The 144,179-nt window shown below is 39.3% G+C and overlaps 2 protein-coding genes across 7 annotated transcripts; both read left to right on the top strand.

Moving 5' to 3' along the window:
- Window positions 1-15,503: 15,503 nt before the first annotated feature.
- LOC100664181 (guanylate-binding protein 1-like) lies at window positions 15,504-40,777 on the top strand. Its single transcript, XM_023549403.2, has 11 exons — window positions 15,504-17,572; window positions 30,219-30,427; window positions 30,943-31,070; window positions 31,960-32,069; window positions 32,295-32,491; window positions 33,128-33,370; window positions 34,248-34,528; window positions 35,153-35,365; window positions 36,389-36,491; window positions 36,757-36,950; window positions 38,391-40,777. The coding sequence occupies exons 2-11, from the start codon at window positions 30,238-30,240 to the stop codon at window positions 38,502-38,504; spliced, it is 1,773 nt and encodes a 590-aa protein (XP_023405171.2). The 5' UTR covers window positions 15,504-17,572; window positions 30,219-30,237; the 3' UTR covers window positions 38,505-40,777.
- A 34,402-nt stretch (window positions 40,778-75,179) lies between these two features.
- Window positions 75,180-137,327, top strand: KYAT3 (kynurenine aminotransferase 3). 6 transcript variants are annotated; one of them, XM_064282193.1, is made up of 14 exons: window positions 75,184-75,441; window positions 80,175-80,294; window positions 95,366-95,424; window positions 96,955-97,099; window positions 101,212-101,361; window positions 106,062-106,148; window positions 108,738-108,863; window positions 108,967-109,087; window positions 113,900-113,976; window positions 116,388-116,477; window positions 121,127-121,313; window positions 127,828-127,901; window positions 128,165-128,251; window positions 136,807-137,327. In XM_064282193.1, exons 2-14 carry the CDS (start codon window positions 80,196-80,198, stop codon window positions 136,867-136,869), a joined length of 1,365 nt encoding a protein of 454 aa, XP_064138263.1. In that variant the 5' UTR covers window positions 75,184-75,441; window positions 80,175-80,195; the 3' UTR covers window positions 136,870-137,327. The 6 variants fall into 6 exon arrangements, 4 of the variants coding, with proteins under 4 accessions (XP_064138264.1, XP_064138263.1, XP_064138262.1 ...); XM_064282192.1 differs by having other exon boundaries at window positions 75,185-75,441; window positions 80,194-80,294; XR_010321436.1 differs by lacking the exons at window positions 128,165-128,251; window positions 136,807-137,327 and adding an exon at window positions 125,395-125,611 and having other exon boundaries at window positions 75,180-75,441; window positions 80,194-80,294.
- Window positions 137,328-144,179: the final 6,852 nt, after the last annotated feature.

Raw genomic sequence — 144,179 nt, 5'->3', positions numbered from 1 at the left:
CCTAAGATTACAGTCTTGGAAACCCTATAGGGAGCTCTACTCTGTCCTGTAGGGTCACTGTGAGTCAGAATCAACTTGACAGAAACAGGTTTAGTTTAGTAGTTCTTATGATGTTCCTTCTACTCACTGCAGAGGATAAGAGAAGGTTCAAGACCCCCTTTCTAGGGTTTACCCAGATAAAGTCATGAACCCTACTCACTGTAGAGGATAAGAGAAGATAATTCAAGACCCTCTTTCTAGAGTTTACATTGATAAAGTCATGTGCCTCACACTGTCAAATATATCTAGTGTTGTGTACTAGGCCTTTCTCCAGATGGAAAGAAAAAACGCATGGTCCAGACCATACCAAATCCTATCCCTACCATGCACATACATGGCCCCAATCCCACTCACTAGGGGTTCCTTGCCAAAAAGAAAAGCATAAATGACAAGACAGGCAAACTTACCCACTTTTTATATGAAAATGTCTTTTCCAATCTAAATTCAAAACAGTCTCTCTAGAGAGTTAAGTAAGATCACTTGGTAAATGCAAATGCAATTACTTAGGTTGGAGTATTCATTCAAACAAAAGTTACTTGATTAGTAAAAACCAGTTGCCATCGTGTCAGTTCTGACTCATGGTGACCCCATGTGTGTCAGAGTAGAAGTGAACTCCATAGTATTTTCCAAGGCTCACTTTTTGGAAGTAGAATGCCTGGTCTTTCTTCCAAGGCACCTCTAACCAAAACCAAACCCAGAGCCGTCTAGTAGATTCTGACTCATAGCGACCCTATAGGATAGAGTAGAACTGCCCCATAGAGTTTCCAAGGAGCGCCTGGTGGATTTGACCTGCCAACCCTTTGGTTAGCACCCGTAGCACTTAACCACTAGGCCACCAGGGTTTCCAAGGCACCTCTAGGTAGACTCAAACCTCCAACCTTTTGGTTAGCAGCTGAGAGCATTAACCATATGCACTACGCAGGCCTTTTTGATGAGCACATACCAGGTATTTTACCAGGCACTGGGAAACACAGTTGTGGTTCCTCTCTTAAGAAAGTAACAGGTTTTTGATGAACGGGGATATCAAACAAATGAGTACAAAAAAAATTGAATGCCAAGAGAATTGAAGGGGGAGGATTCCTATGGTTCAGGAAGGAGTCAGTCTAATTTCCATACCCAAGATGTTCCAGACGGTTCCTTACTGTGTCTTGACCATGTTTTCCCTTATCAATTAGAAGGAAAAAAATCTCAGTTGAGAGGGAAAGGGAAGGAAAGAGAGAGTCTGTCATCCTTGACCCAAAGCACAATTTTAATATTGTATCATGTACTCAGCATCCCTACCACTGTGAATCGATTTAGTGAAAAAAAAAAAATGAAGAAAAATAGTGAGCTCTATATAGTGGCAAATATTTTAATTTTTCTTCACTGTATTTTATCACTACCCTGTCAATGGTGGATTGTGTGTTGCTATAATGCTGAACAGGTTTCAGTGGAGCTTCTGGACTAAGACAGACAATAATAAAGGCCTGGAGATCTATTTCCAAACTTCACTCAAAGAAAACCAGATGTATCACAACAGTCCAATCCACAACCAATCATGGGGATGGTACAGGACGGGGCAACATTTGTTCTGTGGTGAATGGGGTTGCCAAAAAACAACAACCACCTTATATTTAATAGTTAAAGGCTGAATGTTTTATTCTGACATCAGGAACAAGATAAAGATGGCCACTTTCACCACTTCAGTACTCTTCATTGTGCTGGAGGTGTAAGTCAGTACAATCAGCCAAGAAAAAGAAACAAAAAACACCCAGATTAGAAAGGAAGAAATAAAACTGTCTTTATTCACAGGCAACATTGCCATCAACAATAAAATACTATGGAACCTGGAGGCAGAGCCAACATGGCACTACAGACAGAAGCACCACAGTGTCCCCCTATAGAAAAGACCCAAAAAACTAAGTAAAACAGATACAAATGTCAATCCTGGAACCCTAAGTGTCAAATAAAGGGATAAAGAACTCAACCAAGCACTGAATGGAATAAGAAACTGACAGAGAACAGGGAACAAGGAGATCTATGGAGTGGAAGTCCCCTACCAGCTAATGCAGCACAGACTTGTCATCTTGGACCTCAGGCACCAGGAATGGTGGACAGAGTGCATGAGAAGGCAATTTCACAGAACTTTCAACAGGAGACAGAGCATCCAGTAAAGAGGGATACAAGCTTCCCAATCCCACTCCCCTCTTCCCTCTACATGGCCTCCACTGCTCTGCAACAGGCATTGTTGCTGTGCCAGAGAGACACCAGCTCCTTGCCACCTGGATTTGCCATGTCCTTGGCAGCTGGCTCCTTCAGTGTCACTTTTTGTTGTTGTTGTTGTTGTTTTACTTTCTGTTTCTTTGTCCTCTCTCTCTCACTTCCTTCCTTTCCTTTCTCCTGCTTAGCTAGCATGGTGTGCAATCTTCGTTCCTTGATGGGCTGTGCCACAGTGCACAGCTAGAAAGCCACACACACACAGCTTCCCTAGGTCCCCACCACACCACTGGCAGGCTCCCTCGGGGCCATTTTTTATTTTATTCTTTTATTTATTTATGTTTCTCATCCTTCCTTCCTGTAATTTCTCCCACACACCTAGCTGTGTGTGCCATCTCTGCTCCTTCTTGGCGCGCTGTGTCATACCACTCAGCAAGAGAGCCAGCAGCATGTGGCCTCCCCAGTCCACACCACCCCAATGGCAGGCTCCTCCAGTGCCATTTTTTTTTTCCTTTTTTCAGTTTCTTATCTCTCTCTCCCTTCCTTCTCCTTTCTCCAGCCTACCTAGCCATGTGTGCCATCTCCACTCCTTCTTGACAGGCTGTGCCACACCATTCAGCAAGAGAGCCACTGGCACACAGATTCCCTGGGTCCATGCCACCCCAGGAAGCTCTGTCAGTGCCACTTTTTATTTTATTTATTTTTTTCACTTAGGTTTCTTACCTCTCTTTCCCTTCCTTCCTTTCCTTTCTCCCACCCACCTAGCCCCATGCACCACCCCCCCCCTTCTTGATGGACTATGCTGTACTACTTGGCTAGAAAGCCTCCGGCACACATGGCCTCCCCACTTCCGTGCCACAGGTCAGCTTCCTCAGCTGTCTCAGCATCACATTTTTTATTTTCTTTATCTTTCCCCTTGTCCTTTTTCATTTTCTCTCCCATCTAGGCTCTGTTCTACCTCTGCCCCTTCCTGATAGGCTGAGCTGCACTGCTTGGCTAAAGAGACATCAGCTCATCACCACCTCAATTCCACCCTGCCCCCAATGGCCAGCTCGCCAGCAACATTTTTTTTATATATTGTTGTTGTTTGTTTTAGTTTGTTTTTATTTGTTTTGTATTTCCTTTCATTTCTTTCCCTTCTCTAGCCCATGTAGCCCCATGTGCCACTCATGCCCCTTCTCACAGGCCAAGCCATATCACTTGGCTAGAAAACCACTGGCACACGGCCTTGCTGGGTCTGCTTTGCCCCACTCACTGAATCCTAAGGTGCCATCATTCTATTCACTTTTTCTTTTCTTTCTTTTTTTGTTTCTGTTTCTCTCTGTTCTTTTTCTCACCCACTTAACTCCACATATCCCATCCTCTCCCTTTCTCCTGCCTATCTGTACTGTGCATGGAGTGCTGCTCCCTGGAGCTGTACAGGCACAAACCACCAGATCTAGGCTGCACTGCACCCTAGCCCTACCCTGTTGGTCCCAGTACATGCCACAAATGATCCATCCCCTATCCCCTCTGCTGGAATTGCCATGCTGCACCATCATTGAGCAACTGGCCCTGCTTACATGAACAAGCTGGTGAGAAGTAGCATGCCTAAAGATGAGCAAGCAACAAAATACACCCAGCTCACCTGCCCAGACATAAACAAACAAAAAAAGCAGGATGAAACAAATATACAATCAATAAAAGAAGAAAATAATTCCTGACCATCTCAGAAAGAGCAGACAATAACAAAACATAAAAAATCAGGACAGAATGACTCCAGAAAGCGTCTAAAGTAAAATATCAGATGACCTTCTGGTAGCAAAAAAGGCACTGGAACTACACTGCAGGGAATTCAAAACTCTAATATTCAGGTCCCTCAAAGAGATGAAGGAAAACACAGACAAAAATAAGGAAAAAACAGACAAAGTCATGGAAAAGGGAGGCAAAACAATGGAAAAATTCAGGAAAATAATACAGGAACAAAGTGCCGAAATAAACAAAAAACTGGAAATCATACAAAAAGAGCAATTAGAAATCCAAAAGATAAACAACAAGATTTCAGAAATGGACAGTGCAATAGAAGGTTTTAGGCCCAAATTTGAAACACTGGAGGACATGAACAGCAAAATTGAAGACAAATTCTTGGAAACCGTTTCGTCTGAGGAAAATTAACGAGGAAAAAAATGAAGAAACCCCAAGAACAATGCGGGATCCAAGCAAATGCAAAAATTTGCATGTAATCGGAGTTCCAAAACAGGGAGAGAAAATGGAAAACACAGAGAGGATCATTGAAGATTTGCTGACAGAAAACTTCCCTAATATTATGAAAGATGAAAAGCTGATGATCCAAGAAGCTCAATGAACCCTATCTAGGATAGACCCTAAAAGTACCCTAAGAGCAGCTCGACAGAACAAAAAGTCACATACAGCTGGAAAACAATAAGATTAAACTTTGATTATTCAGCAGAAACAACGCAGGCAAGAAGGCAATGGGATGACATATATCAAACCTTGAAGGAACAAAATTGCCAACCAAGATTAATATATCCTGCAAAACTCTTGCTCAAATGTGGGGGCAAAATCAGGACATTTCCAGATAAACAGAAATTAAGGGGATATGTAAAAACTAAAGCAAAATTACAAGAATTATTATAAGGAGTCCTTCAGTTAGAGAACCACCAACATCAGGAAACAACCTGAACCTAGGATGCCACACACACAGCATCAGCCATATACCAACCTCGGTAATGAACTCTCAAAGATAAAACAATACTAAAATATTTACATAAAGGAAACCAGAGAGGTCAATCTGTAAATGACAACAACATCAGAGCAATAAAGGAGTGAATAAATGGTGTAAGTATAGAGCTTTCAGATAGAGAGGAAATCAAGGCTATATCAAGTAATAAAAGACTGGTTTAAACTTAGGAAGACAGGGATATATTTCAAGGTAATCACAAAGAAAGTTAAAAAACCTACTCATCAAAATAAAGAAGAAAAACATAGTCTTAGTAAACACAAAATCTACAAAAACAAATGGGAAAAAAACCCCACAAACGAAATGAATTCAGCACAGGACAGTAAAAGCAACAAAGAAAATGTCAGCATCACAAAAAGAAGCACAAATTGGCAGCAACAAACTCACAGCTGTCAATAATTATGTTGAATTTAAATGTTACATGCATCCATAAAGAGACACAGAGTGACAGAATGGATAAAAAAAACAGGATCCATCAATATGCTGTCTACAAGACACAAAGACATAAATATATTAAAAATCAAACAACGGGGAAAAATATATCAAACAGCAATCAAAAAAGAGCAAGAGTGGCAATCATAATCTCAGATAAAATAGACTTTAAACCATAGAAGAAAAGGAAGAACAAAATATAATAATTAAAAAGACAACCATGAGGACATAACCATAATAAATATCTATGCACCCAACGACAGAGCTCCAAAATATATAAAACAAACTCCAACCACACTGAAAAAAGTAATTGACCGTTCCACAGTAGTAGGAGACTTCAACATACCGCTCTCATTAAAGGACAGAACATCTAGAAACTGAAAACAATACTGAAGACCTAAAGGCCACGATCAACGAACTTGACCTCACAGACATATATAGAACACTCCACCCAACAGCAGCAAAATACACATTCTTTTCCAACACACATGGAACATTCTTCAGAATAGGCCATATCTTGGGCCACAAAGCGACCCTGAACAAAATCCAAAACACTGAAATAAGATAAAGTATCTTCTCTGATCAGAACAGCATCAAAGTAGAAATTAACAGGAAGAGCAAGAAAATAAAAATCAAATACATGGAAACTGAATAACACCTTGCTTAAAAAAAAAAAAAAAAACACTGGATAATAGAAGAAATAAAAAAATTCCTAGGATCAAACTAGAATGAAAACACAATATACCAAAACCTTTGGAACACAGCAAAGGCAGTGCACACAGGTCAATGTATAGCAATAGAAGCACACATCACAAAAGAAGAAAGGGACAAAATCAAAACGTTAGCTACACAACTCAAACAAATAAAAGAGAACAGAAAAAGAATCACACAGAAGAAAGGAAATAATAAAGAGTAGAGCAGAAATAAAGAATAAAAAAAATAGAATCAACAAAACCAAAAGTTTATTCTTTGAAAGGATCAACAAAATCAACAAACCACTGGCAAAACTGACAAAAGAAAAACCGGAAAGATGCGAATAATCCAAATAAGAAATGAAATAGGGGATATTACAACAGACCCAACTGAAATAAAAAAGATCATAACAAAGTACTATGAAAAACCATACTCCAACAAATTTGAAAACCTAGAGGAAAGCTCCTTGGAAACTCTATGGGGCAGTTCTACCCTGCCCTTTAGGATCGCTATGAGTCGGAATTGACTTGACAGCACTGGGTTAGAGGAAATGGACAAATTTCTAGAAACGCACTACCTACCTAAACTAACACAAACTGAAGTCAAAAATCTGAACAGACCCATGACAAGAGAAGAGATTGAAAAGGTGATAAAAACAATTCCCAAAAAAATCCCTGGCCCACATGGCTTCACTGGAGAATTCTACTAAATATTCAGAGAAAAGCTTACACTAGTACTACTCAAACTATTTCAGAACTTGGAAAGGGAAAGTATAGTCCCAAATTCATTCTATCAAGCCAGCATAACCTGGACACCAAAACCAGGCAAAAAATACCACAAAAAAAAAAAAAGAAAATTATAGATTGCTATCGATGGCACTAGTTTTATCTCTCATGATTATAGATGCAAAAATTCACAACAAAATTGTAGCCAATAGGATTCAACTTTATATCAAAAAATAATATACCACAACCAAGTGGAATTCATATCTAGCATGTAAGAATGATTCAGCGTTAGAAAAATCAATCAACGTAGTTCACCACATTAAAAAAAAATCATATGAGCACCTCATTTGACACTGAAAAAGTATTCAACAAATTCCAACACCCATATCTGATAAAAAAAACTCCCAATAAAATAGGTATAGAAGGGAAATTCCTCAAATAATAAAGGGCATCTACAAAAAACCAACAGCCAACATCATTCTTAATGGAGAGAGGCTGACAACATTCTCCTTGAGAATAAGAACAAGACTAGGATGTCCTTTATCAACATTCCTATTTAACATTGTGTCAGAAGCCCTAAGTAGAACAATAAAGGCAAGCAAAATAAATAAAGGACATCTAAATTGGTAAAAAAAAAAATTGGTAAGGAGGAAGTAAAACCGTCCTTATGTGCAGATGTTCTGAGACTACACATACAGAACTCAAAAGACTCCATGAGAAAACTACTGGAACTAACAGAAAGATTCAGCAGTGTAGCAAGATACAAGAATATAACATAAACATACAAAAATCAGTTGGATTCCTATACACCAATAAAGAGAGCTATGAAAATGAAATCAGGAAAGCAATACCATTTACAATAAAAAAAAAAAAGCCCCTAAAAAATAAATAAATAAATAAATAACAGGAATAAATCTAACCAGGGATGTAAAAGACCTATACAAAGAAAACTACAAAACGCTACCACAAGAAACTAAAAAAGACTTACATATATGGAAAAACACACCATGCTCATGCATAGGTAGAATCAACATTGTGAAAATGTCAATTCTACCCAAAGCAATCTACGAATACAAAGCAATCCCTATTTAAATACCAACAGTATTCATTAAAAAGATAGAAAAACTAATCCTTAACTTTATACAGAAAATGAAGAGGCCCTGGCTAAGTAAAGCACTATTGAAACAGAATAAAGGAGGACTAGCACTACCTGATCTCAGAAACTACTACGCAGCTACGGCACTCAAAACAGCCTGGTATCAGTACAACAGGAGACACACTGACCAATGTAACAGAATCAAGAACCCAGATGTAAAGCTGTGCACCTAATGTGAACTGATCTTCCACAAAAGCCCAAAGTCCATCAAATTCGGAAAAGACTATCTTTTTAAAAAAATAGTTCTGGCAAAACTGGATGTCTATCTGCAAAAAAAATTAGGACTCATACCTCACACCATACACAAAAAAAGAATTTAAAAAATGGATCAAAGACTTAAACATAAAATTAAAAAACTATAAAGGTCACAGAAGAAAAAACAGTGTCAAGGTTTGAGGCCCTAATACACATATCCTAAAACACAGGATACAAACCATAACTAACAATACACAAACATTAGAAGGTAAGCTATACAACTGGAATCTTCTAAAAATTAAACACTTATGCTCATCAAAAGACTTCACCAGAAGAGTAAAAAGAGAACATACTGACTATGAAAAAAATTTTGGCTATGGCAAACCTCTAAAATATATAGGAAAATCCAATACCTATACAACAAAAAGACAAGCAATCCAATTAAAAAAATGAGCAAAGGGAAGAAAGGGCCCAAATCAAAGAATTATTCCTACAGCTTCAACAAACAGAAAGAGAGCAACAAAACAAACCCACAGGCACCAGAAGAAAACAAATAATAAAAATTAGAGCTCAACTAAATGAAATAGGAAACAGAAAAACAATTGAAAGAATTAACAAGACCAAAAGCTGGTTCTTTGAAAAAATCAACAAAATTGATAAACCACTGGCCAAACTGACAAAAGAAAAACAGAGGAGGAAGCAAATAACCCGAATAAGAAATGAGATGGGAGATATTACAACAGACTCAAATGAAATTAAAAGAATCATACCAGATTACTATGAAAAACTATACTCAAACAAATTTGAAAACCTAGAAGAAATGGATGAATTCCTAGAAACACACTACCTACCTAAACTAACACAAAGAGAGGTAGAACAACTAAATAGACCCAATACAAAAGAAGAGATTGAAAAGGTAATCAAAAAACTCCCAACAAAAAAAAAGCCCTGGTCCAGACGGCTTCACTGCAGAATTCTACCAAACTTTCAGAGAAGAGTTAACACCACTACTACTAAAGGTATTTCAGAGCATAGAAAAGGACAGAATACTCCCAAACTCATTCTACGAAGCCACCATCTCCCTGATACCAAAACTAGGTAAAGACACCACAAGAAAAGAAAATTATAGACCTATATCCCTCACAAATAAATGCAAAAATCCTCAGCAAAATTCTAGACAATAGAATTCAACAACATATCAAAAAAATAATTCACCATGACCAAGGGGGACTCATACCAGGTATGCAGGGATGGTTCAACATTAGAAAAACAATTAATGTAATCCACCACATAAATAAAACAAAAGACAAGAATCACATGATTTTATCAATTGACGCAGAAAAAGGCATTTGACAAAGTTCAACACTCATTCATGATAAAAACTCCCAGCAAAATAGGAGTAGAAGGAAAATTTCTCAACATAATAAAGGGCATTTATACAAAGCCAACAGCCAACATCACCCTAAATGGAGAGGGCCTGAAAACATTCCCATTGAGATCGGGAACCAGACAAGGATGCTCTTTATCACCGCTCTTATTCAACATTGTGCTGGAAGTCCTAGCTAGAGCAGTTAGGCTAGATAAAGAAATAAAGGCCATCCAGATTGGCAAGGAAGAAGTCAAAGTATCTCTATTTGCAGAAAACCCTAAGGAATCCTCCAGGAAACTACTGAAACTAATAGAAGAGGTCAGCAGAGTATTGGGATATAAAATAAACACACAAAAATCAGTTGGATTCCTCCACACCAAAAAAAAGAACATCGAAGAGGAAATCACCAAATCAATGCCATTTACAGTAGCCCCCAAGAAGATAAAATACTTAGGAATAAATCTTAACAGAGATGTAAAAGACTTCTACAAAGAAAACTACAGTACACTTCTGCAAGAAACCAAAAGAGACTCACAGAAGGTGGAAGAACATACCTTGCTCGTGGATAGGAAGACTTAACATTATAAAAATGTCTATTCTACCAAAAGCTATCTATACATTTATAGAATTCCGATCAAAATCCCAAGGTCATTCTTTAATGAGATGGAGAAACAAATCACCAACTTCATATGGAAGGGAAAGAGGCCCCGGCTAAGTAAGGCATTACTGAAAAAGAAGAACAAAGTGGGAGGCCTTACTTTACCTGATTTTAGAACCTATTATACCACCACAGTAGTCAAAACAGCCTGGTACTGGTACAACAACAGATACACAGACCAATGGAACAGAATTGAGAACCCAGACATAAATCCATCCACATATGAGCAGTTGATATTTGACAAAGGCCCCAAAATAGTTAAGTGGGGAAAAGACAGTCTTTTTAACAAATGGTGCTGGCATAACTGGATATACATGTGCAAAAAAATGAAACAAGACCCATACATCACTCCATGCACAAAAACTAGCTCAAAATGGGTCAAAGACCTGAATATAAAATCTAAAACGATAAAGACCATGGAAGAAAAAATAGGGATAACATTAGGAGCCTTAATACAAGGCATAAACAGTATAAAGAACATAGAAGAAAAACTAGATAACTGGGAGCTCCTAAAAATCAAACACTTATGCTCATTCAAAGACTTCACCAAAAGAGTAAAAAAACTACCTGCAGACAGGGAAAAAGTTTTTAGCTATGACATTTCTGATCAGCGCCTGATCTCTAAAATCTACATGATACTGCAAAAACTCAATTGCAGAAAAGACAAATAACCCAATTAAAAAATGGGCAAAACATATGGATAGACACTTCACTAAAAAGACATTCAGGTAGCTAACAGATATATGAGGAAATGTTCACAATCATTAGCCGTTAGAGAGATGCAGATCAAAACTACAATGAGATTTCATCTCACTCCAACAAGGCCGGCATTAATCCAAAACACACAAAATAATAAATGTTGGAGAGGCTGTGGAGAAATTGGAACACTTCTACACTGCCGGTGGGAATGTCAAATGGTACAACCCCTTTGGAAATCAATTTGGTGCTTCCTTAAAAAGCTAGAAATAGAACTACCATACGATCCAGCAAACCCACTCCTTGGAATGTATCCTAGAGAAATAAGAGCCTTTACACGAACAGATATATGCACACCCATGTTTATTGCAGCACTGTTTACAATAGCAGAAACATGGAAGCAACCAAGGTGCCCATCAACGGATGAATGGATAAATAAATTATGGTATATTCACACAATGGAATACTACGCATTGATAAAGAACAGTGAGGAATCTGTGAAACATTTCATAACTTGGAGGAACCTGGAAGGCATTATGCAGAGTAAAATTAGTCAGTTGCAAAAGGACAAATATTGTATAAGACCACTATTATAAGAACTTGAGAAATAGTTTAAACTGAGAAGAAAACACTCTTTTGTGGTTAAGAGACGGGGGGAAGGAGGTGGGGGGGGCATTCACTAATTAGATAGTAGATAAGAACTACTTTAAGCGAAGGGAAAGACAGCACACAGTACAGGGGAGGTCAGCACAATTGAACTAAACCAAAAGCCAAGAAGTTTCCTGAATAAACTGAATGCTTCAAAGGACAGCGTAGCAGGGGCAGGGGTCTGGGGACCATGGTTTCAGGGGACATCTAAGTCAACTGGCATAATAAAATCTGTTAAGAAAAATTCTGCATCCCACTTTGAAGAGTGGTGTCTGGGGTCTTAAACGCTAGCAAGCAGTCATCTAAGATGCAGCAATTGGTCTCAACCCACCTGGATCAAAGGAGAATGAAGAATACCAAGGACACAAGGTGATTACAAGCCCAAGAGACAGAAAGGGCCACATGAACCAGAGAAGACATCATCCTGAGACCAGAAGAACTAGATGGTGCCTGGCTACAACCGATGACTGCCCTGACAGGGAACACAATAGAGAACCCCTGAGGGAGCAGGAGAGCAGTGGGATGCAGACCCCAAATTCTCATAAGGCCTGACTTGGTGGTCTGACTGAGACTAGAGGGACCTTGGTGGTCATGGCCCCCAGACCTTCTGTTGGCCCAGGACAGGAACCATTCCTGAAGCCAACTCTTCAGACATGGATTGGACTAGACAGTGGGTTGGAGAGGGATGCTGGTGAGGAGTGAGCTTCTTGGATCAGGTGGACACTTGAGACTATGTTGCCATCTTCTGGCTGGAAGGGAGATGAGAGGGTGGAGCGGGTTAGAAGCTGGCGAAAAGGACTTGAAAAGAGAGGGTGGAGGGAGAGAGCAGTCTGCCTCGTCAGAGGGAGAGTAATTGGGAGTGTGTAGCAAGGTGTATATGGGTTTTTGTGTGAGAGGCTGACTTGATTTGTAAACTTTCACTTAAAGCACAATAAAAATTATTTTTTTAAAAAAGAGCATCTCATAGGGTTGCTGGGGGCATTAAATGAGTAAAGTACAATATTAGGATACCACTTGGGACACAGTAAATGTTCAATATATGTTAATTATTATTACGATAATGTAACCTGTGACTGCATAAGCTTCTCATGGTAAATGTGTTCCACTCTTTTAATTAGCTTGTGACTAATTAAAACTCTTGGGTCTTTTTCATTGGAAAAAAAATTAGGGAGGACAGGGCAGGATCAGGCCTCCCCAGCCCCCAATCTCTGAGGTCATATAGCTCCAGGGAAGCTTTTAAAAAACTCCTTCCGACTAGGTGGAGACCTTTTTTTTAAGACATAAGAAAAAATTGCTGCTTTACTGTAGTTACCAGGAATTGGGTGGATCTCAATCATAAAAGAACTGTAAACAAGTTCTGTTTATTGTAGGGGAACTCCAAGAAGCCAAAAAATAGAAATCACAAGAGACACACCTGTAATGGCCTGGAAAAATGTTTCCACTCCCAGCCAGAGACTGAAGGTTATATCCATATCAATGAATTGGTCAGTTGAGCAGAGACTTTGTGATTTCCAAAGCTATTTGGTAAAATCTTTAAGGGTTAAAATTAGATTGGAAAAAGTATTGGAAATAGTAAAAGTTGAATGAAAATTTAGAATATTTCAACAGACTTTATTTCAACAGTAATTATGTTTTATAGTATGCAGGCTTAAAATAATTCCCAAGACCTTTTAGGGAACTTACTGATATTAAATTGAGTTAATAGATATTCATCATAATTTACATTTATATACTTTTGCTTTTTATGCCACAAGAGAAAGAATATATATACATATATTTGGGCCTGCTACTGTGTTCATTTTTGCCACTTAAAGGAACGCACTATAAGAGACATGCAACAAAGACAACATTTAAGAGGTTTATTAAAAATATGTATATATTTGATAATGGCCAAAAGTTTTATCTGTCTAGCTAAAGTTTAATGGTTTAACTTAGGAAATGTTTAGGAACTTTAATATTAAATAATATATCAAACAAAGAATTGGGTTTCTCACTGTTAAAATAAAAATTTTCCTCAATTTCTGAGTTGAAGGGTAAATTTATTCCTCGTGTAATCTGCCTTGAAGGCAAAGGTTCAGGGTCTCTCATTAGAATAAGACTCCTGAGTCGAAAACCAAGCCACGTGACTTTAAAAAAGGATATAAGAGACCATTTTCCCTCCTCCTAAACTCTCCAACTAATGGGTTTATATATTGTGACTCTCGAATTAGAAGTTCCTGTTCCTAAATTTACCGAAGTTTAAATATCATAACCAGAAAAGTGTCTTTTGATTTTACAAAAAATTGTAAAATCAAAAAGCTATGATTTTACAAAACAGAATAGCCTTAGATTTTTTTATTAGCCCAAGAAAGTGTAATCTGTGTTGTAGCAAATACCTCTTGTTGTATTCAGACAAATAACACAGAAGAAATAAAACAGGGTATACACAGAACTAGACAGCAAGCTGCTTGGTTACATACTGTAACACCCTTACGAACACCAGATTTATTTGATTAGTTACCATCAGGAATAAATACTTGAGCTAGATCACCATTGCAAAGAATGGTAATATTCTTAGTCTGCATCCTGGTAATATTCGGCATAATAAAACTTACCTTCTATTGTCTTACATACTTAAGAAGGCCTTGGGCTAAAACGTTGATGTACGTTGAGTCTGCTTACTTCAGCAATGTGATTGAGGGAAACGTCACTCTTACTTAAGATTCTGGTGAAGAGCTAGATGGTATCCAGCAGAAAACCAGCACTGTCAGTTTAAAGATTCTGTCATGGCCACGATCTAGGAGCTCCACTAAGTCCAGGTATTGATCATCGATGTGTTATCTCCAATCAAAAGGAGAGAATGATTCAGGAGATAATATTGGAGCCATTATTCCCTGTCCTTGAGCATAAAGAATGTGACCCAGCTGCAGCTGGACTCACAAGAACTCACAAGGACACATCAACTGGGCACTGAGTTATAAAGACAATAGCTAGGACAATCTTGGAAAACATATTTGAGGGAAACATTCACATAAACAGAGCATAAAATTCACTCATCTTTTTCTTTTAACATTTAGTGAATAGTCAATTGTAAACCATACTGCATGGACTAACAATTGCTGGATTTGTTCATACTCCCCTTTGTATGTAGGGCAAGGATTACCCATAATCTCTGTACCTCTCCATCAAACTTACTGGCTAAAAGAGAGGGTGCAATTAAAAAAAAAAAACCCTAGGCAGAGTCCAATATACCACTGTGAGGTCTGCCTATCCATTGTGTCTTGACAGTAGATCAGTGGCCACAATGAAAGGCCATCTGTTCAAGTATATATCCAGTATTCACCCCCCACCCCCACCCCCAAGAACATGCCAAACAATTCTGAGCCAGGCTATAGGTCAGAATGGACACTGGTCCTGAATGACTAATGCCCAAAAAGAAAAGGAGGGAATAAGACAGAGGTCCCAGATTGGGGGAAATTCCACTGCCTCATGCAGTTTGCTTGGCTCTCCCTGTAGCTTTGCATTAGAATCCTGGTTCCTTTGCTTGGCACACCCTGTAACTTTATATTAAAATCCTGACAATGCATGAAGTTATATGTAAACCCTATTGCACCTGTGTAGTATAATTAAGAATGTTGCTAATGTAACTTGTATGAACTTCCTACTTGTAAACCCCTTAAAAGTAACCTTTCCCCTTACCCTCACTGAGCAGTCTTGGTGGCAGCAACCGTGTTTCCTTTCCTTATGCAATAAAATGAAGAAGCCTTTACACTCTCCCATCTCAGTCTCTTGTTTTTTGGCTGATACAAGTCACCCTAAGCAGAACCTGGGGTTTCCACCTGGGAACAAGGTTGTCTTGAATAAATGTTTCTTCATTAGATATATGCCTTTAGGGCAATTTCCAGAGACTTTAATTTTTTTTTTTTAAATAATTTTCACCAACCCTGGGTGGAGTCCTTGGGTGCTGTAAACGGTTAGTATATGCAGCAGTTAACCAAAAGATTGGAGGTTTGAGTCTACCCAGAGGCACCTCAGAAGAAAGGCCTGGTGATGTACTTCTAGAAAATCAGCCATTGAAAACCCTGTGGACCACAGTTTTACTTGAATACACATAGAGTCTCCATGAGTCTGAGTTGAGTTGACAGCAACTGGCTTATGCTCATTTGGTTGATGAGTAATTCCACAAAGCTCCTCACGCTGCCATTCCAGAAGTAGAACCAAAATAACTTGCTTTTGAAGATTTGATAAAAACACATGACTACGCTAGGGACCTGTCTGACACCTTGAAAGGGGACCTGAAACTTAAGCTTTATCAGCTTCACAATAAATTAGCATCCAATTCGGTGGGGGGTATGACAACTCAATTGCCAATACTGCATAGTGCTATATATTAAAAATCATATTTATGAGTGTCGGTGAATGGGGTGGATGGGTGAAAGTAGTTGTTTTTAATTTTTCAATTACAAGGAAAGTGCTCTCACAGAGAAGGAATCAACTTTGAGGCCCTGGTAAAGTAAAACTTTTATGGATAATGAAGTGTTAACAGATGTATTCCTGATGATCAATTTTAGAAGATTTTTTAAAAATCCTACATGTAGAAATCAAGTTTGTAGATAAGATGAAACTCATCTCAGATGTGAAATACCCAAGATATCAGGGGGGAAAAAGCCAGTCACATTCAGTCAGCAAACATAAAAAGGCAGCAGGGTGAAGTGGTTCAACAAGAGTTTAGGATGAAGACTGCTTGGATTCAGATTTATTATACCACGGTGATTTTGAACAAATGATTAAATATTTCTGTGCTTTTGTTTTTTACAAAATCATAGGAAGATATTTGTTGTAATATTTAAGCTAATTAATAGGTATAAAGAGATCAGTATCAAGCCAGGAACATGTGTGCAATATGTGGGAGCTACCCTCACCATTGCCTATTCCCTGTGAAGTGCCAGTTCCTGAGGTAGAGGCTGGGTATTCATAGTGTATAAGACATGATCTCCCTTTCATTTACCTCATCTATTAATGAGGAACTGAAACTTCCGCCGAGGCTTCCCCTGCTCCGCCACGGTTCCCCCTCACAGCCCACCAACCTAAGGCTTGTAACTGCGGTTTGGCCGGACCACACTTTGAATTTGGCACCAGAATCCCTCTCAAGCACAAACTAGGATTTTGGAGCATGTGCAGGACCTGAAGAGCTGTGTCCTCAATCTGTCCTTGGACCTGAGCAGCGCCGGAGAGGAAGACATTTTCCAGTACACCACAGTGGCGGAGCCCATTTGCAAAGTAAAAGGGACCTTCCATTGTAACAGGATTCAGCATCCGGACCTCCAAATGTGGACATGGGAAGGCTAAGGGCAGAGAGTTCTGGGTACCAAATCGAAACCCCAGATGCCACTGGAAATAAAAAGCTCCCGAACCTTCTCAGACGTGTGCATGGTCTTTCAGCTTCTAGGTCCCAGGTTGCTCCTTCTTTGAACAAACAATAAATTGCCACTTTCTGTTTCTCTTGCAACTGGTGGTGTAGTGTCTGTCTTATTTTGATTGGCTAACAGGACAGGACAAGAACCTGTGTTGGGTTACAGAACCAGGCCAATTGTGACTAGGTAGGCTATTTCAGGAAATTAAACCTGAAAAATATTATGCTACGTCCTCATTCTAGACTTCCAAATTGGCCTCAATACTTGAGATAAATTTCATTACATTCAAATGATGCAATGGTTCTATTATTTTTTTCCACAGCAAAAGCTCTCTAAGGACTGTTCCAAAACTAAAATTTGAAGATTCTAGTTGAGAAATCCTGTGAAACCCAGGTACCCTCCCACTAACAAAGCTTTCAGCAATTCTTTTTATTGTTGTTGAGGCACCACCTTGCAATCAGTGCTTTCAGTTTCATATACTAATTCTGTCACAGTGGTGGTGGCTCTAATTATCAGGTCTCTGAAGGAATCCAAAGCCCATGGACATTGGAGGAGTGAAATAAAAGTCGAAAAATCAAGGGAGAGACAGAGAAGCAAGAGAACTCGCTCCACCTAAACTACAGAAAAAACAGGTAAAAACTTACCACTTTCTCACCAAGCAGCTTTCTTTCCTACTCTAAAGGATCTTTGCCCTAGGATACAAAAAAAAAAAAAAAAAAAAAAGTTGCCCAGGAGTCGATTCAGACTCATTGCGACCCTATAACATCAGGGCTGGGTGGGAAGGGTGTTTATAAAGATAAATTCGTTTACTTAACAACAACAAACACCAGGATAGGCTGTACTGAGCCTGATGTGAGACAGCAGTTCAGATGAAACCCCGGCCTCCTCGGGTGGTAGGGGTCCTTGAGGGGCGCCTGCTGTGCTCTGTGTTGACTTAGGCAGCAGCAGAGAGGAGACCCAAACTAAGAGTTTGAAATACTTCAGATTGTCTTTCTCGTTCTTGACATTGTCTGTGTTGACTGGGGACACAATTAATGCACCATTGTCTCTGATGGAACTTGCTTATTACTATTCTGATTCCATCAAAGAAATTTACAAAAGCATTAATTTCAAGAGGAAAAGGAACAGGAAATCTGATGCATGGTAAATAGCTCACTGACTCTGTTAAAGATAAAGAGAAAACTGAAACCAACAGTAAAAGATGAGTAAGATTCATGGAAACACCATAATCACATGCTTACACTATGTTCGTAAGTGGATTTCTTCCTTTAGAAATAGTCCAGACTCACTAGGCCCAATTTCTTTGTGCCCGCTCACTCCTTAAACCCTTACAAGTAGAATTCTGTCTACTACTTTATTGAAAGGCTTCCCTTTTAGAGATTCCACCAGCGCATTAGTAAGGGAAACAACTTTGCTTACTCTGACCTCCCCTTGCCCTCCAGGAAGGTAATCTGGCCTTCTGGAAACTCCTACCCTTTATCCCCCTTGGCAAAGCACTAGCTTCATTCATCATCTAATGGTCTGATGCTCTTTCTCTTTTTGGTCAGCTCCTTCTCCTCCTCTTCTTCCTCTTCTAAATGGAAAAACAGAATACCTAGAAGTGTGTGGCTGGAAATATAGATAATTTCTTTGAAAATTTCCTTTCTAGCTCTGCTGATCTGCTTCTCCGGTTCTTTTAATCCTTTTTTCATAGCCATTTGTTTCCTTCCACATTCTCCTCACTCTTGCTCACTCATTACAGACAAGAAATATAATAACATGTATTATTTGCTTTTAGCCTCAATGCAAGTCTACCAACAAAGTTTTATTATTGTCATTTTCTAGAAAATAGGTGTGAAGATGCGTATGTAATATGCCAACATACAACTACTAAGTTTTGCTATAAACAAATACTCCATAGCCAACACCTCATATGATCTTTTATATCATGCTCTTAATCATTCTTGCATTTATGTTATAGCCTTAATATACAAAAGGGATATGAGGAGAATATATCAGGGAGCCAAACTTCGGCCTGAGTTTCCAAAAGGCAGAGCCACACTTACCTATGGGGCCCAACACTTGGAATCTGAGTGTACAGATGCCATGAAGATTGACTTGCCGTAGAAAACAATTAAGGCTTTACAAAGTAACATTTGAGGCTAAAATGTATTACATTAGAAATTACAGAGAAAGTTTAAGAACATTTGTTCCCTTCCCCATTAATGACATTGTCTCAAAGCAGAATAGATTGAAAATCCCAACATCTGCATCATCTAAACTTTTATTTCCTCTTTTTCTAGCCACTTGTTTTCTTTTTTTTTTTATCACCTTAGCATTTCCCTTTGTCTTTCTCAACAACTTTTATAGTCCAATATACATAAAAGTTAGACGACTTTGGAATCTGCAAAACAAAGCAGAAATACTGTAGGGCAAAGGGTGAGAACAGACAGAAACTTGGAATGTTAGATGCTTTGTCAGTTTGTTAAATCTCTACGGTAATCACACTTTCTGAGTCAGGCTTAAACGAGGAATTGCCTCCTATTAAAAAATTTTTTTTTATTTTTTTTTTATGTTATGGTGGTCTGCCTCATACTAGAAAGTATCCCAATATCCTGCTTGCCAGCCATCCTTGTGAGCCATAATTATAAAGGGGAATGGGTCCTAAGAATGTAAAAAAAAAATTTAAATGGCTTTTGTAATGCTTCTGGGAAAGGTGGGAAAACACTTTGGGGGTGGTATTGCCATTTCGTTGGATCTGAGCCCTGAACAAAAGCAAAATTAGGCAGATCCTGGATTTTTATCCTCTGTTAAACTCTGTATCAGAAGCAATTATTTAAAATAACTTTAATGAAGTATGATGCATACAGCAAATTGTATATATTTTAAGTGTATAATTTTTGATGTTGTGACATATATATACACATATAAAACCATCACCACCATCAAATACTAAACCTATCCATCACCCTCAAAGTTTCCTTAAGTAAATTGTAAACTCTCTCTTCCACTCTTCCCTGACTTCCATTCCCAAATGTCATTGTGTTCCCAAAAAATATACATCAATTTGGCTAGTCCATGATTCCCAGTATTGTGTGTTGTCCTCCATTTTGTGATCTGATATGATTGTCCTAGTGTGCAAATCCTAATCTCTGCCTACGGTTAATGAGGCAGGATTAGGTTATGTTAAGGAGGATTAGGTTGTGTTTGTTATGTTAATGAGGCAGAATTAGGGTGGGATACAACACCCTTACTCAGGTCACAGCCCTGATCTTACTTAAGGGAAGTTTTCCAGGAGCGTAGCCTGCATCACCCTTTATCTTACAAGGGATAAAACTGAAGAGAAGCCAGCAGGAAGGGAGGTACCTGACTACCACCAAGAAAAAAAGAGCCGGGAGTGGAGTGCATATTTTAGACCCAGGGTCATTGCGCCTAGAACCTCCGAGACCCAGGGGAAGATTAATGCCAAGACACATGGAGATCTCTAAGGATCACTGGGCCCACAGATGTTGAAATGAGACGAGGACCTTTCACCAGAGCTGAAAGAGAATGAAAGCCTTTCCCTGAAGCTGGAACTCTGAATCCAGACTTACAGCCTCCTAAACTGTCAGAGAATAAAAATTTCTCTTTGTTAAAGTCATTCACTTGGGTATTTCTGATACAGCAGCACTGAATAACTAAGACACCAAGTAAAAGAGTAATCTGATTTCTGTAATATAGATTAGTTTGAATTTTCAAGAATTATATATATAAGTTGGAAACCCTGATGGTGTAGTGGTTAAGTGCTACAGCTGCTAACCAAAGGGTTGGCAGTTCAAATCCGCCAGGAGCTCCTTGGAAACTCTATGGGGCAGTTCTACTCTGTCCTATAGGGTCGCTATGAGTCAGAATCGACTCAACAGCACTGGGTTGGGTATATATATAAGTGGAATTATACAAAATGTAGTAATTTTTTTTTTTTTTTACTTCTTTAGTTTGTGCTTCTTCCACGTTGCCGCATATATCATATGTTAATTACTTTTGTGCTGAGAAATATTTCACTGTGTCTTGGTTTAAGCGTTTGACTGCTAACCAAAAGATCGGCAGTTCAAATCCACCAGTTCCTCTTTGGAAATCCTGTGGTGCAGTTCAGTTAGTATTACTCAACCAAATTTTGGTAGTCATCAAAGTTGTTTTGACTGTTCTAGGTCCTTTGCATTTCCATAAGAATTTTAGTCTCAGCTTGTCAATGGCTAAAAAAAAAAAAAAAAAAATCATGCTAGGATACTGATTGGAATTGCATTGACGTCATAGATAAAATTGAGGAGGATTGACATTACAATATAGAGTCCTCTAGCCCACAAGCACAGTAAATCTCTCCATTTATTTAGTTTTCCTTTCATTTCTATCAGCAATGTTTTATAGTTTTTAGAGTACAGGTCTTGCACAAGTTTGATCAAATTTATCCCTAAATTTGGTCGTTATTATGATGATTATATTTCATATTTTAAGCTGTAGTAAATGGTATTTTTAATTTCAATTTCAGATTGTTGTTTGCAAATTTGGAGAAATACAGTAAATTTTTATGTATGAATCTTGTATTTTGCAAGCTTGCTAAACTCGCTTTTAGTTCTAATAGCTTTTCTGTGGATCCCAATTTCTACATAGATGGTCATATCATCTATGATTAAAAGCAGTCTCACTTCTTTCTTTTCAAATGAATGCCTTTCATTACTTTTTCTTCCCATATGTTACTAGATAGAAACTGTAGCACAGTGTTGAATAGGAGACTTCCTTGTCTTGTTCTTGACACTGGGGTAAAGCATTCAGTGTTTCACCATCAAGTATGATGTCCTATTTCAGGTTAAGGAAGTTTCCTTCTTTTCTTTTCCTGTTTAAAAAAAAAAAAAAAATTTTTTTTTTTTCCTGTTAGGCTCCACTAATTGCAGGCTGATTGCTCTATTTTTATTGATGAAGTCTTGGGATATTAATTGCCCCACAGTCTGACCCAATTGAATCTAGGCAAGGTAGTTTGAGGCCAGTTTTTAAGGTTTGTTCTGACCTCAAGAAGCTCTTCTTAGTTGTCTTTTTCTGTAACTCTCTCTGGTAAACTAGCTGGTTGATGGTTTTAGTTTATGATTGTGGGTTACCAACCTCCTTTTAATTGCTTACTACCAAGATGTCCATTGTTCTTGAGAGTGGCCTTAGGTTTGAATTTTCTCACACTCTGCTTCAAATGAAGTCAGTTCTTTGGGGAGAGCTTTGGAGCTCTCTGTTCTTATGGACTGCCTCTCTCCCCGGGCAAAATCTTTCAGCTACTGCTCCAGACACTGGGCAGCAGTGGTAGCTTCTAGTCTTCCCTGCTTGCCTCTCTCTGGATGGAATTTCTACTCTACAAGTAAGCTGGAGTGAGGGCAAGTATTTTTGATCTACCATGCTTAGGATAAGGTATCCACCCTATGAATAAGGGATGAATGTAGCAAGAGAACCCCTGAAACCTCAGCTATCTTCACCAAGAATTTAGCCTATGAACCTGAGTTGAATGGGTTGGGAAATGCTAGTGGCCTGCCCCTCCCAGTGATGACTATTCTCTGATTGGGAGTTGAGGGGAGAAGGAGCTTGATCTTCTGGCAACACCAGCCTTGAGGGGAGATTTTTTTCAAATTAAACTAGGGGGTGGGGTGTTTCGTCACTTGATATATGCCCTCAGGACAATACCCTGAGACTTTACTTTTTTTATATGTAATTTTCACCACTTATGTTTATTTCTGTGGAAAACAGAACGCTAGAGCTACTCAGGTTTCTATTCCAAAATTAAACAAACATAACCTACTTTTGCAGATTTTATAAAGACAAATGACCATGTGAAACATTGTTAAGCACACATCCAAGATCTTGGAAAGAGACCGTTCCTGAAACTTACTCTTCGTTAGTTTAAAATAAATTAGCTTCCAACTAAGTGGGGGTATGGCTACACAATTGCAAATACTAAATGTTGTTATATATTAAGTATCATGTGTTTATCACGAGTGTATTAAATATCATGTGTATATCATTAAACCCCCATGTGTCTGTCAGTTTGTCATACTGTGGGGGCTTGCATGTTGCTGTGATGCTGGAAGCTATGCCCCCAGTATTCGGATACCAGCAGGGTCACCCATGAAGGACAGGTTTCGGCTGAGCTTCCAGACTAAGACAGACCAGGAAGAAGGACCCAGCAGTCTACTTCTGAAAAGCATTAGCCAGTGAAAACCTTACAAACAGCAGTGGGACACTGTCTGATATAGTGCTGGAAGATGAGCCCCCCAGGTTGGAAGGCACTCAAAAGATCACTGGGGAAAAGCTGCCTCCTCAAAGTAGAGTCAACCTTAATGAAGTGGATGGAGTAAAGCTTTCGGGACCTTCATTTGCTGATGTGCCACGACTCAAAATGAGAAGAAACAACTGCAAACTACCTTAATAATCGGAACCTGAAATGTATGAAGTATGAGTCTAGGAAAACTGGAAAGCATCAAAAATGAAATGGAATGCATAAACATCAATATCCTAGGCATTAGTGAACTGAAATGGACTGGTATTGGCCATTTTGAATTGGACAATCATATAGTCTACTATGCTGGGAGTGACAGCTCAAAGAGGAATGGTGTTGCATCCATCATCAAAAAGAACATTTCAAGATCTATCCTGAAGCACAACGCTGTCAGTGATAGGACAATATCCATACAGCTACCAAGGAAGGCCAGTTAATACGACTATTATTCAAATTTACTCACCAAACACTAGGGCCAAAGATGAAGAAATAGAAGATTTTTATCAGCTCTTGCAGTCTGAAATTGATCCAACGTGCAGTCAAGATGCATTGATAATTACTGGTGATTGGAGTGCAAAAGTTGGAAACAAAGAAGAAGGATCAGTAGTTGGAAAATATGGCCTTGGTGATAGAAACAATGCCGGAGATTGAATGATAGAATTTTGCAAGACCAGCGACTTCTTCATTGCAAATACCTTCTTTCACCAGCATAAGCGGTGAATATACACATGGACCTCACCAGATGGAACACACAGAAATCAAATTGACTACATCTGTGGAAAGAGACAATGGGAAATCTCAATATCATCAGTCAGAACAAGGCCAGGGGCTGACTGTGGAACAGACCATCAATTGCTCATATGCAAGCTCAGGCTGAAACTGAAGAAAATCAGAGCAAGTCCATGAGAGCCAAACTATGACCTTGAGTATATCCCACCTGAATTTAGAGACCATCTCAAAAACAGATTTGACACATTGAACAGTAGTGACTGAAGACCAGACGAGTTGTGGAATGACATCAAGGACATCATCCATGAAGAAAGCAAGAGGTCACTGAAAAGACAGGACAGAAAAAAAGACCAAGATGGATGTCAGAGGAGACTCTGAAACTTGCTCTTGAGCGTCGAGCAGCTAAAGCAAAAGGAAGAATTGATAAAGTAAAAGAACTGAACAGAAGATTTCAAAGGGCCTCTCGAGAAGACAAAGTAGAGTATTATAATGGCATGTGCAAATAGCTGGAGATGGAAAACCAAACGGGAAGAACACTCTGGGCGTTTCTCAAGCTGAAAGAACTGAAGAAAAAATTCAAGCCTCGAGTCGCAATAGTGAAGGATTCCATGGGGAAAATATTAAACGATGCAGGAAGCATCAAAAGAAGATGGAAGGAATACACAGAGTCATTATACCCAAAAGAATTAGTCGATATTCAACCATTTCAAGAGGTGGCATATGATCAGGAATTGATGATACTGAAGGAGGAAGTCCAAGCTGCTCTGAAGGCATTGGCGAGAAACAAGGCTCCAGGAATTGATGGAATATCAATTGAGATATTTCAACAAACAGATGCAGCACTGGAGGCGCTCACTCATCTATGCCAAGAAATATGGAAGACAGCTTCCTGGCCAACTGACTGGAAGAGATCCATATTTATGCCTATTCTCAAGAAAGGTGATCCAACCAAACGTGGAAATTATAGAACAATATCATTAATATCACATGCAAGCAAAACATTGCTGAAGATCAGTCAAAAACGGCTGCAGCAGTACATCAATAGGGAACTGCCAGAAATTCAGGCTGGTTTCAGAAGAGGACGTAGAAGCAGGGATATCATTGCTGATGTCAGATGGATCCTGGCTGAAAGCAGAGAATACCAGAAGGATGTTTACCTGTGTTTTATTGACTACACAAAGGCATTCGACTGTGTGGATCATAATAAGCTATGGATAACATTGTGAAGAATGGGAATTCCAGAACATTTAATTGTGCTCATGAAGAACCTTTACATAGGTCAGGAGGCAGTTGTTCAGACAGAATAAGGGGATACTGATTGGTTTAAAGTCAGGAAACATGTGCATCAGGGTTGTATTCTTTCGCCATACCTATTTAATCTGTATGCTGAACAAATAATCCAAGAAGCTGGACTATATGAAGAAGAACAGGGCATCAGGATTGGAGGAAGACTCATTCACAACCTGCATTATGCAGATGACACAACCTTGCTTGCTGAAAGTGAAGAAGACTTGAAGCACCACAGCCTCCAGTATGGATTGCACCTCCACATAAGTTGTGAAGGATTTCATTTTACTTGGATCAACAATCAACAGCCACGGAAGCAGCAGTCAAGAAATCAAAAGACTCATTGCATTGGGTAAATCTGCTGCAAAGGACTTCTTCAAAGTGTTGAAGAGCAAAGACGTCACCCTGAAGACTAAGGTGCGCCTGACCCAAGCAATGGTATTTTCAGTCGCATCATATGCATGTGAAAGCTGGACAATGAATAAGGAAGAATGGAGAAGAATTGACGCCTCTGAATTGTGGTGTTGGCGAAGAATATTGAATATATCATGGACTGCTAAAAGAATGAACAAATCTGTCTTGGAAGAAGTGCGGCCAGAATGCTCCTTAGAGGCAAGCATGGCGAGAGTGCGTCTTACATGCTTTGGATATGTTGTCAGGAGGGATCAGTCCCTGGAAAAGGACATCGTGCTTGGCAGGGTATAGGGTCAGCGGAAGAAAGGAAGACCCTCAACGAGGTGGATTGACACAGTGGCTGCAACAATAAGCTCAAGCATAAAAACGATTGTAAGGATGGCGCAGGACGGGGCAGTGTTTCGTTCTGTTGTGCATAGGGTCGCTATGAGTTGGAACGGACTCGACGGCACCTAACAACAACATATCATTAAATATCATGATATAAAGCTCACCTGAATCATGAAATACCCAAGCTTTAAGGAGAGAAAAAACAGCAGGAATATTCCTGATACTGCCTATTTAGAAAGAAAAATAATAGATGGACTTTAATATGTACTAGCATTAAATGGTTAGTTTTATAATATATTAATACAGAGATATATGTATGAAATAATGGGACCTTAACAATTGCTACACACTGGAAAAACTGGGAAGAACTACATACTAATCTTCGTAAAATCTGCCCTTTTTTCTTCTTGTATAAGAAAAACACAATGCTGGGTATCGCTGAGAAGTCATATTTAAAATAAAGCATTTTCAAAAACTATAAATAAAGACTGTAGTATGATGGATCACTTTTGTGTGGCCTTTCTAGCCATGGTCTTGTAACTCCCACCCAGGTGATTGGGCGAGACTGTGTGATATGTAATTGTGGACCACCAAGCGGATGGAGCCCTGGTTAAGAGTGGTTAAGAGCTATGGATGCTAACCAAAAGGTCAGCAGTTCAAATCCACCAGTAGCTCCTTGGGAACGCTACGAGCAGTTCTGCTCTGTCCTACAGGGTCACTATGAGTCAGAACTGACTCAATAGCAAGGGGCTTGGATTTTAAGGGAATTGGTCAGTTTTGCCATCCTGCTGGTCTTGAGGTGAGCCATCCCAGAGGTGGGAAAAAGAAGCGCCCACCACCACCAAGGAAGAACAGCCAAGGTCTAGCATGTCCTTTGCACCCAGGATCCCTGTGCTGAGAAGCTCTTGGAAGCAGGAGGCCAAGAGAGAGAGAGCGAGCAGTAACACTGAAGATAGAGAGAAGCAGTGGCAGGAGAGACCCAGCAGGAGAGACCTGGCAGCAGAGACCTGGCAGCAGGAAACAGCACAGAGGGCTTCTCAGCTGACAGAGAAAAAAAGCTGAGTGCTTTTGGGCAGAGACCTAGGAACAGGGAGAGGCATACCTGCTAGCATGGCTAGGAAGAGGTTGTCCTGATGCAAGAACTGTATCCTGGGCAGTCTTGAACCTGAATCGTAACCTGTTACTTCCCTAAAAAACCTCTTAATACCGAGTACTGTCTGTGAGTTCTGTGTGGCCACTGAAATGAATTATTGAACCTACCAGAGAAGTAGAGAGTGCCATGGAAGGGACATTTGATGTCAGAATTGGTAAAGATGGTGGAGAAAAGAGGCATGTCTGACCTCCACCTCATAGGAATCAGCCTTGGGCTGTTGATATTGACTCTCCTTCCCTTTTGTGAAGTTAGAAGAGGTCAGACATCTCCCCCACGTTGTTTTTACAAAGACCATAACAGATCTCTTTAAAAAATAGTATACAAACGTACTCTGATTTAACTAATAAAAACAATCATACTAATGTTATAGAAACAAGTAATGTGATTTAGGATAAAATTTCTACTGAAGAGTTTGAATAAAATTATTTTATCTGCATTAATGTGTGTCTTAGTTACATAGTGCTGCTGTAAGAAATAACCACAAATGGGTGGCTTTTAAAGAACGGAAATTTATTTTCTCACAGTTCTAGAGGCTACAAGTCCAACTGAGGGTTTCGACCCTGTCAATTCCTTGTTCATAGCCATGGGCATTCCTTGGTTCCTTGGCTTGACACCTGTCTTCTCCAGTATGTGTTTAAATCTAATGTGCTCTTTTTATAAGTCAGAGTTAATGTGATTTAGGACACGTCCTACATTGATAAGGCCTCATTAACATAACAAAGCAACCTTTATTTCCAGACGTGATTACAAACACAGGTATAAAAACTAAACCAAACCCACTGCCATCTAGTTGAGTCAATTCCAACTCATGCAAACCTATAGGACAGAGTAGAACTGACCCATAAGGTTTTCAAGGAGCACCTGGTGGATTTGAACTGCTGAACTTTGGGTTAGCAGCTGTAGCTCTTAACCTCTATGCCTCTGGGGTTTCCAACACAGGTATAGGGGTTAGAATTCCAATATTTTGGGGGACAAAACTCAATCCATAACAATGTGTAATTATAAATGTTTGTGTGTAACTAAATTAAAAAAGAAATTGTTTTATGTAAGAATTTTTTTCATTTTTCTACATTTCAAAAAAAATTGTATGTTCATTGGGAAAAAACGAAGATTTTCACTGTTTCTGGATCATTTTATATTTAGTCAGATATAATATTGTTTGAGGAGCCCTGATAGTGCACTGGTTAAGCACTAACCAAAACGTCAGCAGTTTCAGCCCACTAGTGCACCCACAGGAGAAAAGACCTGGTGACCTGTCCTGTAAAGAAACCCTACAGGTCAGTTCTATTCTGTCTTATAGGGTCACTGTGAATCGGAACCTGCTTGACAGCACACAAGAACAACAACAACAATATTTCTTTAGATACAAACACAAGGGTATGCTCTTGTGCACGTCCTGGTAAACGACCAAGGGGAACTCCAGTCCCAGATGACCCACAAAACCGAGGAAACTCTACTAAGTTGATTATTCCAATGAATTCAGTCAAGTTACATTAAGTTACATTACAACTATACTGCATTTACATACAGAGTCAAGCCCTAAGTTTTGTAAACAATAATATTTATAACTTTAACTTTAAAATATGTTTGACATACATGTGGATAGAATCTAGCGTGCATTTAATGTAACGCTAACGTGAATAATAATTTAATATAAAACTAACATAGCAAACATCCAAAAATACTGGAAATATTAATATTTATCTAACATGAAAAGTTTTAATTTATATATCAAGTGAGTTTCATGTTTTATTGTCTGTTGCACGGATCTTAGTGCTTGATATTACTCTACATATGCTAATAAATGAGGTATTAGGCACATTAAGAGTATGCAAAATTCATTATTTATCATGCAACATATGTTTCTGCTTCGCAACAATGAGTGTGTTTCTAAATTTGTCTTCTAAGAAAGCAACAAAGGGCATTTATGAGAGCATTACATTTATATTTTGTCAGAATATTTACACATCGCTGTGTAAGGAAATTGAACGATTCCTCAAGAAAATAAATTAATATTTACGTAATAAAATTATGTAAATGTATTTTATTTTCCATTTCCCTCCAGACTGACTTTCTTTTAAGAAATTGATTGATATTGTTATGGCACACAAAACAAACTTGCCTGTCAAGAAGTGGAGCTATTGTTACATCAATTATGTGTGTATATCTGAATATGGTAGTTGAGCAATTGGACAAAGAAATAAAATGCACATTTTGTAAATTTTGTATATGATAAGGATTATATTTTCCTTTTCATTTGGACCCATTGGGTATAACCTCACATTCAGTTCTCTAATTGACCACATAAGAACAAGTGGCACTATAATCGTGTGGCTCCTGATGTATCTGGTCCTATCCTGTGCAAAGCCAACCAAAACACGTCTTCAGATTGATCATGCCCTTGTATTTAGATCATGTTCTTTGTAATGGCTCTCACCCCAGTCAGTTATCAGCAGTAGTCGGAGGAACACTGAAGACACAGCATCAAAGGATAGAAAGTGAGTGCGTAAGTTTTTAAGTGTTATTTCAAGAAGAAAAATGCTCGTGGAGATCTACAAAGGACCCGCCAAGAAACATTGTATGAACAACGAATGAAATTATTTCCAACTGCCTTGTTAGTACTATTTCTTTTAATTACCTCAGACCTAAGAACAAAAATACATGTTCCAAATTAAGTTTTTTACCTACTAATTTTCAAACACAAATTTTTGTGTTAACGTCAAAAGTTAAATGCAAATTTAATTTTGTAAATTTTACTTCTTGTGTAAGTTTTATTTTTATCCAATTAGTCAAACTTATTTGCCACAGTACAAGAAATACAAAAAGTGATATAATTTTATGTACAGGTAGAATGAAAGGGCAACAACTAAGTGGAACACAAAAACAGAAGCTCGTAGAAGAAAAAAGAAAAAGATTTGTGAATCTCTAAATCACCATCATACCATTGTTTTTATTAGTAGATTACTTCTGTAAAACGTATGTAATTTTCTCAATTCAAAGGGGTCAATCCTTCTTTGGTCTTCCTTATTCATTCTCCAGCTCGATCTAATTAAAAAGAGACTGAAAATTCCAATTCATCACACTTCTTCCCTTGCAGACAAGGTAACACCCTGAACATGGCCTCAGAGATCCACATGCCAGGCCCAATGCGCCTCATTGAGACCATTAATGAGCAACTGATGGTTAATCAGGAAGCTCTGAAGATCCTGTCTGCCATTACTCAGCCTGTAGTGGTGGTGGCTATCGTGGGCCTCTACCGCACAGGCAAATCCTACCTGATGAACAAGCTAGCTGGCAAGAAAGAGGGTAAGTGGCACCAGCAAAGCTCTGCTGATTCCCTCCTGCCTATTCACAGTGTTCAACATCAAATATGGCGATGTAAGCAGAGAAAGTATAGAGATGGGAGGAATATTGAAAACTAACTTTACTTCCATAGTTGGGACACTTGTCTTCATGCTGTTCTGATGGATAAGAGTCAGCTCACTCTCTGTTCTCACTTTGCTTTAGTTACCCCCTTTTTAAAAAAAAAAAAAGTATAAATCTTCTTTTCCTGGATAGAGTATGGTAGTAATAAAGATAATTAATTCAAATAATAAGACATTTACTAATATGTTCATACAGTAATAGCAAGCTTCCACTGATTTTTAGGTAAGCTAAAATGTTTCAATCTGTATTGGATATTTCCCTATTCTTCTGGTTTTAGTTAAGAGCAATACTGGTTGTGGTTTCAGTCATCTCTCCTAGCCTTGGTTACTTTAACTCTTAGCTCAATTTAAAGAATTTGCTGCTATTAAATCTCTATCCCTAATATACCGTTACAGGCTTCTCCCTGGGCTCCACAGTGCAGTCTCACACCAAGGGAATCTGGATGTGGTGTTTGCCTCACCCCAAGATGCCGAACCACACTCTAGTTCTGCTGGACACTGAGGGCCTGGGAGATGTAGAGAAGGTAAGGAAGGAGGATTCAATTTTGGATTAAGACCCTCATTTCTGAATGTCCTCTCCACTGTTTAGTTTTTCATTATTAAAAAGCTTCCACTTAACCATAATATAAATTTTTATTCTCATTTACATGTTATGAGGCCAAGTTTAGCAATCAGAAGCAAAAAAAGTATTCATAAGCCACATTCTAGCACAAGAGCATGATGATCAGGAGATCATTACCTCTAAGCTGTGAGATAAGCCCATCAACCCAGTAGCACAAACATAGTACAAATATAATCAACGACATGAGTCAGCCTACAGGGAACACTACTTAAGTTTTGGGGTTCTGAAGTCTTTAGAATTTCTGTTCAAATCTACACTCTGTTATTAACTCGGTTGCCTTAGCAAATTATTTGACTTCTTTGAGACTCAGCTTTCTGGTCTGCAAACGGACATAATAGGTCTGTACCAGCTTCACAGTAGTGTTCTGAATGTTTAATAAATAGGTAGTGTAAAGTGTCAGGTACAAAATAATTGATTAGTAAAATAAAAGGAAGTAGTATCACTCTTATATAAGCCAATTTTGCTTTTGAAAAGAGAAAGAGAAAAAAATTAAATTGTATTTAAGACTTTGGAATGCCCACTGACCTTGAGTATTTTGCAATTATCTGCCAGTGGTCATAAGAGGGCCTGGTGAGCTGATAAACTATGAATCATTGAAACCAAAACTACTAATGAGTAATTGACAAAAATCCAAAGCCGACAGACTATGATTTATACATGGATTTGTGTTCCCTTTATAGATCATTAGCCTAAAATATCTCTAATTAAATAAGCACACTTTACCACTGCTAACCTGGTAAATTCCATGAGAATGGAACATATTCCTAGCCCAAATGTGTTCTGACCTCCAGGGAGACAATGAGAATGACTCCTGGATCTTTGCCTTGGCCATCCTCCTGAGCAGCACCTTCGTGTACAATAGCATGGGAACCATCAACCAGCAGGCCATGGACCAACTGCAGTATCCTTTTGTGGTCAAGGACAGCCCCAAAGCTAGAGGGGATACCTGTATTAATAAACTTGCTGCCTGATTATGAATCAAGTGCTGGGAAAGAGCCCATGTACCTGCTGCTAAACTGACATGGGTTAAGAACAAAGGCAAGATCAAAGTTTTGGAACGTGTGGAACTAATATAGGATGAGGGGGCCTATTAATTTTACCATTTTTTCCTTAGCTAGCTATTCAGCTATGTGACAGAGCTGTCAAGCCGAATCAGGGCAAAATCCTCACCTGATGTAAACCAGGTCAAGGATTCAGCTGACTTTGTGAGCTTCTTTCCAGACTTTGTGTGGACTCTGAGAGATTTCTCCCTGGACTTGGAAGCAAATGGACAATCCATCACAGCAGACGAGTACTTGGAGAATTCCCTGAAGCTAAAGCCAGGTAATAGGGACTTATGGCTAGAAAAAGAGCAGCACAAAACACTAGAAACTATCATTTTTGAGTGTTTGTTTATATTTAAACTTTTCTATTTCTTTTCAGCTGGCAATTCCTAAGAATCAGTGTTTGTTAAATACCTGAATTAATAGATTCAATTTTAAATTACACCACTCGGCAACTAACAGCAACAGCAACTTCCCTGTTCTAAATAAAGTTTCTTTTTCTTTCACCATTCCCTGTACTGGGATCAGGTTAAGTTCCTCTCCTTCAATGGGTCTGTGAAGCTGTATTTAGCCAAAGAATAAGGAATAGAAGAGACATCTTTTGGAAGGAAACAGTTTACATTCAAGCAAGAACTGTATACTAGCCCAGGGGTTGGCAAACTACAGCCCACAGGCAGAATGTAGGCCAAACCCAGCCTGCCAGCTGTGTTTGTAAATAAAATTTTATTGGAATACAGTTGTGCTCACTTATTTATATATTGTCTATGGGTTGTTTTTGTGTTACAATAACAGAGTTGAGATGTTTTGAAAGAGACCATCTGGCCTGCAAAGTGCAAAAATATTTACTCTTTGGTCCTATTGCAAAAAAAGCTTGCCAGCCCCTTTCTTAGGAAATGCTCTTTTTATTTTTCTTCAGACACCAACCAAAAAGATAAAAATTTTAACCTGCCCCGACTCTGTGTCCGGAAGTTCTTCCCAAAGAAGAAATGTTTTACTTTCTATCTACCGACCGAGTGGACAAAGCTTGCCCAGCTCAAGACATTGCCGGATAAGGAGCTATATCCTAAATTTGTGCAACAAGTTGCAGAATTCTGTTCCTACATCTTCAGCCATTCTGAGGTCAAGACTCTTTCAGGAGGCATCCAGGTTAATGGATCTCGTGAGTGCTCTTCCAATCATTCTACTCATTATTAAGTATAAGATGGGGTGAAATAATGTCCACCTTTTTTCTAGTGTTAGTATCAGCTTAGGGAAAAGTAAAGTGTATTGCTACTCTGGTGTTCAATCCAGCTGGTACCAACATTTCTAATAGATCTTGTTGGTCAAATCTCTTTGGTAGGAAAATATAGGGTAGGCCAAAGCAAAGAAACTCTGTCACTCAATATGGACCTAGTCAGCTGGACCTACGCTGTCCAATACAGTAGCCACTAGAGTTGTGTGACTGTTTATATTTAACTGTAGATTAAATAAAATTAAAAATTCAGGTCACAAGGACACATTTCAAGGACTCAATAGCTACATTTTGCTAATAGGTAACATTTCGGACAGCACAGATATACATTTTCATCATCACAGAAAGTTTTTGTGGAAGAATGAGTTAGGCTGAACAAAATGGAGCAATCCTTTTAATTCAGATAACATCATTTTCTCCCACAAACATTGATCGAATGCTTGCTATAGGCCAGGACTGATGATACAGACCTAAATGAGGAAAGAATAGTTCCTGTCCTAATGGTCCTTGAGGATAAAATGCATGTAACATTAGATAAACACAAGCCTGTTTCATCTAGAACAGGAATGTTCAGCTGACAGTGTGTATGCATTTCACCTGGGGAAGTTGTCAAAGGGCAGCTCTGATTCAGTAGATCTTGGGAAGGGCTGTAGATTCTGCATTTCTAGCCAGCTTCCAGGCAATGCTGATGCTTTTGGTACTGTGGGGCAAACAGTTGTTAACAGACTTGCTCAGAATTACACAGAATGGAGAGGTGTCCTCACGCCACCTGCAGTGAATATCATCATTTGTTCTCTAATTGAAGGTCTGGCGAGCCTGGTACAGACCTTTGTCAATGCCATCAGCAGCGGGGATCTGCCCTGCATGGAGAGCGCAGTCCTGGCCTTGGCCCAGACAGAGAACTCGGCTGCAGTGCAAAAGGCCATTGCCCGCTATGACCAGCAGATGGGCCGGAAGGTGTGGCTGCCCACGGAAACCCTCCAGGAGCTTCTGGACCTGCACAGGGCCAGTGAGAGAGAAGCCGTCGAGGTCTTCATGAAGAACTCCTTCAAGGATGTGGACCAAAAATTCCAGAAGGAATTAGGGGTAACTTTTTTTTCTCTCTTTAGTTTACACACAATAGGATATTAGAAAGCAAAATACTACTAATAAATGAAATGAGTATTTATTTTGAGAGGATCAATTCTCAATAGACTTTGAAACATTAACCACCCAATTATAATTATAATAAGAGAACCTATTTTATTATTATGGACTCAAAGCTTCAGGAATAAGCTAATAATGTTCCCGTTAATTTAATTGAACACATTTTAGTAACAACCAGAACTTCTAATCCAAATAAATGCCTTCTGATATTAGGCCAATTTCATATTATAGCCAAAACCAAAGATAGTTATAATCTTAGTTACTTTGAGCAGGCTTACATTGTACCACATTTTGTCCATGTGCAATCACTGGTCCAATTTGAGAAACTGGAACTCACCGGTAAAAGTGTGGCATAAAGCTAGCACTCTCCGCTCTGAACATCACCTCCAATGGAAAGGGAATTCAGTAGAAAGTCAGAATTGGAGGAAGGAGACTGTCGCATTGGGTATTTGTACGCTTCTAGGGTCATAGACATTTTGGGGAAACCTTTCCAGAAGTTCTGAGGGCTTGTTAACATCTTTTCCCTGTTGTTCTCTTTACCTTTACTCTATTTTTACATTAAAGACCAAGCTAGAAAAAAAGCTGGATGACTTTTGCAAAGAGAATATGCAAGCATCATCGAATCGTTGCTCAGCTTTACTTCAGGATATTTTCAGTCCTCTAGAAGAGGAAGTGAAGCAGGGAGTTTATTCTAAACCTGGGGGGTATCATCTCCTCTTTGAGAAGACACAACAGCTGAAGGAGAAGTACCTGCAGCAACCCAGGAAGGGGATTCAGGTAACCAGGATTTGTCATTTCTGCAGCAGAGGTGCCTCTTTCAAACACCAGTGTGATCAAGGGTAATTACACCCAAAAGGACCTTACTGTCTGCATGGCATGCACTCTTTCCTTCAATAAACATGTACAGTGATCCTGTTATACCAGGTATGCCCTAGGTGCTCATCAAAAGGAGTAGACTCAACACATATTTGAGTTATAAATTTAATTATCAAATTGATCTCCAGGTTGTTGTTGTAAACCCCTGTTATGTTGTCATTAGGTGCCATTGAGTCAGTTTCCACTCATAGCAAACCCATCTAACACAGTAGAACAACAGCTCATAGGGCTTTCATGGCTGTATTCTTTATGGAAACAGATCACCAGGTCTTTCTCCCGCGGTGTTACAGGGTGGGTTTGAACTGCCAGTCTTTGAGTTAGCATGCAAAGGCTTAACTGTTGTCCCACAAGGGCTCCTTCCCTCTATTATGGCTGGTATTGATGATACTTTTATGTTGCAAGAGACACAGTCTAAGGACGGTCACTTAAGCAAAATAGTAATTCATTGGTTTAGGCTTCAAACTGACTTTAAGGAGAGCTGGATCCAAGAATACAATGTCATCATCTCTTTCTCTGTTATTTCTCATCCAACTCTTCACTTCTCTTTCATTCATTCTCTCTCTGTCTCCATTCATCTAATCTTCTTTCTCCATGATGGCTTCATTGTTTAGCAAGCTCTCCCCATATGAGCCCACAGCATCAACAACTCCAAACTTGGAGCCCTTTTGAGCGCTCTAAAAAGGATTGAGGCTCTCTTTTTCCTACTATCTATATCAGCCTCCTCTAAATGACTCTGATTAGGGGGGTGATCTGACTGGCCAGCCTGGAACATGTGCTCACCTGTGACAGGGAGGCTTCTCCTGGGCCAGCCCCACCAGAGCCAAGAGGAGCAGTTCCTAGAGGAAAAGATGTTGGGCTGACAACACAGGAACAAATGCTTACAGCCATTTCCTACTGCCAACTCTGTGTTCTCTGGCTCCTAAGGCTACAGAGATTCTGCAGAAATACTTGATGTCTAAGGAGTCTGTGATGGATGCAATTCTACAGACAGACCGGACTCTCACAGAAAAGGAAAAGGATATTGAAGGTGAGGAGACAGTCAAGAGACCAAATAGCTTTCACAATCTCTTAAAGTTTAAATAACTTGACTGGGTAAATCTGAGGTCATTAAACTAGAGCAAGAACAGCAAAGATGTTTCTTTGCATCTGAAACCGTCTCCAGCATTATGGTTGCCGAGAAAGATAAATCATCCAAGGAATTTCATGTATGAAGTAACAATAACAAATATATGGGAAAGAAAAAGGAGGTAACAGTGCAACTCTACTTGATTTTCTCTTCTTTTTCTCCTCAGTGGAACGGGTAAAAGCTGAATCTGCCCAGGCTTTAGCAGAAATATTGCAGGAATTCCAAGTACAGCATCAGCAGATAATTGAGCAGAAAGAAAAGAGTCATCAGGAGTTGGTGAAAAAATTGACTGAGAAGATGGAGAGGGAAAAGGCCCAGTTGTTGGAAGAGCAAAGGAGGACCCTAGATCTTAAACTTAAGGTAATTAATTGCAGCATCTTGTGGTTCTGTTTTCTTTTCACTCTCCCGGATCAGGAGTCCTGGTGGCACAGTGGTTAAGAGCTATGACTACTAACCAAAAGGTCAGTAGGCTGAATCCATAAGCCTTTCCTTGGAAATCCTGTGGGGAAGTTCTACTCTTGTCCTATAGGGTTGCTGTGAGTTGAAATCAACTTGATGGCAATGGGTTTTTCTCCCTGATTACAACTTATTGTGGCAGTGAGAACACAAATCCCAGAAGGACCTTGTTTATCTGCTTATAATTTTTGATTTCTGGCTGTCTGACTCACCTGGCCCCTGCCTATGTCTGGTTATTAAGTTTTTTATTTTCATTTATGTTAAAATCTGATCCTTTACCTGCATACAAAAGAAAAAAAAAACTGGTTGCTGTCTAGCCAATTCCAACTCATAGTGACCCTATAGGACAGAATAGAACTGCCCTATAGGTTTCCAAAAAGCAGCTGGTGGATTCGAACTGCTGACCTATTGGTTAGCAGCCAAACACTTAACCACTATGCCAGCAGGGCCCCTTTATCAATAAATGGTAGCTATTACCTACTAGCATTGTAGGCATTGTAAAAGTTTTTTATATGTATTTTATACGAAGCAAGAGCTACTATATCCTTATTCCTTTGGAAAAGAAAAACACAGGTTCAGAGAGATTAAATAACTTTCACTGGGTCATATAGTTTACTAAGATATCTGATGTATTTTCATCCCTTAGTAAAGTCTGCAGCGTTTGTTTTTGTTTTTTCCTAATGTCACACCAGGTATGGCTTTAGCTCTAAGAAAACCTTTATGAGCAGAAGAGTTCCTCAACCCTCTAACCCCTTTGACCACACCTGTGTGATCTGCCTCTCCTAACTATTTTCTCTGCCATGCTCCAAGTTTGCGTTGAGCCTGGAATTCTCTGCAGAAATCCAGTATGGCCAATCTGTGATGCTGATTTCATTGCCAGTCTTCTGCTATCCATGCCAAGCTGTGGATGCATAGATAAAATTCCCTGATCCAAGGTTCTGACACCACATCAGATTTTGAGAATGCTTGTGTGTGTATATCATATGTGTGTGGGTGAGTGCATAAAAGAGTCTGTAATTCGTAGATAACATTTGAATCCAAACATATGATTAAGATTGCCCATAAAGACTGTGTACAATTAGTATGAAAGATTAAGACTGGTATTTTAGGTTCAACAATATCTCAGGAGATATGAGCTGAAAATCCTTCTTCATCTAAAGAAGACCCAGGAAAAGTAATCACAGAGGTAGGATGCCCAAGAGAAAGTATAATGAATGTTAGAGGTGGAAAAAATTTCAGGAAGAAATGAAATACTAAAAAATGAACAAATGTGGAAACTAGATAGAAGGTAGAGATCTTACTTAATGCTACACTTATATTAAGTCTCCATTCATCTTTCTTTAGGAACAGGCCGAACTCCTCAAAGAAGGATTCCAAGAAAACATGAGACAATATCAAGATGAGATACACGATCTCCAGGAGAAGATAAACACACAAGAAAAATGTATCATAAGTTAGAAATCTAAAGAATAGACCTCTCCTGTCACTCTTATCAAGGCATAACTTAAGCAGCTTTAGAATTTAGAACAAATATTATTACATTTGATAATAATTAGGTCTTGCATTTTCATAACACCAAAAATTTACAAAGGTATCCTATGATTGAATTTGTGTTCATTTCCTAAAGAGATTTTAAATTGTGTAACAACTATGCATTTCACCTTTATACCAACATAGGAGGTGTCATGAGTTGGTACCATTCAGGGGAAGTTTATTCTTCCAAAGGATCAACAGTTGACAAATGGATACTAATCAAAGTCTTAGGTAAAAGTCTCAAGATACAGTTGGGCATCAATTTGTCCAAGCGTACAATAGATTCCAATGGCAGGAGAAACCATCCTAGCTTCTTAATGAAGACAAGGTACAGTTCTCCATTGGTTGAAGATTGCAGTCAGGGAGCAATAATGTGATTTCTGGGCATTGGCAATACCCAGTCATCACTGATGGCTTCCAAATTAAAGCAAACAACATTATAGAGAGATCTAGAATCTCTATATAATCTCCACGGGAAATGAGAGAAACCATTACTTGGAGTAGGAGTTAGGTCATGTACAAATATACTAAAGAAGGAAACCACCCCTTCTTGCTCCATTCACCCAGATTATGAATTGTGACATTTTAGAACTTCAGACAATTGACACTGGACTAAATAGAGTAACATGATGACAACTACGTATCGTGCATTTATTCCAATGTATGTAAAATTCACTTTAAATGGTGATGGAAAATTTATTAGAAAATTGAGCTCTTTTAATCGTTTAATTGTTTTTAATCCTAAAGCTTATGCTTGTCTTTTCCCAATTCTTACCAGTCATATTTGAAAGCTTGCTGATTTTCCCAAAAGAGATTACAGATTGTTTTTGACATTTTGACCAGTAAAATAATACACTTGCTATTACTTAGTACATATTACCTTTATCTCAATTGTCAAAAGTCCTAGGTAAGTGGATGACATTTCCTAAAGTGATTAATAATTTTTCCTAGATGGAAATGAAATATATTTCATTAATTGTATTCCTGATTTGTTTTCTATTTTTAACCAAAAAAATAAGGTTGTGATCTTTATACCAGTGGTCAGCTATCTTTTCTGAAAAGAGGCAGATAGTAGATATTTAAGAATATACAGGCCATGCAGTCCTTGACTCAACTACTCAACTCTGCCATTATAATGCAAAAGTAGTCATAGACAATACATAAATGAATAGGCACGGCTATATTCTAATAAAACTTTATATTCAAAGCCGGGTGGTGCCCACAGGCCATAGTTTGCAGACTTATGCTTTATACGAACATTGTGTAAAGCTCTATATACCTGCCTTATGTTGCTTACATTTGTAAAGAATATGAGTTGGATTGTATGTAAGATCTTGAAAAAATTATGCAGTGTCTCACAATATTATATAATGAGAGAAATGCAGGGAAGCAGCTGATGCCATTAAATCCACATTCATAACCATGCTTTTTCTGATTGATCTGAGGTCCTTCATTACCTTGAACAATTCTAACCCATCAGATACAGAATGCCTCCTTCCACAGTTGAGCATGGTGCTACTAACCGTATTTCTTCATGTGAACTGAAATTTCATAGGGGACCAGGTGAGACCACAGCTTATTAGATAGAACATTTATGTAGATGTGCCTTATATTTTCTTTTCCAAGCTACATTGCCATAAAGAAGTAAATAAAATACTTTTATAATAGTCAAAGAAACCTCACAGTAGAAAATAATAACTCTGACTTCAAAACCAAATAGTGGTTTTGTTATTAAACGTTTAAAAATAAGAAAGCTGAAACAGCAAAACTAAGTTACTCCCTAGCTTGATAGCATCAGAGTCTAGACCCAATTCCAATTCATCTAACTTCTGGTTTAGTGCTTTTTCTATAATATCTGCAGGCATAAAATAGAGCTCTCTCCCAATGGAGGCATATTACTTTCACCAGTGGTCCTCAATCCCTCTGTGCCTCAAATAAACTTATTCAATATAAAGAGTCTTTGGCCCCTGCTCTTCCCTAAACTTCCTGATATAGTAGGTCTGAGATGGGTCATTGGATGCTACTATGACAACAAAAGGGCAATTCAAGCTTGTAGGGTCTGCTGAAGCTCCCACAGGTTAGGGTCTACATTTGTTGGCCCCTATGGTATTCTGTGTCAAGTATATCTTCTCTTGTTTAAGTGACAGGTTGTTACTTTTCTTCTGTGGGTTTAGTGAAAGGATGTATAAGCTCACTTGGTCTAGGGGAGGGAACACATAAAACACTGAGATCCTGATGAGATACAAATCCCTCAGTGAAACCTGTCATACACATGTCTAGGTTAATAATCAATTAAGCCAGCCAAGATGGCATAATAGTCAGATGCTTCGTGTTGTCCCTCTTATGACAAAGACCTAAAAAAAAAAAAAAAACAAGTGAATAGGATATATATTACAATCTAAGAACCCTAATCATCACAGACAAAGCTGAAGAATCAGACTGAGCAGCAGGTGGAAGGAGAGACAATTCAAAAATAGCAGAAATGGGGAATTACAGATCGTGGAATCACTGGGGAACTGCCAGCTGAATCTGTGCAGCACACACAGGCTGAGGCAAGCAGCAACATCCGAAGCTGAAACCCACCCCGGCTGGTGCAGCCAAGCAGCAGCGAATCTACATACACCACCACAACCAAACAGGAGTGACACCAGACCAGCGAAAGTTAAGCGCAAGCTCCCAACCCATCACATGCACCATAACCCTTCCCCCTACTAGGGCTCTATGGCCAAGGAGCACTCCCTCCCCCCACCTACTTCCCTCCCTACTCCAACACCAGTCCCATGGCAAATTCATGAGCTCCTTTTTTTTCACTCAGCCACTGCCATAGGGAGTCCATGAACTTGCAGCACCCTTCAGCCCAACCCTTCACCCCGTCCCAGTGCCTTGCAGGCTGATCTAACAGTATACCCCTCATTAGGACAACACAGGCAGGGCATCCACCTGAAGCCCATTTTCACTGATAGCAGCCAAGTGGAAGCTACAGATTTGTGACACTTGACACTGCCCCATTCCCTAAGGAGCTTCACCCACCCAAACCAGGAGCCTGGAGGCTGGAGGTACCACCCACTCCATCTAGCCACCCACAACAGGGGCCTGAGAATTAGTGGTACCTTCCAATCCCTCTAGCCAATGACACTGGGTGCCCAAGGACCAGCTGCACTAACCCCCACCTATATGTCCTAGCAGACAGGGGCACACCCTCTATCTGAGCACCAGGGAGCTGCTGACAGTCCTGTGCATTGCCCCACACATCACATCCCACAGCAACTAAAGACTTGTGTCTACTCTGAACACTCTCACACAGCCCAGCCTGCCTAGGACTGTAGGTGAAAGTCTCCACAACATACACTTGGTGACTAACAACCCACCGGCATCCCGAACAACCACATGCCCCACAAGAACAGTGAACAGACCCCTGGGCTCACATACCTAGTAGGTCCTCTGGCCACCTGGAGACAAGAGGTGAGAGCTTCAATAATGCCAACAACCAGAGTAACACATATGCCCAGCCTACTTGGACATATCAAAACAAAACAAAAATGCAGGATGCAGTAAACAATAAATAAATAAATATAATAACTTCTTGATGCCTTGGAGACAATGGTCAATATCATATCACATAAAGAAGCAGAACAAGATTGCTCCAGCAAGCAACCAAAATAAAGAACCAGAAAATCTTCTGGAGGAAGATAAAGAAATGAAAGTGCTTGATAAAGAATTCAAAAGACTAATATACAGAGCTCTCCAAGAGATCAGAAAGGAAATGAGGAAAACATAGACCAAACCAAGGAACACACAGACAAAACAATAGAAGAACTCGATAAAACCATACAAGAACAAAGTGACAGAATAAACAGGCTGCTAAAAAAATGATACAGAAACAGCGACTAGAAACCCAAAAGATTAATAATAAAATTTCAGAAATAGACAACTCAAATGAAGGTCATAGGAGCAGATTTGAGACAATGGAAGCCAGAATTAGAGAGACTGAAGATAAATCCCTTGATGCCAATTTGCTTGATAAAATAAGAAAAAAGAATGAAAAAAAAAAGGAATAAAGCCTAAGAATTATGTGGGATACTATCAAAAACCTACAAGTGATTGGAGTACCAGAACAGGGGAGGATAAGGGAAAACACAGAATTGTTGACGGTTTACTGGCAGAAAACTTCCCTAATATCATAAAAGATGAGAAAGCATCTATTCAGGAAGCTCAATGAACCCCATATAGGATAGACCCTAAAAGAAAGACACCAAGACATATCATAATCAAACTTGCAAAAACCAAAGACAAAGAAAGAATCCTGAGAGTGGCTAAGGATAAACGAAAAGTCACCTACAAAGGAGAACCAAAAAGACTAAGCTCAGATCACTTAGCAGAAACCATGCAGGCAAGAAGGCAATGGGATGACATATATAAAGCCTTGAAGGAAAATAATTGTGAGCTAAGAATTATATATCCAGCAAAATTACCTCTCAAACATGATGGCGAAGTTAGGTCATTTTCCGATAAACAGAAATTCAGAGAATTTGTAAAAACCAGACCAAAATTACAAGAAATATTAAAGGGAGTCCTTTGGTTAGAGAACTAACAACAACATCAGGCAACAAGGACACAGGACAGATCTACCAGATATCAACCCAAATAGGGAATTCACAAAAACAAATCAAAACTAAAAGACTGAAAATAGGGAACTAGAGATGTTGATATGTAAATGATGACAAAGTCGAAACAAAAAAGAGGGAATAAATGGTGTAGTCATAGAACTTCCACACGGAGAGGAATTTAAGGGGATATCAAGAAATGAAAAATTGGTTTAAATTTAGAAAAATAAAGGTAAAATTCAAGGTGACCACAAAGGAAGCTAACAAACCTATCCATCAAAATAAAAAAAAGAGAGAAAAACATAAAGACTCAGCAAACACAAAATCAACAATAATGAAAGACCTATAACTAGACTTATGTCCCAGTGAGTCCCAAAAGGTTAAGTACAAAGTGTAACCCAGGTGGAGGTATGCTACACTCCAAAAGAACTTCCTGAATTTTCTATGTACAAACAAAAGCCTGGGGAATATGAGTAGGAATGGCTATTAAAGGTGTTAGATAATGGTGCAAGAAACAAAGATGGATCAGTCTGAGTTATTGATATGGGCCCACTAAGCACAGATTCTTCATTCAATGTTCCAGCTTGGGAAGTTAGGAAAGTATCTAGTAGTTTATTTGTCTGGGTCCCTGAAGCATGGATTATGCCCTGGTCTTCACTAAATCAAGTTGAAATACCAGACCTGCCTTGGTATACTGTAAAAGAAGGATTTCAAAGGCTTAGGGAAAATGGTATGCTAGAGTGGATTCATCAGGTTAGACTCACACACGGAGTGCCCAAAGGACACAACTTTTACCACAGCCGTGAGGAACAAATTTGTGAAGGGAGCCCCAGCATCCTTGAAGACTGCTGTGATTGGTATTTTATGTGACATTTGACAATGGGAACTGCCCAAACTGAATTAAGACACTGAACTACAATGGTGCTTATTGGACCCCACGGTAGTAGGGGTAAAGAGGCAGCACTCAATCAACAAAGATAAGGTGGGCACGATTACTGTAATGGACAGGAGAATTAAAGCAGTAACCAGAATTGTCTGACTCTTATGGACTTACGGCATTGGCTACTTAGTCATGGGGTCCTAGGAGTGAAGACGGAAAATCTACTAAATATTCACTTGATCTCTACAAATGCATGAATTCTAGGTCAAGTGAACAGCAGTCTAACTCAAATCACCAGAATAGACAGTCATGGCCCCTCAATCGATTCCCAGACTAGAATGAGTTTAAAGATCCACAACTCCTTGGATGAGGGGGAAGCTGGGTCCCCTTGAGGAAGGACCTTACTATACTGCCAAAAATTTATACTGTTAACCTTTCTCCCAGCCTTGTCCAAAGGGATCTACGGCCTTTAACTAGAGTGACTGTTCATTGGGGAAAAGGGAATAATCAGATTTTGGGGGAATTACTGGAGACTGGTTCTGAACTGACACTAATTCCTGGATTCCCAAAACAACCGGGGCCCACCAGTGAGAGTAGGGACACATGGAAGTGAGGTTATTAATGGAGCCTTAGCTCGTGTCCTTCTCACAGTAGGTCCAGTGGGTCCCTGAACCCATCCTGTAGTGATTTCCCCAGTTCAGGAATGCATAATTGGAACAGACATACTCAGCAGCTGGCAGAATGCACATATTGAACTCCAACAAATGGAGTAAGGGCTATTATGGCAGGAAAAGCCAAGTGGAAACCATTAGAACCCCCCCTACCTAGGAAAATAGTAATCCAAAAGCAACACCACATTCCTGCAAGGATTGCGGAGATTACTGCCACCATCAGGGACTTGAAGGATGCAGGGGTGGTGACTCTCACAACATCCCCATTCAACCTGCCTATTTGGCCTATGCAAAAAACAGATGGATCTTGGAGAATGACAGTAGATTATCAAACACTTAATCAGGTGGTGACTCCAATTGCAGCTGCTGTACCAGATGTAGTTTCATTGCTTGAGCAAATTTATATATCTCCTGATATCTGCTATGCAGTATTGATCTGGCTAATGCCTTCTTCTTTATACCTGTTTCAAAGGACCACCAGAAGCAGTTTGGCTTCAGCTGGCAAGGCCGACAACATTCATTCATTGTCCTACATTGGAGTTATACTAACTCCCCAGCCCTATGTCACCATTTAGTCCACAGGGCCTTGATCAAATTTCCCTCCCACAAGATGTCACACTGGTCCATTATATTGATGACATTATGCTGATTGGACCTAGTAAGGAAGATGTCTCAATGACTCTGGACTTATTGGTAACACATTTGTGTGCTAGAGGGTGGGAAATAAATCTGACAAAAATTCAGGCGCCTTCCACCTCCATCTTCACTGAATTTCTAGGTGTTCAGTGGTGTGGGGCAGGTTGAGATATTCCTTCTAAAGTGAAGGATAAGTTGTTGCATCTGTCCCCTACTACAACTAAAAAGGAGACACAAGGCCTAGTGAGCTTCTTTGGATTTTGGAGACAACATATCCCTCATTTGGGTGTGCTACTCAGGTCCATTTATCAAGTGACTCAAAAAGGTGCTAGTCTTGAGTGGGGCTCAGAGCAAGAGAAGACTCTGAAACAGGTTCAGGCTACTAAGCGAGTGGCTCTGTCACTTGGGCCATATGAACCAGCTGATCCAATGCTGTTTAAAGTGTCTGTGGCCAATAGAGATGCTGTTTAGAGTCTTTGGCAGGCCCCTATCGATGAATCACAGCACAGCCCTTAGGATTTTGGAGCAAAGTCCTGCCATCCTCTGCAGATAACTACTCTCCTTTTGAGCAACAGCTTGTGGCATGTTACTGGGCCTTACTAGAGACTGAACGCTTAACCACGGGACACCAAGTCAACATGCGGCCTGAGCTGTCCATCATGAGCTGAGTGTTATTTGACCCACAGAGTCATAAAGTTGGACATGTACAGCGGCACTCTATCATTAAATGGAAGTGGTATATATGAGATTGGGCCCAAACAGGACAAGAAGGCACAAGGAAGTTGCATGAGGAAGTAGCCCAAATGCCCCTGGTCTCCACTCCTGTCACATTACCTTCTATCTCCCAGTCTCCACCTATGGCCTCAAGGGGAGTTCCTTATGATCAGTTGATCAAGGAAGATAAAACTCATGCCTGGTTTACAGGTGGTTCTGGGCGATATGCAGGCACCACTCAAAAATGGATACTGGCAGCACTCCAGCTCCTTTCCGTAACATTCTTTAAGGACAGTGTTGAAAGGAAAGCCTCCCAATAAGCAGAACTTCAAGCAGTGTACCTGGTTATTCACTTTGCTTGGAAGAAGTGGCCAAATGTGTGACTGTATACTGTTTCGTAAGCTGTGGCCAATGATTTGGCTGGATGGTCAGGGACTTGGTAGGAACATGATTGCAAAATTTGAGGCAAGTAGGTATGGGGAAGAGGTGTGTGTATAGACCTCTCTGAATGGGCCAAAGAAAACCCACTCCACTGCCAAAGAAGTGAAGATATTTGTGTCCCATGTGAATGCTCAACAAAAGGTGACCTCAGCAGAGGAGGATTTTAACAATCAAGTAGATAGTATGATGTATTCTGTGGAAATCAGCCATCCTTGCCAGAGCCACTCCCATCATTGCTCAATGGGCTTATGAACAAAGTGGACATACTGGCAGAGATGGAGGCTATGCATGGGCTCGGAAACATGGACTTCCACTCACCAAGACTGCCTTGGCTACAGCCACTGCTGAGTGCCCAATCAACCAGCAACAGAAACTAACACTGAGTCCCCAGTATGGCACCATCCCTCAAGGTAATCAGCCAACAACTTGGTGGCAAGTTGATTACTTTGGACCACTTCCATCATGGAAAGGGCAGCATTTTGTTCCTACTAGAATAAACACTCTGGATATTGATATGCCTTCCCTACATGCGCTGCTTCTGCCAAAACTATCATCCATGGACTTATCCACTGTCATAGTATCCCACACAGCATCACCTTAGATCAAGGGACTAACTTCACAGCACATGAAGTGTGGCAATGGGCCCATGCTCATGAAATTCACTGGTCTTACCATGTTCCCCATCATTCTGAAGCAGCTGACTTGATAGACTGATGGAATGGCCTTCTAAAGACAGAGTTATGGTGCCCGTTAGGTGGCAATACTTCTCAGGGTTGGGGCAATGTTCTCCAGGAGGCTGTATATGATCTAAACCAGTGTCCAATATATAGTGTCATTTCTCCCATAGCCAAGATTCATGGGTCCAGGAATCAAGGGGTGGAAATGAGAGTGGCACCACTCATTGTTACCACTAGTGACCCACTCACATCATTGTTGTTTCCCATAGGCATAATGTTACACTCTGCAGGTCTACAGGTTTTAGCTCCAATGGGAGGAATGCTCCCACCTGGATACACATCACTAATTCCATTGAACTGGAAGCTAAAAATGCCACTTGGCCACTTTGGGCTCCTTATGCCTCTGGGTCAACAGGCAAAGAGAGTTCCCACATTGGCTGATGTGATTGATTCTGATTACCAAGAGGAAATCGGATTGATATTACATAATGGAGGTAAAGAACAATATGTCTGGAATACAGGGTGTATCTTATTACTCCCACGCCCTGTGATTAAAGTCAATGGAAAACTACAGCAACCCAATTCTAACATGATTACTAATGGCCAAGACCCTTCTGGAATGAAGGTTTGAGTCATACCAATAGGCAAAGAACCATAACCACATGAAGTGTTTGCTGAAGGCAAATGGAATACTGAATGGGTGGTAGAAGCTAGTAGTTTTATATACTAGTTACGACCATATGACCAGTTGCAGAAACGAGGCCTGTAATTGTTATGAGTATTTCTCCCTTGTATGTGTACATCCCCCCACATGTCTGTCAGTTTGTCATACTGTGGGGGCTTGCGTGTTGCTGTGATGCTGGAAGCTATACCACCAGTATTCAGATGCCAGCAGGGTCACCCATGGAGGACTGGTTTCAGCTGAGCTTCCAGACTAAGACAGACTAAGAAGAAGGACTCAGCAGTCTACTTCTGAAAAGCATTAGCCAGTGAAAACCTTATGAATAGCAGCAGAACATTGTCTGATATACTGCTGGAAGATGAGCCTCCCAGGTTGGAAGGCACTCAAAAGATGACTGGGGAAAAGCTGCCTCCTCAAAGTAGAGTTGACCTTAATGACGTAGATGGAGTAAAGCTTTCGGAACTTGCATTCGCTGATGTGGCACGACTCAAAATGAAAAGAAACAGCTGCAAACATCCATTAATAATTGGAACCTGGAATGTATGAAGTATGAATCTAGGAAAATTGGAAATCGTCAAAAATGAAATGGAACACATAAACATCAATATCCTAGGCGTTAGTGAGCTGAAATGGACTGGTGCTGGCCATTTTGAATTGGACAATCATATAGTCTACTATGCTGGGAATGACAACTCAAGGAGGAATGGAGTTGCATTCATCATCAAAAAGAACGTTTCAAGATCTATCCTGAAGTACAATGCTGTCAGTGATAGGACAATATCCATACGGCTACAAAGGAAGGCCAGTTAATACGACTATTATTCAAATTTATGAGCCAACCACTAGGGCCTAAGATGAAGAAAGAGAAGATTTTTATCAGCTGCTGCAGTCTGAAATTGATCCAACATGCAATCAAGATGCATCGATAATTACTGGCGATTGGAATGCAAAAGTTGGAAACAAAGAGGAAGCAACAGTAGTTGGAAAATACTGCCTTGGTGATAGAAACAACGCCGGAAGTCGAATGATAGAATTTTGCAAGACCAATGACTTCTTCATTGCAAACATCTTCTTTCACCAACATAAACGGCAACTATACACATGGACCTTACCAGATGGAACACACAAAAATCAAATTTACTACATCTGTGGAAAGAGACGATGGAAAACCTCAATATCATCAGTCAGAACAACGCCAGGGGCCAACTGTGGAACAGACCATCAATTGCTCGTATGCAAGTTCAAGGTGAAGCTGAAGAAAATCAGAGCAAGTCCACAAAAGCCAAAATATGATCTTGAGTACATCTCACCTGAATTTAGAGACCATCTGAAGAATAGATTTGACCCATTGAACACTAGTAACCAAAGACCAGACGAGTTGTGGAATGACATCAAGGACATCATCCATGAAGAAAGCAAGAGGTCACTGAAAAGTCAGGAAAGAAAGAAAAGACCGAGACAGATGTCAGAGGGGACTCTGAAACTTACTCTTGACTGTCAACCAGCTAAAGCAAAAGGCAGAATTGATGAAGTAAAAGAACTGAACAGAAGATTTCAAAGGGCCTCTTGAGAAGACAAAGTAACGTATTTAATGACATGAGCAAAGAGCTGGAGATGGAAAACCAAAAGGGAAGAACACGCTGGGTGTTTCTCAAGCTGAAAGAACTGAAGAAAAAATTCAAGCCTCGAGTCGCAATAGTGAAGGATTCCGTGGGGAAAATGTTAAACGACGCAGGAAGCATCAAAAGAAGATGGAAGGAATACACAGAGTCATTATACCCAAAAGAATTAGTCGATATTCAACCATTTCAAGAGGTGGCATATGATCAGGAACCGATGGTACTGAAGGAAGAAGTCCAAGCTGCTCTGAAGGCATTGGCAAGAAACAAGGTTCCAGGAACTGATGGAATATTAATTGAGATATTTCAACAAACAGATGCAGTGCTGGAGGTGCTCACTCGTCTGTGCCAAGAAATATGGAAGACAGCTTCCTGGCCAACTGACTGGAAGAGATCCATATTTATGCCTATTCCCAAGAAAGGTGATCCAACTGAATGTGGAAATTATAGAACAATATCATTAATATCACACGCAAGCAAAATTTTGCTGAAGATCATTCAAAAATGGCTGCAGCAGTATTTCAACAGGGACCTGCAGGAATTCAGGCCAGTTTCAGAAGAGGACGTGGAACCAGGGATATCATTGCTGATGTCAGATGGATCCTGGCTGAAAGCAGAGAGTACCAGAAGGATGTTTACCTGTGTTTTATTGACTACGCAAAAACATTCGACTGTGTGGATCATAATAAACTATGGATAACATTGCAAAGAATGGGAATTCCAGAACACTTAATTGTGCTCATGAGGAACCTTTACATAGGTCAGGAGGCAGTTGTTCGGACAGAACAAGGGGATACTGATTGGTTTAAAGTCAGGAAACGTGTGTATCAGGGTTGTATTCTTTTGCCATACCTATTTAATCTGTATGCTGAACAAATAATCTGAGAAGCTGGACTATATGAAGAACAGGGCATCAGGATTGGAGGAAGACTCATTAACAACCTGCATTATGCAGATGACACAACCTTGCTTGCTGAAAGTGAAGAAGACTTGAAGCACTTACTAATGAAAATCAAAGACCACAGTCTTCAGTATGGACTGCACCTCAACATAAAGAAAACAAAAATCCTCACGACTGGACCAATGAGCAACATCATGATAAACGGAGAAAAGATGGAAGTTGTCAAGGATTTCATTTTACTTGGATCCACAATCAACACCCATGGAAGCAGCAGTCAAGAAATCAAAAGACGCATTGCATTCGGTAAATCTGCTGCAAAGGACCTCTTCAAAGTGTTGAAGAGCAAAGATGTCACCCTGAAGACTAAGGTGTGCCTGACCCAAGCCATGGTATTTTCAATCACATCATAGGCATGTGAAAGCTGGACAATGAATATGGAAGACTGAACAAGAGTTGATGCTTTTGAATTGTGGTGTGGGCGAAGAATATTGAATATACTATGGACTGCCAAAAGAATGAACAAATCTGTCCTGGAAGAAGTGTGGCCAGAATGCTCCTTAGAGGCAAGGATGGCAAGACTGCATCTTACGTACTTTGGACTTGTTGTCAGAAGGGATCAGTCCCTGGAGAAGGACATCATGCTTGGCAGAGTACACAGTCAGCGGAAAAGAGGAAGACCCTCAATGGGTTGGATTGACACAGTAGTTGCAACAATGAGCTCAAGCATAACAACAATTGTAAGGATGGCTCAGGACCGGGCAGTGTTTCGTTCTGCTGTGCATAGGGTTGCTATGAGTCAGAACTGACTCGACGGCACCTAACAACAACAATGTGTGTACATCAAATATTTTTGTATTCTTCACTTATAAAATATAAGATGTAAACATGGCTAGTGCATATTCAGTTGTATTTGTGTTCATTGTATCATCTTAGGTGCAAGTATGACTTTGTAATTGTGTTTATTCAGAGATTATGTATGGTTTAAGGAGATGCGTACAGGTGCCAAGTTGACATAGGGTGGACTGTGATCATTAAGGTTGTGTGTCAATTCGAATGGGCCATGATTCTCAGTGGGTTGGCAGCTTTGATACAGTTTGGCAGTGGTATGATAATGTGATCACTTCCACCTACATGATGGGATCTACTGTGAGTAGCCAGGCAGTTGAAAGGGAGTTTTCTTCGGGGTGTGGCCTACATCCAATGTAGGTGGACTGTCTGGCAAGACTTACAGGCTTTTGCCTGCTCTAGATCCCCTAGCTGGCTCCTGTTAATCTGACCTCCAGTTCTTGGGACTTGAGCTACCAGCTTACCTGCCATCTTGCTTGCCAATTTTGGGATCCATCAATCTTTGGGGCCTGTGAGCAAGAGCTCTGCTATCTAATTTGCCAATCTTGGATTCACCAGCTCCTGCAGCTACGTGAATCAACCTCTATATTGATCCACGGACTTGGGACGTTCCAGCCTCTGCAGCCATGTGGACCATTTCCTTCACATAAATCCTTCTACATATATGTTTATGGAAACCTTGATGGTGCAGTGTTTAAGACCTGTGGATGCTAAACAAAAGGTGGGCAGTTCAAATCCACCAGGCCCTCCTTCAAAACCCTATGGGGCAGTTCTACTCTGTCTTATCAAGTTGCTAGGAGTTGGAATTGAGTAAATGGGAATGGGTTTTGGTTTCTGGTTTATATATATTTACATGCTTTACTGGTTTTGCTTCTCTAGAGAACCTAGCTTAAGATATAGATTAAGGAAGGACACTACATAATAATTAAAGACCCAATATATAAAGGCATAACCATAATAAATACATACATACCCAATGACGGGGCCCCAAAATACATAAAACAAACCCCAACAGCATTGAAAAGAGAAATATAAAGCTCTACAATAATAGTAGGGGTCTTCAACTTACCACTTTTGGTGAAGAACAGAACATCTAGAAAGAAACTCAACAAAGATACAGAAGATTTAAATGCCAAAATCAAACAACTCTACCTCATAGACATATACAGAACATTCCACCTAACATCAGCAAAGTGCATGTTCTTTTCCAACACACATAAAACATTCTCCAAAACAGACCACATATTAGGCCACAAAGCAAACCTTAACAAAATCCAAAACCAAAAAAAAAAAAGGAAAACCCATTGCCATAAAGTTGATTCCAAATCATACTGACCATAGAGGACAGAGTAGAACTGCCCCATAGGGTTTCCAAGGAACACCTAGTGAATCCGAACTGCCAAAATTTTGGTTAGCAGCTGAACACTTAACCACTACGCCAAAGCATCTTCTCCAATAATAATGCCAATAAAAAAAGAAATCAACAACAGAAAAAGCAAGGGAAAAAAAATCAAATATGTGGAAACTGAATAACACCTTGCTTAAAACCTACTGGGTAATAGAAGAAATCAAGGGTAGAATAAAAAGAATTCAAAGAATAAAATAAGAATGAAAACACATCTGACTAAAACCTTTGGGACACAGCCAAAGCTTTCCTTAGAGGTCAATTTACAGCAATAAACACACGTATCAAAAAAGAAGAAAGAGGCGGAGCCAAGATGGCAAAATAGACAGACGCTTCCAGTGAGCCCTCTTTACAACAAAGACCTGAAAAAACTAGTGAAACGGGTATATTTATGACATGCTAGAAGCCCTGAGTATCAAAGGCAAGCTGAGAAAATGAACAGAGGGGCAGGGGGAGGAAGAGATGGTGCAGAAGCAGAGAGGAGTTACTGGGCCTGAATAGCAGGGAGCCTTCAGGCACCATTCCCAGAGAGGCAGCAGCAGCAGGCTAGTACTAGCGCTCAGCCACAATTTCCTTAGAGAGAAGCAGCCAGCCACACAGCCTACTCAAACCTCTGGAACCAGAGAAGAACGGCGCTCTCAGCAAAAACTAAGTAATTGCATAAATTTTACCACGCCCCTGCCCCACCCCTGAGCCAGCTTCAGTGGCTAAATTCCCTGGGCCTGAGACAGGCACTGTTGAGCACCTAGAGCCATCCTCCCAGCCTTGAAGAACGAAAAAACTTGCAATTGGGGGAAAAGAAAATTTGCCAGCTCCACTAACCAGGGGAGCTCAGAACAGAAGTGGCTCCTGTCCAGGTATAAACAGTCCACGGACTTTGAGCACATTTCCCTTCTGCATGGACCTGTGTGGGCCTGTTTCAGGAGAATAGGCCCTTGTTGGCAGACTCCAACCATTTCAGCTGTGCAGTGGAGAGGTGGGTGTTTGACGTCTGACATTCTTTTGCCTATTAAACAGGGTCTGCACCTACATACATCAGGGGCCTAAGGACTGGTAGCTCCACTCAGGTCACCGAGCCACCTGCAACACGGGTCCAGGGATATCTGGTACCTCCCAGATCTTACAACCAAACACGTTGGGTGCCCATGGTCCATCTGCAGAACCCACCCACCTGCACGCTCTAGGGAACAGGGAAGTGCTTTCCTCAGAGACACCCAGGGGTTGATTCTCAGCACCCTGACTTTTTCAGAGCATGACCTCCTGCTGCAATCAGATACCAGTACACACACCAATCACCCCTGCCCCTCTAAGACTCTAAGACAGAGCCTGTACCACACACTTGATGACCAGCTACCTGGACACCCGAGCTGAATCCATACAAGAAAAGTGAATGGACTGCTAGACTGATATACCTGATAATAGCTCTAGCCATCTGGGGACAGGACGTCAGAGCTCCAAAGGTAAAAATAATCAAGCTAGCTTACTCAAGCAACCCATTTGGGCATATCAAAACAAAACAAAGCAAGAGGCTATGACACAGTAGCAAGCATAAACTAATACAATAACTTATAGATACCTCAGAGACAACAGTCAATATCAAGTCACATAAAGAAACAGACCGTGATCACCTCAACAAGCTCTCAAAACAAAGAATCAAGGGATCTTCTAGATGAAAGTGCCTTTCTGGAATTACCAGAGGCAGAATACAAAAATTAATATAAAGAACCCTTCAAGACATCAGGAAGGAAATGAGGCAATACGCAGAACAAGCTAAGGAACACACAGATAAAGCAATTGAAGAAATTGGAAACATTATTCAGGAACATAAAGAAAAATTTAATACACTGGAAAAATCCATAGACAGACAGCAATCAGAAATTCAGAAGATTAACAATCAAATTACAGAAGTAGACAATAGAAAGTCAGAGGAGCAAATTGAGCAAGTAGAAGCCAGAATTTGTGAACTTGAAGATAAATCACATGGCACTAATACATTTGAGGAAAAATCAGATAAAAGAATTTTAAAAAATGAAGAAACCTTAAGAATCATGTGGGACTCTATCAAGGGAAATAACCTACAAGTGACTGGAGTACCAGAACAGGGAGGGATAACAGAAAATACAGAGAGAATTGTTGAAGATTTGTTGGCAGAAAACTTCCCTGATATTGTGAAAGATGAGAAGATATCTATCCAAGATGCTCTTCAAACTCCACATAAGATGTTAAAAGAAAGTCACCAAGACATAATCAAACTTGCTAAAACCAAAGATAAAGAGAGAATTTTAAGAGCAGCTAGGGATAAACGAAAAGTCACCTACAAAGGAGAGCCAATAAGAATAATCTCAGACTACTCAGCAGAAACCATACAGGCAAGAAGGCAATGGGATGACTTATTTAAAAAGTTGAAGGAAAAAATTGCCAGCCAAGAATCATATATACAGCAAAACTGTCTCTTAAATATGAAGGTGAAATTAGGACGTTTCCAGATAAACAGAAGTTTAGGGAATTCGTAAAAACCAAACCAAAACTACAAGAAATACTAAAGGGAGTTCTTTGGTTAGAAAATCAATAATATCAGGTATCAACCCAAGACTAGAACACTGGGTAGGCAGAGCAATCAAAAGTCAACCCAGACAGGAAAATCAAAAAAACAAAGCAAGATCAAAAAATAATAATAATAAGCTCAAAACAGGGTAACAGTGATGTCATTGCGTAAAAGAAGATAACACTGAAACAATAAAGAGAAACTAAGAAATATAATCATAGATCTTCCATACGGAGAGAAAGATACACTCATACAAAGAAATAAAAGTTAGGTTCAAATTTAGAAAAACAGGGGTAAATAATAAGGTAACCACAAAGGAGAAAAACTATCTTACTCATCAAAATAAAATACAAGAAAGAAATAGAGGCTCAGCAGAAACGAAACAACAACCAATATGAGGAAAGGACAACATATAAAGATAATCTACTCAGCACCTAAACTTAAGTGGGAAAAAGAAACTGTCAACAACACACACAAAAAAGACATCAAAATCATAGCACTAAATTCATACCTATCCATAACTATCCTGAATGTAAATGGACTAAATGCACCAATAAAGAGACAGAGAGTGGCAGAATGGATTAAAAAACAGGATCCATCTATATGCTACCTACAAGAGACACACCTTAGACTTAGAGACATAAACAAACTAAAACTCAAAGGATGGAAAAAATATATCAAGCAAGCAACAATCAAAAAAGACCAGGAGAGGGGGGGCCAAGATGGCGGACTAGGTAGACGCTACCTCGGATCCCTCTTGCAACAAAGACTCGGAAAGACAAGTGAATCAATCACATACATAACAATCTACGAACCCTGAACAACAAACACAGATTTAGAGACAGAAAAACGAAAAAATACAGGGAAGCAGCGACTGTTTTCGGAGCCTGGAGCCAGTGTCCCAGTCAGGTAACCTTGGCCCAGAGGAGCTGAACTCATAAATCTTGTGACAGCACAAACAAGGGGCGCAGCCCTACCCCCCTGAACTGAACCCGGGAGGGGGCCCAGCCGGTCTACGCGGGTGGCGTGGTGACGCAGCTGGTGGGAGAAGTCCCCGGGAGGCAGTGACTGGTTTTGGAGCCGGGAGTCCAGCGTCCCAGCCGGGGAACCTTGGCGCTGAGCTTTTGACTGGGCACTGCCATGGCTCAAGCACGGGGCGCAGCTCTACTCCCCTGAACTAACCCCGGGAGGGGGCCCAGCCAGTCCGCGGGGGTGACACAGCGACGTGGCTGGCGGGACGAGAAGTCCCCGGGAGACAGCGACTGATTTTGGAGCCGGGAGTGCAGGGTCCCAGCAGGGGAACCTTGACGCTGGGCTTCGGACAGGCAGTGGAGGATCTGACCGCGGCTTCAGGGGGCCAGACCCCCGGGGGCAATCTCCACACAGCCAGCACACATAGGCGACAAGCCCCTCGGGAATCTCAGATAAAATAGTCATTCCAAGCAAGACAAGCAACTCTGGCTATATTCCGAGGTGCTACTCTCCTATCTCTCTGATCCCTCCCCCACCCTCTCCAGGCGGCTTCATTAACATTGGAATTTCCTGAGCCAGAGGGAGAACGGCTCCGGTTCCGTGGCAGCATTGCTTTCCCCCCGCCTTTTTTTTTTTTTCTTTTGGTCTTTTCCTAACCCACTCTTCTGGCCTGAGAGAAGGAACCACAAAAAAGCCCAGGGACCAAAAATCCATCCGTAATTTGAATAAAAACACAGAACCAGCTACAGCCAAGCGTATATGATCCAAATCTCGGACTTTCATCCTTACAGGAAACAATGTGGCGGTTATAATCCAAAGGCAGTTCTGATAGGGATCTGACTGCATTTTTTTTTTAGCGGATTTTCTGGAAAAACAAGTTTCCCAGTGATGGCTCAAAGACAGCAGTCGATATCAAACCACATAAAGAAGCAGACCATGACAGCTTCTACAACCCCCCAAACAAAAGAACCAAAATCTTTCCCAAATGAAGATACAATCCTGGAATTATCAGATACAGAATATAAAAAACTAATTTACAGAATGCTTCAAGACATCAGAAACGAAATAAGGCAAACTGCAGAAAAAGCCAAGGAACACACTGATAAAACAGTTGAAGAACTCGAAAAGATTATTCAAGAACATAGTGGAAAACTCAATAAGTTGCAAGAATCCATAGAGAGACAGCATTCAGAAATACAAAAGATTAACAGTAAAATTACAGAATTAGACAATGCAATAGGAAGTCAGAGGAGCAGACTCGAGCAATTAGAATGCAGACTGGGACATCTGGAGGACCAGGGAATCAACACCAACATAGCTGAAAAAAAATCAGATAAAAGAATTAAAAAAAATGAAGAAACCCTAAGAATCATGTGGGACTCTATCAAGAAGGATAACTTGCGTGTGATTGGAGTCCCAGGACAGGGAGGGAGGACAGAAAACACAGAGAAAATAGTTGAAGATCTCCTGACAGAAAACTTCCCTGACATCATGAAAGACGAAAGGATATCTATCCAAGATGCTCATCGAACCCCATTTAAGATTGATACAAAAAGAAAAACACCAAGACATATTATCATCAAACTTGCCAAAACCAAAGATAAAGAGAAAATTTTAAAAGCAGCCAGGGAGAAAAGAAAGGTCTTCTTCAAGGGAGAATCAATAAGAATAAGTTCAGACTACTCAGCAGAAACCATGCAGGCAAGAAGGGAATGGGACGACATATACAGAGCACTGAAGGAGAAAAACTGCCAGCCAAGGATCATATATCCAGCAAAACTCTCTCTGAAATATGAAGGCGAAATTAAGATATTTACAGACAAACACAAGTTTAGAGAATTTGCAAAAACCAAACCAAAGCTACAAGAAATACTAAAGGATATTGTTGGGTCAGAAAACCAATAATATCAGATACCAGCACAACACAAGGTCACAAAACAGAACATCCCGATATCAACTCAAATAGGGAAATCACAAAAACAAATTAAGATTAATTTTAAAAAAATGCTCATAACGGAATCACGGAAGTCAATATGTAAAAGATCACAATAATCAAAAAGAGGGACTAAATACAGGTGGTACAGAACTGCCATATGGAGAGTGATACAAGGCGATATAGAACAATTAAGTTAGGTTTTTACTTAGAAAAATAGGGGTAAATAATAAGGTAACCGCAAAGAGGTATAACAACTCCGTAACTCAAGATAAAAGCCAAGAAAAACGTAACGACTCAACAAACATAAAGTCAAACACTACGAAAATGAGGATCTCACAATTTACTAAGAAAAACGTCTCAGCACAAAAAAATATGTGGAAAAATGAAATTGTCAACAACACACATAAAAAGGCATCAAAATGACAACACTAAACACTTATTTATCTGTAATTACGCTGAATATAAATAGACTAAATGCACCAATAAAGAGACAGAGAGCCGCGGACTGGATAAAGAAACACGATCCGTCTATATGCTGCCTACAAGAGACACATCTTAGACTTAGAGACACAAACGAACTAAAACTCAAAGGATGGAAAAAATATATCAAGCAAACAATAAGCAAAAAAGAAGAGGAGTAGCAATATTAATTTCTGATAAAATAGACTTTAGACTTAAATCCACCACAAAGGATAAAGAAGGACACTACATAATGATAAAAGGGTCAATTGATCAGGAAGACATAACCATATTAAATATTTATGCACCTAATGACAGGGCTGCAAGATACATAAATCAAATTTTAACAGAACTGAAAAGTGAGACAGACACCTCCATAATTATAGTAGGAGACTTCAACACACCACTTTCGGAGAAGGACAGGACATCCAGTAAGAAGCTCAATAGAGACATGGAAGACCTAATTACAACAATCAACCAACTTGACCTCATTGACTTATACAGAACTCTCCACCCAACTGCTGCAAAGTATACTTTTTTTTTCTAGCACATATGGAACATTCTCTAGAATAGACCACATATTAGGTCATAAAACAAACCTTTGCAGAATCCAAAACATCGAAATATTACAAAGCATCTTCTCAGACCACAAGGCAATAAAACTAGAGATCAATAACAGAAAAACTAGGGAAAAGAAATCAAATACTTGGAAACTGAACAATACCCTCCTGAAAAAAGACTGGGTTATAGAAGACATCAAGGAGGGAATAAGGAAATTCATAGACTGCAACGAGAATGAAAATACTTCCTATCAAAACCTCTGGGACACAGCAAAAGCAGTGCTCAGAGGTCAATTTATATCGATAAATGCACACATACAAAAAGAAGAAAGAGCCAAAATCAGAGCACTGTCCCTACAACTTGAACAAATAGAAAGTGAGCAACAAAAGAATCCATCAGGCACCAGAAGAAAACAAATAATAAAAATTAGAGCTGAACTAAATGAATTAGAGAACATAAAAACGATGGAAGGAATTAACAAAGCCAAAAGCTGGTTCTCTGAAAAAGTTAACAAAATTGATAAACCATTGGTTAGACTGACTAAACAAATACGGGAAGGAAACAAATAACCCGAATAAGAAACGAGAAGGGCCACATCACAACAGACCCAACTGAAGTTCAAAAAATCATATCAGATTATTACGAAAAATTGTACTCTAACAAATTTGCAAACCTAGAAGAAATGGATGAATTCCTGGAAAAACACTACCTACCTAAACTAACACATTCAGAAGTAGAACGACTAAATAGACCCATAACAAAAAAAGAGATCGAAATGGTAATCAAAAAACTCCCAACAAAAAAAAGCCCTGGCCCGGACGGCTTCACGGCAGAGTTCTACCAAACTTTCAGAGAAGAGTTAACACCACTACTACTAAAGGTATATCAAAGCATAGAAAATAACGAAATACTACCCAACTCATTCTATGAAGCCACCATCTCCCTGATACCAAAACCAGGTAAAGACATTACAAAAAAAGAAAATTACAGACCTATATCTCTCATGAACATAGATGTAAAAATCCTCAACAAAATTCTAGCCAATAGAATTCAACAACATATCAAAAAAATAATTCACCACGATCAAGTGGGATTTATACCAGGTGTGCAAGGCTGGTTTAATATCAGAAAAACCATTAATGTAATCCACCACATAAATAAAACAAAAGACAAAAACCACATGATCTTATCAATTGATGCAGAAAAGGCATTTGACAAAGTCCAACACCCTTTTATGATAAAAACTCTCACCAAAATAGGAATTGAAGGAAAATTCCTCAACATAATAAAGGGCATCTATGCAAAGCCAACAGCCAATATCACTCTAAATGGAGAGAACCTGAAAGCATTTCCCTTGAGAACGGGAACCAGACAAGGATGCCCTTTATCACCAATCTTATTCAACATTGTGTTAGAAGTCCTAGCCAGGGCAATTAGGCTAGACAAAGAAATAAAGGGCATCCAGATTGGCAAGGAGGAAGTAAAACTATCTCTATTTGCAGATGACATGATCTTATACACAGAAAACCCTAAGGAATCCTCCAGAAAACTACTGAAACTAATAGAAGAGTTTAGCAGAGTCTCAGGTTATAAGATAAACATACAAAAATCACTTGGATTTCTCTACATCAACAAAAAGAACACTGAAGAGGAAATAACCAAATCAATACCATTCACAGTAGCCCCCAAGAAGATAAAATACTTAGGAATAAATCTTACCAAGGATGTAAAAGACCTATACAAAGAAAACTACAAAGCTCTACTACAAGAAATTCAAAAGGACATACTTAACTGGAAAAACATACCTTGCTCATGGATAGTAAGACTTAACGTAGTAAGAATGTCTATTCTACCAAAAGCCATCTATACATACAATGCACTTCCGATCCAAATTCCAATGTCATTTTTTAAGGTGATAGAGAAACAAATCACCAACTTCATATGGAAGGGAAAGAAGCCTCGGATAAGCAAAGCATTACTGAAAAAGAAGAAGAAAGTGGGAGGCCTCACTCTACCTGATTTCAGATCCTATTATACAGCCACAGTAGTCAAAACAGCCTGGTATTGGTACAACAACAGGCACATAGACCAGTGGAACAGAATTGAGAACCCAGATATAAATCCATCCACATATGAGCAGCTGATATTTGACAAAGGCCCAGTGTCAGTTAATTGGGGAAAAGATAGTCTTTTTAACAAATGGTGCTGGCATAACTGGAAATCCATTTGCAAAAAAATGAAACAGGACCCATACCTCACACCAAGCACAAAAACTAACTTCAAGTGGATCAAAGACTTAAACATAAAGACTAAAACGATAAAGATCATGGAACAAAAAATAGGGACAACCCTAGGAGCCCTAATACAAGGCATAAACAGAATACAAAACATTACCAAAAATGATGAAGAGAAACCAGATAACTGGGAGCTCCTAAAAATGAAACACCTATGCTCATCTAAAGACTTCACCAAAAGAGTAAAAAGACCACCTACAGACTGGGAAAGAATTTTCACCTATGACATCTCCCACCAGCGCCTGATCTCTAAAATCTATATGATTCTGTCAAAACTCAACCACAAAAAGACAAACGACCCAATCAAGAAGGGGGCAAAGGATATGAACACACACTTCAGTAAAGAAGATATTCAGGCAGCTAACAGATACATGAGAAAATGCTCTCAATCATTAGCCATTAGAGAAATGCAAATTAAAACTACGATGAAATTCCACCTCACTCCAACAAGGCTGGCATTAATCCAAAAAACACAAAATAGTAAATGTTGGAGAGGCTGTGGAGAGATTGGAACTCTTCTACACTGCTGGTGGGAATGTAAAATGGTACTACCACTTTGGAAATCTATCTGGCGCTGCCTTAAACAGTTAGAAATAGAACTACCATACAACCCAGAAATCCCACTCCTCGGAATATACCCTAGAGAAACAAGAGCCTTGACACAAACAGATATATGCACACCCATGTTTATTGCAGCTCTGTTTACAATAGCAAAACGCTGGAAGCAACCAAGGTGTCCATCAAGGGATGAATGGGTAAATAAATTGTGGTATATTCACACAATGGAATACTACGCATCGATAAAGAACAGTGACGAATCTCTGAAACATTTCATAACATGGAGGAACCTGGAAGGCATTATGCTGAGTGAAATCAGTCAGAGGCAAAAGGTCAAATATTGTATAAGACCACTATTATAAGATCTTGAGAAATAGTATAAACTGAGAAGAACACATACTTTTGTGGTTACGAGGCGGGGAGGGAGGGAGGGTGGGAGAGGGTTTTTTATTGATTAATTAGTAGATAAGAACTGCTTTAGGTGAAGGGAAGGACAACACTCAATACATGGAAGGTCAGCTCAGTTGGACTGGACCAAAAGCAAAGAAGTTTCCGGGATAAAATGAATGCTTAAAAGGTCAGCGGAGCAAGGGCGGGGGTTTGGGAACCATGGTTTAAGGGGACTTGTAAGTCAATTGGCAAAATAATTCTATTATGAAAACATTCTGCATCCCACTTTGAAATGTGGCGTCTGGGATCTTAAATGCTAACAATCGGCCATCTAAGATGCATCAATTGGTCTCAATCCATCTGGATCAAAGGAGAATGAAGAACACCAAGGTCACACGACAACTAAGAGCCCAAGAGACAGAAAGCGCCGCATGAACCAGAGACCTACATCATCCTGAGACCAGAAGAACTAGTTGGTGCCCGGCCACAATCGATGACTGCCCTGACAGGGAGCACAACAGAGAACCCCTGAGGGAGCAGGAGATCAGTGGGATGCAGACCCCAAATTCTCATAAAAAGACCATACTTAATGGTCTGACTGTGACTAGAGGAATCCTGGTGGTCATGGTCCCCAAACCTTCTGTTGGCCCAGGACAGGAACCATTCCCGAAGACAAGTCATCAGACATGAAAGGGACTGGACAGAGGGTAGGAGAGAGATACTGATGAAGAGTGAGCTAATTATATCAGGTGGACACTTGAGACTGTGTTGGCATCTCCTGTCTGGAGGGGGGATGGGAGGATAGAGAGAGTTGGAAGCTGACCAAATTGTCATGAAAGGAGAGACTGGAAGGGCTGACTCATCAGGGGGAGAGCAAGTGGGAGTAAGGAGTAAGATGTATATAAACTTATATGTGACAGACTGATTTGATTTGTAAACGTTCACTTGAAGCTCAATAAAAGTTAATTAAAAAAAAAATCCCAAAGAGATAATACAAAAGAACATCTCTGATAAAAGTAGAAATTAATAACAGGAAGAGCAAGGGGAAAAAAATCAAATACATAGAAACTGAACAGCACCTTGCTTAAAAACCACTGGGTAATAGAATAAATCAAAGATGGAATCAAAAAATTACTAAAACCAAACGAGAATGAAAACATGTCATACCAAAACCTCTGGGACACAGCAAAGGCAGTGGTCAGAGGCCAATTTATAGCAATAGATGCACATATCAAAAAAGAAGGGATAAAATCAAAAGGTTAGATATACAACTTGAACAAATAGAAAGAACTGCAAAAGAATTCTACAGCTACCAGCAGAAAGGAAATAATAAAGATCAGATCAGAAATAAATGAATTAGAGAACAGAAAAACAGTAAAAAGAATCAACAAAACCAAAACTTGGTTCTTTAGAAGGATCAACAAAATTGACAAGCCATTAGACAAACTGACAAATGAAAAGCAGGAGAGGAAGCAATAAGAAATGAAATTGGGGACATCACAACAGACTCAAATGAAATAAAAAAGGATCATAACAGAGTACTATGAAAAACTATACTCCACCAAATTTGAAAACCTAGAGGAAATGGACAAATTTCTAGAAACACACTACCTACGTAAATTAACAAACTGAGGTCAAAAATTTGAACAGAACCATGACAAGACAAAAGACTGAAAGGTAAAAAAAAAAAGAAAAAAAATCCCAATGAAAAAAGTCCTGGCCCAGACGGCTTTACTGTAGAATTCTACCAAACATTCAGAGAAGATGTTACACCAGTACTACTCAAACTATTTCAGAACATAGAAAAGGAAGTAATACTTCCAAATTCATCCTACAAAACCAGCATAATACTGATGCCAAAACCAGGCAAAGGCACCACAAAAAAAGAAAATTACAGACCAATATCTCTCATGAATATAGCTGCAAAAATTCTCAACAAAATTCTAGCCAATAGAATTCAGCATCCTATCAAAAAAATACATCCCAACCAAGTGGGATTCATACTAGGTATGCAAGGATGGTTCAACATTAGAAAATCAATCAACTCAATCCACCATATAAATAAACCAAAAGAATCACATCATCTCAATTAACGCAAAAAAAGGCGTTTGATAAAGTGCAACCCCCTTCCCTATAAAAGTTCTCAATAAAATAAGAATAGAAGGGAAATTCCTCAACATAATAAAGAGCATCTATACAAAACCAACAGCCAACATCATTGTCAACTGAGAGAGGCTGAAAACATTCCCCCTGAGAACAGGAACGAGACAAAAATGCTTTTTCATCACCACTCCTATTTAGCATTGTGCTGGAAGTCCTAACTAGAACAATAAGTCAAAAAAAGAAATAAAGGGCAGCCAAATTGGTAACGAAGAAGTAAAACTATCCTTATTTGCAGATGATATGGAGCCCCGGTGGCCCATTGCTTAAGAGCTACAGCCGCTAACCAAAAGGTGGGCTGTTCAAATCCACCAGATATTCCATGGAAACCCTATGAGGCAGTTCTACTCTGTCCTATAGGGTTGCTATAAGTCAGATTTGACTTGACAGCAACAAGTTTGGTTTCAATTTTGTTTTGTTTTCTGATACTATACATAGATAACCAAAAAGACTCCACAAGGAAACTACTGGAACTAATGGAAAGATATAGCAGAGTAGCAGCATACAAAATAAACATAAAAAATTAGTTGGATTCCTACACACCAATAAAGAGAACTATGAAAAGGAAATCAGTAAAGCAAATACAATTTATAATAGCCCTTAAAAAAAAAACATACTTAGGTATAAAATTAACAAGGGATGAAAAAGACCTATGCAAAGAAAACAACAAAACACCTCTGCAAGAAACCAAAGAAGACCTAGGGAAATGAAAAAACATATCATGCTTATGGATAGGTGAACTCAACATTATGAAAATGCAATCTACAAATACAATACAATCTTGATCCATATACCAACAGCATTCTTTAATGAGATGGAAAAGCTAATCATTAACTTTATATGGAAAGAGGCCCCAAAAAAGTACAGCCCTATTGAAGAACAAGAATAAAGTGGGAAGCCTCACACTACCTGACTTCAAAACCTACTATACATCTACAATAGTCAAAACAGCCTGGTACTGTTACAATGACAAACACACTGAGCAATGGAACAGAATCGAGAACCCAGATGTAAATCCATCCACCTACCGTCACCTGATCTTCAACAAAGGCCCAAAGCCCATTAAATGGGGAAAAGACAGTCTTTTTAACAAATGGTGCTGGCAAAACTGGATGTCCATCTGCAAAAAAAAAATGAAACAGGACCCATACCTCACACCAAGCACAAAAACTAGTTTAAAATGAATCAAAGACCTAAATATAAAACAAAAACTATAAAGATCATACAAGAGAAAATAGGGTCAACATAATACGCGGTATAAATAGGATGCAAACCATAACTAACAAAACACAAACATCAGGAGATAAGCCAGATAACTGGGATCTTCTAAAAATTAAACACTTATGCTCATCAAAAGACTTCACCAAAAGAGTAAAAAGAGAACCTACAGACTGGGAAAAATTTTACAGCTATGACCAATCCAATAAAGTTCTAATATCTAAAATCTATAGGAAAATGCAACACCTCTAGAACCAAAAGACAAATAATCCAATTAAAAATATGGCCAAAAGGACATCTGGGGTCTTAAAAGCTAGGAAGTGGCCACCTAAGATGAATCAATTCATCCCAACCCACCTGGAGCAGACAAGAATGAAGAACACCAAAGACTCAAGGAAAATATTAGCCCAAGAGACAAAAGGGGCCACGTAAACCTGAGACTCCATCAGGCTGGAACCAGAAGAGCTAGATGGTGCCTGGCTACCACCAGTGACTACCCTGACAGGGAACACAACAGAGTCCCTGATGGCTCAGGGGAAAAGTGAGGTGCAGAACTCAAATTTTAGTAAAAAGACCAGACTTAACGGTCTGACTGAGACTGAAGGAACCCAGAAGATACGGTGCCCAGACTCTCTGTTAACCCAGAACTAAAACCATTCCTGAAGCCAACTTTTCAGACAAAGAATAGACTGGACTATGAGACATAAAATGATACTCACGAAGAGTGTGCTTCTAAGTTCAAGTAGATACACGAGACTAAATGGGCAACTCTTATCCAAAGATGAGATGAGAAGGCAGAAAAGGATAGGAGCTGGTTGAATGGACAAGGGAAATCCAGGGTAGAAAAGAGGAATATGCAGTAACATTATAGGGTAACAACTAGGGTCACATTATAACGTGCGTATAAATTTTTATATGAGAAATTAACTTGAGCTGTAAATTTTCACTTAAAGCACACACACTATATACATATATATATATATATATATATATATGGCTAAAGAATATGAACAGACACTTCACCAAAGAAGACATTCGGCCTGTTAACAGATACATGAGGAAATGCTCATGATCACCAGTCGTTACAGAAATGCAAATCAAAACTACAATGAGATACTAACTCATCCCAACATTAGTGGCACACATCAAAAAAAAAAAAAAATGCTTTTATGCACTGCTGGTGGGAATGCAAAATGGTATACCCATTTTGGAAAACATTAATGCGCTTCCTTAAAAAGGTAGAAATACCATACAGTCCAGCAATCCCACTCCTAGGAATATATCCTAGAGAAATAAGAGCCGTCACACCAATAGACATATGTACACCTGTCTTAGGCTGGGTTCTCTAGAAAATCAAAACCAGTAAAGTGTATAAATATATATACAGAGAGAGATTTAAAACAAGGAAACCACTCACGCAGTTGTAGAGGCTGTAATGTCCCAAGTCTGTGGTTCAGAATAGAGGCTTCTCCTGATTCACGTAGCTACAGGGGCTGGTGAACCCAAGATCAGTAGGTCAGAAAGCAGGGCTCTTGCTCACAGGAGACTGTGAAGATTAACAAATCCCAAATTTGGTGGGTAAGCTGCTAGCTCAAGTCTCAAGAGCCAAAGGTCAGATCAAAACAGGAGCCAGCAGCAGGATCCAAGAGTGAGCAAAAAGCCAGAGCATCTGCTTATATTTGGATGCAGGCAGCTCACCCAAAGAAACTCCCTTTCAACAGATTGACTACTCACAGCAGATCCCATCATGGGAGTGATCACATATAAACACTGAGAATCATGGCCCAGGCAAGCTGACACACAATTTAACCACCACAACACCCATGTTCATTGCAGCACTATTCACAATAGCAAAAAGTTGGAAACAACCGAAGTGTCCATGAACAAATAAACTATGGTACATACACAGAATGGAATACTATGCAACAATAATGAACAATGATGAATCTGCAAAACATCTCACAACATGGATGAACCTGGATGGCATTATGCTAAGTGAAAAAAGTCAATCACAAAAAGACAAATATTGTATGAGAGCACTACTATAAAAACTCATGAAAAGGTTTACACACAAAAAGACACAATCTTTGATGGTTACAAGGGAGGGGAAGAGTGAGGAAGGAAAATACTAAACAGACAATAGATAAGTGGTAATTTTGGTGAAGGGTAAGACAGTACACAATACTGGGGAAGCCAGCACAACTTGACCAAGGCAAGATCATGGAAGCTCCATAGACACATCCAAACTCCCTGAGAGACCAAATTACTGGGCTGAGGGCTGAAGACTATGGTCTTGGGGAACATCTACTTCAATTGGCATAATACATTTTATAAAGAAAATGCTGTACATCCTAATTGATGAGTAGCATCTGGGATCTTAAAAGCTTGTAAGCAGCCATGTAAGATACTCCACTAGTCTCACCCCATCTGGAGCAAGGGAGAATGAAGAAAACCAAAGACACAGGGAAAGATTAGTCCAAAGGACTAATGGACCACAACTATCACAGCCTCCACCAGAATGAGCCCAGGACAACTAGATGGTGCCCAGCTACCGCCACTGACTGACTGCTCTGACAGGTATCACAATAGAGGGACTGCAAGAAACCAAAGAAGACCTAGGGAAATGAAAAAACATGTCATGCTTATGGATAGATGAACTCAACATGGTGAAAATGCCAATTCTACGCAAAGCAATCTACAAATACAATACAATCTCGATCCATATACCAGACTGCAGTTGGAGAAAAATCTAGAAAAAAATTCTAACTTGAAAAGAAAGACCAGACTTACTGATCTGACAGAGACTGGAGAAATTCTGAGAGTATGGCCCCTGGACACCATTCTAACTCAGTAGGAAGTCAATCCTGAGGTTCACCCTTCAGGCAAAGATTAGACAAGCCCATAAAACAAAACAAGGCTAAATGGGCACACAAGCCCAGGAGCAAGGACAAGACGGCAGGAGGGAACAAGAAAGCTGGTAACGGGGAACCCAAGGTTAAGAAGGGGAGAGCGTTGACACATCGTGGTGTGGGCAACCAATGTCACAAAACAATATGTGTGTTGTTTAATGAGAAACTATTTTGCTCTGTAAATCTTCATCTAAAGCACAATTTAAAAAAAAAGAAAAAAAATTCAATCGCTCCAACAAATGACCAGATGGGAAAAAAATGAAGCAAAGATTAAAAGAGAAATACCACAAGAATAAAAACATCCAAAGAATATTAAGCCACAAAGAAATACAAATGTTCAATAAATACAATTTCAATTAGTAATAAAAGTAGAAACTAAAAAAAAAGGGGGGGGTCACTGCGCAAACTACAGAAATATCAAACTAGCCTCCTTTCCTGGCTAATGTGCCTGTTCTTTACCAGTTGCAAATTTAGCCTTACACTTTCCTTTCTTCCTTAGACATAAAATGTATCATGATACCCAACCTTGGAATGACCCCAACTTCCTGACAGTATCCAGTAGAGTGAGTCCCCTCTTCTTTTGTTGTTGTTGTTGCAGTTAGGTGCCACTGAGCTCCAACTCATAGCAGCCATGTGTACAACAGAACAAAAGACTGCCTGGTTCTGCTCCATCCTCACAATTATTGCTATGTTTGAGCCCATTGTAGCAGCCATTATGTCAATCTATCTTGTTGAGGGTATTCCTTTTTTTTTTTTTGCTGACTCCGTGTTTACCAAGTATGATGTTCTTCTCCAGGGAATGATCCCTATTGATAACGTGTCCATACATAAGACCAAGTCTCACCATTTTCTCTTCGAAGGAGCACTCTGACTGTACTTCTTTTAAGACAGGCTTGTTTGTTCTTTCTCAGGAAAACACAATTTTCAGTCCAGTCAGTGAGACAAGTATAATATACTAATCATGCTATCTAATTTTAAACTGGATTTCTAGACTAACAGCTATGTTTTGTGAGAAAAACATGTTTTTCCTCAGTGATCAAAACCAGGATGTGAAGCCATATGCCCCAAGGGGCCTTAACTAAGTGACCGCATGCACTCCTCAAAATATACATGCTCAGGAGGAGTGCTGTCTGGGTGCGGATGCCAACAAGATATTTTTGCAAGATAGACAAAGAAATACATGAAAGTACCTTGTGAGCTATCTCTGACAGTGTTGAACTTCAGGATAGATCTTGAAATGTTATTTCTGATGATGAATGCGGTGCCCTTCCTCTCCAATTTGTCATTCCCAGCATAGTGGACCATATGATTATCTGATTCAAAATGGTCAATACCGGTTCGTTTCAGCTCACTAATGCCTAGGATATGGATCTTTAAGCATTCTGTTTCATTTTGGACGACTTCCAATTTCCCTAAATCCATACTTCACACACTACACATTTCAATTATGAACTGATGTTTACAGCTGCTTCTTCTCATTTTGAGTTGTGCCACAACAGCAAATGAAGGTCCCAAAAGGTTGGCTCCAAGTGGGTGATTAAGTTTGGCTCTATTTTGAGGAGGCAGCTCTTCCCCAGTCGTATTTTGAGTGTCTCCCAACCTGTGGGGCTCATCTGCCAGCACTATATCAGACTATGTTCCGTTGCTATTCATAAGGTTTTCATTGGCTAATTTTTTCAGAAGTAGACCACCAGGTCCTTCTTCCTAGTCTGTCTTACTCTGGAAGCTCCGCTGAAACCTGTCCACCTGGGTGACCCTGCTGGTGTTTGAAATACCAGTGGCATATCTTCCAGCATCATAGGAACACAGCAAGCCACAGCAGTATGACAAGCCGACAGACATGTGGTGGACTGACAGATGCTGGAGGCCTCTTCTTTTAACCTTCCCCACATCACCTAATACAAGCCCAAATGCTATGATAATTCGTTTCTAAACCCTGTTACTATGATGACCCATGGTTCCCTATGATGTGTGTTCTCCTTCATTACAATAACTTTCTGACTACAGGTGTGTTTTTTTTTTTCTTTTTAATATAATTTTATTTATTTTGTTGTTTTTGAGAATATAACAACAAAACATACACCAATTCAAGTTTCTACACATACAATTCAGTGACATTGATTACATTCTTCAAGTTGTTAACCATTCTCACCTTCCTTTTCTGAGTTGTTCCTCTCCCATTAATATAAATTCACTACCCCCTAAGGTTCCTATCTAATCTCCCAAGTTGCTATTGTCAATTTGATTCCATATAGATAGTTCTTATAAGAGCATAATGCTCAAGGGAGACATTTTTTTAAATTGTGCTTTAAGTGAAAGTTTACAATTCAAGTCAGTTTCTCTCACAAAAACCTATACACACAGTGTTATGTGACCCTAGTTGCTCTCCCCACAATGTGACAGCACACTGCCTCTCTCCACCTTGTATTTCCCATGTCCATTCAACCACCTCCTGTCCACCTCTGCCTTCTCATCTCCCCTCCAGAGAGGAGCTGCCCACATAGTCTCATATGTCTACTTGAGCTAAGAAGCACACTCCTCAGCAGCATCATTTTATCTCATAGTCCAGTCCAATCTTTGAACAGTTGGCTTCAGGAATGGTTTTAGTTCTGGGCTAACACAGAGTCCAGGGGCCATGACCTCTGGGGTCCTTCCAGTCTCAGTCAGACCATTAATTTTGGTCTTCTTACTAGAATTTGAGGTCTGCCTCCTACTTTTCTCCTGCTCCATCTGTGATTCTCTGTTATGTTCCCTGTCAGGGCAGTTATTGGTGGTAGCCAGGCACCATCCAGCTGTTCCGGTCTCAGGCTGATGGAGTCTCTGGCTTATGTGGCCCTTTCTGTCTCTTGGGCTCATATTTTCCTTGTGAAAGCAGACATTTTCTACTAGTTATGCTAAACCGTTCTTTGGTTTTAAGGAGGCTTCAGGTGATATTTTTGGTTAAACGTTTAAAGATTATAACAAGGCAATAGTTTTGGGAGTTTATCCAATCTTCTTGGCTGCAGGAAGTCTAGAGGCCATGAGAATTTTAAAGTCCATTCTGCATTTCTCCTCTTTAGATCAGGATTCTTCTACAGAATCTTTGATCAAAATGTTTAGTAATGATAGCCGGACGTCATCCAGTTGTGGTCTCACGGCAAAGGAGGCAACCGTTGTTCATGGAGGCAACTAGCCACACATTTTCATATCCTCCTCCTATTCCTGACTCTCCTTCTCCCTCTGTTGTTTCAGGAGAATACAGACCAATTATTGTGACTTGGACGGCCACTTGTAAACTTCCAAGACCCCAGGCTCTACGCATCAAACTAGGAGGTAGAACAGAGGTCAAAACATGTTTTCAGGCCAATTAACTGGGATGTCCCATGAAACCATGACCCGAAACCTCCAAACCAAGAAACCAAATCCTGTAAAGTTTTTGGTTGTACCTAAGCAGCTTCAGCACCTACTCTTTTTTTTTTTTTTGTCATTATTGTAAATATATCTATCACACAACTTTTGCCAGTTCAACTTTTTACACGTGTACAACTTACTGACAGCAATTATAATAATTGGCTGTGCCACCCTACTCTTAATCAATGTCATATTTCCATCACCATTAATGCCCCCTCTTCCCCTCCTCCCCGCCCCGGTAACCACTAATTATCTTTATTCTCTATACATTTGTCTTTTCTTATCTTTTTATATAAATGAGGTCAAACAGTATGTCCTTTTGTGATTGACATATTTCACTCTGCATGATGTCTTCCAGCTCCATCCATACTGTATCATGTATCAAGACTTCATTTATCCTACTGGCTGAGTAGTATTCCATTGCATGTATGTACGCCATTTTGTTTAGCCATTCATCTGTTGATGGGCATTTAGGTTGTTTCCACCTTTTGGCTATTGTGCACCATAGGGCTTTCAATGGCTGATTTTTCAGAAGTAGATCACCAGGCCTTTCTTCTAAGGCACCTCTGGGTGGATTTGAACCAGCAACCTTTCAGTTAGCAGCTACAGCTTAACCGTTTGCACCACCCAGGGACTCTGTACATGATACACATCATCTCACTTATGCCTCCCAAAAGCCTGTGCGGTGTGTGTTCTTATCCCTGTTTTGCAGGTGTGGAAAAGAGGTGGGGCTGTGCATGGGGAAATTTGAGCTGAGGCCTGACCAACTTCCAAACCTGTGTTGTCTCCATTGGACTGCCACTGCCAATGACTAATAATACGAATCATTAGGTACTGGCAGGAAGTCAGCCTGGCGAGATCTTTTACCTGGAAAAACATTGTTAGCTGCTAATCCGCATTGCCATACACATTTGAAAATACTAAAATGGTACTTCCTTTAAAGTATTCCGAAATCCAGACTTTCTGAGGGCTCAGACTGGCCTCCTTTCCAGTAGCTCCAAACTGATCATCATAAAAATAAGAATCGCTTTGTGTTCATAAAACGCTTTACAGATTTCATTAAGTGCATGGCTTTAGTGTCACTGGTTGTTATAACAACCAGAGCCACCACCGCCTCTAAGCCACCGTCTATGCCAAGCACCAGGCTGAGCACAACGCCTGTGTTCCTGCATGTAGTCCTTCCAAAAACTCCTTGAGGTCAGTGACAACATCTCAACTTTTTTCATCTTCATTTGGGGAGATTGAGGCTCAGAGAGATTACATGACTTGCCGAAGGCATCAGAGCCAGGCCTGGACCCAGATGTGTCCAACCCCAGAGTCCAGGCTGTTTTGAAGCCCAGGTCCTACATCCTGATTATGGGAAATCCCAGAAAATCCAGAATTTGACAACACCTGTGATGTTCCAGGGCCAAACTGGGTATCAGAAGAGGCTTACCAGGAATCCTGGTCCCCTTAGTTATAATCTTCCTGATGGGCCCTTAGAGGTACTGTGGCAGGGGGGACTGAGGACCTCCCCTCTCCCCGGCCCGTGGCTGGATGCAGAGGCCTCTCCTGGCTGTTCTCAGCATCCCTAACCCATGTTCACCTCTGCAGTCAGCGGAGTCCGAGGGGCCGGCTCTTTAAAGAGCACAGTGTCGTAATAATATTTAAAAAGCAGCCCATGACTAGTTTATTCATTAATGGCTGAAGCAAGAATCAGCTTACGATGATAATGACCAGTTTCAGAGGGAGCATTGCCATTACAAACTGTTTTATAGCTCAGTATGACGAGTGTGTTTTTTAATTAGCAGCTGTTTCTTGCAACGAGTGTGTCGGCAAAGTCACGGAAACCTGCGCCTCTGAGGACCACTTTTCTGACTCTAGGAAATGATCCTGTAGAGAGTGCCCCTCCCTTTTTTAGCTGAGCATCCCTTTTTATCCCTTAGGCAGCTGATGTAACACCGCCCTAAACACCCGATTAAGAACTGGTTCTAGCACCAGGCATGTGACTTTGAGTCACCACTGTGCTTGGGTCTCCGTTACCTCACTGAGAAAGAGGTCAGATTAAATGAGGGCCTGCTATGCTGTGCCCAGCACATAGTAGATGCTCAGCAAACACTGTTGAACCAACTAAACATTCTCTTTCTGCTCCTAGATTCTTCGTTGCTGCTAAATTTTCTTACAAAGAGTTACCTACCCACCAGTTGCTGGGGGACTGTTGTCTGAAGTTGATAAGCAATTTATTGGGGTTGGTGAGATCGTTGGTTTGCAAGGCCAAATCACCACCCACCAAGCGGAAGCCTGTGTGTTCTTGATGGTCTTTTGTCTGGAAAGAATTGACACGTGACTGCTTCTCACAATACCTCAAAATCTAAGGGTAGATTCTCTTCGGTACCCAATAATTTCCCCGTTCCCCTAATCATCTTCTGAATCTCCTTTCCCTAGTTTTAGAGTAAATTCCTTCAGCCAAAGATTAACTTTGTTCTTTTCTCTACGCCTGAATAACAATGTTACTGCCATCTATTCTCTCATCTTCCTAAAACACAGGAGCAAGAAGTCAAATCATGACGCTCTATTCTTAACAAAAACTCCCATTTGGAAACTCCTTGGGGGCAGTTCTACTCTGTCCTTCAAGGTCGCTATGAGTTGGAATCCACTCCACAGCAAGGGTTTTTTTTTTTTTTTTCTGTCTAATCAAACATTTTACTTTTCAGGGAAGTAAAGCTCCTCCCAGCTTCATTCTCACAAATGACAAATACCTCTCCAAACTCTTTTTTATTATCTCTTTTTAGCTTTGCTTTGACATTTCCTCTCAGGTACCTTCCAAAATTATTCTAACCACAACCCTCCCGTAGCCCAAACCCTTCAGCCCTGTGTGTTGCCCTCCTCCTATAATTCGACTCAACCCAATCAGTCACACTCATCCAATCCGAGCCCTGGGGCTAAATCCCATACCCAATCCGCGGCCAAGTTCAATACCCGGGACCGCCCCACCTCTTACTCAGGCCCGCCTTTAACTCGCCCCCTCCCTTTACTCCGGATCCTCACCCTACAATCGCCCGGATCCAGTCGCCACCGCCAATCCACGCCCTCAGGCGAGACCTCATAGCCAATCCCCCGCCGCACCTAGGCCCGCCTCCATCCCGCGGCCCGATCCAGTGGCCACATCCAATCCGTGCCCTGAATCTAGACCTCATAGCCAATCTTCGGTTGCACTCAGGCCCGCCTCCATCCGCCCCCACTCTGACCCGCTCCCTCCGCCCGCCCTCATTCCCTGGCCTGTCCGCCAGCTCCAAGGTCCCTGAAGTCTAGACCAAGCTCAGTTCCCGGCCAGGCTCCGCCCCCCGGCCGAATCACTTTCTGCCCGGTCTTCAAACTGAGGTCAGACTCGAGCCTACGGAAGCAAGGCTGTCGGGTGAGTAAAGTAAGAGAAGCGCGAGGCGTAGCACTTCCGCGCGGAGCATATTCTCCGCGTCGGGACACAAGTGGAGCGACCGCGGGAGGAGGCGCGCGTCCGGCGGGGCTGGGAGGAAGAGCAGGTGCTGGATTGCGATCAGGACTCGGACTTTACCTCCTGAGCCCGGAGGCTCAAGCCTCAGGCTGGGTCCGCGAACCCGGGCCCTGGCACACAGCATATGGGAGTAGGGGCGGCTGCAGAAGGTCCGTCCTGGAATTAACAGTTTCCACTGGAAAGGAACGGTGCTGGACCCCCGCCCTTGATTTTGTGATTTTGACATTTAGAAAGCGGTCGGGGAGGGTTAACACCGACTCCACTGCAACCATAACTTGGGTTCTTAATAACAAAGGAAACAAAGGCTGATAATTTGCCATGTAAGAGATTCTGGCTGGAATCCAAAGTTTAAGATAAAATAGAAAAGCAGCCCATCTGTTGCTGTGGAGTCCAAACAGCTCTAGGAGTCTAAGACCCCAAACAGGAATATTCTCAGACTCCTCCCACGGGTGGGCTCCTTGGCTGTTACCTGAGTTAATTCGGTCAGTTTGCTCACTTGCATAAGCCGCCCTGTGCCGGATCAACCATTAGAAAGTTTACCACGTGTTGAACTAAAACCTCATTCCTACTAATTTAAATCAACCAGCCATACTTCTTCCCACTGGAGAAATTAATAGTTACACAGATACTATTTTCATATAACGGCTTTTCTGCAGTTTCAGGATATTGTCACCCTAAGTCTTGTGCCTGCTAAATTCGGGTAAGGTTTTCCACCCTTGCACCGCACAGTAACATGCTCTGAGCCTTATCCTTCCCACTGTACTTCCCCAACCGGTACCAAGTTCGCCTCCTAAAAGCCCTTTATTGTATCAGTGAGCCTTATAAACGTTCTAGAAGCGGGCTAACAGCATAAACATGGAGAGTGGAAATATTACCTTTGATCTTACTCTTGCCTTTTGGGAGCTTGCTGGTAACTCAAACATTAACTAAACCTCTTCCTACCTCCCCTCCCACCATACAAAGTGTAAGGTGATAATTTGGATTCAAGGCCAGAACTTTACATTTAAACTTGTTAAAATTCATTTTGATCGCTTGCTCTGAATTCTTCCAACAACAATTCACAAAAATCCCCTCCTTAAACCTTTCTTCTTCAGGTCACCCCAAAATATGTGACGCATACCTTCTGCATCCTCATTTTAAACACTCTACCTCGTTGATAACAAATTGACATTTTTTCTGTTGATTTTATGTATTTGGATATGGAGTCTGTCTTGTACATAATATGCCATAGGTAGATTAACTAGATCACCCTGGTTACACATTTGTCTGCCCCCCCTCCCACAGAATATTATTTTTAGGGAGAGACTAGGAAAATACAGTGAAAATGTTTAGAAATAAAAACCTTCTCTCCATCTTTTCTTAACAGTGGCATCCAGATTTCTTTGTTTAGCTTATTGGTGAATATACATAAGGAATTTAATTGTATTAGCAAATGCTGCTCAAAATGTGCTTATATAAATGCAGAGGAAAAGTAGTTTTCTTCAGAGGTTCTGAAATTTCTTACATTTCTTTGGAGCCATTTTTTCATTGGTGCCCCCATAATTCCTTCCATAGTTAATACTACCTAGTGAGAGGGTTATGAATGAGAGGAAAAGAAAGCCCAGGTCTGAGCTTTGAGGAATTCCAGTCACTTAATGATGGGTGAAGAGGGAGGAAGAAGATGAGGCATTGTAATACTGTCAGAACAGAAGCCGAGGGCACATAGTGTTTCGGGGAGGAGTGCTTGGTCGAAGTATCTAATGCTTCAGAGAGCTCAAAGAAAGAAAAAATCACAAAATGCGCACCAGATTTAATAATATGAATGTCAAAACTGACTTTAGCAATAGTTGCTTCTGTGAGATAACGGGTACAAAAGTCAGGTTGCCACAGGTCAAAGAGCGAACATTGCTTTTGAGAGAAAGTGAGTAATAACAAAAGTTTTCATCTGAAGAAGAAAGTGAGTAACAGGGAGGTGAAGCTAATATCAAGAGTTTTATTTATTTTTTTATTTGTTGTTTTTAACTGGAAGAGATTTAAGCTTGAAGAGTAAAGAAAGCCCAGTATACTGGAGAATAACCCATGGGAAAAGGGATTATCCTTTTGTAGGAGGATCACTGCTTTTATTATGATAAACCAAAAACCAAACCTGTTGCTATCAAGTTGATTCTGACTCACAGCGACCCCATAGGCCAGAGTAAAACGTCATAGGGTTTCCAAGGAACAGCTGGTGGATTCAAACTGCTGACCTTTTAGTTAGCAGCCGAGCTCTTAACCACTGTGCCACCAGGGCTTCTCTATTATAATTAAAAAAAAAAAAAAAAGCATTGTTGTCAAGTCGATTCCAAACTCATAGTGACCCTGTAATAAAAAAAAAAAAAAAAATAGGAAGGGGGAAAAGGAGATTTTTTAGATTTGGTAGGGGCAGGTTGAGAGAGCTCCCATCTCGTGGCTTCTGTATTCTCTGTGATAGGAAGCAAGGTCATCTGTCTAGAGTGAGGAGGAAAGTGGAGGGTTTTAGGTTAGAGGATTGTGGGAAAAAATTTGAAATAATCAGTTTGGACTATGGAAGAGTATTGCCTACAATGTATAACAGAAATACCGGAGAGTGCTGGCTATCAATTTGACATGGATGTATATAACTAGGGTGATCTAGTTAATCTACCTGTGGCATATTGTGCTACAAGGTAGACTCCGTATTCAAATATACAAGATCAATAGAAAAATATCTTGATTTAAGACAACCTGATTGTTGACTGGAAAGGCATAGAACATAAAGGTAATTATTTACAACAGGAATCAGTAGCCCATGTAGCCCACTTAAATCATTAATTTATAAAATGATTTTATGTATTCAGTCAGTCATTTAACAATTATTTATCAAGTACCTACTATGAGCTAGGAAATGCAGTGATGAACTAAACACAGCAGGCCTCTGCTCCCCAAGTTCACATTGGAAACTACCAAATGAGTGAATAAATGACCAGCCAAACAAACAAACCAAAAAAGTGCTTTGCAGAGAGATGAAGTTGGCTGATGTGATGTAGAATGGTAAAGAGGCTATTCTAAATTGTGATTAGGGAAGGCCCATTCAAGGAGCAGTCATTAATGCTGATATTTTTTGACAAGATCAGAATCTTATATTCTGCTTTTTTAAGAAACATCCAATATATTATTTTTCACAGCCAGAGTTTTCTGTAGCCTTAACGTTTTGGTAACTTCTTAAAGAGATTTATAGCTTGCTTAACTGGTCCCTTTGAATCCATAGTGTATGTCTCTTTTTCTGCTTAAGGTTTGATCAACTGTTACAGGAAATGCATCCACTGGTGCAGCAGGCCATTACTTGAGAGAACGGCATTCTCAGTGAAACCTGATGAGAAATTTCTGTTTGCCTGAATGTTTTTAGAAAGCTGAGTTTTCTTCCCACTTCCAAGTACCAATATAATAATGCAATTTCATATTGCCTTGACCTCACTATGTTTACCCGTGACTGATAACAGTTTCCTTACAGGTAGAGAGACAATTCAGAATGCATGCTTATTATGTAACTGGAATCTGTTGAAATGGCTTTCTAGCTATCTATGGAATTGTTGAGGGGAGTATCATCTGAGAAAATAACCTGAGATTCACTCATATACTCCTTATATTCATCAAGGACCTCCTGTCAGCCTTCTTTTTAAACAACTTTCTAAATAACCTATTTCTAATAACTTTATTATTGTTACATGTTTTGCTTTTACTTCTGGCTCTTACCTAGGTGATTCTGAAATTTGAGTAATCTTAGATTGAAATATTCTAGATTTTTCAGCTGCTAGAAATGGAATTTTATTTACCATAATTCAATGCTCTTGAATATCTTGAAGCCTTTTTGAATTCAGAATATTTCTACAGCTCTCTAGTTTAAAATGGCATGTACAGGTTCCCCCTGCTATCTGAAAGTAGACCTTTCCCATGAAACCTTTCATAAGTCAAAATGGCGTAAAGTAAAGAAGCGATTACCATTAGTTTATATGGGGAAAATGTTTGAGTGTTCCCAGACCCCCAAGATAACCTATCATATCATATCACATAACACATAAAACCTAAAATAACACTAACTTGGCTTGATGCTAGATGCTGAGTATAGTTCCCAGGGTAGGAGCTTGCTGATGCCCCTCTTGCTGCTTGGGGTGCATGCTGCCTCTTTAATGGCTCCCTGCAAAACAAACTCTGAATGCTGATTTTTTTCTTTTCTCCTAAAAGCAAAAATCCTCTTCAGATTTCTTTCAGTTAGCAAGAACAGGTACTAGTGTAGGTCTTTCATAAAAGCAAAGTGATATAAATTCAATTCTCAAAAAGCAGGGACCTATATATAAATTTGTATAAGGGGAAGTAAATGTATTAGATGATTCCAATGATGAGAGATTATATCATAGGAAAAAAAACTTATATTTTATGTAACCTTATGGTCTATTGGAAAGTGCCAAGGCTGCTAACCAAGAGTTCGGCAGTTCAAATCCGCCAGGCGCTCCCTGGAAACTCTATGGTACAGTTCTACTCTGTCCTATAGGATCGCTATGGGTCAGAGTCGACTCAACGGCAGTGGGTTTGGTGGGTGGGTTATGGTCTAATAGCAGTAAGTACCTGATTGTGATTTCACATATATTTACTCACTTTTTCAGTTTTCCTTTTATCCTTTAGGAATGTTTTTAGCCCTAAGGAGACTCTGCTGTCTTGGCAATAGAGTAAAACTCTGGAAGACGATTTATCCTTCAAACATACTTGGACTCTCTACTTCTGCTGTAGGTATTGCTTATCACTTATGGATAAATATTATACATACTTTGCATTATCCCCCAAAAGATGCCTTTTTTCAGGTACTTTTTATAAAAGTACAACAGGCCCTGATGGTGCAACAGGGCTGTTTGTCTTTAAAGTGACATATCCGAAATGCCAAACTCACCTCTGTCTAGCTCTGGCACCCTAAAGGGCAGGCTCTATCTACTCAAGAAAGGATATTATGGTGATTGAAAGTACAGGCTCTGTGACTTCAAGTTTATAGGAAATAGGGCAGATTGAAGAACAGATTAAGTGACATCATGGAAAAGGAAACAAACACATCTGGAATGTGGATCATATCACAGAATAACTGACCCAGCTTCTTCAACAAATCAGTGGCATGGAACTGCTCTGGGATTAAAAGAGGCTAAGAGCCACAACCACCAAATACAATGTGTGGACCTTGTTTAGGAATCTAATGCAGTTAACCAAACTGTAAAAAGACATTTATAAGGACAATGAGAGAAATATGATTATGGACTGGATATTAGATGATACTGAGGAACTATTGTTAATTAGGTGTGATAATACCATTGCAGTTATGAAGAAAATGTCTGTATATTTTAGACATATATGCTAAATATGTAGAGGTAGAATGACTTGAGGTCTAGAATTTAAAATTACTCAAAAAATAAAAGAAAAAGGGAGAGATTGAAAAAATGAGGCAATGTCTTGATAATTACTGCATTTGGGTGATGTGTATGAGTGTTTTATATTAGGTTGAGTCATATAAAGTTGCCATATTTGTAGGTCAAAAGTGGTAGAATATTGGCAATTTCATATGGTTTGTAAAAATGGCATGGAAGCAGTGTCTGATCTCTTCTAACTTCACAAGAGAAAAGGAGGACCAAGATCAACCAAGGCTGTTCTTCATCACAGAGTTTCTCGGATTGTATGCTCAGCATACAGACTGAATAAGTGCGGTGAAAGGATACAACTCTGACACACATCCTTCCTGATTTTAAACCGCAAAATATCCCCTTATTCTGTTCAAGTGACTGCCTCTTGATCTATGTACAAGTTCCTCATGAGCACAATTATGTGTTCTGGAATTCCCATTCTTCACAATATTATCCATATTTTGTTATGATCCACAAAGTCAAATAACTTTACATAGTCAATAAAACACAGATAAACGTCTTTCTGATGTTCTCTGCTTTCAACCAAGATCCATCTGACAGCAGCAATGATATCCCTCATTCCACGTCCTCTTCTAAATCTGGCTTGAATTTCCAGCAGTCCCCTGTTGACGTACTGCTTCAACTGTTTTTGAATGATCTTCAGCAAAATCTTACTTGCATGTGATATTAATATTGTTCAATAATTTCCACATTCCATTGGATCATCTTTCTTTGGAATGGGCACAAATTTAGATTTCTTCCAGTTGGTTGGCCAGGTATCTGACTTCCAAATTTCTCGACATAGATAAGTGAACGCTTCCAGTGCTGCATCTGTTTGTTGAAACATCTCAGTTGGTACTCTCTCAATTCCTGGAGCCTTGGTTTTTGCCAATGCCTGCAGTGCAGCTTGGACTTCTTCCTTCATTACCATTGGTTCTTGATCATATGCTATCTCCTGAAATGGTTAAATGTGACTGTGTATTCCTTCCGTCTTCTTTTGATGCTTCCTGCATCGTTCAATATTTTGCTGATAGAATCCTTCAGTACTGTAACATGAGGCTTGAATTTTTTCTTCAGTTGTTTCAGCTTGACAAATGCTAAAAGTGTTTTTTCTCTTGGTTTTCTAAATCCAGGTCTTTGCACATTTAATTATAATACTTTGTCTTCTCTGGCTGCCCTTTGAAATATTCTGTTCAGCTCTTTTACTTCATCATTTCTTCCTTTTGCTTTAGCTACTCTGCATTCAAGAGCAAGTTTCAGTGCCTCTTCTGACATCCATTTTGGTCTTCTCTTTCCTGTCTTTTTAATGATCTCTTGCTTTCTTCATGTATAATGTCCTTGATATCATTCCACAACTTGTCTGGTCTTTGCTCGTTAGTGTTCAGTGCATCAAATCTGCTCTTGAGATGGTCCCTAAATTCAGTTGGGATATATTCACGATCATACTTTGGTTCCCATGGACTTGTTCTAATTTTCTCCAACTACAACTTGAACTTGCATATGAGCAGCTGATGGTCTGTTCCACAGTCAGCTCCTGGCCTTGTTCTGACTGATGATATTGACCTTTGTCGCCATCTCTTTCCACAGATGTAATCAGTTTGATTCCTATGTATTCCATCTGGCGAGGTCCACGTGTATAGTCACTGTTTATGTTGGTGAAAAATGTGAATCCATTATAATTGGATTTTTTTCTTTAGTATCTTTCAGACTTCTGTCCCTACGTTGCATTTCCCCTTCTGAGTACTATTCTGTTCTTCTGCCATTACGGGAACATTTCTTTATGATCATCTCCCATCTAGTGGCAAAACAATGTAATTTTTTTTTCTGTATGTGTATCGACACCTTGGAACACATCTAAAATCTATGAAATAATTTTGATAATGTCTGCTTGCTTAATGGGCATCTTGTTCCTCAGAATATCTTGGCAGCTTTTGAAAATCAGCTTTTTCGAGGTATAATTTATGGACAATAAGCAGCACCTATTTATAGTGTAGAGCTTGAATAGTTTTGACAGATGTATACACCCTGGGGACCACAAACAAGATACAGAACATTTCTGTCCCCTCCAAAAGATTCTTTGTGCATCCTTGTCTACCCCTCACTGTGCTGGTCTGCTTTTTGTCACCACAGATTAATTTGTATTTTCTAGAATGCTACATAATTGGGCACGTACAGTGTGTTATCTTTTGTCTGGCTTCTTTCCCTAGGCATAAAGATTTTGAGATTCATCCATGTAGTTGCACATATCAGTAGCTCCTTCCATCACAGCCTTCTTGTGCTTAGGAACTGGACGGCACTACAGCACTACACTTGAGGGCCATTTTGAACAGCGAAATCACCAACACAAAACATAAAATGAGACAAACGTGGCACCAAATACCACAGACAGGACACTTGTTCACAGTGTGAGGTGGAATGCAAAGGCAGACTGTTACCTTGCTTGGCCTCAGCCAGGAACCCTTGTGTGAAAACTCAACCACTGTGCATGTCTGCAAATGACAAGAAAAGTCCACGAGTATTGCTTTTTGGGTTACAAAAAATTTTTAGTAAGTAGGCAAATTTGCAAATGCAGAATCTGGGAATATTAGGATCATATGTATTGTTAAGTGTTCTTTCCCATTATGTGGTTTGCTTGGCAACTTTTTAAGAGATATTTGAGCTTGCTGAGTCATAATAGATTATATGTATCTTTAAAAGTCAAGCAACAATAATATTTTCTGAGTGTTCACCATGTGGCACTGTGCTAAGTGATTTATGTAATATCTCATTTAATCCTTGTGACTGTCATATGTTCTAAGTACTATTTTTATCTCTAATTTACTGATGAGGACATGCAGGTTTGGAGGGGGAAGTAACTTTTCTTAGTTACACTGTTAGTGTCTTTAATCACTGTACTGTATCACCTTAAGCAAAATTATTAATGCGATAAATATATTTTACTGAGATCCAATATATTAAATATAGTCATACATAAACGCATATATATATATATATATTTCTTTCTGGATATAAGAAAGGAAGGGGTAAGAAGGTATAAGAGAAAGTTTTCTTTGAGAACCTGAAAATAGACATGTGTGCATATACCATACAAATTGTGTTAAGTGGAAGGAAAGCAGTCTAGATAAGAATAGGTGGTGAGGAGGTTACTTATAACTAGGAATCTGAAAACATTACTTACAGGAATTAAATCTGAGGTGTGTTTTTTCAGGTGGATTATTTTTAAATAGGTGGGGCTTATGGAGAAGAACATGTCAAACAGAGGAAGGAACCTAAATGAAAGCATGGGAAGTAGGAAAGTACTGAATGCAATTAAAAAAAAAAAAACAGGCAAGTGGTTCTATGCTATTGAATCACTGGATGTGAGGGGATGGGATTGTGGGAGATAAGGCTGGAAATAGATTATCAGGGGTCTTGAATGCTGTGTTGGAATTTGAATTATATTCTATTAATTATAGGGAGTCAATGAAGATTTTAGAGCAAGAACTATGTTTTAAGTACATAGCTCTACCCAAACCAAACCCAACCCAGTGCCATCGAGTCTATTCCGACTCATAGTGACCCTATAGGACAGAGTAGAACTGCCCCCAAAGAGTTTCCAAGGAGCGCCTGGCAGATTCAAACTGCTGACCCTTTGGTTAGGAGCCGTAGCACTTAACCACTACACCACCAGGGTTTCCTACATAGCTCTAGAGCACTGCAAATCATGGATTGGAGGCAGTACACCATGGTAGTAATTCCATGGAGGATAATTAAAAGAGGTAGGATTTCATTCATGTGTTCAGAAAATACTTTTTGAACATATTATGTGCCATACACCATTTTAGATTCAGCTCTGAACAAGACAAGTCCCTTGTTTTCTGAACTTCACATTTCACTGACAAAAAAAATAAACCCGTTGCCGTCAAGTCAATTCCGACTCATAGCAACCCTATCGTACAGAGTAGAACTGCCCCATAGGGTTTCCAAGGAGCACCTGGTAGATTTGGACTGCCAACCTTTTGGTTACCAGCCATAGCTTGTAACCACTATGCCACCAGGGTTTTCATTTTAGTGACAGAAATTAACACGTAAAAATAAATGATTTCAAATAGTGGTGAATGTCATAAGAAAATTAAATAGGGAAAAATTCTAAAATTATTGGTGGTGACACAGAATAGAGGGGATGGGCAATGTTAGATCAGATAACCTTGGAAGCCCTCTCTGAGGAGGCTACGTTTGAACAGAGCTGAACAACATAAAGAGGGGGGTATTAGGATAGGACACAGCAGTTATGAATACAAAGGCCCTTTTTTTAATATCCAGCAGTTTTGCTGCAGTAACAAACTCAAAAATCTTTCTGGCTTACATCAATAAACATTTAATTCTCATAATACTGTAAGCTACAAGCGAGTTGTGAATTTGCTCCAGTCTACAGCTCTGTTCTCCGTTCTAATTCCAGCACCCACGCTGGAGGAACAAACAGCCCCTATCTGAGACATGCTATTTTCATGTAGAGAGAACAAGAAGAGTCTGAGCCAAATCATGCCGCCATATTTAAAGCTGCTGCTTGGACACAGTGTGTTTACGCTTAACATTCCATTAACCAAAGCAAACACATGGCCAAGCACAAGATCACTCATTCTGAAAGGGAGGGGTGAATAATTAGGTAGAATAACATAATCTGTATCAGGTGGGAACAAACCTAGAATATTTAAGGTACTGAAAGAAGAAAGGCCTAATGAGAGTAGGGATCTTGGTCTGTTTTGTATCCCAAGCAGAAGAGTATCTTGCATATAGTAGACAATAAATGTTTGTTGCATGGATGAATGAAAGGAAGTCTGTATGGTTAGAATATAGTGAGTAAGGGAGAGAGAAGGTCAGAGAAATAGGCAGGAACCAGATTAGGTAGTTTTTTGTAGGCCGTGGTGTATAGTTTGGATTGTATTCCAAAAGACAGTAACAAAGCATTGACAGGCTTTAAACAATGGAGTGGTGTGATCTGATTTATATTTTTAAAAGATCATTCTCACTGCTAGGTGGCAAATGGATTATAAGTGGGCAAAAGTAGAGTCAAGGAGACAGTTTCACAGGTTCTTATAGGTTACCTGGTTCAATGGTTAAGAGCTCAAATTTCTAACCCAAAGGTCAGCAGTTCAAATCTACCAGCTGCTCCTTGGAAACCATATGGGGAAGTTCTACTCTGTCCTTTAGGGTCACTATGAGTTGGGATCAACTCAGTAGCAGTGGGTTTGGTTTGTTTTTGGTTATAGGTTACTTAAGTTGATGGCTGGAACTGAGGAAGAGGCGGTAGGGATGAGGAGGAACGGACAGATTTGGGATGTGTTTGGGAGATAAAGTAGATTTTGTTGTTGTTAGTTGCTATTGAGTTGCTTCCAACTCATAGTGACCTTATGTATAAAAGAACAAAATGTTGCCCAGTCCTGTACTGTCTTCATGATTATTGGTATATTTGAGTCCATTGTTGTGCAGCTATTGTGTCAATATATCTCACTGAGGGATTCCCTCATTTTCATTGATTCTCTACCAAACCTGATGTTCTTTTCTAGCAGTTGATCATGCTTGTTAACTTTTAGAAAGAAGGTGAAATTAGAGACAGTGCCCAAAACTTCAAATTCTATTTATCATCCTTTCTGCAACCAGGTCAGATTTTAAAGTAATACCCTCAAAAACTAAGAAAGGATATGGGGTGCCCCAGGTTGAGTTGGGCTCCATTCTTCAACAGTTCCCATAGTCTCACTCCCTCACTAGGCCCTCCTCTATCCTAGATCTGGCTTGTACTGTGTGCCTTCAGTAATTTTCTGGAGCAAGGACCATAAAATATCCACCAGGCATGCTGGAACTAGCACCTATTGTAAACATCATTAATGAGTCCTAACATTCTTTACCACTGAGCCCAGATGCAGGTTCACAACCGCACCATTTCAGGCAGTTGCTACCAATTGATCCATTGTCATGTAAGTTGAAACTTCTTTTTTCCCCAGCTTAGAATTTGCTTTTCTAGCCAACTCTTCCACTTGGATCTCTATTCCAGCGATGGAAGCTTGAACGTCATACCTCAAAACTGCTGTAGAGGTAGGATCTCTATACCACTGTCCGTATCAGCATTCCCTTTTGATGAACTTGCTTGGACTGCTATGGGCTGAGACCCCACCTTTTAAGAACAGTGTTACCCCCATCATTTCTGTGGCAAATGCTCTTTTCCCATTCCAACCATGTGTTTCAATAGGATCTGGTATATTTTAATACTATCCAGAGGCACTGACAGGTTCTAACTCAGCAAGCACACCTGGAGGGGCTGTGGGCCATGGTGTTGGGTCTTGCAGCATTTTTTGATTGGGGAGTGCGCACCTTAAAAAGGCACAGTCCTTTGACCACATCTCTATATATCCCATGATCTGGCTTTCGCACTACTTTAACAGTTTTTCATCATAGTCTTAACAATCATATTAATGTGATACCTTAGAAATTGTAGAAAAAGTGCTACAGTTCATTAGCCCAAGGCTAGACCAGAGCTTTTCCCTAGGATTTTTGAAATTAGAACCAGAGAAAAGTAGGCTGAGAGACTGGGTAGAAACGTAGAGGAGGCAGAGCCCTGGTGAGAGTCTAGGTCCTGGTTTCAGTTACTCTCGAGCCTTGCTGCACCTTTGCCCTTCCCGTGGTAACACGAGCTTTCTAACAGATTCCTCTTTTGGCCTAAGATGTTTCAGATTGAGCTTATGTCACATGCATCTGTGATCTGATTAATATAGCTTTGAGACTTCAAAGGCATGTGTACGCTGGTCTGTTCCCCACCATCAAATCTGATGCATGAACTCTGCCATTCAGATTCAGTAGCAAGTCACAACTCCTCCCTGGGAAGTAACAAAATAATCTCATGGAAACATGAGCAATGGAAACGGTTATGCCACAAAAGAAAATCAAAGCAGGAAAAGCTAGGAAAGAGTAGAACAGACTTTCTACCACAGATTTATATTTAAACAAAAGAGGCATTTAGAAAGTGGTGTTGGTGCTAAAGAATGGAGGGAAACGATAGTACTGTCAACACTGTGATTGTTGGACTGTCGAGATCGGGCCAAGTATCTACCTACCTACCTACCTGTCTATCTCATATCAGGCTTCCATAAAAGTAACCCAGAAGTTACTGTGTTTGGCTATTTTAGATGGAACAAGATGAGTATAATATTGAGGATATTTTTCTTCCTTCTCGTGATAATTAATAGTTGTGTTACAGGAGGGCATTCACCTTTCAAATCAAACTTTAAAACTCAAGGAAACAGAGGAAAGACCTTTTAATAAAATACAGAGTTGAACACACACTCTACCTACAGTTGGCAGAACAAAAAATAACAAACACCCAACAATAGGGGAATGGATGAGTAAAGTGTGATACATAAACAACTTGAAATATCTGGTAATGAAAAGTGATAATTTTATAAAGACTAAGAAAATTCATAAAATGCTTATGATACTCTGTTAAGAGAAAAGGCAGAATACAAAAGAACATTATACAAGATTGTAACTAAAAATGTAATTTACAGACCTAGAAGATAATAGGTGTTTGTCCCCCTCTCCGGGCAGCATCCAGGCACCATATAAAGCAGGTGTGCTCATGTTATGCTCCAGCCTAGTCTTGAACTGCTTGTATTAATTTCTTCTCATGCCTAATTTTTGTTTTCACCTCTCAACCATCAGTTATTTCTAGCCTTTTCTTGCGCTCTTCATCGTTTTTTAGACTGTGATTTTGTCTTCTTGGATAACAAAGACTTGATTCATAGCACATGCTACATAGATATCAACAGCCTTGATCTCCCCAGCTCTGCCCCACCATTTCGGAAAGCTTTTTCCATACCTACTCAATCCCATATAACAGCATTAGGTCTTACAGGTAGAGCCCCCAAAATATATGCAATTAAAACTTTATCGTAGTGGGGCCCTAGGATAATGGGTAGTAGTTTTTCTTTCCAAACTTTCCTTTTTCCAGCACCTTTGCAGTAAAACTGCAAGGGCGACGCGACACCTAGTGGTAAGTCTGTAGAACTGCACTTTTTGCCTCAAAAGAAAATTTAAAGATGTTTATTATTTCGTTAGTATTTTTTTGTTTATAACGTGTAGCAGTATAATATTATCAAAGTATTCCAGGATTTTTATCTACTTGGGAGCATAAGCCACCTCACAGGATTAGTTGGTTCAAAATTGTAGAGGCCCTGTAGATGTTCCCTTGTATACGGGACACTCATACCTAATTCTGCATAGGGTTTCAGATTCATTTTAATTTCCTAATACTGGATCTACTCTGGGCAGTAGTTCCTAGACAGTAAGCATTTGCACCTAGTCCCAAATCTTGTTTTCTTTGGACATTGTGGGGTGTCTTGTGAACTTGCACTACTTATTTCATTAAACCTCCAGACTTTATATCTACCATGTTGTTTTTCACAATTATGTGCCTATCCTCCCTCCTGGGCAGTTATACTTCTCTGCCGCATTGATGTCAGGCTTAATCATTAAATTACTTTGGCCAATAGGATCGTTATGAGTAATAATCAACTCTGTGGCAGTGGGTCTGGTTTTTTGTTCGTTTGTTTTCAGATGTGATGTGTGTACTTCTAAGCAGAAGCATTTAAGAGCTTTTTCCCTCTACCCTGAGCCTGGAAATATTCTAGATAGAAGCTATTTCATTAGCCTGTGTCTCAGTGTGACAGTGACATGGAATAGACAGCAGCTGACCTTCCATAGATATTTAGAATGGGCAAGAAATGCACCTCTGTGATTTTAAGCCACCAAGGTTTGGGGGGTTATTTGTTACTGAAGCGTAAATTAACTCAAACTGACTGACACAAATGCTACCTAATTTAAACTGATAACCAACACTATAACTTTATTCCTAATGTAAGTGAGTTATTTCTTTCATTCGTTCATCAGATACTTGTTGAAAACTTGCTATGTGCTCGGCATAGTACTAGATGTTGGACACACAGTGAATAAGCTAGAAGTAGTCCTGTTTTCACAGAGCTCACAGTCAAAGGAGGATACAAACAAATAAATAGAAAATGACGATATTATGTAGTAAATGCTATAAAAAGGAATGTACTCCATGTAATAGGAGCACCTAATCTTGACTTGGGGAGTCAGAAGGGTCTGTGGAGGAAAGGAAGTCTACCCTGAGAACTGAAAGTGCTCAATGGATCAGGAATTAGTGCACAGGGTAGTTCAGTGACAGAGTAGTGGGGACCAGGGATGGGACTGAGTATGTAACATGCCTTCTTAAAGGAGAAATATTGTCCCCAAGATGGAGAAAATTGGTGTTTGGGAGGAGGTAAAAAATCTTAGGTATTACAATGCTATGTGACCCTTCAAAGCTCAACCCTAGCTGGAAAAAAAATCATATTTCTTAGTATTTAATTGGAAGTGGCAGAGACGATTAGGAAAAAAATGTCTATAAAAACTCCTGGGGGAACAACGATGAAAAAAAGGTTAAGAAACTTTGGTATAGAAAGACCATATGGGCAGAAGGGAGATCACATATGAAGCTACAGAGATGAGAGAGAACATAGAATATTTGGAAAGTGAGAAATGGTTGAGACATAGAATTGGGAAGGAAGGCAAACAGGGAAAGAAGTGAGAGAAGAGGCACATCTAACACAAATTATAAAGGAAATTAAACCTGAAAGGGTAATTTGACCTCAATTATCTAAATATTTTAAGTAAAATTAAAGTTTGTATCTAAATCATCTGCTGCAGACCATACTCACTTTTGTATGTTTGAGTCTGTACTTGGATTTGTAGTCACAGACTAAATGAATGCATTATTCAGACTTAATTTTTTTTTTTTTTAGAGATAGCAAAGGACATTTGTGAAAATATCTTTATCATATTGGGATTTTTTGGGTTTATAATTACAGTGTCAGGGATAGCATGTTCAGGTGAGGATTTAAACATGCTATTCTGGAAGGCGCTTTCTTCTCTAGAGAAATTGCGTGCGATTTACTTCACTGGCATTTGAAAGATTAAAAAGAGAATAAAAAGATATTTTTTTCAGTCCTATTATTGGGAATAGAATGAGAACAATGGCCTATTTAATAACGATTATCATTATTTTCCTCCTAGATTGAATTAAAATTACTTCAATATTCTCTTAGGAAATCCCCTGTGAAAATGCTGCCTATCTTTTTTTTTAATTTCCACCAGCTTTATAACAATGAACTCAAAGCTAATTCAGTATTTTTGAAAGGAAGTATAAACTTAATCTAAGCATTTAAAGAATTAAAAAATTTTTATATTGTATGCTATGATCCCTAGATAGGCCATAGCAATAATTTTGGCATGATTTTTTTTTTTTTTTTTTTTTAACCACTGCCCTAGTTTGCTTGGTGTAAGTAGACCCAACCTAAATTTCTATTATATTTTTAATAGGCCACATTCCAATAATATTTTTAGAGTTTCATTATGTAAAAGTCAACATAAGGTATTAGTTTATAGTATAGGTGCTGGTGTAGACTGTCTCAGTTCAAATCCTGGTTGCACCTGTTTGGGTTTAATGTTACCAGCTTTCTAAAAGAGCAAATGTGAAAAATTGTGTGATCTCAACCTCTCTGTGTTTCGATTTCCTCATGAGTAAAATATGGCTAATCATAGAACATGCTCCATAGGGCTGTTGTGAATATTAAAGGAGTCATTTAGAACAGTGCCTGGTACATACTCTTCCTGTATTTGGGACCTATTTTTGAGTAGTTTTTAAACGATTGTTGAATGCTTCCTGTATGCCACACAAGAAACTTACTTACGAAACTATTAGTCCATCTTACCTGAAATGATCTTCAGCCCATGAATCAGGATGTTTTTTAAAATTGACTCTTCTGTTGTCATTATTGTTCTTTTGAGTACATTTCAGTCCGTTATATTCATTTGTTTTTTTAAGCTAGAATGATTTTTTTTTCAGGTGATATTTTTGTCCTTAGGTGAGAGGGTGAACGTCTAAGGTTCACAATAAAAAGTATTCCTGAGGCAGCAGGTGGGACACAGTTTCTTCAGAATTTTTTATTGGGGTTTAGAATTTATTATTATGGCATTACCTATCGTTTGCTGTTAGGTGCCCTCGAGTTGATTCCAACTCATAGCAACACTATATACAACAGAAAACACTTCCCAGTCCTGCCCCATCCTCAGAATCGTTGCTGTTTGAACTCATTGTTGCAACCACTGTTATCAATCCATTTCATTGTTGGTCTTCCTCTTTTTCGCTGACGCACGACTTTACCAAGCATGATATCCTTCTCAGGGATGGATCCCTCCTGATAACATATCCAAAGTACATGAGACGAAGTGTCACCGTCCTCACTTTTAAGGAACATTCTGGCTATACTTCTTCCAAGACAGATTTGTTCATTCTTCTGGCAGCCCATGGTATATTCAGTATTCTTCACCAACACTTAATTCATGTGCATCAGTTCTTCCTTCTTCCTTATTCGTTGTCCAGCTTTTTGCATACATATGAGGCAATTGAAAATGCCATGGCTTAGGTCAGGCACACCCAGTCCTCAAAGTGATATCTTTGCTTTTCAACACTTTAAAGAGATCTTTTGCAGTAGATTTGCCTGATACAATACGTCATTTGATTTCTTGACTGTTGCTTCCATGTGTATTGATTGTGGATCCAGGTTAAATGAAATCCTCGACAAATTCTTTGTTTTCTCCATTTATCTGATGTTTATTGCTTCAGTTGTAGGATTTTTGTTTTCTGTACATTGCTGTGTAATCCGTACTAAAGGTTGAATTGGATCTTCATCAGTAAGTGCTTCAAGTCCACTTTCAGCAAGCAGCGTTGTGTCTGCATATTGCAGGTCGTTAATGAACCTTCCTCCAATTCAGATGACACGTTCTTCTTTATGTAGTCCAGTGACTTGGGTTATTTGCTTAGCATATAGATTGATTAAGTATGGTGAAAGGATACGACCCTGACACACATCTTTCCCGATTTTAAACCACGTAGTGTCCCATTGTTCTGTTTGAATGACTGCCTCTTGATCTAGGTACAGGTTCCACATGAGAACAATTAAGTGTTCTGGAATTTCCATTCTTCACAGTGTTATCCATAATTTGTTATGAGGCACGTAGTCGAATGCCTTTGCACAATCAGTACAACACAGGTAAACATCTTTCTGGTATTCTCTGCTTTCAGCCAAGATCCATCTGACATTAGTAATGATATCCCTTGTTCTACATCCTCTTCTGAAACTGACTTGAATTTCTGACAGTTCCCTGTTGGTGTACTTCTGCAGTGGTTTTTGAGTTTTTGTATTATCTTTAGCAAAATTTTACTTGTATGTGATATTAATGATATTGTTTGATAGTTTCCACATTTCTGTTGGATCACCTTTGGAATGGCACAAATATGGATCTCTTCCAGTCAGTTGGCCAGGTAGCTATCTTCCAAATTTCTTGGCATAGACCAGTGAGCACTTCCAACATTGCATCCGTTTGTTGGAACATCTCAGTTGATATCCTAGCAATTCCTGGAGGCTTGTTTTTTTTTTTTTTCAGTACAGCATGGACTGCTTCCATCAATACTACCAGTTCTTGATCATACGCTGCCTCCTGAAATGATTCAAAGTTGACTATTTCTTTTTGGTACAGTGACTTTCTTTTGATGCTTCTTGTGTTATTCACTATGTTGCCCAGAGAATCCATCAGTATTGTAACTTGAGGCTTGAATTTTTTCTTTAGTTCTTTCAGCTTGAGAAATGCTAAGTGTGTTCTTTACTTTTGGTTTTCTAATTGCAGATCTTTGCACATTTCATTGTAATACTTTGTCTTCTTAAGCCATACTTTGAAATCTTCTGTCCAGCTCTTTTACTTTATCATTTCTTTTGCTCACGTTAGCTATTCTGCATTCAAGAGCAAGTTTCAGAGTCTCTTCTGACATCTGTTTGGTCTTTTCTTTCTTTCCCATCTTTTTATTGACCTTTTGCCTTCTTCTTGTATGATGTCCTTGATGTCATCCCATAACTCGTCTGATCTTCACTCATTTAGTGTTCAGTGAGTCAAATCTATTCTTGATATGGTCTTTAAATTCAGGTGGGATATACTCAAAGTTGTACTTTGCCTCTTGTGGACTTGTTTTAACTTTCTTCAGCTTTAACTTGAACTTGCAAATGAGCAATTGATGGTCTGGTCTGTTCTGCAGTTGGCTCCTGGCCTTGTTCTGACTGATAGTATCGAGCTCCTCCATCATGTCTTTCCACAGATCTAGTCAATTTGATTCCTATGTATTCCATGTGGCGAGGTCCGCATATACAGTCGCCATTTACGTTGTTGAAAAAAGATATCTGCAATGAAGAGGTCTCCTGTCTTACAGAATTCTGTCATGCTATCTCCAGCATCATTTCTATCACCAAGGCCATATTTTCCAACTACTGATCCATTTTTGGTTCCAGTTTCACCTTTCAATCACCAGTAATTATCAATACATCTTGATTGCATGTTTGATCAATTTCAGACTGCAGAAGTTGCTAAAAATCTTCAATTTCTTCATCTTTGGTATTAGTGGTTGGTGCATAAATTTGAAAAATATTCATATTAACTGGTCTTCCTTGTAGGAATCTGGGTATTATCCTATCACTGACAGCGTTGTACTTCAGGATAGATGTCGAAAGGTTCTTTTTGATGATGAATGCAACACTGTTCCTCTTCATTTTGTCTTTTCCAGCATAGTAGACCATATGATTGTTGGATTCAAAATGGCCAAGACAGGCCCATTTCAACTCACTAATGCTTAGGATAGCAATCGTCAAGTGTACCATTTCATTTTTGACAACTTCCAGTTTCCCTAGATTCATACCATGCATTCCACATTTTTATTATTAATAGATGTTTGCAGCTATTTCATCTCATTTTGAGTTGTGCTATATTAGCAAATGAAAGTCTTGAAAACGTTACTGTACCCATGTCATTAAGATTGACTCTACTTTGAGGAGGCAGCTCTTCCTCAGTCATATTTGAGTGCCTTCCAACTTGAGGGGCTCATCTTCCAGAACTATATCAGAGAGTGTTCCACTGCTATTCATAAGCTTTTCACTGGTCAATTTTTTTTAGAAATAGATCACCAGCTCCTTCTTCCTAGTCTGTCTTAGTCTGAAAGCTCTGCTGAAACCTGTCTACCATGACCCTGATGGTATTTGACATACCAGTGGCATAGCTTCAAGTATCGCAGCAACAAGTAAGCTACCATAGTATGGCAAACTGAAAAGTGAGCGATGGTGGTGCTAGCTAGCAGAACTTATTCATTTATTTTGGTGCTACCTAGTAAAGTTTATTTACCTGGTAAAATAAGGAAAAGGAAGAATTACTCATGGCTTTTGGCATAGTTTTTTTTGCATTTTGAGAACAGCAATGAAAATTTTAATGTTTATGTCTTTCAGACAATGTCTTTGAAATTGAAAAATGCAAAACGAATTGAAGGTCTTGATAGTAATATGTGGTGAGTATCTTAGAATGAAAAACAATTTGTTAAGTTTTTCTCCTATTTATTTTTATATCCTCAGTTAGGAATTTTTAGCCTTATCCATAGTCTGTGAATAAAACCATTATTATAATTCATGAATTAAATATAAAATAAGTGAAAAGAAAATATTATTGGAGAAAGGTGGAACACCTTTGTCTGGAACACCTTTGATTAGGGTATAATGTATTATTTTATTAAAAATGGAATATTTATAATGGCCTTTATACCAAGTTTAGCATTTTTGGTTGCACGTTAAGTAAGATAACTTACTATGTAACTATAGCCCAGACACCTGTTTGAATAAATAAGTTTTACACAGCCACACTCATTCATTTACATAATGCCAGTGTCTGCTCTTTCACGATGATGATTGAGTGGGGTAGTTGCATCAGATATCACATGGCTCACAAAGCCTACAGAAAATGTTTGACAAATCTCGCTTAGGCAAATAATATAGGCTTCAATTTCCTCATTGTAAAATAGGGATATCGTGAGGCATAAATAAAATAATTCCTATAAAGTGTTTGCCATTGTGCCTAGAATATGCAACAATTAAGTAAATGTTAGCTATACTGTAATTATTATTACTAAATTGTCATCTACACAGGAGCTAAAATGAGCAAAACAATGAATTAAAAACAAATTTAATGTAAGCATTTCATTTTACTGCCTTTAAGTTTAGTATTTCTACAAGTTTTAGTTTGAGAATGAGAGTATGTGTTTTTGTTAACTGCACTTCTATACCTATTCTCTTTACCTTGTGATAAATTGTTCTTCCTTTTAAATTAATTATTTGGAGTCAAAAATTACATTGAATGTTTGTTCAATGCTGTGAACCCTTTTTCCAGAAAACTATGCATCAGCACATAGACACAACTTTATACCGAATTTCAGAGGGTTCGCAGACCACCATCCGACACCAGGCTGGTCTTGCTGTCAGGAGGGCCTGCACTGTTTCCAGAAATGACCGTGACCTTCTTTGCAATTATAGATGTACATTTGCAAGATGACTAATAAGAAGCATATTCTATGGCTATGGAATGGAAGAAGGTTATTGATCCATACACCAATTTACTCATTTAAGAAAATGTGTCAGGCCCTGTGCTAAAAATGGCAGAAAAAAAGTCAAATTTGGGTGTTGCTCTCATGGAGCTTACATTCTTATCCATGATATTTTCTCATTAGCTCTAATCTCTAATGGTTGACCAGAGAACCCAGCAGCAGCCAGAATTTTTGAGGAAAAAATCAAAAAAGACCTGGTAAAACATGGATATGATGGGACTGATGTTTGTAAGGAATGTTCAAGTTATCAGTTCAACCATTATTTTATTAGATAAAGTCATTTTGTGGATAGGTGAAATTTTTGTTGAGAACTGATTTTTTTTTCTTTTTTTAATCTGTAAGACTACATTAGGACTAGTTTTTCAGTTTTGACCATGAACTGCGGAAAAGATAACTTTATAATTATAGTAATTATTAATATCAGTGTGTGTGTTTTAATCTCAGGGTTGAATTTACCAAGTTGGCTGCAGATCCCTCTGTTGTGAATCTTGGCCAAGGTCTTCCGGATATATCCCCTCCTATATATGTAAAGGAAGAACTATCCAAGATTGCAGCAATCGATGGCATGAACCAGTATACACGGGGCTTCGTAAGTATATTGGGACCGTGTGGAACATGAGCTTGTGCTTTACTGTGTGTGTGTGTGTGTGTTTATATATATGTATATATATATATATACCAGAAACCCTGGTGGCATAGTGGTTAAGTGCTACAGCTGCTAACCAAAGGGTTGGCAGTTCGAATCTGCCAGGCGTTCCTTGGAAACTTTATGGGGCAGTTCTACTCTGTCCTATAGGGTTGCTATGAGTCAGAATCGACTCAACGGCACTGGGTTTTTTACTGGGTTATATATGTATGTGTATGTATATATATATATTTCTGTGACTTACATGTAACTGGCTTTCTGGAACCAAACGTCCCAATCTGGTAGCCACAGAAACTCTCACCCTTACCGTTATCTCCTAGGATGAGTCTTCCCCTACCTTCCAGCCCTTCTGAAGTCATGTTTTGGCCCTGACTTTAATGTTGATCCTGGATGGGATTTTGTGGCAACAAGGGAAGAAAAGATACTCACTTGAGACATGTCTCTTCTATCTTATTAATGCTTGCGCTGCTGCAGCACTGGCCTCATAACGAATACCCTCCTGTTCCCAACTAGTTACTTTCTCCCTGTCTACTCCAGCCCAAACCTTCATCCTTCTGCGATGAAACACCTAGACTATCTGGATTCAGATGTACCTTTGAAATATAGATACAGTTATTATGTGTCTGAGCATTTGTCTTTTCCATTTGTGATAGTGTGGAAAATTGAGAGGGAGTGTTTTAGTAGGAAGCCTTCTCATTTTTGTCTTTTATAGTAGTCTATAAAAATCCATAGAAAGGCTTTGCTTTGGAGATGGGAGCATAGGAAAAGGCAGTGAGACTTAAAGCCAAAGACTGGGAGAAAATATTCACAATACATATCTCTGATAGTGAGCTTGTTTCCAGACTGCATAAAGAACTGTCATAATTCAACAAGAAAAGGAATTTTAATTGGCAAAAGATTTGGACACTTCACAAATGAAGGTATATTCAAATAGCCAATAAGTAACAAGAAAATATTGTCAGGATCGTGAATCATCAGAGAAGTGCAAATTAAAACCAGTGAGACACCATTTCACAGCCACTCACAACAATTTTTGCTTTCTGTGCTCTGCAAGCCTAGAGATCTTATTTCCAAAAGGAGGAATGCTGCCATCCAAGACACAATACTGATTCAGTTTAACTGGAAGTTAAGAGTGAGTGCCACCCAGCCTCTTTGCGATCCTCATGCCTCTGTGTCAACAAGTTAAGAGGGGAGTTACCATATTGGCTGGTGTGACTGATCTTGATTACCAAGGAGAAATCAGATTGCTGTTGCATAATAGAGGTAAAGAAGAGTATGTCTGGAATACAGGAGATCTCTTAGGGCGTCTCTTAGTACTACCATGCCCTGTAAGTAAATTCAGTGGAAAACTATAGCAACCTAATTCCAACATGACAACTAATGGCCCAGATCCTTGAAGGAATGAACATTTGGGTCACCCCACCAGGCAAAGAACCACGACCAGCTAAAGTGTTTGTTGAGGGCAAAGGGAATACAGAAGGGATGATGGAAGAGGTAGTTCTAATACCAGCTATGAACACGTGACCAGTTGCAGAAACAAGAACTGTAATTGTTTTTATTATTTCTTCCTTGTTTTGTTATATGCATGCATGTATGTGTGCTTGTGTGTATGTATATATATATATGCATACACACACACACACACACACACACGAGGTGCAGACTGGGAGAGGGAAGGCACTGTGACAGGAGTGGGGACCATGGGCATTTGGGCACTTCCTCATATAACTTGATTGTGCCTTCAGGTCCTACTCTAGTCCAGCCTTGTGTATTAACACTTCCATTTAATGATGGAGTGCTGCTGTGCAAGCCCAACTTTATGACTTTGTGGGTCAGACAGCACCCAGTTCATGATGGGCAGCTCTGGCTGCATGGTAATTTGGTGGCCCATGATGAAGGCGTTCAGTCTCTACCAGTCATAAGCCAAAAGCTGTTTCTGAAAAGGAGAGTAGTTCTCTGCAGAGAATGGCAGGGCTTTGCTCCACAATCTTAAGGGTCTGCACTGTGATTTACCAATAAGAGCCTGCAGAAGACTCCGCTGTCTATCTGCCACTGCCACTTCAAGCACCATTGGACCAGACAGATCATATGGCCCAAGTGGCAGAGCAACTTGCACAACAGCCTGAACCTGTTGCAGAGCCTTCTTTTATTCTGGGCCCCACTCAAAACAAGCAGCTTTTCAAGTCACTTGATAAATAGGCCATAGTAGCACACCCAAATGAAGGATATGTTGCCTCCAAAATCCAAGGAGGTCTACCAGGCATTGTACCTCCTTTTAAATTGTATGAAGGGCCAGGTGCAACAACTAATCCTTCACTTTAGGAGGAATATTTTGACATGCCCTACACCAATGGACCCCTAGAAATTTCACTGAGGTGGAAGGCACCTGAATTTTTCTCAGGTTAATTCCCCACCCACTAGCGCACAACTGCCTTACCAATAAGTCTAGAGTCATTGATACTTCTTCCTTACTAGGTCCAGTCAGCATAATGTCATCAATGTAATGGACTAGTGTGACGTCTTGTGGCAGGGAAAGGCAATCGAGGTCCTGTGGACTAAATTATGACATAGCACTGGAGAGCTGATATACCTCTGAGGTAGAACAATGAATGTGTATTGCTAGCTTTGTCAACTGAAGGCAAACTGCTTCTGATGATCTTTAGAAACAGCCGTGGAGAAAAAGGCATTGGCCGGATCAGTAGCTGCATGCCAGGTACCAGAAGTATTAATTTGCTCCACCAATGAAACTACATCTGGAATAGCAGTTTCAACTGGAGTCACCATGTAGTTAAGTTTATGATAGTGCACTGTCATTCTTCAAGATTCCATCTGTTTTCTGCACAGGCCAAATAGATGAGTTGAATGGGGATGTGGTAGGAATCACCACCCCTGCATTCTTCTAGCCTTTGATGGTGGCACTGATTTCTCCAGTCCCTCCAGGAATGCTGTATTCTTTTGGCTTACTTTTGTCCTAGGCAGGGACAGTTCTAATGGCTTCTACTTGGCCTTTCCTGTCTTAATAGCCCTTACTCCACACATCCAGGATCCAATGTGGGGGTCCTGCCAGTTGCTGAATATGTCTTTTCCAATTATGCATTCAGGAACTGGGGAAATCACTACAGGATGGGTTCGGGGACGCACTGAACCCACTGTGAGACCGATCTGAGCTAAGACTCCATTAATAACCTGAGCTCCATACGTCTTCCTCTGACTGTGGGGCCACAATGATGTTTTAGGTCTCCTGGAATTGGTGTCAGTTCAGAGTCAAATGTCCAGTAATCCCTGAAAAATCTGATTATTTCTTTTTCCCTAATGAACAGTTTTGTAAAAGGCCGTAGATCCCATTGGGGAAGGTTGGGAGAAAGATAAACAGTATAAATTTTTGGCAGTGTAGTGGGATCCTTCCTCAACAGTATCCAACCTCCCCTTCATTCAAGGGTCTGTGGGTCTGTAAACTGGCTTAAGTCTGGGAGTTGATGGAAGGGCTGTGACTTTCTGTTTTAGTGATTCAAGTTAGACTACCATTCATTTGACCTAAAATTCTTCCTCTTGTACAGACTAAGGAAATATTTAGTAGATTTCCCATCTGTTTCATTCCTAGGGACACCATGACTAAGAAGCCAGTGCCATAAGTCCATGCAAGTCAGATTTTTCTGATTACTGCTTTGACTCTGCTGTCCACTACAGTAACCATGCCCACCTTGTCTTTGGCAATTAAGTGCCATCATATGGCCCCTGCCACCCCGGGATCCAGTCACTTCCATTGTAGTTAGATGTCTTAGTTCAATTAGGGCAGCTCCCATTGTAATATCTAACTTACATAGAAGAGGAATAACAGCAGGTTTCAATGGGGCTCCCCTTCATGACTATCCATGACCTTTATGACTTTTGTCTGGAGGTGGAAAATTTTTTTTTTAAGTATGATTTTTTCTTTGGATAATTATAAATATCAAAAACAATTTTTAAAATTGTCACATTTTAGAGCCATGTTAACTCAAAGAAGCAGATCACATAATCACACCCAAAGTTTACTGTTCTTATTTTTCATCCAACAGGGTCATCCGTCTCTTGTGACAGCTTTGTCATGCCTATATGAAAAGTTTTATCCAAATAAAATCGATCCAAATAAAGAAATCCTTGTGACAGTAGGAGCATATGGATCTCTTTTTAGTGCTATTCAAGGATTAATTGATGAGGGTGATGAAGTAAGTATATTAACGTTATCATGATACCTATTATTATAATTTACCTTGCCTTTGAAGCTCTTACAACTTATTTTTCCCTTTTCTGTCTTTTTAAATTTTTAATTAGGACTGAAATATAACACATATACTGTAACATATATAATTTTAGTGTAACAGCTTGGTAAACTTTCACATACATATTTTTCCATATGTGTATACCCCTGTACCCACAACCCAGATGAAGATACAGTAAATTTCCAGCACCCTGGAAGGCTCCTATGTGCCCCTTTTTAGTCTGTGTCCCCCCAGAGGTAACCAGTCTTCTGATTTCTATCACCCTAGGCTAGTTTCCGTCCAAGACAGAAGTTCAGCCAGAATGCTCCCTAGAAGTGAGGATGGTGAGATTTTGTATCATATACTTTGGACATATTACCAATGTAGGTAAGTCCCTGGAGAAGGACATCATGCTTGGTAAAATAGAGGGTCAGCAAAAAAGAGGAAGACCTTCAATGAAATGAATTGACACAGTGGCTGCAACAGTGGGCTCAAACATGGCAATGATGGTTAGGATATCACAGGACTGGGCAGCGCTTTGTTGTGTTGTACATAGGGTTGCTATGAGTTGGAACCAACTCAACAGTACCTAACAATGACAGGCTAGTTTTGTGTGCTTTTTAGCTGATATAAATAGAATCATACAATATGTACTCCTAGGTCTTACTTCATTCATTGACCATTATGTCTGTGAGATTCATCCATTTTGTTATGTTCAGTTCATTATTTTTATAGCCTTTTTAGATAGGCTAATTGGGTATGTAGAAGGGGCTGGCAACAGTGGAGGTATTAGTTAGGCAGTGTGAGTATACATAATGAGAAGGTTGAGTGATTTCTGCCATTTGGTGCATTGTATTATAAGGACAACTTTGGTGCCTAGTTCAGTTGTCTCTACCTCTACTTCCCCATTACCATTCTAAAACCCTGTTCTAATATTTCTGACCTTTTTCATTTATTCAGAAATTATTGAGGATTTCTTATGGGCTAGGCACTGTGGGAAAAAAGATTTTAAAAAGACAGCTTTTACACCGAAGTAGTTCTCTTTCTACTAGAGGAGATAAGCTTGTACACAGATTAGAGGAATGTTGTGTGATAGTGGTGGAAAATGTATTAGTTATGATGGTGGTAAGTGGAAGAAGTGGTCAACTCTGTGAATGTAGGTCTGGAAAGCTACAGAGAAGAGTTGCTTGAGCTGGCTCTACACAGTGAATATTTGTCCTGATCTATACTGCTAACTCTTTCCTTCAAACTCTTATAGCACTCTATCTGTACCTCTTTTATGAAAGATACTACCGTCACTTTGTGTCATGTCTAATTTCCTCTACTATGCCAGCCACTAAGCTAATTAACGAAACATGTTAAGGAAGTACAGTCACACTTCCGTAATGCATAATTGCCTTTAATTCTACAAAATAGTTTAATGTTTTATCTCATACTGTGATCCTGTTAATCCTTTGTTATTCCTCCTTCTCTACTCTGGTGAAGTATCCCAGGGTTCAGTCCTGGCCTTCTTTTTTCTGTCCTTTCTTCCTGGGTGATCTCGTCCAGTCCCATAGCTTCAAATACCACCTATGTGCTGATGAAGACCAAATTTCTATCTCTAGCTTTGAGCACCTGACTGAACTCCACATTTATATACCCTAATGCCTACATGACATTGGCACTTGTGTGTCCAAGAGGTATTTCACGTATCTAAGCGATAACACACGTATCTAAAACAGAACAGCTGATTTTACCTTAAAATCGGTTCTCTTGGTGTCAGTAGGGTTGGTGTCACGCAGTGTAGTAATGCATGGTGTTACCCCGCCATGGACCTCCTCCCATACCAGAACATACAGAACCCTTAGCAATGTTTATTATCAATTTTAATCATAGAATAATATGTGATAAATATAGTTTTAAATTGTTTACATGTAATATTTCTTAGATTATATGAGTACTAAAAACAAAACCGTTTTGTAAAATCTTTCTACATTGAATTATTACATTATTAGTAACTGAGCAGAAGCCTATTTTGATTTTTCTCCTTTTCCTTTTACAGCTACTTCATTCTCAAAAAAGTTATTGATATAGTTCCTGAAATACTAATTACCACAACATTGTAGCTAAAACACCAGAAAATTTGACAAAGTCAGTGACTATAAAAATGCTGGCAGCAATGAAAACAACAGTGGGTACTTGTAGCGCTTGCAGACAAAACTCCGTGATTCCAAGTGTCACCGTAGTTGGGTAATAATGACTGCTCTGACTGGAGCACATTAGAAGGTTCAAAAAATAAATGAGCGTAGAGTTTTAGCCTTGCAGGTATATTAATACGTGTAAGCTGGGATGACGAAAATGTTTTTGTTCTTATAACTAGCCACAGGGATATTTTTATAAAAAGTAATAAATTTCTGCTGAAACACTGCACAAAGATTTTATACACAGCCATTTTGGTGTCACCTCCTCTGACAGTGTCACCTGGTGTGGTCCACAGCCCTAGCCGCCCCCGTCCCCTCCCAGTGACCCCACTGCTCTCAGCCCACCACCTTCACTCTCTGGTGACAGTGGTGTATATATCTAGGTGGGGCATTAAGGAAACAAATTGTAGAGAATTTAAAAAGTGCACAGGAGCCCTCAGACCCCATAACTGTGACTGAAACTGCCATGTGAAAAGGCGATGGGACCACCAAGATGACTGAACTAGGCCAACTGCAGGGAGAAGAGCCAAAAAGCCCCCACAGGAGAGCAAAAACAAACTGCTACGTGCAGGCCAATAAGGCCAGGCAAGGCTACAACAGTAAAATTCTCATAACACCTGGGAGTGCAAAAAAAAAACTTCCCACGTATGGGGTTGTCTTCAGCTGAGACCCAGCAACATTCCAAAGGGCTCCGGTGACCTCTGCCACCATCTGTTGAGACTGATGAAGAGAAAGTCTCAAAAACTATTAAGTGACAGGCTGTTAAGAGATTTGTAAAGGCAATGACTACGTATTTTAAAACTTCAAGCCAAAAGGATAACTTTTCTATTTTATGACTGGAATACGATTATGCTTTTAGATTGGCTAAAACCCCAGATATATAGATGGTATATAAAAGAGGAGCACTGTTGCTAAAAGGGTGCCCTTGTGGTACAGTGGTTAAGCACTACGACTGCTAACAAAAATGTTGGCAGTTTGATTCCACAAGCCACTCCTTGAAACCCTATGGAGCAGTTCTACTCCGTTTTATAGGGTTGCTATGAGTCAGTATCAACTTGACAGCAGTGGGTTTGGTTTTGGTTTGGTTGCTAAAAGAGAAGAAAAATGACATGGTATTTGGTTTTGTTTGCTAAATCCTGTCGTTTGGTGTAAACTTGCCTGTGATCCCCAGCATAGAGATGTTGTAGATACTACTGATTGCGGTGGGGGGGGGGGGTCCAGTTGATCAAGATGGAGGGGATATTAATGTCCTATTGAATAATACGAATCCTGGTGGTCATACAGTGTATTTATTTGCCTTGTTTCGGTATTAAAGATTTCCCATGTTTGGAGTTAACTTCAGCCATGGCCCAGCAACATTCCAAAGGGCTCAAGTGTCCTCTGCTGCCATCTATTGAGACTGATAAAAAGAGAGGCTCATCGTGGGGGTGGACTATGGGCGAAAGTTAATAAAACCCTTTCTCCTGCTGTAAGAAACCTGCTCTCCTGGAAGTCCTTGATAAGGTGGTATATGTCAACAACATTATTAAACAATATTGCTTCCAGTAAAATTACCCCTGATTTTTCAGTTATCTGGACTGGGGGAACTGTAAATACCTGATGTGGACACTGCACTTCACTTCCCAATGACTGCTATCACTGGCATCTGTGGTGACCCTGATGGCTGTGTCTCTAAGATTGTTATAAGAGCTACCGGCTCCTGTGAAGCATAGGGCTTCTAGCCAAGGTGGCTCCTGCACACACCATACCAATCTCGTCTTGCATCTGAGCTGTACCACCTGGGGAGAAGATAGCTTTTGGTTGGGGATGTGAGTTGTCATTTATATGTTGTCATTGCTAGTTGCTGTTGAGTCAACTCTTTGACTTACAGCGACCTTATGCATAACAGAATGGAACATTGCCTGGCCCTGCACCATCCTCATGGTCGTTGGTATGTTTAAGTCCATTGCTGTGGCTACTGTGTCAGTCCATCCCATTGAGGGATTCCCTCCTTTTTTCTGACCCTCTACTTTACCAAACAGGATATCCTTTTCTAGCGATTGGTCTTTCCTGATAACGTGTCCAAAGGAAGTGAACTGAAGTCTTGCCACCCTCACTTCTAAGGAGGATTCTGGCTGTATGTCTCCTGAGACTGATTTGTTTGTTCTTCTGGCAGTCCACACAGGGACGGATTACCTAATAAGCAAGGTACACACAGGCTTACTTGTGCTTATGTACTAATCTGTAGTGCACAGTTTCACCTGTTTTTCATCACATCATCCCCTAATCTTCCTAGAGACCAAGGACTTCAATTTAAGACTCCTTGGACAAGTTTAGCTCCAAGATCTCATCCACTTAAATTTTAGCTCCGTGAAGGCAAGGCCTACCTTTTTCAGCACTCCATCTCAACACCTAGGCTAGTGCATTGCACTTAGTGGGTACACAATATCCGTTAAATGAATGAATAAATAGATATATGTATAATGTCCTTATTTGTTTTGACTTCAGGTGATCATAATAATGCCTTTCTATGACTGCTATGAGCCCATGGTGAGAATGGCTGGAGCAACGCCTGTTTTTATTCCCCTCCGATCTGTGAGTTTGCCAATACGGTTCACCTGCTTTAAGAAGTATTGAAAATGCTAATTTGTCTCCATTAATATAAAAATTTAGTTGCATTTTGGGATTTACTACATTTCTTTACTATAGAAGTAAATAGCTTGTATGGGGTAGAATTTATTACTTTGTTATTTGTTTACAAGTGTCTCTTTTGTATCAGTACCCACACACCAATAGTATGGTTTTGTGGCTATGTGTCTTTCTCCGCCAAATTGTGAGCAACACCAGGTCAGAAACCATTAATGACTCCCCTGTATTGCACTACTCCTTAATGACTAACAGAGTGCTCAGTAAATACTTGTCGAATTCTGAATAAAGTGATTTTTCTTTTATTCTACTACTAACTTTAGAAGCATAATAAAATACAATACTATTGTCTTTTTAAAAATCTTAACAAAATAACTTACACACTAAGGTGAATCACACAGTCTTCTATTAGCCTTACAGTATCTGATAAGTTCACCATAGCTGTACCTGGCAGCACTATAAACTATAGTTATGTTGTTGCTGTTGTTGGCTGCCTTTGAGTCAGCCTCCAACTCATGGTGACCCCATGCACAATGGGAACATATCATTGTGATTCATAGGGTTTTTTTCATTGGTTGATTTTTTGTAAGTAGATTGCCACTGCTGATGTCAGATGGATCTTGGCTGAAAGCAGAGAATACCAGAAAGCTGTTTACCTATGATTCTTTCACTTTGCAAAGGCATTCAGTTGTGTGGATCATAACAGATGATGGATAACATTGCGAAGAACCGGAATTCCACAACATTTAATTGTGCTCATTCAGAACTTGTATATAGACCAACAGGCAGTCGATCGAACAGAACAAGGGGCTACTACATGGGTTACTTATTCAGTCTGTACATTGAGCAAATAATCCAAGAAGCTAGACAATATGAAAAACAAATCGGCATCAGGATTGGAGGAAGACTTATTAACAACCTGTGATAAGCAGATGATACAACTTGCTTGCTGAAAATGAAGAAGACTTGAAGGACTTACTGATAAAAATCAAAGACTGTAACCTTCAGTATGGATTACACATCAGCGTAAAGAGAACAAAAATCCACACACCGATAAGCAACATCATGATAAACAGAGAAAGTATTGAAGTTGTGCAGGGTTTCATTTTACTTGGATCCACAATCAACGCCCCTGAAAGCAACAGACAAGAATCAAAGGATGTATTGCGTTGGGTAAATTACTGCAAAAGACCTCTTTAAAATGTTAAAAAGCAAAGACGTCACTTTGAGGACTAAGCTGCATCTGTCGCAATCACCTCATATGCATGCGAAAGCTGGACAATCAATAATCGATAAGAAAGACCGAAGAAGAATCGATGCATTTGAATTATGGTGTTGGCAAAGAATATTGAGTAGACTACAGACTCCCAGAAGAACAAACAAATCTGTCTTGGGAGAAGTATAGCCAGGATGTTTTTTAGAAGCGAGGATGGTGAGACTTTGTCTTGCTTTCTTTGGACATGTTATTGGGAGGGATCGGTCCTTGGAGAAGGACATCATGCTTGGTAAAGTAAAGGGTCATCAACAGAGAGGAAGACCCTGAACCAGAAGGAATGACACAGTGGCTGCAACAGTGGGCTCAAACATAGCAACAATTGTGATTATGGCACAGGGCTAGGAAACATTTCTGTCAATTAGACATAGGGTCACTGTAAGTTGGAACTGACTTGATAGCACCTAAAAACAACAACAAGATATTTGCCAGACCTTTCCTCTACTCTGTCTGAGCCTGGAAGTGCCACTGAAATCTGTTCAGCATCATAGAAATACCCAAGATGGGAGGTGGCTGTGCTTGAGGTGCACTGGCTGGGAATTGAACCCATATCTCCAGCATGGAGGAGCGCTGGTGGTACAATCGTTAAGCACTTGACTGCTAACCTTAAGGTTGGTGGTTTAAACCCACACATCAGCCCCAATGGAGAAAAGACCTGACAGTCTGCTTCTGTAAAGATTGCAGTAGAACCCTATGGGACAGTTCTATTGTGTCCTACAGGGTCACTATGAGTTGGAATTGACTTGACAGCAATGGGGCTCCAGTACGGAAGGCAAGAATTCTACCACTGAATCACCACTGCCCTCAACAATAGTTATAGTTCACTCCTTTGAAAGCATATAGTCACTTTAATGGCTTGTTAGTATTGACAGGGTTTAGTTTTCTATTGACCAAATGTGAGTGGGAGACTCAGGTCTTAGACAGGCACTCCAAGGCAGAACTAACCAGTTGCCATTAAGTCAGTTTGGACTCGTGGCAACGTGATGAGTGGAATTGTGCTCCATAGGATTTTTAATAGCTCATTTTTCAGAAATAGATCATCAGGCCTTTTTTCTGAAGCGCCTCTGGGTGGACTTGAACCACCAACCTTTTGGTTTGCAGCCAAGCGCATTCTAGAGCCTAGTTATTTCTCATTATTTTATTTGTTAGTCATTTATTCAGTTACCTTTGCTATGTCTTTTTCTAATTTTTTTTTATTAGATTATTTTTAAGGTAACAAACATGCATGAACTGAATTAAATCACATCTTTACTTTTCATGCTTAGAAACCTGTTCCTGGAAGACAGTGGTCTAGCTCTGACTGGACATTAGATCCGCAAGAACTGGCAAGTAAATTTAGTTCCAAAACCAAAGCTATTATACTAAATACTCCACATAACCCCACTGGCAAGGTAAGAAAGTCTTTTACCTCTTTATACATACTTCTGATTTATTGTTTTTTCATATGTTGAGTAATAACTGACTCTCTTATTTTTTCCCTTTAATAATATGTAGGTGTATACTAAAGAGGAACTCCAAGTAATTGCTGACCTTTGCATCAAACATGATACGCTCTGTATCAGTGATGAGGTTTATGAATGGCTTGTATATACTGGAAATAAGCATGTTAAAATAGGTACTGATAATTACATAGTCGCAAATCTAAATGTGTTTGTGCACTGTGCAACTGATGGGAAAGTATCTCAGACTAGCTTTAAAATAGTCGTAATGGCCTCTCTCTGTTATGTGCACTTAGAAATTAATGACTGATGTTTGAGTGAATTAATGAACAAGTTGAAGGATAAACAGTGAAAACTTAAGGGAAGAGTTTTTGGATCACATGTTAAGTACTGAAACCAGAGAAGTAGTACTTTTGCCTATAGCAAGAGTCCAGCTATTACTTGGTATATAAGATATAGGTAGTTTACTAGTTCCAGAACATTGTTTAAAATCCTCCGTTTGCTTCGAATAAAAGCCAGAGTTCTTACAATGGCCTAAAAGCTCCCACACGTCCTGGCCCCCACTTCATCTCTGACACCATCTCCTCATCCTCTCGCTTTGCTTACTCTGCTCTAGCACAGTGGCTGCCTTGCGCTTCTTGAACCACACCAGGTATCTTCCTGCCTAAGAATCTATTTCTAGGTGTTTTTCCTACTAATAGGCCTTCCTGATTTTGGAAATTACTATTAATCTAAAGGAAGTGATACCCTGCAGTATACGTAATTTAGACTTTCTCTGATCAAATAAAAAATGGGACATGTATTGTGTTCTTCTGGGGTCCTCTGGAACCAGAAGTGTCTCAAAAATCGAAAGAATATAATTACATTTATTGAATGTTAAAATATTTCTTCTTCAGGTGAGCCCTCTAAATGTTTTCTTCATCTTTTTGATTTTTGTTGTATTCCATAGAGAATATAGTACAACTTTTCTGATTTATAAAGTTTTCCTACCATTACAAATATTGGCAAGTATTTCTGGACAGACTGAAATTGTTTACGCATCTGTTTTAGAAATTGCTGTAGCTACCTTACATTTTCATGGGCACTTTACTTATGAGCAGACTACTTTGAGAAAGCAATAGCTTACAAAAAAAACCAAACCTGTTGCCATCGGGTCGATTCCGACTCATAACAACCCTGTATAGGACAGGGTAGAACTGCCCCGCAGTTTTTATTAAGATTGTAAATCTTTATGGAAGCAGACTGCCACATCTTTCTCCCATGGAGTGGCTGGTGGGTTGAAACCACTGACCATTTGGTTACCAGTCAAGCACTTTAACCACTGCACCACCATGGCTCCTAGCAGTAGTTTAGACCCGCAGAAATGGATGCTTCTTACCCTTGTGTGGACCAGTACTCTCAGAACAATGTAAGAGCATCCATTGTACTTCTAAAAAACAAGTGGAAATTTTGTGTGAATGCATGTGAGAAACTCCACAACTAAATTACTTGAAGACTCCTAAAAACAGTGTTGTAGGTAGCATCCTCAGATGATTAACAGAGAGGAGTAATATACCAATGTCCAGCAAAATTCACAGACTCTTGCATTTATACCTCTATGCTTTTGTGTCTTTATTCTCTTTGCCGAAAGTACTTTGCTTCTCCTTCTCTGCCTGGCTAAGGCCTATGGGACCTTCCAAGTCACAGCCCCAGCATTACTGGATGCAGAAAGCTACCCCTAACAATCTCTTCTATCCTTCCATAACACTCCATGCCTACTGATATTACAGTACTTATTGCACTGTATTACAATTGTTGTTTTCCTTGTCTCAAACTAGACACTAAGCTGCTTGGAGATCAGAACTGTGTCCTACTTGTCTTTGTTTCCTTTGGACCTAGCATAGTCCCTGGCACCTGGTAGTTGCTCATAAATGTTTGATGGGTGAATGAATGAATGACTTTATTGAAGATATTCATCCACTTGAAAACTTTTATATATCTGAATCAATAGGGTGTTTTTGACTGTAACAGGAACTTCAATTCACATTGGCTTAAACAATAACGAAATTTATTATCTCAATTTTACATGAGGACCTCAGGGTTGAGCCTCTCTCTTGGGAGTGACAAGACTTTTTCCAAAAGTTCCCCAGAAGACATCCCTTAACGTCTGTTGGCCGGAGTTGAGTAACAGTCCCACTCCTAGAGCAATCACTGGCACAGGAGGTAGGGATTACCCGTGTACCATTTGGTCATCCCTGGAGCTGGGGATTGGATCAGCTTCTCTGAGTATATGGCTGTTAAGAGACGAGTGAATGTTCGTCCAGGATCTGACCTGCAGGGTCCTCATAGTTTGGAGACCAAGGACTGAAAGATAACTTATCTTCCCTCTAGCACATTCAATAAAAAATGAAGAGGAACAGAAAATGAAAGTTTAAAAACCTCATCAAATAAAGGAGGGAATGGGAAACCCAACACCCTGGCAGTGGTTCCTAAAACGCATCACACACCCTGCTAGGGAATATTAGGGACTCCCTGGCCTGGGAGTAGGGTGAATTCTTTATTTACTCAGTCTGGCAAGTCTCTACACTGCTCTCTCTGAAGAGAGCACTGGGGAAGGGCATTAGAATGCCTTTTTTGTTACAGAACAGCTTTAGCAGTCCACGTTCTGTTGGTTCTGGTTGGGGGCTTGGCACCAGTGGCCCAATGATCATTTTGGGATGGGCACGTTTTGCATCAAAACTTCATTGCATTCCATTTCCACAGTAAACATAACTGCCCGCATTTGTCAGGCAGGAAGTTATTGGAAATGCCAGAGTGAGTGGCTAGTTTGTTTGCCCCAATCTTAATTCCCTATCTTCCTGCTTTTCCTGTGCTGTTACTCTCTGTTCTCTGATGAGCTCCCTTCAGTCTAAATCTCTCTTTCATATAGAATCTTGTAAAGGCTGCGTAAAAGGTAGCTGATGTAAGGCAACATTCTTAGTTTTCCCTCCATTTGCTCTAATAACGTAGTCTCAGAAATGATGTGTCTCCAGCTACTCTAGGCTACATTTTAACCAACTATTTTCCAACCTCATAATGAAGGCCACTAATTTCTCAACCAGGAATAGTGGCATCTCCAGTACCTTCTGCCCTACCTGCCTACTCAGCCAGTTCCACATTTTAGCGTCTGCTACTTAAACAGCACCCGACCTGGTGCCAAATTCCGGATCAGACTGTGTTTTGGTCACAAACAGCAAAAAACAGGTCTGAATAATATAAGCAGAAAATAATTTATGAAAAAAAATTTTAATTTACAGAACCTCTGGGATCTCTAGGTTCTCAACGTTAATATGCATCAGAATCACCTGAAAGACTTCTTAAAACACAGGTTGCTGAATGTAAAAAAGGGTGCAACCACTTTGGAAAACACTCTGGTATTTCCTCAAAAAGTTAAACAGGATTGCCATATAATCCAGCAATTCCACTCCTAAGTGTATACCCAAGAGAAATGAAAATATGTCCACATAAAAACATGTACATAAATGTTTATGGCAGCATTATTCATAATAGCCAAAAGTGGAAACAACACAAAGATTCATGAACTGATGAATGGATAAATAAAATGTACTATATCTATATTTTTTATATCTATATGGTAGCTATTTTTATATCTTTAAGAAGGAATGAAGTACTGATACATGGTACAGTAAGGATGAACCTTAAAAACATTATGCTAAGAGAAGGAAGCCAGTTACAAAAGATCATATATGATTGCATTTATATGAAATATCAAGAAGCCCTGGTGGTGCAGTGGTTAAGTGCTTGGCTCCTAACCAAAAGGTTGGCAGTTCAAACCCACCAGCTGCTCCAAGGGAGAAAGATGTGGTAGTCTGCTTCCATAAAGATTGACAGCCTTGGAAACCCTGTAGGGTGGTTCTATTCTGTCCTACAGGGTCACTAAGAGTCAGAATCGACTTGACAGAAATGGATTTGGTTTTTGGTTTTATATGAAATATCCAGAATAGGTAAATCTATAGAAACAGAGTAGATTAGTGGGGCAATGAGGGTAGGGTACAGAGGAGTTCAGAAGATAGGGGGCGATGGCTAAAGAACAGAGCTTTTTGGGGTGACGAAAATGTTGTAAAATTGGTTTTGCTGTTTGACAGCTTCGTGAATATACTAAAAACTATTGACCATATAGTTTAAATGGGTTAGTTGTATGGTATGAGATATCTCAATTAAACTGCTACCCCAAAAAATTCAGATTGCTGTACTCCACCCCCAGAGATTCTGATTGAATAGGTCTAGGGTGGGGTTGGAGCCCTGGTGGCACAGTGGTTAAGCGCTCAGCTGCTATCCAAAAGGTAGGCAGTTCGAATCCACCAGCTGCTCCTTGAAAGCCCTTTGGGGCAGTTCTGCTCTGTCCTATAGGGTCGCTATGAGTCAGTCGGAATCAGCCCGACGGCAATGGATTTGGTTTAGGGTGGACTCCAAGAATTTTCCTTTCTAAAAAGTTCCCAGGTGACGCTGAAATTGCTGCTCTGGGGACCACATTTTAAGAACCACTGCTCTAAGAAGCTTGTAGAAGCTTACTTACAAAATGGGCAAAGTAGAGGTAGGCTAAACAATAGCTGGGACCACCCTCATGCCACAGAAGTATTTTATTGAACAGAAAATGCTACTAACGCTGAACACTGGATCCCATAGCTTGTGTCACTGCTGCCAGTTGAACTAGGCCCAGACACTCCCCACTGTACCCACAGACACTCTGCCCCCGAAAATAATTTTTCTACTTAAAATTATTAAATCTAAGTATTATTTTTTGCAATGTTGCAAAGTCTTAAAGCATTGTAACATCAGCCATGATTTGGGTTAAATTATTTTACAAGCTATTGAAGTAATTATACTGACTACGCCTCACTATATTTGTTTTCATTGAATTCATGTATTTTTTCATGTTTTTAGATTATACTGAATGAACATGGATTGGAGAGCATATATTTAACCTTTTATTTTGTTTTCCTATTCAGCCACTTTTCCAGGCATGTGGGAAAGAACAATAACAATAGGAAGTGCTGGAAAGACTTTCAGTGTAACTGGCTGGAAGGTAAGATGAATACAAAGTTTGTTGCTTAAAAACAGCAAGCGTGTATTTTATTTCTTTAGGCTATTCTGTACTTTGAATATGTAGATATTCAGTTGACAAGGTTTTCCTACTTAGTGATCTTTTCACTTACTTTTTTTTATTCAGTTTTGATGTTGACCTTTATTCTCTATGAGCCCTAGTTTCTTTACAAGTGATCAGTTGATGACACTTGTGTCTTTGCAAAAAATGTTTAGTTTGCTTCCTATTAATATAAAAAATAGTAATAGCTCATTTTTTGGCACTTTTATATGTTCCAAACATAGTAAGACACTAAGTGCTTTACATTTATTTATTTATTTGTCATAGCCACATTATGAGGTCAGTACAATTATTATCCCTATTTACAGATGATAAAACTAAAGCATAGAGAAGTGAAGTAACTTGTCCAATGTTTTAATCAAGGTTTTCTAGAGAAATAGAACCAGTATATTAGAACCACTATCATCTCTCCCATCTCAATAAGTATATAGATAAAGTGAGCGGGGAGAGATTGACTGGTTTACTTCTTTAAGGAATTTGTTCACAAAATTATAGGAGGCTGGCAAGTCCAAGGAGCCCTGGTGGAGTAGAGGTTGAGAACTATGATTGCTAATCAGAAAGTCAGCAGTTCCAATCTGCCAGCTGCTCCCTGGAAACCCTATGCGGAAGTTCTACTCTGTCCTGCAGGGTCGCTATGAGTCAGAATCGACTTGATGACAACGTGTTTGTTTATTTTTTTGGCAAGTCCAAAATCCATAGGTCAGGCAACAGGCTGGATACTCCTGCAGGCTTTCGTCCCAACTCCAGGGGTCAGGCAATGGAAAGAGTGAGTTGAGGGTCCTGCCAAAATGTCAGTTTATAGTTTGGAGGCAGAACATACATTAGGGAAGCTCTTTTTGCTCCTAGGGCCTTCAATTGATCATTTGCTTATATTACATTAGATTAACTTATGGAAAATACTTATATTACATTAGATACGAGGTCATTACATCACGGAAAGTAATCTGCTTTACTTAAGGCCCACTGATTTAATTACATGTGGTAGAAACTGAAAGTTTGACAGTTTAAATCCACTCAAAGGCACCTTGGAAGAAAGGACTGATAATCTATTTCCAAAAGGTCACAGCTATTTACAACCGTGTGGAACACAGTACTACTGTGGCGTACATAGGGTTACCATTTGGAATCGACTTGATTGCAAAGAATTTTTTTTTTAAAAAACTATTGTGTAATAGCACATGTAACCACTCCATAACAGGAACTAGACTACTGTTTGGCCAAACAACTGGGAACCATAGTTTAGCGAAGTTGACATGTAAAATTATCCATCACAGCTAGATGGTGCCTGGTTATCACCACCGACCACTCTGGCAGGGATCAAATAGAGAGTCCCAGACAGAGCGGGAGAAAAATGTAGAACAAAATAAAAAAAAAAAGTCTTGCTGGCCTGACAGAGACTGGAGAAACCCCAAGATGACCCTTGGACACCCTATTAACTCAGTACTGAAGTCACTCCTGAGGCTCACCCTTCAGCCAAAGATTAGACAGGTCTATAGGGCCAACAATAACACATGTGAGGGACATGCTTCATAGTCGAGTTGTGTATACGAGACTAATGGGCATGCAAGCCCAAAAGCAAAGACAAGAAGGCAGGAAGGGACAGGAAAACTGGACAAATGGAAACAGGGAACCTGGGGTGGTGAAAGGGCAAGTGTTGACACATTGCAGAGTGGGCAACCAGTGTCACAAAAGAATTTGTGTATTAACTGTTTAGTGAGAAACTAATTTGTAAACTTTCACCTTAATCACAATTGAAAAAAAAGTAATAAAATTATCCATCCCATCTGAGGTTACACTGCTGAAACATTCAAGCCAATACAGGTAGTTTAGCCCCAGAATACTGTGCCTAACCACTGCATGATAAAAATTTATCCAGTTGAAACTTATTTCTCTATCCTACACCTATTCTAAGCATTGCTAAGAAACAGGGAGTGTCAAAATGAGGCCCCAGAACCAAAAATCTATATATTTTTATTATGGGCCCTTTAGATCCTCATTCAGTGTTCTATACATAATTTAAACAAGCCTTGTTACTGATCTTTAAATCTTCAGAATGTCAGAAGTAGCAAATTAGAAGAGGGGAGAAGGCTGATAATGATTGCAGGCACTGTTTACCTTCTGAAGGCAGAGGTTTAGTGGCTCCCTTGGAAACATTTCCATGAAAGAACAATGTTGCAATGATTCTCACTACTAATACTTTATTATCATCATATTGTGAACATTTTAGAATTGTATACATTTAATTGCATGAAGCTTACCTACTCTCTCAGACTTGGTATATACAATTAGCTTTTATGTTTTGTTTAATCTGCTTTTATTTTTTCCTTCCCTAGATTGGCTGGTCCATTGGTCCCAGTTATTTGATAAAACATTTACAGACAGTTCAACAAAATACCCTCTATACTTGTGCAACTCCATTACAGGTAGGTATTATAGTAACGTGGGGCATAAGTACAGTCTTTTGGTGAAGGTGTTAATTTTTAAAACGCTTACCTCAATTGACTTAGTTCTTCCCTTCCTGTCCTCCTTGAATAGGGCCTTCTAATATAATTTAGGAGTAGACATATATTCACTGTTACCAAGAATAGTTTTTTTGTTGTTATTTGTTTTTTAATGTAAATCCATCAAATTTGAACACTAATACATTGCTGGTGAAAGAAGAAAGTGGTGCAACCCTTATGGGGGACAATGGCAGTGCCAATCAAAATCACAAACATGCTTATCCTATGAAGCAGCAATCCCTCTTCTGGGAATTCACCTCCAGCTATATATGGCTATACATGGTAGAAGGTTGGGAAGAGTCTCTAATCCATCTATAGACAATTGATTAAATAAACCATGGTGTATCTAAACATTTAAATACTGTATGACTGTATTAGTTTCTAATTGCTGCTATAACAAATAACGAAAAATTTGGTAGCTTAAAACAACAAAAATTTATTATCTTACACTTCTGGAGGTCCAAAATGGGTCTTTAAGAGTAAAATGAAGGCGTTGGCAGGATTGTGTTCCTTTTGAAGGCTCTAGGGGAGAGTCCATTCTTTGCCTTTTTTTAGCTACTAGAGGTCTCCTATATTCCTTATCTCATGGTCACATCAGCTGACCTCTGCTTCTGTCATCACACCTCCTTCTGTAACTCTGCTGCCTTCATCTTTCCATTATAAGGGTCCTTGTTACCTTGGGCCCACCTAGATAACTCACAATAATCTACTCCATCTCAAGATCCTTAACCCAATCATATCTGCAAAGTCCCGTTTGCCATGTAAGGTAACATATTCAGAGGTTCTGGGGATTAGGATGTGGACATGTTTGGGGGCCATTATTCTGTCTACCACAAGGGCCATCAAAAAAAAAGAGAGAAAGAGTAAAGCAGCTCTGTAATTACTGATATAAAAAAGATTTCTAAAATATGTCATAAAACTATTTTAAAAAGCAGGATACAAAACAGTATGTATTTATGCTACATTATATATAAGAAGGGGAATATCTATTTGCTTATATTTTCTAAAAGGACCTCTAGAAGGATACATAAGAATTACTAGCATCAGTGGCTACCTGTAGGGGTAAGGGAACCCTGGTGGCGTAGTGGTGGTTAAGTGCTGTGGCTACTAACCAAAAGGTCAGCAGTTTGAATCCACCAGGCGCTCCATGGAATCTCTATGGGACAGTTCTACTCTGTCCTATAGGGTCGCTATGAGTCGGAATAGACTCTACAGCAACAGGTTTGGTTTCTTACAGGGGAAAGGGGAGTGAGTGAAATTAGTAGGTAGGGCAGGAGTAGGTGCAAGACTTTTTAATGTACATCTTGTTTCTATTTCTATTTTTTTAAAAATATTTGTAGAAACACGGATCTGCTTAATATCATTCTGAGAACAATCAAAACACTAAAATATGTTCTTTTTCTAAAAGGCGAAAGAGTGAACTTGTGTTTTTTTTTTTTTTTTTTGATTCATGTCAAAAATAACTACTGAATGAGAAAAAGTCTATTTTAAAATTATGTTTTTAATGACTCTCTGAAGTAATACCACGAAGGCCGGCTCTGACGTTTGGTTTTGTTAGATGTTAAACTCCCTTGATTCTCTCAAAGTAAATCCATTCATTTATTCAACAGATATTTACTGATATTGGCGATAGAGCAGACAAAAATTCCTGCCTTCATGGAGTGTCTTGGTTATCTAGTGCTGCTATAACAGAAATACTGCAAGTGGATGGCTGTAACAAAGAGAAGTTTATTCCCTCACAGTAAAAAAAAAAAAAAAAGTAAGCTAAAATTCCAAATTCAGGGCGTCAGCTCCAGGGGAAGTCTTTCTGTCTTTGTCAGTCTTCTCACCAATTTTCCTCTAGACTAGGAGCTAGGAGCTTCTCTGTTCAGGGAACGTGGTTCCAAAGGTTGCACTTTGCTCCCGGCACTTGCTTTCTTGGTAGTATGAGTTCCCCACTCTCTGCTTGCTTACATTTTCTTTTTATCTCTTGTAAGATAAAAGGTGGTGCAGGCCACACTCAGGGAAACTCCCTTTACATTGGATGAGATGTGACCTTAGTAAGGGTGTTACAATCCCACCTTAATCCTCTTTAACATAAAATTACAATCACAAAATGGAGAACAGCCACACAGTGCTGGGAATCATGGCCTAACCAAGTTGACACATTTTTCTGAGGGACACAGTTCAATCCATGACATGGAGCTTACCACCTAGTAGGGAGAGATGGGTGATAAATAATTTTTAAATATGTCAGATGTTGATAGATGCTATAGAGAAAAACAAGGAAGGAGGAAGGATATAAAGTGCCAAGTGGGAGAAGGTACAGTGTTAGGATAATCTTTGAAAGCCTCACTGAGAAGGTGACATCTAAGCAATAAATTAAATGAAGTGTAGGTAATGTGGTTGCCTATAGAAGAAACCTCTGGACTGAGAGAACAAGTGTAAAGGCCCAGTGGTAGGCAGCCTGCCTGGCATGTTTATATCAGTGAATAGCACAGAGGCTGTAAAAGGAGAAGAGTTGTAGGAGAAAAGACCAGAGAGGTAGCAGGGAGCCAGATCAAGCTGGGCCATGTATATCACTTTAAGGACTTTTGGTGGACTCTGGCTGCTTTGTTGAGTTAAAGGCAGTTGGTGTGATCCAGGAGATAGCTAAGAGTGGACTGAACCAAGATAGGAATGGCAGAAGTGGTAAAAAGTAATTGGACTATGAATGTATTTTGAAGGTAGAGCCAACAGTATTCGCCGATGGATTATATATGGGGTATGAGAAAATGAGAGGAGTCAAGGATATTTGTGTGGTTGGATGGGTGTTTATGTCTCCTGGGTGCTGAATTTTTTAGGGCAATGGCTTCTGCTGTAGTGAAGAAATGAGTTACTGAGAAAAAAGGAAGAATCAGCTGTTGGGAACATCTGGAACATCTTCCAAACCCCTTTACTCTCCGTTTAGGCTAGGTGCCCCCAACAGCCATGTTGGAAACTAGGGAAATCACAAATTTTTAGGCTGAAGCAAACGAGCTTTATTTTTAATACCAGGGAATTACTAGGAGCAGTTAAGTGCTGGGCTGCTAACCAAAAGGACAGTAGTTTGAACCCACCTGCTGCTCCATGGGAGAAGGATGTGGCAGTCAGCTTCTGTAACGATTATAGCCTTGGAAACCCTATTGGGCAGTTCTACTCTGTCATATGGGGTTGCTGTGAGTCGGAATCGACAGCAATAGGTTTTGTTGTTGTTGTTGTTGTTTGGGGGGGGGTTGGTCAATTGTTATTCTTTTTTACTGCTGAATTCTTGTGGCATGCAGACTTCTCTATGATCTTGTCCCTCTCTGTCCCTCTGGTCTCATCTCTTGCCATGCTCTCTCTCACTTGCTACCTTTCAGCCACACTGGACTTCTTCCACCACAACAAATGATTTCCTGCCTTAGGACTTCAGTACACACTATTCTCTCCAATGGGAAACCCCCTCACCTCTACCCGAGCCTCTTACTTGACTGGTAGAGCAAATAATATATTTACTTTTCACAGTTTTTATACTTTGTTGTCTGTTTCATCTTCTGGCACAGCTCCCCTTGCCCTACCAATTGGAAGTTCTGTGAAGATAAGTGCCAAGTCTATCTTGTTTATTATTGTATCCTCAGTACTTACCTGAATGCCAGGCTGAACATAGGTACTCAGTGTATATTTACTGTGTGAACTAATTTATCCTTTAGTTCTTGATGTCTCTGACTCTGATTAATTTCCTTAAAATTTGACCACTTAGCTCTGCTGTTCTGTTAGTCATTTCAAGTTCTTCATTATTTACCTGCATCTCCTGGTTTACTCTGAGTACCAATACTTCTAAGTCATCTCAGTTCATATTTGCCTACCACGCTTCTGCCCTCCTATCTGTACAGATCCTTGTTCTTTATGTATACCCTGATTCTGACTTGTTCATCTCTGCCTTCTCAGGCACCTAGGCCTAATCCTTATCAAAACTGGCTTTTACCCCAGACCAGTGTCTCTCCTGGCCCTTCTGACTTAGCTTGAAGAATACCAGAGGAATCGCTCCACATGCCCCAGTAATGTTTCCAATGCTTGTTGCACTTGGAGCATCTTCTTGGGATGGGAAGGATTAGAGCAGGAATTTGCACACCTATGGGGAATGAGGGAGGGTACATTTTCTCCTCTACCCAGCAGATCAACTTTCATTTCCACTATCATCCTCCAAGGTAGTGGGGAAAGGCTGGCTAGTTCATCATTTCTTTCTTCTAGGCTTAAATTTATTAAGCCATTCTACAGCTCACCTTGATAGAAAATAACTTAACATTTTTAAAAATTTCCAGTTAAGCCATCTTTATAGAATATCTCCTTTTCAATTTGTGTTTTCAGGTCTAATTCTGAGTTTTTCATGTTAGACTTAGCCATTTACGTGATACCTGATTCCTTCATTAATCTGTGGATTGATTAATATAGGTTCACAGGAATCCAGCTGTCATTTCTGGAGTGACCTTTTTGCCAAGGATCTTACATCTTTATTTATTATACCGATAAGCTAAGCAACAAATAACATATTACCATATTTCCTTTCCACGTTTTTCAATTTTAACATCCAGGAAGCCTTGGCTCAAGCTTTTTGGATCGACATCAAGCGCATGGGTGACCCAGAGTGTTACTTCAATTCTTTGCCAAAAGAATTAGAAGCAAAAAGAGATCGGATGGTCCGTTTACTTGGAAGTGTTGGGCTAAGACCCATTGTGCCTGATGGGGGATACTTCATCATTGCTGATGTGTCATTGCTAGGTTTGTAAAGGTTTTTATTATTTCAAGTATACTGGAACTTATATATGTGGAATTATAGCAGAATTATAGGGAAAAGATTGGTATCAAAGCATATCAGCATTTTAGTTATGGAAAAGATGGATTTTAACAATGGCAGTGTTTTTCTACAATCATCTTCTAATTTCTTTATATTAAATGTGACTGTTGTTATATGATTATGGAGTCAGTGTTCTAACTATTCTATTAAACATTGAATTTGCTGTCATATTATTGTTTGTAATTTAAAACACATGTACATAAAATATTTATGTGTCTTGTGTTCATTTGAGTAAAATTTTTCTTTTCACTTACAAAAAAGGCATACTATTTTTTTTAGAAAAATAAGATCTCTGGAAATTTTTGAAGCCATAGGGTGATGTTTGCTATTTTGGTTATATGGAAATGAAATAAAGAAGGAAAATCACTGATTGAGGGTCTGCTATGTGTCAAGCACTCTTAACATCCTTTTAAGAACATTGTTAGCTCAGTTTTTACAGATGAGAAGACTTAAAAAGTTTTAAATAACCCACCTAAAGTCCACTTTCACCAAGCAGTGTTGTGTCATCTGCATATTGCAGGTCGTTAATGAATCGTCCTCCAGTCCGGTTGCCACGTTCTTCATGGAGTCCAGCTTCTTGCATTATTTGCTCAACACACAGATTGAATAAGTATAGTGAAAGGACACAGCCCTGACACACACCTTTCCTGATTTTAAACAATGTAGTATCGTCTTGTTCTGTTCAAATGACTGCCTCTTGGTCTATGGACAGGTTCCTCATGAGCACAATTGTAATCTGGAATTCCCATTCTTCACAATGTTGTCCATAAATTGTTATGATCCACAGTTGGATGCCTTTGCATAGTCAATAAAACACAGGTAAGCATCTTTCTGGTATTTTTTGCTTATAGCCAAGATCTATCTGACATCTGCAATGATATCCCTCATTCTACATCCTCTTCTAAATCCAGCTTGAATTTCCAGCAGTTCCCTGTCGGTGTACTGCTGCAACCATTTTTGAATGATCTTCAGCAAAATTTTACTTGCACGTGATACTAATGATACTGTTTGATAATTTCTGCATTCTGTTGGATCACCTTTCTTTGGAATGGGCACAAATTTGAATCTCTGTTCCAGTCGGTTGGCCAGGTAGCTGTCTTCCATATTTCTTCACATAGACGGGTGAGTGCTTCCAGCATTGCATTGTTTGTTGAAACATCTCAATTGGTATTCTGTCAATTTTGGAGCCTTGTTTTTTGCCAGTGCCTTCAGTGCAGCTTGGACTTCTTCCTTCAGTACCATTGATTGTTGATCATATGCTACCTCCTGAAATGGTTGAATGTTACTGTATATTCCTCTCATCTTTTGATGCTTCCTGCATTATTCAATATTTCGTCTGTACAGTCTTTAATATTGCAAGTCAAGGCTTGAATCTTTTCTTCAGTTTTTTCAGCTTGAGAAATGCACAACATGTTCTTCCTTTTTGGTTTCCTAATTCAGGTCTTTGCACATTTCATTATAATACTTTATTTTGTCTTCTGGAGATGCCTTCCGAAATCTTCTGTTCAGCTTTTTTCTTTCATCATTTCTTCCATTTGCTTTAGCTATTCTGCATTCAAGAGCAAGTTTCAGAGTCTCTTCTGACATCCATTTTGGTCTTTTCCATCTTTCCTGTCTTGTTAATGACCTTTTGCTTTATTCACGTATCATATCCTTGATGTTACCCAAAACTCATCTGGTCTTCAGTCATTAGTGTTCAATGAGTCAAATCTATTCTCAAGATGGTCCCTAAATTTAGGTGGGGTATACTCAAGGTCATACTTTGGCTCTTGTGGACTTGTTCTAATTTTCATCAGCTTCAGCTTGGACTTGCATATGAGCGATTGACAGTCTGTTCTGCAGTGAACCCTGGTGGTGTTCTGACTGATGATGTCGAGCTTCCATCATCTTTTTCCACAGATGTAGCGAATTTGATTCCTGTGTATGCCATCTGGCGAAGCCCATGTGTATAGTTGCCATATTTCCAGTGAGTAGGTTGTTGGTCTTGCAAAATTCTATCATGTGATCTCTGACATCATTTCTGTCAATAAGACCGTATTTTCCAACTACTGATTCTTCTCTTTTTCCAACTTTCATCTTCCAATTACCAGTAATAATCAGAGCATCTTGATTGCATGTATGATCAATTTCAGACTACAGAAGTTGGTGAAAATCTTCAGTTTCTTCATTTTCAGCATTAGTGGTTGGTGCATAAATTTGAATAACAGTCATATTAACTGGCCTTTGTATGTATATGGATATTATTCTATAATTGACAGCTTTGCACTTCAGGATAGATCTTTAAATGTTCTTTTTGATGATGAACGTGATGCTGTTCCTCTTTAGTTTGTCATTCCCAGCATAGTAGACCATATGACTGTCTGATTCAAAATGGCCAATACCAGTCCATTTCACCTTACTAATGCCTGAGATGTCACTCTTCAAGCATTCCATTTCATTTTCGACAACTTTCAGTTTTCCTGGACTCATACTTTGTACCAGTTACCAAATTCTGCATTCCGATTACTAATAGATGTTTGCAGCTCTTTCTTCTCATTTTGAGTTGTACCACGTCAGCAAATGAGGTTCCGAAAGCTTTACTTCATCTGTGTCATTAAGGTTGGCTATAATTTGAGGAGGCAGCTTTTTCTTAGTCGTATTTTGAGTGCCTTCCAACTTGAGGGACTTATCTTCCAGTACTGTATTGGACCAATGTTCTGCTGCTGTTGTTGTTGTTAGGCACTGTTGAGTCAGTTGTGATTCGTAATGACCCTATGCAGAACAATGAAACACTGCCCAGTCCTGCGCCATCCTCACAATTGTTGCTATGCCTGAGCCCATCGTTGCAGCCACTGTGTCAGTCCATCTTGTTGAGGGTCTTCCTCTTTTTCACTGACCCTCTACCAAGCATGATGCTCTTCTCCAGGGACTGATCCCTCCTGACAATGTGTCCAAAGTATGTGAGATGTAGTCTCACCATCCTTGCTTCTAAGGAGCATTTGGTTGTACTTCTTCGAAGACAGATTTGTTCGTTCTTTTGGCAGTCCGTGGTATGTTCAGTATTCTTCCCTAACACCACAATTCAAAGGCATCAATTCTTCTTCGGTCTTCTTTATTTATTGTCCAGCTTTCGCATGCATATGAGGCAATTGAAAATACCATGGCTTGGGTCAGGCGCATCTTAGTCTTCAGAGTGACATCTTTGCTTTTTAACACTTTAAAGAGATCTCTTGCACCAGATTTGCCCAATGCAATGCGTCTTTTGATTTCTTGACTGCTGCTTCCATGGGTGTTGATTGTGGATCCAAGTAAAACGAAATCCTTGACAACCTCAATCTTTTCTCCGTTTATCATGATGTTGCTTATTGGTCCAACCGGGAGGATTTTGGTTTTCTTTGTGTTGGAGTGTAATCCATACTGAAGGCTGTAGTCTTTGATCTTCATCAGTAAGTGCTTCAAGTCCTCTTCACTTTCAGCAAGTAAGGTTGTGTCATCTGCATAACACAGGTTGTTGATGAGTCTTCGTCCAATCCTGATGCCCCGTTCTTCTTCATATAGTCCAGCTTCTCGGATTATCTGCTCAGCATACGGATTGAATAAAAAAAAAAAAAAAAAACCCACTGCCATCGAGTCGATTCCAATTCATAGTGACCCTTTAGGACAGAGTAGAACTGCCCCATAGAGTTTCCAAGGAGCGTCTGGCAGATTTGAACTGCTGGCCTCTTCGTTAGCAGCTGTAGCACTTAACCACTACGCCACCAGGGTTTCCACGGATTGAATAGCTGTGTTAAAAGGATACAACTCTGACGCACACTTTTCCTGACTTTAAACCATGCAGTATCCTTTTGTTCTGTTAAAATAACTGCCTCTTGATCCAGGTACAGATTCCCCATGAGCACAATTAAGTGTTGCAGAATTCCCATTCTCTGCATTGTTATCCATAATTTGTTTTGATCCACACAGGCGAATGCCTTAGCATAGTCAGTAAGACACAGGTAGACATCTCTCTGGTATTCTCTCTTTCAGATAGGATCCATCTGACATCAGCAATGATATCCCTGGTTCCACATCCTCCTCTGAATCTGGCTTGAACTTCTGGCAGTTCCTTGTCGATGTACTGCAACAGCCACAGAGATCCATATCCTAACCACTGAACTTATCTATCTTCTATACTAAGCAACTTTCCAGACCAAATGAACTTCATCCTAGAACTAAAAAGGGAACATTTGATTAGAAGATGATGGTAAATAAGGAGATTGTTGTGGTTGTTCCAGTCAGAGATAATAAGGTCCTAAGTTCTGTAGGAGATAGTGGGAGTGTAACAACCAATTTTTATTTTCATGGGTTATTTAAAAATGCTCATGCTATTATAACATGGTTTAAACTCTTACCTTCAATAAAGAAATATTTTATTTAGTTCGTTTCAGGATCTCTGGCTCAGGCAATTCCAAAGAAAAAGATTCTAACTTCCTTCTAACTATATAACCTTTAAAACTGAATTTATTCCTTTTGGGCAGCATCACAATAAACTCCTCTTTTTTAAGCTTTTTTACAAGAGTAAGTAGTACACTCACTGTTAATTGCAGTTAGTGAAACCCTCCTGCTCTTCCTTCTACTCCCATTGTTAATCACTCCTTTCTCTGGGATACCTTTGTACCTTAAATATACTGCTATTGTGTACTTGTCACATTGAATTTTCACATAATTTGCAGTTAAGACTTTGGCTTTTTTACGGTGTCATTTTTATTAGGGTCGAGCCTCAGTTAAACACACATAAACACATATACCTTGAAATAATAATTTAACCAGTCTGTCTGTTCCCTCATCTTTAAAGTGAGGGATAGTAACTGCCTCTCAGAATTACAGTGATGATGAAATGCAGGAATCATGTAGCATACTTAGCAATAAATAATAGGTATATGGGATTTTTTCGTTCTTAAAGCACAGGAGAAGATGGATGGAAATAAAATAATCAAGTAAAAATACGTAAGACCCTTTTCTTTTAATACAGGTAAAAACTTTCTTCAATGTCAAGCTTTTAAAGAGTGATATTAGTAAATGAGAGAAAGAAGTAATATAGCGGCCTCAATTTGTTTTAAGCAGTAAAACTGTAGAATTTTATTGAATAATGCAATCATTAGCTTTAGTTGCTTTGGCCCATTCAGAAAAACTGAACAGTACAAGTCAATAAATTTAAGTAATATGAAATGTAGATGGCTGAAACTGAATGCTAGGCCTTAAAGCAAGATTGAGACAACAGATAAGAATGGGAATAAATATTTGAAAATTTCTCCTAAATTAAAAAAAAAAAATAGTGTCATACAGGTAGTCCCAACTTTCAACAGGGTTCCATTCCGATGACTCTATCTTAAGTCAGTGGTGACATTGCTAGAATACCTCAATTTTTTTAGTTTTCATTATTATTGCCTTTTATTATCAGTATCTTCATAAATCCAATCTTTGTCTTTGGAGGTTGGCATGAGAATGGTAACATCAGCAGATTATACGTTGCAACATAGTATGTAGTACATATTACTAACGATAAGATGTTCAAAAAAAATGGACAGTTGTAAGTGTGGTTTGTTGTAACTTGAATACGTCATGAGTCGGACTACCTGTATATTGAAGCAAGAAGTAGACGATATCACTTGGAAGATCTAAACATTCTTCCTTTGTAAATAAATGAATAATATGCAATATGTATTACATATATATAATATAGTACAGTGAAACCTGTGAGAACCAGTACTCTACAGAACTGTGTTGTTTTTCCACGTCTTGCAAGTTTTCCACCTTTGACAGGGTACTGTCTTACTACTTTTCTATTGCTTGTTTTAGTGGAAAATATTTGAGTTTTCCTTCTCTGACAGGTTTCTGTCTTACACAGGTTTCAGCTTTTTCAGGTTTTATGGTATAAAATATAATAAAATAATATGATTTATTATACAAATATTCTTTTCATTACTTATGTGCTAGACGCTGAGCTAGGAGTGGGAATACAATAGATTGCAAAACAGACATTTTATCCTCATGGAGCTTACAATCTAGTGAATGGCTATTTAGAGATGTAATTATTACTGATGAATAGTTTATAGTGAAATGTGGGTGTTGTTTCCTTAATAGTGATCATAGAGTCTTATATTATTTCTAGTTGGAAAGGCAGCACGCCTCTTCCCTTATCCTTTCTTACTCTCTTCCCATGCTAGGAATTGCATACATAAGCATGAACAAACTAGGTATTTATTCAAGTACTCCCTTAGAATATTAATCTGTGAATTCCTCACTTTCCACCACACTATGCAGTGTGAGACTCCAGCAGATTGTGAGTATCTACTTAAAAAACCCTAAACTAAATTGGTTTAAGTCAGGAGAAAATATTTGAATCTTAATATACATAAATGAAATACATCTTACCTCTCATATAATATATAGGCCATCTAATTTTTGCTGCTCTTTTAGATGCAGATCTCTCTGAGATGAACAACAATGAACCTTATGACTATAAGTTTGTGAAATGGATGACTAAAAATAAGGTAATGTTTATTGCCCTTTGTAGTACTCTGTTGCATTTTATAGTTAATTTCTGAAAGAAACCTGCTGATATGCTTTGAAAAATGTTAACTGTAGTTTTGTTATATGATACCCCACTGGTGGATATTTGGGGGATTAAAAACATTTTTCATTTTGAAAATTGCTATGAATATTTAAAAGTACCTATTTCTAATCTTTTTGGCCCCAAAATTAATATTTGAAGTGTAAATAGTTTTCCTCTTATATATTCATATTTATTTTTCAGAAACTATCAGCCATTCCTGTTTCAGCATTCTGTAACTCAGAGGCTAAATTACAGTTTGAGAAATTTGTGCGATTTTGCTTCATTAAAGTAAGTCCCCTGTTCTACTTAAAACAAATTTATAATATCCTTTCTGATTTATAAAGCACCAGCTTTTTTTCTATTGTTAGGAATGAAATGCTCACCTGCAATTTTTAAATTTTGGCTCCCTGTCATGATATTAACTATCTACCAGAACAAAACTCAACACTCTTTGAAGGGAGACGTAATCCAGACTCCTTATAGTGCAGCAATCACGATGTCCAGCATACAATAAAAAATGTCTAGACATATAAAGACACAAGAAAATGTTATCTATAATAAAAAAAAAAGTCAATGAAAACAGACTCCAAGTTGACCCAGATGTAAGGATTAATAGACAAGGGCTTTAAAGCAGATATCATAAACATATTCAAGAAATTAAAGGAAAAAATGGTCATAATGAGTAAACAACAGAGGGATTAAAACTATAAAAAAGAACCAAATAGAATTCTAGAGCATAAGAGTATAAGAGTATAATATCTCATATGAAAAATTCTGGGGCTTAACAGAGGATTGGAGAGGTCAGAAAAAAAGGTTGATTTGAATACACTTTGAAACAATCCAAAATGAAAAAAAAGAAAAATTAGTTTTGAATGAACAGACCCTTAGAGATCTATGAGACAATATCAAGTGGTTTAAACATGCATATAAGTGGAATACCAGAAAGAGGGAAATGTGGCAGAGAGAGATTTTAAAAAAATAATGACCGAAATTTTCCCATATTTAGTGAAAAGCATCAACTTACAGATCTAAAAAGCTCAGTGAATCCTAACAGGATTGATACAGAGAAACTACACCTAGGTATATCATAGTCAAAAGATAAAAAAGAAAATCTTGAAAGCAGCAAGAGAAAAGTACATAGAGAATACATAAGAACAGAGATACAAATGATAACTGAGTTCTTGACAGAAACAATAGAGGCCAGAATGCAATAGAATGACATCTTTAAAGTCCTCTCTCTCTGTGTATATATATATATAACCCCCCCCAAAAAAAAAACAAAACCCATTGCCATCAAGTCGATTCATATATACATATATGATATATGTATATTAACCCAGGATTATATATCCTGGAAAATAGTCTTTAAAAATGAAGACGAAAGCTGAGAGAACTGATCACCAGCAGACTTGTACTAAAAAAGATTTTAGGCCATTGCTGTTTTTAATATTTTATTGTTACTAAAAACAATCTTACTGAAATCAGGGCACTTTCTGTGCCAACTCATTTACCTGCAAACCTAGTCATATAATGTAAACATTGTTTTCACCTTTTAGAGACAACCTATGGGCAAACTTTAGACTTGTCCGGAATATAATATAAATATTAACAACCTAACAATATAAAAGCTTAGTTACCTGAAATGTAGGAAGGGGTAAGGCTATTAACAGGCTCGTCTTCCAGTGGACCTAAAAATAAAGGCATACATATATTATTTGAAATAATACACATAACTAATAGAAGAAAAAAGTAACTTAAGACTTCCAGTTTTCAAGTGGTGAGTATAGCCAATTCCCATTCTCTTCTTGAAAATGATCTAAAAACAATTAGAAGAATGAAAAACATCCTTACAAATTTCATCTTCAGTGAAACCAGTAGATACATGTAATTTCAAACCCTGGTATATGAGGAAGGGTTGCAAAATACAGGGAAAGTAAAAATAGAAGGAAGATACCTAGACAGGATCTTGTTCCTACATCTTCAATTCATAGACAAAGTCAGCAGGTAGCGTCCTCATTACTTAGAAAAATAGGAACGGTAGATGTGCTGTTATCGGGAACTTCCTTAGGCCTGTTTGATTTCATGGAAAAGCGCCGTAGACACAAGAGAAATACAATCATGTTATCTAGAGACTGAAACAGGGTGGAAAGCACATTCTTGTTGGGGTATAGGTTTCCTCATTCAGTCCTGCCATCTTTGCTAAAAGCTATGTTGAGGAATTATGGTGAAGGTATTTTAAATTATGACATATTTGAATTATGATTAACTGCGCTTACAACTGTCCTTTTTATTTGTGCATTTATCATTTGTAATATGTACTACATGCAATGTGGCAGTGCATTTGCTGATGCTGTCGTTCTCAGATGTAATGTTTCTAACCCCCATAGACAAAGATCGGATTTATAAAGGTACTCATAATAAAAGGCAATAATAGTGAAAACTAAAAAAAAATGAGGTATTCGACTTATATCAGAACTGACTTACAACAGAGTCTTTGGAACGGAACCCTGTCATAAGTCTGGGGCTACCTGTAGTTAGGAAGAAATAAAGTCTAAAAGAGCTCCCCACAATGACCCTATTTTAATCATATTACACTTAGTGTGAGCCTGGGAAAATTCTTGCTGTCTTCTACTGCTGCCCTGGCTCTTCTGTGTAGTAAATACCTGCTCCTATGCTTCAAATCTTAAACAAAACCAGCAGGTAGCATAAACATTATCCAAAACACAAGGGGCTCTTAGTGCATGGCAAGGGATCTTCCAAAGAGAATTCAGCTAAAACTGAGTAATAATGAAAAAGGATCTAGCAAAATCACATGATCACCTAAACTGATACATAAAAGGCATTTGACAAAATCCAACACACTTTCATGATAAAAACAATCAACAAACTAGGACAGAAAATAAATCCCTCGACCTGATAAAGGATGTTTATGAAAAACCTACAGGTAACATCATACTCAATGGTGAAAGACTGAAAACTTCCCCCTAAAATCAGGAACAAGACAAGGATGCTCAGTCTCACCGCTGCTACCCAACATTGTATTGGAAGATCTAGCCAGAGCAGTTAGCCAAGAAAAAAGAAATAAAAGGCGTCAAAATTGAAAAAGAAGTAAAACTTTCTGTATTCATCTATTCACAGATGACATGATTCTATATATAGAAAATCCCAAAAATTCCACAAGAAAACTATTAAAGCTAATAAATGAATTCAGCAAAGTTGCAGGGTACAAGATTAATACACAGAAAGCTGTTGTGTTGCTACACACCAGCAATGAACTATCTCAAATTAAGGAAACAATTTCATTTATAATACCATCTGAAAGAATAAAACACCTGTGTATAAATTCAACCAAGGAAGTGAAAGACTTGCACACTGAAAACTACAAAACATTGCTGAAAGAAATTAAAAGAAACCTAAATAAGTGGAAAGACATCTTGTGCTCATGGATTAAAAAAAAAAAAAAATGGATAGGAAGACTTAATATTGTTAAGATGTCAGCATTACTTAGAGAGATTTACAGATAACACAATCCCTATCAAAATTACAACAGCCTTTTTTTGCAGAAATAGGAAAGCTAATTCTTAAATGTATATTGCAAAGGACCCTGAACAGTCAAAACAACCTTGGAAAAGAACAAAATAGGAGGACTCAGCCATCCCAATTTCAAAAGGTACTACAAAGCTACAGTAATCGAAACAGTGTGGTACTGGTATAAGGATAGACATATGGGCCAATGGAATAAAATTGAGAGTCCAAAAATAAATGTAGACCTCTATGGCTAATTGATTTTCAACAAGGGTACCAAGTCCCTTCAGTGGGAAAAAGAACAGTCTCTTTGTGCTGGAACAACTAGATTTCCACATGCAGAAGAATGAAGATGGACCCATACTTCACAGCATATATGAATATTGAGTCAGAATGGATCAAGGACCTAAATCTAAAAGGTAAAATCACAAATCTTTTAGAAGAAAACATAAGGGTAAATCTTTAGTACTTTGTATTTGGCAATGGATTCTTAGATATGACACCAACAGCATGAGCAACAAAAGGAAAAATAGATAATTGTATTTCATCAAAGTAAGCTTTTGTGCATCAAAGGACATTATCAAGAAAGTGAAATGACAACGTACAGAATGGGAAAAAATATTTGTAAATCATATATCTGATAAGGGTTTATTATCCTGAATATATAAAAACTTCCTACAACTCAAAAACAAAAGACAACCCAATTTAAAAATGGATGAAGGACTTGAACAGATATTTCTCCAAAGAAGATAAACAAATGGCCAATAAGCACATGAAAAGATACTCAACACTATTAGACATTAATGCAAATTGAGACCACAATGAGATACCACTTCACTCCCACTAGAATGACTATTATGAAAAAAACCTGAAAATAACAAGTATTGGTAAGAATGTGGAGAAGTTAGAACCCTTGTCCCTTGCTGGTAGCAATGTAAAATGGCGCAGTGCTTGTGGAAAAGAGTTTGGTGGTTCCTCAAAAAATTAAATATAGAATTACCATTATTTGACCTAGCAGTTCCACTCCCGAGTAGATATGCAATAGAATTGAAAGCAAAAACGCAAACAGGTACTCATACAACAGTGCTTATTGCAGCACTATTCACAATCGCCAAAGGACAGAAACAACCCGTGTTCCTCAATAGGTGAATGGATAAACAAAATGTGATCTATCCATACAATGGAATATTTTCAGCCATAAAGAAAAATGAAGTTCTGATACATGCCACAACATGGATGAACCTTGGAAACATTATGCTAAGTGAAATAAACAAGACAAAAGGACACATATGATCCCACTTACGAAATACCTAGAATACATAGAGACAAAAGTAGATTAGTGGTTACCAGGGTCATGGGAATAGTGCTTGGGTTCTGTTTGAGTATGAAAGTTTTGGAAATAGTGGTGATGGTTGTACAACAGTGTGAATGTTATTAATAGCACTGAATTGTACGCTTTAAAGTGGTTAAAATGGCAAATTTTATGCTATATATATTTTACTACATTAAGAGAATTTAAAAAAGAAGAACCAGCTATGAATCTATAAAAAACACTAAGGAAAAAGGAGAAAAGGAAAAAGAAGTGTCAAACAGAGACTATTCACCAAAAAATGTTGCCACAGAACAAATAAAAATTTTGGTATTTTGAATTCAAAGTGTTTAAAATGAGGTTAAAATAGAGTTTTTTTTTTTTTTTTTAAAGTTCAAAGAAGATAGGTTAAAAAAAAAAAGACACTCTAGAAAGATGAAATGGAAATGAGCAGAGCTCAGGTAAGAAACTGAAAGGAAAATGAAATGGTTGGAAATTGTAGTGAAATTGGAAACAGCAGAAAGGACACCAGAAACTTCTGTAAGCACATTAAGGATTGAGAAATGTAAGCAAAAGGAGGTGGAAAGAAAGAATTTAATAATATTAAAGAGAAAAATTACAGATGTGGAAGTCAAATGAAATGCAATATATACATAGAATACCTAAAGAAAAGAGCAGACTAAATGGAACCATGAAGAATTTTATAGCTTTATTTCAAGAATGCTTTCCACTAAACACACACACACACAAATCTAAAGGTTAAAAGAAATATATTGTCTCAGGAATAATTCTCACAGAATGACTAACCATATATTGGACTTCAAAGATAAATAATCCCTTGGACATCTAGACAATACGATCAAGACCTCAGTGAGGGGCAGGAGAGGATGATTACTGTGGACTCGAGTGGGAAAAACATGCCAAGAAAACGGAAATCAAAAGAAAGCAGATTGAATTCAGTCAGTAGAACAATAATAAGGCAAAAAACAATGCTTTTCAATGGTTTTGAGTAAAACCCTTAGTGGCTCTCAAACATGTTTAAAGATACTCAGCCTCGCTTGTTAACAAGAAAAAGGAAAATTAAAATCGTAATGAAATATTGTTTTATCTACTAGAATGGGAACAACGATACTGTTTCTTAAAACACTCATGCATTGAGAGTTGGAGATAATTTGTGATCAATACTGTAATTAATTTGGTCATCTCCAGTAAAATGTCAATGCACGTATGAAATGTCAATGCACGTATGCTTTCACCGAACAATTCACTTCCGGGAATTGCTCCCATGGATTTACTTGCGCATGCTGAATGACTTGTTTTCAGGGATTTTCACTGAAGCATTGTGTGCAGTAGCAAAAGATTATGAGCAAAGTATTTACCAGTGGGGAGCTACTTAAATAATTGTGGCTCCTTTACGTCAATGAAAGAATGAAGCAGGTCTCCATTTGTTGGTAAAACATAATGTAAGCAAGGAGCAGTTTATATAGAATGCTATCATTTGTATAAAAAGGAAAATGTATATATGCAGATAGATACATGCTTACAAATAGCTAAAATATCTCTGAGAGGTACATATTAAACTCTGGAGAACTGAACTGAGTGGCTAGGGAGACTGGTGAGAGACTGACTTACATTAAAAAAAAAAAATTCTGAAATACTCCCAATAGAAGAATTTCAAGGACTTTTTTTTTCTGAACCATTTTGTAAAAAGTTGCCAACTTACTTACTGGTGATTCTCTTTACCCCTGAATACTCTGGTATGTATTCTCCACCAACAAGAACGTTCTCTTACATAACCACAATATAACCATCAAAATCATGAAGTTAGCATTGATTCAACTTAATCCTCAAACCCAATTCAAATTTCAGCAATTGTCCTAATAACGTGTTTTATAGCAAATAAATACACAAAGGCCAGAATCATATTAGTCCATTCATCCATCAATCAATAAAACAATCCAGGCCATATCTCCTTCAAGTCTGTTTGCCCTTTCCTCATGATTACATTCAGGTTGTATATCTTTGGCAGAAACATCACGGAAGTGATGCTGTGTTCTTCTTGCATCCTCTCAGGTGCCCATGACTTCAATTTGCCCTGTTACTGGTGAAGTCCATTTTGATCACTTGATTAAAGTGTGTCTGCCAGGCTTCTGTACTGTCATGTTATACTTTTTCCCTTGATAAATAACAGATGTTTCATGGTAAGACACTTTGATACAATGAAAATACTCCCTCTGTCATCGTAAAAAAAAACATACTTTCAATTTATTCATTTATCCATGTCAGAAAGAACTCATGGATTCCTAATTCATTCAGTGGGTTATAACTTATTTACTTACTATTTGTGATTATTATTATTATCAATATTTATTTTGATGCTCATATGGTCCCAAATTTGGCCAGTAGGAGCCCCTTTAAGGTGACTTCTGTCTCCTCTGGTACGTCTCCATCATTCTTTGAGCACTTCCTTACCTTTTGGAATAACAAGATGACTCAGCTCATCTTGTCATTCCCATCTGGAATCAGCCATTTCTAATGAGTCTTGGTTCTTTTAGTGGAGAATGGTATTCAGAAACCAAGATTTGGGCGGTAGGAGTTGGATTAGCTTCCTAGGACTACCATAACAGCCCTTTGCTCAGGTCTACCTAATGGCCTTTGGACTGAAACATCTGGTAGAGAAGGAAGAGAAAGGAAAAGAGGAAGTAGAAGAAAAGGAAACTTAATTTTTACTGCTTACCCTTCCATTTCTTTTTAATTTTATACCAAAGACCAGAGCCTTCAGCCTGGATTACACCTCAACATAAAGAAAACAAAAATCCTTACAACTGGACAAATAAGCAACATCACGATAAACAGAGAAAGTAATGAAGTTATGAAGGATTTCATTTTACTTGTATCCATAGTCAATCAATGCCCGTGGAGGCAGCAGTCAAGAAATCAAACGACACATTGTATTGGGCAAATCTGCTGCAAAAGACCTCTTTAAAGTGTTAGAAAGCAAAGATGTCACCTTGAGGACTAAGGTGTGCCTGACCCAAGTCATGGTGTTTTCAGTCATCTCATATACACATGCAAGCTGGACAATGAATAAGAAAGACCAGAGAAGAACCGATGCCTTTGAATTATGGTGCTGGCAAAGAATATTGAACATACCATGGACTGCCAGAAGAACAAACAAATCTGTCTTGGAAGAAGTACAACCAGAATGTTCCTTAGAAGTGAGGATGGGAGAGATTTTGTCTCACGTACTTTGCACATGTTATCAGGAGGGATCAGTCCTTGAAAAAGGACATCGTGCTGGGTAAAGTAGCGTGTCAGTGATAAAAAGGAAGACCCTGAATGAGATAGGTTAACACATGCAACAATGGGCTCAAACAGCAACAATTATGAGGAAGGCCCAGGACTGGGCAGCATTTTGTTCTGCTGTACATAGGGTCACTATGAGTCAGAACCAACTCTACAGCACCTAACAACAACATGCATGTATTCCCTATTCAAAAGAGAAAGAAATTATTATCAATAATAATATTATAACCAAAACTTGATAGGAAGGGACAGAGTAGTATGAATGAAATTAATTTTCCTTGTTCAGAACGAAGAATAGTGGATGTTGTCCGAAGCTGGTAAAGAAATAGAAGCATCAGCATATTAGATTTTGATGGTAATCACTAGCACTAAAACCAGAAATGACCTTAGAAGATTGTCGTGGAGGACGGAGGGAGTCTAGGAAGGGGTTGGAGGGGCGGAGCAGTAACTAGTACTTTTGAATGTAAGCTTTCTGTACTCTTTGACTTGTTTTTTGTAATTATATATTAATTTGATTAATTGTTTCCTTTTTGGGGGGTTTTGTCTTTACAATTTCACCTTGAAAAGTTTTCTTCATCCGGAAATCAGATACTCACTTAAATCTTCATTTATTGCTGTTATGTTTTTGGTTTTTTTATTTAAATCTTTGCTTCATCTTGAATTTATTTTGATATGTAATAATGATTATTTCATTAATTTATAGAAAGATAGTACACTGGATGCTGCTGAAGAAATCATCAAGGCATGGAAAAACCAGAAGCCTTGACGTACGCAGACTACATTTAATTTTTATATTAGATGACTTATGTGGAATTGTTCTTTAGTGCTGCCATCTGCTGGATATTGAAAAACAAATATTTCAGTACAAATTTAAAGAAATTTTCCGTTGTTTGTCCAAAGAAGTTAATCCTGCTCCTAACAATATTCAGGGGACCTGAATTTTTTGTTGTTGTTGTTTGAAATGTATTTAAACACCTTCCATTACCATTTTTATGAGAGTCAGTACAAAAAAAAGAAACTCAGTGCCATCAAGTTGATTCCAACTCATAGTGACCGTATAGCATAGAGGATAAGAACTTTGAGGTGCTGGTTGATCTTCTGTGCTTCATTTTCCTCATCATGAAAGGAGCATAAAAATAGCACCAACTTCATGTGGTTGTTCGTGAGTATTAAATGGACTAATATATGTAAAACCTGCAATAATAAACACTCAATTTAATGTTAGCCCGTGTCACCTCCTCATTTTGTGAAGAGTCCTAACCAGTTACACCACCTCTGCCCTGTGTTTTTGCTTTGTCTACCCACCTATAGTTCCCTCCCTTTCATTTATCAGTGGCCTTGAACTTTGCTCCCATCAGGCTGTCTTTTCCAAGTACTGCCATCATTTGAGGAGACTTCAAGGTCCACATGGATTACATAAATTTTCCATGCCTTGACTCCTCCCCACCGGTAATACTCACCCCGACTCCACTTCAGCCACCCACTCCCTTGGACACACCTTGAACCTTTCATCATTCCAGGCTGTTTAACCCTCAGGAATAATAAATTAGTCACCTCACACTAACCACCAATCCTTCCAGCTCTCAATCTAGCTCGCTCGTTCTTAGCTCCTCTCAAAATATCACTTCTTTCAAATCTACTCTTTAAAAAAAAAAAAAAGGCTCAAGGCCCTCTTGCATCAGAATCAACTGGAATCATTGTTGAAAATACAGATTCTGGTTTTCACCCTAGCCGTATTGGAAAATTTCAGGATCTGGCCCTTCCCAGATGATTTTTATACACTTTGAAGTTTGATAAACACTGCTGTAATCCATAGACCCCTCTATTCCTATCGGTCCCCTTAAATCTTCATGCTTCCTTGTCCAGCCTGGATTTCATTGTCTATCACTGCAGCCAAGATACTTTTGCTGCCTTGAATTAGTTGCCCCGTTGTTCTATCTCACCCACCTGGCAAAAAAAAAGGGGGCGGGGGAGCTCAACCCTGGGGTTGAATCTCCAGGTCTGCACTTAGGCTGCCAAGCACTGCTGAAGCAGACTGCACAACTGGGCAGGTTCTACCAATTATAAATTGACATCACCAATCTTAACTAGACATAATTCTATGTGCCCGTACTAAGCTTTCTCTGCCTTTACCCACAGCAGCAATTCCCAGTATTCCTAATATTTTCCGTAATAAAAATGTAAAACCTCCATTCTCCTCATACCCCAAAGCCACCACTGCCGGCATAATTCAATTACAGAAAATGACTTCACCTCCTGCTTCTGGGAAGAGCAACAAAAGCAAAAACAATTGTGACCCTACCCATAAGCCTATGACTTACTCTGCATCAGCATCCATCTATTCTTCATTCCCTCCTGTTAACAAAAGTCATCCCTTGACTGCCCAGGGCTGATTGGTGGTTAAAATTACCAGGCCCAACCATCCAGAAGGAAGCCCAGGGCCTCAAGAGCCAACTATTTGGAATAGCAAGACAAATCCCATGTAAAATGTTTAGCCTGTCCACCCTTCCTGGATACTTACTTTATTTTTTAAACACACTGCAGCCCTGGGTTTGTCCAGTGCTAATCTCATCACTTATGCTCAGTATCCCATTTTTTCTCACATTTTCAGTGATTTAATTCAGTCCATTCTCTCATATCTTAAACCTCTACTGGCTCACCTCCTCAGCACTGAAACATATCGAAATCTCTCCCATATTAGAAAATTCTTTCCCTGATCCTATCTACTATCCCCTTCCTTCCTTCTTTCCTTCCTTCTTCCCTTCCTTCCTTCCTTCCTTCCTTCCTTCCTTCCTCCCTCCCTCCCTCCCTCCCTCCCTCCCTCCCTCCGAAACATGCATTGAACTCCTACCATGTGCCAGGCAGTGTTCTAGGCATTTAGAATATTTTAGCAAACAAATAAAGATCCCTACCCTCTGGGACTTACCTTCTAGCCAAAGGAGAGAGACTAGTGAAGTATAAACATAATGGAAAATATGTTGTTGTGTGCTATCGAGTTGATTTCAACTCACAGCAGCCCTATATGACAGTACAACTGTCCCATAGGGTTCCCTAGGCTGTAATCATTATTAGAGCAGGTCTTTTCTCCCACAGAGTGGCTGGTGGGTTCAAACCACCAACCTTTCAGTTAGCAGCTGAATGCTTAACCATTGCACCAACTGAAATATGTAGTATGTTAGAATTATACATGATAAATGTATGAAAAAAATAAAGCAGGGTAGAAAGGAATGAGAGTACTAGGGAAGCAAATTGGAATTTTAAACTGTGGTCAGACAGGTCTCATGAAGGGGACATGGAAACTAAGGAGAGGGAAAAAGCCTTGCAGAGATCTTGGGGAGAAGCCTTCCAGGCAAAAGGAATAGCTGGTGCAAAGCCTCAAAAACAGGGTGCCTAGCATGTTTGAGGAGTATTATGAGACTGGTGTGGCTGAATGGAATAAGCAAGGGAGAGAGTAGTAGGATATTAGGTCAAAGAAATAACATAGGGCCTTGAGGACTACTGTAAGAATGATGGTTTTACTCAGAGAATTAGGGTGCCATTCCATGGTTTTTTAAATATGTAAAATAATGTGCATTGCAACATTGTTTATGATTATTCCAAACTGGAAACAACCCAAATTTCCATCAACAGTAGAGTGTCCAGTATTTTGGGGACACATTAATACAGTGGAATACCATACAGCAATGAAAATTAACAAACTACAGCTACACACAATAACACGAATGAATTTCATCAACACATACTGGTTTCGTATTGCCGTCAAACAATCAGCTGGAGGTCTTAGTAGACAGAGTGTTTTGTAATATTGGAATCTGTTAATGTGATCATTGAAGTCTAACATGTCAGCACCAACCTTGGGGGTTTTAGAGTTCCTGTCTGCCCATGGAGGTGAGGGCTTCCATGTTTTGGTCTGGCAAGCCTAGGACTGGTTCACAGGGAACTCCATGTCTGGGTGACCCAAGGGATGGAGGTCATTGTCCTTTCCACTGAGCTGGGACAAGGAGGCTGACTTAGGAAGGAGGAGGGAATGGATTTTAAATATGGGGTCTGTGGGTGAATAGTTCAATATTTGACCAAGGAGAATTTTAGAATTTGACCTAATGTCCCTGAGACTTTAGAGGCCAAGGCCAGACCGGAGGCTTCCAGATGCCCAACTGGGTATCTGGCCTAACTGTGGTAGAGACAGTATAACTGGTGCAGTAGGAATCCCAAAAAGCTTGGACAGAGGAGACTACAGAAACCCGAGATCCATGGAACAACAGACCAGCATAGTCTCTGGTTGATATATCCGACTCACACCTAGCTTGATGTCTTGGACTGGTTCTCCTGATGATCGCTGTTATTCCTGCTGCCGTTCAAAGTGTTTGGCCCTGAAGTCTTTAAATCACACCTGTACTTTCCACTTATCTAGGTAGAAGTTTGCAGCCTCTTCCTCCCTTGTTGAAGGTTGGGTACTCGGCTTCTCAGTATCTCTAATTTTTTTCTTTTTTTCTGTTTTCTGCTGTTGAGAGTACATTCCTTGCACTCTTTTCTTAAGGCAACTTCAAGTTATTGAGGTTCTTGCATCCTTTGAAAGGATCACTCCGTTTGCTATGTGGAGAATAGACTATAGGGTAGCAAAGGTCAAGGTTGATTTATTACAGTAATTCGGGTGAGAGATCACAGTGCTGGCAGTTAAAAGAGTAAGAAATAGTCAGATTCTGGATATATTTTGAAGATAGAGCCAACAGGATTTGCTAATAGAGTTTATATGGGTTATGAGAGGAAGTGAGGAATCAAGAGTAAGTCCAGTTTTTAGCCTGAGTATCTGAAAGAACTGAGTATCATCACTGAGATTGAAACAGCTCCTGGAGGAGCAGATTTGGAGGAACATTGGGAGCTCAGTTTTGCACACATTAACTTTGAAACGCCTGTTCCACTTTCAGGGGGAGATGTTGGGTAGGCAGCTAGATAGTCAAGTATGGCATTTAGGCAAGAGGCCCCAGTTGGATGTATAAACTTGAAAGTCTCTGGCATATTGATGATATTTAAAGACACGAGACTGGCTGAGGGCACCAAATTTGTGAATATAGGCAGCAACAAGAAGAGGACTAGAGATTTAGCGCTGGGGCAGTCCAACATTAAGGTGTTGAGGAGGTACCGGCAAGGACACAAAGAAAGAGCCCAGTGAAATAGAAGAAATCCCAAGATATATAGCGTTTTGGAAATCAGGTAAGGACTTTTTTTTTTTTTTTTTTTAAGGAAGAGGGGGTGATTAACTATGTCAATTTACGCTAATGGATCAAGTAAGAGGAAAACTGAGAACAGACCTTTGGATTTAGTGAAAGTCATGATAATCTTGACAGGAACAATTTTGGCAATGTGAAAGAAATTAATGCTGGCTGGAGTCTGTTTAAGAAAAATAAAAAGAAGACAAAAGCAATAAGTATGAACAATTATTTTGAGAAATGTTACTGCAAAGGGGAATAACTCTTGTTTTCCTCATTTGATCACTCCATATTCACACACAACAACATCCATCTTCTGCAATCTAGATTCCACACATAATACAACTAAGTTCTTGACCTCTGTGCTCCTGTATGTAAATTAAACTTGTCAGTTTCATCTGAATTTAACTCGTAGTATATATATATCACTGCAGTCCACTTGGCCGTCTTAAACCCCATCCCTTTCTGTTTCTGTGACACTGCACACCCTTGAATTGCCTCCTACCTCTCTGGCTGCTCTTTCTCTATCTCCTTTGCCTATTCTTTAAGTATCGTGTTTTATACTAGATCTTGTTTTCTTTCTGACTAAATGACTTTATTTACTTCCTATATGCCAGTGACTCCTAATCTATGTCTCCAGCCTAGCGTTTCCTATTGATTTTCAGACCCTTGTATCCCAACATCCCATTCATCTCTTCACAGACATTTCACAGACTAACCCAATCTAGGCTGGACTCTTCATCTCAGTGAGTGATGCCACAGTCCAGTTGCTCAAGCCAGAAACCCAGAAGTCATTTTTAACTTTATCTCCAAACCTTTCTCCCCACATCAAAGTCCTCTTTATATTAAACCAAAACCAAACCAAACCTGTTGCCGTCGAGTCGATTCTGACTCATAGTGACCCTATAAATCTTAAATCCATGGCTTCTCTCTGCCCCAAATGCCAGCACTCTGGTACAGGCCAGTACCATCTCTCAACTAGATTACTATTCAACTTCCTAAAAGTTCTCTTCATTGCTCCCTGCAATCCCTGTAGACCAAATGAGTTCTAAAATGCAAATGTGATCACGGTACATATATTAGTTTATTCATGTTGCAAGTCATGAAAAACAACTCATTTTTGTTTAAAATCAAATAAAAGGGAATTTTCTATCAACTGAACGTTACAGGAGTAGTCTAGTTTCGGTTACAGCTTGACTCAGGACTCAGATTATGTCATGAAGCTCCATCTCCCAGCTCTGTCCCTTCTGTGTATCAACTTTATTTTCAGGTTTCCCCCTTTTATAATAGTAACATGACTACAGCAGTTCTAAGCAAATCCAGCAAAAGAAGACATTTTTTGTCTCCCACAAGCTCCAATAAATAGTATAATGTGTTTTACTGGTCCACCCCGAACTAATCAATATGGCCGAGGAGATTGTTTTTGTTAGCTGCCATCTAAACAGCCCCTACTCATGGTGACCCCATGCACAATTAAATGACATGCTGCCAGGTCCTGCACCATCCTCACAATTGGTTGCAGATCACACCATTGTGATCCATAGGTTTTTCACAGGATGATTTTTGGAAGTTGATCACCAAGCCTTTCTTCCTAGTCCACCTTAGTCCACCTTAGTGTGGAAGCTCTGCTAAAACCCGTATGGCATTTTAGCAACGTGCAAGTCTTCACTGACAGCTGCTGACTGCTCTTGAGGTACGTTGGCCGGGAATCAAAACTGGGTCTCCCACATGGAAGGCAACTGCATATGCTAAATAACTTAGTCCAATCTGAGGTCAAGTCTACACAAACTACATTGGTTGAAAGAAGAGACACAATGAAGACAGGAGGAAATGGGTGAGCAAATATCTCTAGTGACCTAAAAGCCTTTAATTGTTCTCCATTGCTTTGAGCATAAAAGCTACCCTCCTCACTAGGGCCTACAACATCCTACATGAGCTAGACTCTGCCTCTCCAGGCTCATCTTTTCTAGTCATTCTTTCCTACTCAAAGAGCTAGTAATACGGACTCATTTCAATTTCTGAAATGACCCATATTCTCTCTTTTAGCCTATGTCATTTCGTGATGTTCAAGAGTGCTTAATTCAGGTGAATTAGCAAGAAGGAGGATAAGTTGTCTACAGATTCCCAAAGTTAGCTCAGAAGCCATTCTACAACATCATACTGCACAATAATAAAAGATATGGATGTCACGTAGTAAGCAATGATGAACTTTTGAAGATTTTTATGGAAGAGAGGGAGTATGGCAAACATTATGGTTTGGCTATCCAAAAGCTAATTATATCTACCTTCTTTCACTAGCCCAAACCAAACCCACTGCTGTGCAGTCGATTGTGACTCATAGCGAAGGTTGTAAATCTTTATAGAAGCAGACTGCTAAGTCTTCCTCCTGCGGAGTGGCCGGTGGCTTTGAACCGCCAACCTTTTGGTAGCAGCCGAGCACTGTAACCACTATACCACCAGGGCCCTTCTATTTCTACTACTATGGAGGTTGAAAAGTCAAAATATCAATTTCTTAGCCTCACTTGTAACTAGTCAAAACTGCCTAAGAAGGGCTTTCTTTCATGGAAAAAAAAAAAAAAAAAGGCAGCAGAATCTTCCTGAGAAAAAAATTTTTGTCCCTTTCACCCTTCCACCTTCTTCCTGCATGGAAAGTGGAAGTGAGGCCTGGAGGAACAGTAGCTGTCTTGCAATCATGCAGCAACTAGCATGTGGGTAAAGGCCTACATACGAAGGATGGCAGAGCAGAAAAATGGAAAGAGACCGAGATCCTGGAAGCAATTTGGAGTCACTGTACCTACCCCCAGACTTTATAATGCATGAGACCAATTAACCACTATTCTTTTAAGCCACTGTAATAGAGTTTTCTGCT

The sequence above is a fragment of the Loxodonta africana genome, chromosome 3, assembly GCF_030014295.1.
Source record: "Loxodonta africana isolate mLoxAfr1 chromosome 3, mLoxAfr1.hap2, whole genome shotgun sequence".
NCBI lineage: Eukaryota > Metazoa > Chordata > Mammalia > Proboscidea > Elephantidae > Loxodonta > Loxodonta africana.
The sequence above is the reverse complement of the archived record's forward strand: the minus strand, read 5'-3'. Positions and strand labels throughout refer to the sequence as shown.

Coding starts and splice junctions, on each gene's coding strand:
- LOC100664181 (XM_023549403.2), top strand. CDS start 30,238: ATGGCCTCAGAGATCCACATGCCAGGCCCAATGCGCCTCATTGAGACC. Junction 30,428..30,942: donor GCTAGCTGGCAAGAAAGAGG/GTAAGTGGCACC, acceptor ATACCGTTACAG/GCTTCTCCCTGGGCTCCACA. Junction 36,951..38,390: donor CCCTAGATCTTAAACTTAAG/GTAATTAATTGC, acceptor ATCTTTCTTTAG/GAACAGGCCGAACTCCTCAA.
- KYAT3 (XM_064282193.1), top strand. CDS start 80,196: ATGTTTTTAGCCCTAAGGAGACTCTGCTGTCTTGGCAATAGAGTAAAA. Junction 106,149..108,737: donor TTTTTATTCCCCTCCGATCT/GTGAGTTTGCCA, acceptor TTTCATGCTTAG/AAACCTGTTCCTGGAAGACA. Junction 121,314..127,827: donor TGCTGATGTGTCATTGCTAG/GTTTGTAAAGGT, acceptor CTGCTCTTTTAG/ATGCAGATCTCTCTGAGATG.